This window comes from Platalea leucorodia (assembly GCF_965183815.1).
Source record: "Platalea leucorodia genome assembly, chromosome: 8".
NCBI lineage: Eukaryota > Metazoa > Chordata > Aves > Pelecaniformes > Threskiornithidae > Platalea > Platalea leucorodia.
Genome location: NC_138830.1, coordinates 27,994,241 through 28,116,136, shown reverse-complemented (window position 1 = coordinate 28,116,136; position 121,896 = coordinate 27,994,241). Strand labels below are relative to the sequence as shown.

The 121,896-nt window shown below is 44.3% G+C and overlaps 2 protein-coding genes across 9 annotated transcripts; one reads left to right on the top strand and one right to left on the bottom strand.

Annotated features, from left to right (window-relative positions):
* Positions 1-396: 396 nt before the first annotated feature.
* LOC309594108 (UPF0524 protein C3orf70) lies at positions 397-22,059 on the top strand (the record flags this gene model as incomplete). The annotated part of the gene is made up of 2 exons (XM_082319405.1): positions 397-574; positions 18,833-22,059. The coding sequence occupies 2 exons, from the start codon at positions 397-399 to the stop codon at positions 19,387-19,389; spliced, it is 735 nt and encodes a 244-aa protein (XP_082175531.1). The 3' UTR covers positions 19,390-22,059.
* A 1,246-nt stretch (positions 22,060-23,305) lies between these two features.
* On the bottom strand, positions 23,306-113,262 carry VPS8 (VPS8 subunit of CORVET complex). Of its 8 annotated transcripts, XM_082319522.1 has the most exons (45): positions 113,122-113,262; positions 112,006-112,074; positions 107,725-107,855; positions 105,921-106,014; positions 104,879-104,911; positions 103,369-103,423; positions 94,392-94,516; positions 92,738-92,824; positions 91,215-91,282; positions 90,430-90,583; positions 90,268-90,327; positions 89,313-89,420; positions 87,775-87,855; positions 86,460-86,630; positions 83,770-83,844; positions 83,077-83,112; positions 81,221-81,311; positions 80,079-80,125; positions 79,105-79,194; positions 78,663-78,709; positions 77,916-78,138; positions 76,860-76,949; positions 75,382-75,433; positions 75,047-75,089; positions 74,189-74,261; positions 69,971-70,090; positions 69,305-69,376; positions 66,532-66,651; positions 65,265-65,321; positions 64,762-64,844; positions 63,326-63,410; positions 62,212-62,310; positions 57,919-58,008; positions 57,427-57,473; positions 52,337-52,478; positions 51,553-51,642; positions 51,084-51,126; positions 50,228-50,331; positions 48,739-48,817; positions 46,540-46,622; positions 38,915-38,995; positions 37,341-37,510; positions 36,511-36,679; positions 24,816-24,896; positions 23,306-24,085 (listed from the first exon to the last, which is right to left on the bottom strand). In XM_082319522.1, exons 1-45 carry the CDS (start codon positions 113,245-113,247, stop codon positions 23,936-23,938), a joined length of 4,194 nt encoding a protein of 1,397 aa, XP_082175648.1. In that variant the 5' UTR covers positions 113,248-113,262; the 3' UTR covers positions 23,306-23,935. The 8 variants fall into 8 exon arrangements, with proteins under 8 accessions (XP_082175648.1, XP_082175645.1, XP_082175646.1 ...); XM_082319519.1 differs by lacking the exons at positions 107,725-107,855; positions 113,122-113,262 and having other exon boundaries at positions 112,006-112,056; XM_082319520.1 differs by lacking the exons at positions 107,725-107,855; positions 113,122-113,262 and having other exon boundaries at positions 81,242-81,311; positions 112,006-112,056.
* Between the last annotated feature and the right edge of the window lie 8,634 nt (positions 113,263-121,896).

The following is a 121,896-nucleotide window of genomic DNA, read 5'->3' as shown; positions in this document are numbered from 1 at the left end:
CCGCGATTGACCACCTCGCTCCCGGGAGCGGCTTTGCCCTTGGGCCACCGCCGCGCTCCCGGCTCCGCGCAGCCCCGTCCCGGCTCCGGGCGGCCGGCGGGGGCCGGGGCAGCGGGTGGTGCTGAAGGACGGGCGGGCGGGGCGGCAGCCCGCCGGGCCGGGCCGGGCCGGGCCGGGCCGGGCTGGGGCGGGGCGGGGCGGGGCGGGGAGGAGCCGGCGGGGCGGGCGGCCGAGCCCTGCCCGCGGCGCTGCCCCCCGCGGCGCTGGGCGGGCGGGCGGTCCCCGCTGCGGCTCGGCGCCTTCTCCTCCTCTTTCTCCTCCTCCTCCTCCTCCACCACCACCTCCTCCTCCTCCTGGCCGCTGCGGCGCGGGGGCTGCGGGCGGAGCGGCGGCGCCATGAGCGGGGCGGCGGCGGCGGCGAAGAGCGAGAAGCTGGACGAGGCTCAGGCGCTGGCCCGCAGCTGCGCGGGCAGACCCGACTTCCAGCCCTGCGACGGGCTCTCGCTCTGCGCCACCCACAGCCACGGCCGCTGCTTCCGCCTCCACTGGTGCTGCCACCTGGGATGGTGCCACTGTGAGTGAGTGAGCGCGCGGCCCCGACGGTCCCGACGGTCCCGACGGTCCCGACGGTCCGCCTCACCGCCCCCTCCCCTCCCGCCCCGCCCCGCCCCGTCCCGCGGCGGGGGTGCCGGCCGGCCGGGAGGAGCCCGCTCCCCGGAGCTGTCCCTGCCGAGGCGGCTGGCGGCGGGGCGGCAGCGCGGTGGCTTCGCGGCCGCAGCGGAGAGGAGCCCGGGGCCGAGCCTGCTGCGGTGGGACCCCAAACTTCGGGGCTGCTCCCGGAGGGGAGGCCGGGCGCGGCCGCGGCGGCGGTGCTCGGGAGAGTCGCCTCAGGGCCTGGCGTCCGAGCACCCCGCAGGCCCGGTGACGGCCGGAGGGTGAGCGGCGTGTGGCGCTGGCTGCTGCCTTCGCGCACCGCTGCTGCCGCGTACGGCTGTCCTTTGCGCCGGAGGAAGCGTTCACCAGCTACTTCGTTCTCGGTTCTCATTATTTTCTTTTTACGGGCATACGGTTTAGGATCTTTTGAGTAGAGAAGTGACTGCCTTAGGATATGTATAGCAGATAGTCACTGTTTCAAAATCCAGTGTTGATCCAACTCTGATGAAAAGGCGCCCGATGACTTTAATATCTGTATTCAAGATACTGATGTGTATAATCATGGAGGCTGGGATTGAACTGTGGATGTCCAAACATAGTTTGATGAATAATTAATCACATATAGCCTTGAAGAGCAGGCTTTTCAAACAGCGTGTCGGTACGAGGTCAGGAGCTGGTGATGGAGCTATGTACTTTGGTCGCGTTGCGTTTAGGACATCTTAAAGCCTGGATGGTCAGGGTTAAAGTTGGACCCTTATGTGAGGGTTGCTTGGTGCTGCTGAAGGTGTCCCTTGGCTCCTGACATCCCGTTCTCCTTTTAAGTCTGTCGCCATCTCTCCTTGTAATTTAATCTCCTACATGGATTTCCCCTCACACACGCTTCTTGCAAATTTTGCTTAATGGGGAAAAGGGCCTGCCTAAAAAGCCACCTTTATTTGGATGAGAGCTTCTGTTTGAATTAAATACACATTCTAGGAATTTCGTCCTGATTTGGGGTTCATTTGAAATCAGTTCAGAACAATGTGTTTTTTCTGTCTGTGCCCTGAAATGAGTACTGTGTGATGGCACAACTGGCTGCGTGAGAAAGTGCCATAGTCACCTGCTGCACAGGGTCAGGGATGTCTCGTTGGCATTTCATCGATGACACAAAGGCCCTCAAGTTATGACCTAGATACACTCTTCCAAAATTTCTCTGGTCTCAATTATTTGTGGTCGCCATCAAGATATACGAGCTTATAAGCACTTTGGAGTACAGGATCAGAGCCCAAAGTGGTGTTTATAAATGGGAGATGTTAGCTGAAATCAGTTGGGGATGGTCCTGGGAAGGGGAAGTCAAATGCAAAGACATTTTGACTGGAGACTTGGAGAAGTGACATTGCAGAGAAGGATCTGGGGATTAAGATGGATCGCAAACTGAGTGTGCGTCAGCAGCAGGAGGCCTTTGTGGTAGAAAATCCAAAACCAGAACCCGAGTCTTCACTTGGGGATGCATTAACAGGAGCATTGCAAGCGTGCAATTTAATTAGTCTCTTCAGCTCAGTAATGATGAAAACAAGACTGATGGGCTTAGTTTTGAGCATTGCACTTTAAAATGCTGTAGGAGGATTGGGGAGGTTCTGTAGGAGATCACAGTGATCAGCTTAGAAAATATGATTTACAAGGGGGTGCAAAAGCAAAGGGGCTGCTTGGGTTGTAAAAGATGGATGGAGGGAGGGGAAATGAGCTTTGCAAAGTGTAAAGGTAGCCTTGCAAAAAAAGCTGTGTTCTAGTCCTTCTCTACACAGACTTGGAAGATAACCAGTTGTCACTTACTTGTGGCAAGGAAAGTTTAGGTTTGGATATTAGAAAACATTTTAACTAGGAAGAGAAATGAAGCAAGGGAACAGAGTACTTAAGAAGGTGAGGAATCATCGTCCTTGAAGGCCTTTAAGGAAGGCTTAGACTGGTGTCTCTTAGGAGTTACACGGAGCTGATTCCCTCTTGGAAGGACCACTTGAGATCCCATCCAACCCTTAGCTTTCCTGTGGCAATCATAAGATTTAAAAATAATTATAGCTTTTGCAAGAAGTACAGACTTCCTCCTTTACGGCTAAGGAAACTTTGAGATACATTTGCCCAATGAAACTATGACTTTAAATGAAGGAAGTCACATGCCTCATTTTCTTGTTTAATCTTCTGAAAGCCATGAAGAAGTGCGCTCCCTTCTTGCCCCCTTATTTCCTAATGCAAATTTCAGAGCTTTGTATCCTGCTCCTGCAGAATGAGTTGAGTTGGACTTAAAAGGGGTACGAATGAGGCCTATAATGGAAAACTGTATAGAGGTCAGAAATGTAATTAAACAGGGTTGGGAGTTATCTTCCATAAACGCGGTGCTGTAATACTGACTTGGGAATCCTCAGAGTGTTCTTGAAAGTGGTTTTCTGTGACTCTTAAGAGCTGTATTGGGGTACAGAAAGCTCTACATCAATTAAAATAGCCTTTGAAGTATTATTTTCCATCGGTGTCCAAGGTCCTGGAGAGTGTCAGCTCAGTTAAAGTGCACTTACACTGAAAAATTACAAAAACTCACCCCCACCACAATGAGTAGATTGTCTCCTCATGTGTATTCAGGATCACATCTGCTTACTTCAGTGACAGAAGCAATTTAGCGTTGCAGAGCCACTTGGCTATAGAAGTAATAATTGAGAAAGAACATAGTCTGAATTCCCCAAAGCCATTTTTATTGGCATGCTCTGAAGTGAGCAGTACTTTAAGTGCTCTCTTTACCTCTGATGTTTCTCTGTCCGTAAAATGGCAATAATAGCTGGCAGGTGAGATCACAGAGCTCAGAGAACCTCAAGTGCTGTGGGTATCTGTATGACTTTCTGTGTCTAAGCCTGGGAGTTTATTTTGGGTCATTTTCAGTCTGTTTTGGGCTTGGTGTGGAGCAGATTTCCCTGTGAGATGGGAGGTGGTTCTCTAATGTGCCCCTGTGCCGGGGGAGCTCTGAACCCAACCAAAACCTCCATAAGCAGGCACACGTAAGATGTGCAGCACTGGGGGGCTTGGGGAGGCTGCAGATGGGAGGGCTGGCAGGGTGCATTGGGTGTCACTGGAGACGCCTGGCTCTGTGGGCGTCAGGGGTCTGGGAGAGCAGGCAGCACCTCGTATCCTGCTGCAATAGAAGTCTGCAACACCCTTCCCCTGTGTGCTGCCAGACATCTGCACGCCTGCTGACTCCTGTCTGCATGTGGAAGCAGGGTGAGGGCTCAAGCCTTCAGAGTCCTCTTCTCTGCAGGGAAGAAGGTGTTGGCCCAAGAGGTGTTTTGACTTCAGCCCCTATGTTTGTCCCATTACACGTCTCTTGCTTGCACTGCACCCTTTCAGTCTATCCCTGCGTGCATTCCCCTGGCCAGGGTGACAGCCCCCTGTTCACTTTCCTCCCATCCCCTCTGACAGCCTTTGTGGGGTTTTTATTTGTTAGATACAGGTTGAGAACCTTAAATTACTCAGATCTACTTTTTCCAGAGTCAGAGAAAACACGTGCCAGAGGCAGGTCTGCAGCAAGGTGCCTGACTTCCTTTCCTCACATCTGGATTTCCGCTGTGGCTCTGATTGGCACTGATGCTGTCTGCAAGGCTGCTGGCTGTGTGGTGGTACCTGCTTCTGTCAGAAGGGATCAGATCCTTGGGGTTACATCTGTCCTGACAGTAGGAGTTTGACTGTGTTTTGCTAATTTTACTTCCTAAGAATTACCTCACCAGAGAAAGCATCACGCTTGATACAGTTACAAGATTGGCTTCATCCCTGGACAGTACAAAAATAGGGTATTCCGTTGCAAGTGTGTTCATTTTTTAATCTGAATATCTTGCATTATGTTGAACACCTTGCAAAACTCTCAGAATGTTATGTTGTAGTTATTAAAAATACGTTATGAATAATGGTGCCACAATACTCATTTCACAGCAGTTGTATCAATAGATAGTAATTGTGCTACCTTGTATTAGCCTTTCTGTGATTTTTTTTTTCCCCTGGTTCAGCATCAGAAAATCAGGCTTTTAGTTACTTAAAGCCTCTTGCATATCTTATATTGAAAAATAAATGCAGCAAATAAATTTCAGTTCCACCACTTTTGCGAGATTCAGCTGTTTGGACTGTTTACAAGAAAACAAACTGAGCATGGGTGAAAGCTGTGAGGTCTCCTTTGGGTGGTCAGAAAGGGAAAACAGTTGCTAGGCTCAGACATGTAAAAAGATTGTGGTGGCAGTATGGGTTTTAAAAGATACATATTCTCCCTCACCCTTGTGTTTTGCTAAGTGGTGTATAGCACTTGCAGGTGTGCCTTGAAATAGCTTCCTGCTCCCTGGTGTGCATCACGTAATTATGGGACTGTTACGCCCTGAGTTTAGATCCAGACCCGGCAGTTTCTGCGTGAGGTCAGGCAGGCTTGGCAAGAAACCCAAGAAACTGTCATTCCTCGGCCAGGAGGAGAAACTGGGTTTTTGACGGGTGGCACGCTACGAAGGGCATGTGTTTTCTGGGTGGTCTTGCGGAGAAGGACTTCTCTGATCTTGGCCGTGCCAGCACGTATTCTGGGGACGCAGAATCAGAGTATATTTACATTTCTTGTTCATCCGCCCACTGAACAGGGAGACCTGGGTTTCTCTTCGGTCTCAGAGCAAGCGCCATTGCTTCCTTATTATGTCTGTTACGGGCATCTGCAGGTCCCCCGGAGGTGGACCAGCCAGTCGTAGCTTTGGATCTGCAGTCGGTCTCTGCTGTGTGCTTGGGCGGTGAGTGGTGATTATCCATCTCCCACAGCTCCTGACAGGGAATGAAGCAAATCGGTACGGTCACTGCACCTGTGTGCACTCTGAGCAGATATTTGTTTCTCACATTCTTCCCTACTTGAAATACCAGTGGTTTTATTTTATAACATTTTTAAATACAAACATTCATTTTTTGTCCCACAAAACTGGTGAAAGCTCTCTGTCAATGCCAGCCTTGATTATACCTCTGCTTGAGAGAAAGATGTGGTGTTGTGTGTCACATCGCATCTCCTACCTGTCCTCTGGCAGCGTACACGCCCTGGCCCCACGCGCCAGGTGCTGGTGTTTTCCCCTGCTACGTAGTGATGTGTGCAGCATATAAGTAGCTCTGTGCACATGGGAAGCGTTTCCGTGGTGCCTCTCCCACCTCTCGAGCGACAGAAGCTATCAGCAGGGGCTCTGACAATCTTTGAAGCCCGTGTAATTATTCAGACCCCAGTCTGCCTGTGGGAACCGTAAGCGGGGAATCAGCAAGGCAGCCTTTCTTTCCTGTAACAGATCACTGGTAAGTGAGCTAAAATGGTTATTGAAGGTATTCAAGTGCACCGTGACAGAGCTTGGGGGTCTAAAGAGGAGTTGTGTCTGCCTGCCAGCCAGCTTCTGTTGATCCCTCCATGTTAGAGAAGCAGCTACAGCCCTGGAGGGGATCCTAAAATAAGCCCTGGGGTGCTCTGCAGCATTGGATACATTGTAGATCTCCAAAAGCCTTGTTTTTGTTCTGGTGGGTTTTCTTTGCAGAGAAAGACAGAAAACTCTGTCTAAACAGCAATGCAGCAGTGGGGCTAGGAACTCTGGGGCTGGGCATTCTCTGAAAACACGGCTTGTCTTGGTAGGAGGATGAGTACAAATCCTAGGAGAAAGAGGCATTTTTCATTTGCTTTTGCTGTGAAAAGGATTTGAACATCCATCCAGTTTAAGTCCGTGTATCTGGACAAAATGTTTGTGCACAAGCAAGGCATTATGCTGAGCACCAGGCAAGAGCCGCAGAAAGGTGGATTTTAATGAGGATTTGCTGCCTGTGACTGTGCAAGATCTTCTCTTCACCTGTATTTTGAAGAGCTATGATATTCTAGCTTCATTTCACTAAGCTGTACACAATGAAGGAAAGAATGTCAGCTTAATATATTCTGAAGTGTAACTCTAAGGGAAAACACTTATCTGCCAGTTTTTATGGGTGCACCATTCTGGACCTGGATTGCGTTTTGTTGCTCTGGGTTTAGTTCTAATCTGCAAATCACAGTATGAATGTACTATTGATGCTGTGTCTCAGAAAGAGAACCCACATATGTAGATTCATCATACCGTGTGGGAACATCAGCGCCTTTGAAAGAACCTGCTGGCATTCCTTTTGAAATCCTTACTATAATGCAGTTATGTTTGGAGACATGCATGTTCTATTATTATTATTATTATTATTAATTATTATTATTATTAACAAAAGCCCTGATATCACTTAACAGGAACAGACCACAGGAAAATCTTTTAATTCAAGTTACTTGCTGTAAGTACATCTTGTAGGACTAACTCTTCTATGCCTCATACAGGATTGAATAGAAATCACTGCACTTCTTTCTCCAAAAGTCCTGAGAAAAAGGGGCCTTGTGTACCAAAACGCTTTCTGCCAGCCAAAACCTCTTGTTTGTCATGCATGACTATGAGGCTGTGTTTCATAATCTGTCCGTCCATCTGAGGAGCGTGATTCACAAAGAATTACGTCTGCTTGCCCAAAACTCAATGATCTGCTGCTAAGAGCCTCTGAGAGTTGCAGATAATGACACCTCTGCTCTGTAGCTGCTTGAAGGGTTAACCTGCCGTTTTCATGAAGCCTGCTCAGGACTAGCCTGAAATGACAAGGCTGTGGATGTTTCCTACCAGAAGCAAGTACTTCCGAAGGAAAAGTTCATTCACGTTCCATCGTGTCAGCTGGTGCGGTTGTCTGTGAATTCAGGACATTCTGAACAGCTTCGTGGTGAAGGCTGAGCCTCTGCTCCGGCTCAGAGATCTTCATTCTGGTAAAAGGCTTCAGGCACTTTTCTCACTGCAGAGTAACAGCTCAAAGATAAAATTTGTACTGGAGTACAGTGCCTGTGGCAAGCGTGTGGCTTCCTCCCTGGACTCTGCAGGTGAGGAAATCTGTTTGCCAGCTTGAATCTGCAAGCATGCTTACTCTGAGCACCTAAATGCAAAAGTGCATGACTGCAGTGCCTTCTAACACATTATCCTTACTCGTGGTTGATGCTGGATGTTTCATGTGTCTTAAACTGCAGCCCGTGGTCATATCGTTGCATTGCCCTATGAGACAAACTGAGTCATGAGATTGTCCTCTTCGTGGTTTCCATCCTGCAGGTCTTCAGAGCTGACTGTGTGTTCATGTTTGCTGGAAGCACTGAAGAGGGCATTCAGGTACTTGGCACAGGACCTCAAATTTCCTGGCAGCACCTTTGTGCTCATCAAGAATTTGTTTTGTCACTGCTCATGTGGATGCAACCAGCAGAGCTGGGCTTGTAGAGGATGGATATCTTGGGGTGTTTTTATGTAATGGCTCTCAATTTAACCAATGCTGCCTTACACTGCATGACTCACTTCAAGCCTTGGTAACTTAGTTCTGCACATCGGTAAGGCTATACCAGAAATTTTTGTTTCTATAAGGGACAAAAAGCAAAATGCTTTACTCACAAACATTGTATGATGTTCCAGAATGATAGCTGTGACAGTGTGGGCTTAGCTGTTGATGGATGGCACAAGCTTACACTAATGTAAAAAGCTGGCTGACAGTAGATTGGATTCCAGGTAGTGCATACTCTCTCTCTAAAGTGGCCCTGTTGTAGTGTGATGTGGTTTGTAGTGTGTTGTGGTTTTTATTCCAGCACCTTCATGAATCTATCTGTCCACAAGATACAGAGTGTGTTTTCATAATGGCTTTGATTCTTCCACTAATCAATTTTTATGTAGTGACTGATCACAGAATTCAGGAAGTGCAGTTGGTGCAATTTAGAGATGTTTTTGCCAATAGTTCAGTATATTCACATAGATGGAAGTCAAAAACCTACTGGGAAAGGAAAATCTGATTGCTTGGCAACTGGGCCTTGTTTTTAATATACCCATACTTTAATTTAGGCAACATAACAGTTGGAATTTATATATAACCTATGTTGTAAAACAATTTCAACAAGAGGCATGCATTTGTATTCTTGTTCTCACTGGTGGCTGCGGAGCTTGAGAGCCCACACGTGTGCTCTCAAAACTCCTTGTTTTGCTTGCGTACTTGCACCCAGCCCTGAAACCTTTTCCCTGCTGTGCTCGGCGAGAGCATGCTCTGCTGTCATCCCTCTCACTGCTTGACGCGTGATGTTGGTGCTAGAGCACACCTGCAGCTGTTTCAGGCAGGGTGCTTGGCTGCTTCACGCTTCGTGCTGTGTGGCTGCCTGTGTTGTTTGGAATTCCGTGCTTTGCTCATCCTGAGCCACATTCCAGGTGTTTGCACTCACTCACAAGTGCCTCTTGTCCTGGTGAAAGGCTTGCACGCCATCAGTTGTGTCAGAGTGGACTGATCAGCTCTTGCAGTTCTTCTGCAGTCCACCAGCACTAGCCTGTTGGTAGGCAGGGCAGGCAAAAGGAGACACCTTTTTCTTTGTTTTTCCTAACCTGTGCCACTAGATCTCAGCGTTCTCCAGGTGGTGCTGTGGGATGTTGGCCCTCTTGGTGTGAAACCGAGGGCGATGCTTTTACCTCTCTGCCAGCATTTGCTTACCCTGCCACAGCAGCAAGTGCTGAGTTTTTTCCCACCTGCACTGTCCAGCTGCTCTGAGCCATTTGCCCGCAGTGGCACTGTGTGACGTGATGGCCCACCTCCTCTGCCTTCAAGGGTGGTACTTGGTCTTTTATTTTTTCATGCAGAGCATTGCTGGATCCCACACCCCTCCAAGGGAAGGGTTGGCACCTATACCTACACACATCAGCTCCACGTGGTGACATATTCTGGGCGTAAGCAGGGAGAGTAGTCCTTTAAATTCTCCAGAAATATGTTCAGTAGAGGCTTGTAATAGAAATACAAAGATTGGTTTGAATGAAGTATGAATGGAAATGTGTGTAGATAGGCACCAGAAGAAGCGATAGGACAAGGGTTAAAAGAATGGCCTGTGTTGATAATAAGGACACTGTTCCCAGCAATGAAGTTGAAGAATGTTTTGTTTGTCAAGCCCAGAAGGCTCGCGCTCTGGTCAGGCCACCGCACAAATGACTCGTCAGCAGAAGACCCTATACTCTGACCACAGGAAGGGAGCAGCACAGGTACAGCACATCACATATACCGTTGTTTCTCCTGCCAGCCCACCAGGAAAACAGGCTGTAGCCATGAAAATGTGTCTGTTCCAAGCTACAAAATCCACCCTCCCGCCTCAGCTGTCTGTCCAGGCTGTCTCCTGTGGGTGCAGAGTGCGGGTCTTTCTTGCATGGTACAGTCCTTTGGAGAGGACTTTCCATTCAAGACTCCATGAGCTGTTCTGTTTATTTGTGAATTCACATGAAAACATTCTCATTACATACAGGGGCTCATGGGTGCCCCCCTGCAGCAGGTACTATGCTCTTGGAAGAAGACTGTAACTTGTCTCTCTAGTGCCTGTGATTTCTGTATACCAGGAAATGGCTTCATTTTCTAGGTAGCTTCTGACACTGATCTGTGCTTATCCTTCTTTGTTACCATATCAGCACACTGACTTTCTGCATGAAAATGATGGGATGCTGAAGCTTGAGCAGATGGTGCCCAGGGATGGTTTTGTAGAATAAATATTTAGCACTAAGCTGTTTTTTGCTATCTATCTTCTCTACTGAATTTAAAAAATATCTAGTGTAAGTTGCGGATAAAATTTTCCAGGGAAATGTGCAAAGAGTGGCTGTTCTCCCTTTTGGGGGTAGCTTTGTAAAGGGATGTTGGAAGGCAAATATCATTGGGTTCAGAGCACAGGTTGTGATAGCCAGCGCTTAGCTGCTGTGCTCATGGTAAGCTGTGCTTGTGGAGGTACCTGAGACTGTCTGCTACCCTTTTCATGCCTGCATTGAGGTGCGTGTCTGTTCTTGTAACCCAGCGCAGGGCTTTGCCGGAGCTGGGGTTAGTAGTACCTGTGATAAATGTGACACTTCTTACAGGTCCTGAAAGGAAAGAGCTCCTTTCAGAACGCACATCTGGTGTGCACTGGTGTTCATTGCTTTTTTAGGTGTCAATATTCTGTTCCCTTACAATAGTTAGTAAGCAAATATGGCCCCTTTAAGAGGGTTTATGGCTGCATGAAACATTTCTCAAGCCTCCAGTGTCACTTTTTCTTGAAGTCTGGTAAATCCATGTAAGAAATGAGAGGAAAGAGCAGGGATGATAGAAGGAAGCTCCAGGGTCTGTTTGCATTTAAGAGTTACCTGCTCTTAAGCGGACGTGCACAGAAAACCCTGAAAGGCTTAGACAGCTCGCAGCATGTACAATCATGATCCTTTTTGTATTTAAAACAAATTAATACAAAAGGACATTAAAATACAAATTTGATGAAGAAAAACTTGCTGATTTTTTCCCCCATCTTTCTTGGTTTCCTGTGAAAAGCTGATGGCTCATCAAGTCAAGGGCTGTCACAGCTGCCTCTCGCTATACAGCAATGACAGGGAACACCTCTCCTTCACATGAGAAGAGAACTGGCAACTGAACAATAGCGCTGCTGGGAGAGCCACTGTAGAAACATTGCTAGACCCATTCTTTTCTGTGCTTGGATGAGGTCGGGAATGGGATGGATTTTTTAGTGGCCTGATGTAGGTGCTTCTGTGAGAAAGTGCTGTTTGTAATGATACACTTCTGTTAGGTCAGAGCCTGCTAATGTTTCCTGATGTCTTTCCAAACTGCTAAGGTCCTGTTGCATGACTTCTTTTTCTTTTATGGTGGTGGTGGGGTAACTGGTGTTCCTTTGCAGAGTTGTCTTGTGTCCTTGGAGTCTCTTTTATGATCCCTTGCTGTGCCTTCTAGCTATGCCAGAAGTACTGGAAATGTGCAGGATGCTCTGTTCAAACAAATTTCTAGAGTGGGGAATGCAATCTCGGTGCTTTTTCAAAGTTGTTTGGAAGAAGCGCAGGGTGAAAGCATCACTTGCATTAAGGTGTTGCATCCTTATCTACAAGGCTCCTTCAACGTTGACAAGCATTGTAGGTACGTTTCATTATAATGACCAATAGCACAGTTCAGCTCTACTTGAGCTTGCACTGTAAATCTGACAGTGCCTCAGTGGCCTGAAATATTTTTCTTTTCCTCTGGTGGCTTGTTCCATGTCTCACGTTCCCAACGCAGCCCGTGATGTTTTGCTAGATACGACATGATGTCTATTCCATACAATACAAAGAAATGGAAACTGGGTTAGCAGTGATTTTTTTTACATGTGCCATCTGTAAATGTACTCTGGGTTTCTCTTTCCATTTGTTCTCACCCCTCTGGGAAAGCTATTACTATGCTCTAAGCAAAATGTAATTTGAAGCTATTATAGTCCTCGGTGAATATTTATGGTTAGGGCAATCTTTGTTTGCAAAGGTCTGTTGTCCCAAGCAGTGCATATAACTGGAGAAAGAAAGGAGGGAGGCCAGAGGCAGTCATTTTGTCTGCTGTTGCAGCCTACGGGGCTGGAAGGCAGCATCCTGGTGTAGGTGCTCAGACCAGTATCGCGCTTTCAGATGACCCTTCTACTTGCTGAACGCTTCTGAAAAAAGGTGTGGTGGGTACCTCAAGCAGGCTTAGGGTGCTGAGTGCCCTTCAATATACATTTCCAGATTGTGGGCAGCGAGCTTTGCTTTAGTCTGTAAAGGAGGAAAGCCCTCCGTCTGCCCCGACTTTCTGCTTTGTCAGTGGTGAAACAATACCCAGTTCCTTCCCATGCACAGGCTGGGGCTGACCGCGGGCCAGTCTGTTACAGCAGAGCTGTCTGCCACCTGTGCCACCCACCGCCCCAGGGATCTTGGAGAACCAGCTGGGTGTTTGACAGTTCATACGTTGTCCTTGGGCTACTGTGCCAATCCAGGCAGCAGCACACTACTCCAGCTTGTAGCTGTCATCACCTGCAAGACAACTTCATTTAGACGTCAGAGGGGTGTGCATCCAGTCAGCTCTTCCTAAAGAGACAGGCTTGTCTCTCCTGCCACACTGGTGAGATATGAAACAAGTCCCACAGGAAGAACGCTTGGTAGTTCTCCATCTTTTGCTATGAAGAAAGCCAGTGCTTGAGAGGCTGATCTCCCAGGTTTCCCCACGCAGAGAGATGTGGAAGAGCCCCTGTGTTGTGAATTCTCCTTAGACTAATGCAGAATCCCTCCAAGCTAATACTGTCTCCTGTTACACATGCATTATGAATACTTGCTTCGCCTTCTCTCCTTCAAAGCTGTGCGGTATTTAATTAGAATTTTTTTTTATGTTCTTCATAGTGGGACTGATTTCCCTCCCATGTAAGCTGATTTTTTTCTGGCAGGGCTATGTGTGGCGATAGGAGAGCCTTGCGTGGCTGGAGTGAGAATCTTGGATGACTTTGCAACCGAAGATCACTGGTGCTGTTAACAAAGATGTAGGTTCAAGCAGAAACAAGTCACCAACAATTAAAGAGCAGCTCTCTGCTGTTAAACCATGGACACCGACTGCATGCACCCTTTGGACACCCTTATTCAGTGGGAACGCACAGCTGCCTAAATGTCAGCCCATGTGCTTTGCCCTATGGTTGAGGTCACTGCTTCAGCCTCCCTGAATCATACGTCACAGCCAAAGGCACTGAAATCTCTGGTGAGATCAGAGCTGGTTCTCCTCCAGCACACCTCGGCTAGGTGCTTTCACCACAAGCACTCAGCCAGCTCAGGTGCCAGGGAGCAGTTCCTAAGCTGTATGGGTTAAATTGAGCCAGGTTATGGTTAAATAGTGTATGGTTAGCAGGTCTTCATTAACCCTGCTGATTTTTAGAGAGTGGGTGAGCTGACAGATTGGAGGGTGTAGAAATCTTTGTCCAAGCAGCTGCAGGGGAAAGAATACATACGAAAAAAGCTTTAATGTTTCAGTGAAAAGGTGTCTAAATGTCTTGCATGCAAACAAATAAACACAGTATGTATTGCTGACTTAGACTCGTAAGATCCACACCTGAAGAGCCACAGCAATCTTATATTATTTTCTGAAGTAAGTGCATTGCAATTCGTGGTGGTGTTTATTAGGAAAAGATCCTTCAAGGTAGCATTTTGAGAGGGTAAAACTTGAGAATTTGTTATGAGAAACCTCACTGCTAAAAGATGGATTTATTCTTTTTTTTTTTTTACTATGCCAAGCACGTTAATGAGTGTCAGAGGTAAACTAGAATATGGGGACCAAGGGAAGAGGAAAATAAAATGTTTAAGCAGCACCTCTGCTTATTTCATGGTTAAGTTATTTTGTATTAGCCACGGAAATTGCTGCTGTGTCTGTTCAGTGAGGATGCATGCAGACTGCTCAATTAGCAAAAAATCAGAAAGAAACGACCTCGTGGCTTGCTTTGTGGCTTGTATTTGTTTTTTGTAAGCAGGAGACACTATAATACAGCTTCCAATCAATCAACCACATAGTTCTGGTAATCAATGCTACAAAGAGGCTTTATATATAAATGCTACAAAGAGGCTTTATATATATATATTATACAGAAGTGTGCGTCTACTTTTGGGGATGAAAAATTTTCCAAGTTGCATGAGTTTGCTCAGGATCTGCAGGTCACAATAGCGCTCACTGCTCTGCTGGATTCTGCCTTAACCTACTGGCAGGTGTCACTGGAGGCGTGGAGCCAAGGCTTTGGTGAACAGCATCCATCCAATTTAACAATAAAAATCATATTTCTGTGAACAGAGAAGCAGGGAGATGAGCACTGCCCAGTACTTACCTCCTTGGACACGTTTGGAATAGTTGTTTTGCAGTTGAGTATTGGCTTTAGTGTGTGCTAATTCGGTGGAGGATTTGGTTTTTAGGCTTTTACAAGGGTCAGTTGAATAATGAAGAAATGGAAAAACAATCAGTCCTTTTTAATTGTGCACAAACTGCTGTCACTGTGTGACTGGGATCAGACAAAGAGGTGCAATGTTTATGGAGGATAATGCTTTGCAAGCATGTAGCAGCAGAAGGTGTAGGTACTGGTGCAGGCTTTCAGTTGTGACAAATGGTTAAGCGTAGCCTACATACCTACTTCTGAAGTCTGTCATTGTCTTGCATTTCATCATATCATCTGTTACCATATGGCTGTCATGGATAAGTGAGACTTATCATGAAAATAATTTTGGCAGAGCCTAGTTTCACACATTTCCTGTCAAACATCAAGGAGAGGAACGGGCTCTTGTTTCCTCTGAGCCCTTTTGCCATGGTGGTGGAACTGCAGAGCCAGAGCTGTGATGCTTCTCCATAGCAGCTATTACAGTGCTCAAGAGCTTCCCAAACTTCTGCAAATGCAGCAAATGGCTTTTCACAGAATTTGGAGTTTGATTTTTGGACATGTGTTCGGCACGTGCAGTATTTTTCCTTCACTGAATTACCGTCTTCCGCGTAGGCAGCGGTGGCAAGTGACCCAGGAAACAACTTGTGATGCAGTGTCTAGTCTGGCATCTGTATTTGTGCAAAACGCTGTAATTTACGGGAGCATTCATCAGCACAGCTCAATTGCAGAGTTCTTCAACTGACTTGGTTGGAATAAATAGGCAATAAATTACGTGCTGGCATATTAAAAGGAATGTATCAGAATAGGTGCTCAAAATACTATTTTATCATAGACTTTTGCCAGCTGTTTGAAGTCAGCGAAAATATTGCTGTTTATTTCAGTGGGAGTTCTATCAGACCAAGACATATTATAAGGGAACTTGGGGACTTGTGCTTTTGGGATAATTTTCTGTGAAAAAGACATCCCTGCCAATCCTGCAAGCTGCAGGGGCGGGGGGTGATCTTATTTTTAAATTTCTGCATTTATTTTTCATAGGAGGCATCATGGCTGATGCGTTTACACACATTATGTAGGGTGAGGCGTTGTAACTGAGGCTGTAACCACAGCTTTGTCCGTGATCCAGTCTGACAGTCCCAGCTGTGGGCACCAGCACCCCTTAAAGAGGGACCTCATCATGTTTTAAAACAGAAGTTTAATCTGTCTAAAATAAACAAACTTGGCCCTAAAACTAGCTGAAGCTGAAAAAACTTATAGCAGAATTCTAAAGAAATGTAGAAATCAGTTCATGTAGAAAATTCTCTTTTTTCCGTTGGGCGATTGCTGCTTTACCCTGGCAGAGCTTGTCCTTGGAACGCGAGGAACAGGTTTCAGCCACTGTAAGGTCACACGAATGGGGATCTGAAATCCTCTGTTAACAGAATAGCCGCTGTTTAGTTCTACCCTGAAATTAGTGCCAGCAGGGCAGATTTGAAACACGCAGAGAATTACCACATGCTGCTGCAATGGTAAAACAACCAGCTGAGCTCTCGGGTAACACCTCATCTCCCCCTGCCGCCACTGTTTTGGGGGGAAAAAAACCCAAAAAGTCAAACTGATGAATCAAGGATTCATCATTCAATGTCCATGCTGTAAGCTACCTTAGCGTGATGTAGCTTTCTTCTCCCAATGTCCCCCAGCCTTCTGCCAGCACGTGGTGGTTATTTTAAGTGGAAAAATATAGCCCTGTTGTGCAAATACCTTTTTTCCTTGATCCTGTTAAAATCTTCACCAAGGCCTTCCTTGGACGCTTCAAATAGAGGTGGCACGAAATTGACTTGAGAAATTTTTTTTCACTAGTATCTGTGTTTTATCATTGGTTGTCAATGGAATGGAAGAGGAGCCCACACAGAAGTGCTCCAAATATACGAACAAATACAGCATCATGGTTTCAGGCAAGGGTAGGCTGCATTTCAGTTGCCATGAGCTGAATTTTATCAGACACTATTCCAACCAGCAGCATGCTAATCGGTTGTCCGTGTTGCTTTGCAAGACAGTAGCATATTTAATGATCACTAATTTCAAAGGATTTCTGGAGAACAGTGTATGGCAGGAAGCCACAGGCTGCTGCTGTTACAGTGGGCTATGAAGCTAGGGTCTGCCCACCTGCCCTGGAGAGCTTCCCAGAGAAGTTGTGTCAGCAAGATTTGAAAAATACCCAAGGGACCCCATCCCTCAGTGACTCCCAGAACTGAAATAGCTGTGCCGCTGCTCCGAAGGGCACAGGAAGAGTAAGAGCTCTGCTCTGCCCGTGGTTGAAGTGTTCAGTTGTTTGATGCTAGTACTTAATTCCTCTGAGTCACAGCAAGTTTAGAAACTAGACCATGGTATGTTAAAAAGATGGCAAGTGGAGAGGATGTCTTTGTATTTTCTGCCATCCAGCCATAATCAAACAGGAGGGAAGGGAAAAAAGCTTGTTTTTTTTCACTGAGCTTTTCCAGTGGCTCTGTTAACAATTATCATTCCACAGATTGTAGGAAAAAAATGCTTAATGAGGTATTCGAGGGGAGCTGGTCAAATCTATTCACAAAATGTTCTTTTCCCCTGCCCACCCACTACCACTGTCTCGCTGCTCTCAGTCTGGCTTGGTTGGCTGTTTTCTCCCTTGGCACAACAGGGGTGGGCTTTTCTCTTCAGCATGTCTGGTGCTCGTTCCTCCGAGCCTGCTTTCTGCCTGTGCTGGCCTTGCAGTCTGCCTCTCCCACGCTCCAGTGATCCCGGAGCTCTTCTTTTGGCTCTGCGCTCTTTGTGGTGTTTCCTCTGTTCTCCCCGTCCTTCGGCGATGGGGATTTGAAGTCCCAGCAGAGGAGCGCAGCCGACTTTCACATGAGCCATTTCCCTTCCAATACCAACAGCACAGCAGGGGTGGGAAAAGCCTTCCCCCGGCGCTCAGGGTTTCCCCTGGTGACGTGCTGGAGCTGGGCTGGCAAAGCACAGCGGGTGCGTGGGCCCTGGCTCGTCGGGGCTGGCAGAGCCAGCGAACACCCCAGAGCTGCTGCAGCCAAGAGTTGGGATCTCTCAGCCCGCCCCATTGCCAGTGCTTTCAACAGGTGGCTGGGGCACCGACTGCTACGCTGGCTGGGAACTTGTTGCAGTCAGAGCTCTTCCCATGTCTGGGAAGGATTCCCAGGCTGAGGATGGGATTTTTTACTGCAGAGGCATGGTGGGTGGAGCGGGCAGAGGAAAGCCCTTCTCTCCTGCTGCTGACCTGGGCCCTGCTCAGCCTCCCTGAGCAGAAACACAATCACTGCTCCGATTTTCCAAAGGAATGGGTAATTCAGGAGAGAAGGGCTGCACCTACCTCTGAGCTGCAGACACAAAAACGTGTGGCAGATCTCATCACAGCGCAGCCAGATTCATTAATGCAGCGAGACTTTGGTGGCTTTCTGCTCCTTACCTGGAGAGCTTCAAGCATCAAAACAGTCCTTCAGTGCTTTGATACTTTTTCTGTCTTTGCAAAGCAGTATTTGCAGCTTCTGCATCAAAACTCTTCCGAGAGCCCTGCTACTTGCAAGTCTTCTGGAAATTTGTGCTTTCATAGTGTATGAACCCCCTAGGGAGACATGAATCTTTCAGAGGCTTCATGCAAATAAAATGCAGCATTTTGCAGTCCTAGGCACAGCCTCAGGTTTCTCTGTTTTTCCTAACAAAGTACTGATTTTCTGCTCTTTTATTTATTTCTTTCAGTAAAGATTTTCAGTTCACTCTTGGTTCAGCTCTACATAACTAACATAATCCTGTTTTCTCCCTACTTAACCAGATAATCAAGATGCTAAAGGCATTTCTATGGCTTGGGAATTCCCTTATTTTCTGCCGTAAAATTCTAATTGCAGTCATGTATGAACCTCTGGTTTATAATACAGAAAAACACGATTTATTCCCCAGAAAAAAAGAACATGGAAACACATGCAGGGGGATTCATTGTAATTTGGAAGAATAATAATATAATACAATTTAGATCATTGTAGCAAAGATGTAAGCTAGAACTGCTCTGTGTTCAGTGAAAAAAAAGTCTTTGAGCATCTTTTCAGTTTTCTTTCCCCTAGAAAGGGGTGCAGGCAGACTTGCCGTCTGTCCCACTTCTTAGCTATGGAGTTGTGCCCCTGGAGTTAATTTTCTGGAGTTAGTGATGTCCTACAGATGTCTTCGAAGCAGGGGCAGGGAGAGGAGCAGGACTGGGGTAAGGAAGGTTATGCTTACCTACTGTGTTAAGCATCAGAGAATCTGTATCAGGAGAGGACTAAACACCTTGAGGCCATTGAAAACAGAGCGGCTGCTGACTGCAGGGAACCGTTATTATTAATGGCCAAGGGCAAGCATCATGTCATGAGTTTGTTTCTAACATAAAGATAACAATCTTTAAATGCTGCTTTTCTGTTTTCCCTGCAGGTAAATATGTCTATCAGCCTATGACACCTGTAGAGCAGCTTCCCAGCACTGAAATACCTGTTCGCCCTCGGGAGTCTACAAACACCATCCAGATCTCCGTTTCGCTCACCGAACACTTCTTGAAGTTTGCGCCTGTCTTCCAGCCCCCTCTGCCCCCTGACTCCCCGCAGTTCTGCACGATCGCAGACCTCTTCATTGACAATTACCGTGTGAAATGCATCAACGGGAAGATGTGCTACGTGCAGAGGCAGCCTCCCCCCGTGCCCCACAAGATAAAGCCTGAGGAAGTCCCTGTTCGCAATGCCTTAATCACGAAAGAGAGCAATACACCAAAAACAGATCACTGCTCATCCCCTTCCAGCTCTGAGGACTCCGGGATCAATGCGGTGGGGGTTCACTACGTGGAGTCGTGTGACGAGGACACAGAGGGGGTGGCCGAGCTAAGTTCAGAAGAAGATTACAGCCCGGATAGCAGCTGGGAACCAGATGAATGCCCACTCTTGTCACCCTCACAGTGCGAAATGGAAGTGATTGAGACTATAGAAACCACTGTGTGATCCAGCAAGTTGGTATCAGATCAGTCCAGTTCCCACTCAGTAATGTTACTTTTGTAGTATTTATATTTTCTGTTTTTTCTGACAATCCCTTTTTTCCAGTGCACTTGATATTTCAGATTCCTCATGGGAGTGTGGTTACGGGACTTGCATATTGGTGAACTAGCAGCAGCCTGAGCAATGTTACCATGTTCTCAGCCTGATCAGATCTCCCACATCTGCACATAAGGTAGTGATAAATCTTAAGACTTTTATAGCTGAAATAGGCCCTTTTCCTGGTCTGGGTTACATCGTATACTACTCATACAAGGATGTGCCACTCGAGATGTTTCCATCTGTCAGGCTGTTTGCAGTGGGCCTTCAAAGCACAGAGGGTTGAGCTGGTGCAGCACGCCTGCAAGCAGCAAAACCAAGTTGCCCTTATTCTTTCTCAAACAGCTACGCAAGGTGTGGCGACAAGAGGCTCTTTCTGTCTCGGTCTGTCCTTGCGCATTGTCCATCCTTTTCTCTAGTGCTGGTGTGACCCTTCTTGAAGGCTGTTGGCACCACTCTTCCAGCGGGTTGGTATGGCAGGCTAGAGAATGCACAAAGTGCCTCCAACTTTTCTCCAGGCTATGCAGCGAGCATCTGCTGAGTTAGGTCAGGCTCTGAAATCTCCTGAGAAAACAACTGTTGCTCCAGAGGGGGATCAGTTGCCTGGATCCAGCTGGTCCCTTTTCTCTACATGGATCTCGGGAAGGGGATCTGGCTTTTGCAGCTCAGCAGGAGGGGGAGTAGGCAGAGATGAAGCACGGCCATCTAACCAATACCATGCTAGACTGGGGTGTAAAATGAAGGAAGTGACTACCTCCAAACACACGAAATCCGCCCTTGGCTTTGCCTGCTGCTTCCTCCTGTGCTGTTTGGTACCGGGCACGTGCACTCAGTACCAAATGGCCTCAGGGCCTGCATTTGCCTGAAGAATAACAAAATTAAAAAAAAAAAAAAAAAAAGTTTATCAGCCACACCACTGTGTCGGCAGAGCTTGGGGACAGCGTGGAGGTGCCCGGGGGAGGTGGCCCACGGGCTTGGTCGGTAGTGCGTGTGCTTGTTAAAATACAGCCTAAGGTCATTCTAGCAGAGAGAGGAAGCTTCGGCTCCCACTCCTTTGCACCCAGTTCAAGAGCGGATTCTGAACAGGGGTTTCCTCAAATAGCTGGTAAGAGCGAGCTGGCTCACTGGTGGTTTGGTTTCGGCCGTGCTTGACGAAACAAAAATGTTGTTCTCAGAAGATTTCAGTCAGCTTGAATCAGTTGGAGTCAGTAATAACTGTGTTTTCAACAGCATTACTGAATTTCTTTGTGTATTTGCTGTTTACGTTTCAAAAGTCATTGGTGAATATAAGGCTGTATAAATGTGTACAGTTTAGTGACTGATACTAGATTATAGTCCGTGTTATAGGATGGCTCATCTCTCTCACTGTATCCTGACAATGTATTACTAATTTTATACACTTTGTAATCAGTATCTTTAGAAAACGTTTAGGCAACAGTGTGTGTATGTGCACATGCGCGTGTGCTAGGAGTTTACCATAAATGGTTATAAAGTAATACTGTACTTTTTAGACTAACACTTTCAGACAAAAATAATAGGTTTTATAGTTTTGATGACTTACTTACATAAAAAAGTGCAATGCTTGTTAAATGAGGAACTTGGGCCATTGCATGAACAGATACATTCTTACAAGGCACCTGAAAATATTCTCTTTTTCTGAGGGCATTTAAATGAAGGCTGTAGTAAAACTAAATAGGATTTATTTCTTTTTTAAGGGCGGGGTTGTCTTTCTTGGTTAACTAAGGTTTCTAACAACGTTTTAGTGTCTTTTGACCATTCAGACACATTCCATAGGTAGAAGGAAGCATTATGTATAAACCTACAGCATTTATTCATATTTAATCTTTCAATTGTAATCTGAGTGGAGAGCTGAAAAAGCTCACTCTTGTGCCTGGCCTGCCTGAGCTTTCTTCCCAGCGGTGGCTTCTCCTTCCCGGGAGGACGGGGTGGGCTGGCAGATGCATCCTCTCAAGAGACTAGCAGCAGTGGGGCCTTTCCCGAGGACGGGGTGCTCCTCGCCAGCTCTCGCTGCGGGCGCCAAGCACAGGAAAGGTCATCAGGACCCTCTGACGTGGCATGAGCTCACCTTGTTTGCAAGCAAGCAGGAGCCGCCTCCTCCTGCTGTTAGGGGGCACAGGCTGTGAGCGTAGTGAAATGCAGTTGGGTATTTATGACCAAGACTTACCGTAAGATCCTGTGGTCTTGCAGGTTCATATCACTGTCGTCAGGATACATTCTTAACTGTAAGTAATTAGCAATATTCACAAGCTGTGAGTGTCTCCTACCCAGGATTTGTTCAGATGTCTTAAGCACAATAAGCTGCCTCTTCCTTCTGTTGTACCTGTAAAACGTCAGTGGAGCAGCCTGGTGTGGGACAGGGCTAGTTCTGGAAAGCGTTTCAGCAGCCAGCGCAGTGGCAGGTTTCTCACTGTGCTCCATCACGCACCCCAGTTCAGAAACACGCTCTTCACAGAAACGTGATTTTTCTTTGCACAAACACTGGCGTAGACGTGCTGTAAGAGACGTGCCCTGGGCGTTGCTCCACTCTGCCAGGGAGAGGTGTGTATATTTCCTCTTTAATAAAATACTAAACAACTGAAGTTCTGCTTGTCCTAACTAACTGTGTATTTTCCATACTGCAGTGAAACATTCTGATATTTCCAGCAAAGGAAGGGTCACTTACGGCTTCAGATGGCGGCACCCAAAACACACACCTACTGCTAGGCAGAGAAGTGTAATAAGCAGGTGGAGTGCACCAGGCCCAGCCCCACCTTGGGTTTGGGCACCTGGTAAGTACTGGGGCTGGTGGGCAACCTCACAGCCCCGTTCTCACTCACCTGTAAAAGAAGAGCTGCCCCAGTCAGGGGGGAGGACAGTGGGGAAAAGAGCTGCAAGCCCACGCTGATGTCTGGGAGAATTCAGCTGGCTCCAGGCCCTTGACTTACCTCTGACCAGGTTCACATGTGGCTGCAGGCTGGAAACATCAGTCTGGGGCACCGTTTTGTAGTTCTTAATGCTAGTGGGAAGAAAGCGAGCGCACTGGGTGTGCCGGGCCCCAGGGTGCGCGGTGCTGGCACTGCTCCCCAGCCAGGTGGGCTCTGCACAACAGCTGGCACTTTTGTGTTCCTTGGAGGCAGCAGCGCTGCCCCGTATTCCTGCCATCCAGCGTGAGCTCTGCACGGACCAGCCACCGGCTCTGTGCATTCGTTCTGTGTGCATGGAGAGCAACACCCGCCTGGTGCTGTGTTCTTCCTGGGGGTGGCTGGGACCCTGAGGGTATGGTACCCCAAAACACCCAAGTGCTAGTGACAAAATGAACAGGGGGAAGAGGTGAGATAACAATCAATCACCAGACAAATAACACACATTGTTAGGGCAGGATCTGGAGTGTGTTTCCAAGCCAGAGGTGACAGTATAGAAACACCACTGCTATTAGGTTGCAGCTGTGTGAGTAGAGTGATGAAGGTGCCGCTGGGAAGGGACGCTGCCCAGCTTGGTATTGCAAAACAGCGGGTTGAGCTTAGTAGTGACAAACCTCTCTGACCAGCAGCGCCCATCACACCGATCCTCTCCCCCTTGCAGCCCCCAAGGGCCTGCAGCACCTCTTTACACACATGCACACCCTCCCCCTGCCCCCCCTAACACAGGTACAAGGTGGCGAGAGGGGAGGGTTGTGCTGCACCCGCAGTGACAAGATGCATCTTTCTCTACCAGAGTTCAGTGGCAGTTGTACTAAGAAAACAGCAGCCAGCAGCACTGCCAGACCATCTGCCCTCTTACCCGCTCCCCATGTGCGACAGCTCACGCAGGAAAGTTCAACCAAGGGCCTTTTTAATGGAAGTTTGTAGGAACACACCGTGCGCAGGTTAGTTTGCTCACATGTGTATTGTTTTCTGCACTCTTCAGCCTTTTCCAGATTTGCCTGTTCTGTGCCCTCAGACTCCACAGCTCCTGCCATGAGACAGTGGGCCAGGCCCTGGCAAAATGACTGCTTTTAGTAGGACTACAATTAAAACTCAGGTGTGGTACCTATCCAAAAAAACAACACAGCACCGTGAAACACAGGCTCTGGGCACAGGACAGGCCATGCTCCTCCAGTGGAGTGGAGCTGACTCGGTTATTTGGCAAAGTTCCCACCGCTGCCGTGAGCCTCCGGGTCAGTGCAGGTAGCCCAGTGCTGTGCGGTGCTTCAGCACGCTTGGTTTTGCCCCCAGAGCTCACAGCTTCCAGCCCAGCTGCCCCATGGCTGCCTCAGTTTAGTGAGAGGCAGCAGCAGAGCTGGGAGATCACCCATTGGTACAAACCCACCAGCGCCTAGCAAGACAACACCGCACAGAGGGTTCTGGGAGAGGCGGCAGAGCGGGGGAAAGTCCAGCGTTGCGATGGAAAGTCTTCCCAGCTCCAAGGCCTGAAACCAGCCGTGGCCTCGCTGCAGCCAGGGCTGGAGGCAGGAGCGCTACTCTTCAGCCAGCGGAGGGGGGGCCAGATGGAGCTGGAAGTTCTCGTTCTGGAAGACACTGCTGGTGGCCGGGTCGCCATGGGAAACGCTGAGCAGCCCGTGCTTTTCACTACCGTGGCCGCGAGACAGTTCTGTCAGGAGAGCTAGCTGCAAGACAAAACCCTGACAGATCACCGTCCGGCGGCCTGGGCAGACTGCCTAGAAGCACTCGTGCAAGGTGCAGAAAGACAAAGTGCTCATGGGGGGGCTCACCTTTTTCCTGCAGCAATTAGAAAAAATTTAACACGTGTAAAGAAAAGGGAATATATGGTATGTAGTGACCCTGTAGAGCTCGGTGCAGGACAACAGTCCTGAACTAAGCAACTTTCCAGGTGGTTTTAGGTTGTTTTAAGGTTACATAATTGAAAAACAATCCCAGAAAGAGCTGAAAGTGCCAACAACTGCAGTCAAAAAAGCAGGAGGCACAAGGAAAATGCAAGGGACAGAGGGAGCTGCACTCTCCTTGGGACAACAAGGGGGGCAGGAGGGAGCCTTCTGTGCAATCGATTGCAGGAGCCACACAGTGTCTGGAGGGGAGGTTATTTGCAAATCTAAAAAGAATCTGAAAAACCTCACACCATGGACACTTTGCAGGCCCAGCCCCAAAGCCAGAGGCATTTCCATGGTTTCACTGCCAGTGAACTCCTCAGCTCTGTCAGAGGCAGCGTGGCTGCCTTGTGATGTGAAACAGCCAGCTCTACACACAGTAAATTGCCAGCACTAAATGACACCCAAGAGAAAAGCCAAAGCCCTTGCTGCCAGTGCTAATATCTGGCTTGACAACATGCAAAATACCCTTCACCAATTTAAAACTGAAAGGAAAACAAGTGGTACATACTCTGGAGGTTCCTCGGTTGAGCCGGCAGAGTTGGTCAAAAGCTTGGATTTGCTGAGGATCCAACACAGACTCTGAACTTGTCTGATAAAGAGAGTGAGAAGGTTACACAAACAACACACAACAAGATGCCAAGCTCATATACACAGAAATTCATCCCTGCTCCTGTCCTTGGGCCTGGAGCAGCTGGTCCGCAGCCTGTTCGGGGGGCTTTTTTAGCCATCTTTCTTCCGGCTTGAAGCCACTGTGCGCACCTTCCTTTTGGAAAGAAAAATCCTGTGGTTGCACAAAGGACAGAAATACCCTTACATCCACAATGACTTATCGTTGGGGTCTGTAGCTGATGGCAGACAGACAAACAGTACAAAGTTACCTTTGGGGGAAGGGGGAAAAAAAAAAAAAGAGAGGCAGAAAAAGAGAGAAAGAAAAGGAATGGGAAAACTCCCCCGCAGCCAGCTGGGAAGAGAAGTAATGGGTGTCTGCGGATGAGCAGCCTCTCCTGGGTTCTTCCCCAGGCAGCAGCAGCTCCCCCCAGTCCTTTCTCGTCATCTCCTGATAGCCTGCCCCAGCCCCGCTCAGCCTCCCTGCTGGGTCCCGACACAGCGCCGACTGCAGCACGCTGTGATCGGGCACAGGTCGTGGGTGGCTATTACTGGGAATGACTGCTGTGCCAATGACTGTTATCTACTAATGGTATCTCTCCTAAGGTCCATATTTTCCCCCAGTAGGATGTTACGGAGTAAAAGCTAGGAAATGAGGGGTGAAAAGTGGGGGTGAGGCAAGGTGACTCACGCATCAGTGGCAGCCACGTCTCCTGAGAAACCGGACACAACAGACATCGCGGTACTGCCCAGCAGTGTCAGCGTTTGCGGGGTACGAGCAGTTGGGTACAAGGGTAAGTGTCTCCCCAGCAGCGCCGGGGCAGTTACAGAGTTGCAGGTGAGGGCAAAGAGAATGGCAAAGAGAGGGACCACAGCCTGCAACAAGAGCATTAACACAAGGAGGGCTGCATACATACTCAAACTGCTTTAAAAGGCATCATTTACATATCTCAGGGAGAGCTGACAGAGCATCACAGATTCTTGTAGGTTTGTTCCATTTTATCACATCACAATGTTTCTATTTTGAATGTTTCTGCTCATATTCCAAAGCAAAAGCATCATCAAGAAACTACAACAGGAGCCAGGGAGAACAGCCTCCCTCAAGAGCAGCAATCTGGCATCTGTTGTCTCTGGGGATCTATTTTTAAGGGAACATTCAATGTTCATTCTCAAATATTTTCCCCAAAATACATTTCCCAAAGGCTATCAACCCAAAATGCTACAGTCCTACCAGTGGGTACTGACTGAAGTTGCATTTACTTTAAACACTCTTTGGCAATGGATCAAGCCCAACATGAAGAACTAGTATCGCTGCCTTCAAGGAGTGCGATCAACTGGAATCAAGGCTGAACTCCTGGCCCCATGAAGGCAGAGGGGGCTTCACTGTTCCTCTGGAGTCAGGCAGGGTCACCAGGAGTCGGGACCGTTCCCGGTCAGGCATAAGTGTGCTCCTCTCTGCACTTAGAGGCTCCTACCAGCAGCGAGGCCCTTCTGCCAGGGCAGCCATTCTCCTTTGGGGCTGCAGCGCATTCGCTGCAACACCCAGCTTGCTTTGTACTTCTCATGCTTTATGGTGTCTTTAAAGAGCATGTTCTAAAGCTCTGTGAAGATGACTCCCCATCCTATTTGGGGAAATAAGCGCGTGCTACAGCGACATGGTGCTGTGCAGGGCACAGCACGCTGGCTCCCAAGCTTCTCTGGAAGAGCTCGCCATCAGCTCTTCACAAGAGCCAGCAAGACTCAGCAAACACCCTAGAAAGCACACTCCCATAATTATCCTAAGCATGCAATTATCCTAAGCCTGGAGTACACTGCCATCCGCGTTTAAGGTACAGCTTGTGGCTGCTGCTGCCTGGGGGGCTGCAGTCTGCATTACAGCTCTGTCTCACGGCCCTGGAGAAGCGCCCTACATCCTGGACAGAGCTAAGGGCCTTTTGGACAAGGCTCTTGCTGAGCAGCCCTGCCCAAAGTGGATGGCGAGCTGTGGTCTGCAACGGGTCAGGTCTGGGGGCAGAGGGAACAACATTTTGCTGGAGATCACACTGTCTTAGTCTTCGACTCAGTTTTTAATCACTACCCAAGGAAAAAGGGAAACGCTGCTGGCAACTGTGCAGTGAAAATCAACTAAAGTGAGCTGCCTTGAAAGAAAGTTACTGTGGACAAAACCTGGAGCACAAACACTGTGGGGAGATGGGTATGCCACCACGCAGAGCACCAGCACTGGCACCAGCCTTGGCTTCCCCAGACGACACAACGCTCCTTCCCAGCAGCAGCCCTCCACCCTGTACTGGCAGGGCCTTCTGCTCCTCCTGAGAGCCATGTCGTCCCCTGACCTCAGCAAAACTCTTAATCTGGGAATGCTTCACCCAGACCCTTGGGTTTGTCTTCTCATGCTCTCCCACAGCACCTTTACCTGTTCCTCTCTTCTGGCAGCTCCTCCATCACATGCTCCCCTTCCTACTCAGCTCTGAGCAAAGCACAGCCAGAGCAGAATCTGGCCACCCACCCCTTCATCATGTGAATGTCCTAGAGACGGCTCAGAGCTGGCGAGCCCAGGAGTGCTCTGGTGGAAGAAGCACTGAAGCCATGACAGGTTTCCTGAAGCCTGAATCATTCTGTTACTCTCCTGAAGCCACGTGCATCTTGCCTTCAAGACGTTCATCAGACAGCGTGAGAAGAGAGGAATGTCCCGAGTGCAGATCACTTATGCTGGAAGCATGTGCTCAAACTCACTTCTTTCCCCTCCAAAATATTCTTTATATTGTAAATAACTATTTGCTAATCCCCAGTCAAGGAGCCAAATGTCCATATTCCCTGCACACACAGCATAGGCTTTGAACCAGAGAGCCTGTGACAGTGAGGGTCACGTATCCGCAGCTGGCAGGTTGTACAGGCGCTTCCAAGGGACATGCACGTCATTCTCACTTGGAAAAAATGACAAAAAGCAAGGAAAAACTGCCCTCCACAGTTGCTGTGGCCACAGGCATTCAAGGACAAGGAAAATGCAATATAATTGGCCTCCCCTCTTCTGCTATCTCTCTACCACGTGTACGTAACTATCAATCAGACTGTTCTCCAGGCTGATGAGCTGAAATATTGCAGGCAATTCTTTCTGTTGTCATGGAAACAACTGCTGTCAGGCCTTTTCCTTTTTTAACTGTGTCACTAAAGGCATGTTTTCATTCAAGAGCTACAGGGAGGCCCTCAGAGTCCAGCATCAGCACTCAGGCATTAGTGGAATCTACTTGGCTCACTCGCTCACGCCGCAACACAGCTTCTGCCTCCAGTGCTACTGCAGGGCCAGCCAGCTCGTTATTGTCTAGATCAGTACGAAGCGGTTCAGCACCTCCAAGCCATTTCCAGCCAAATCCTTACAGCCCTTCGGAAAGGCCTCAGACTAGACGCAGAACCCAAGAGAGGCAATTTATCCCCTTGAGGATCTGGGCCAGCAAAGAGAAGAAAGGTTCCTTTTTGTTTTACAGTTCTCATAGATGCCACCACTATAATGCTAATCTCCATTGCACATTTTGCTTGCACATATTCCACCCCCCTCTGGTAGTCACCACACAGCCCTCCTAAGCCTGCAATTATCTTTAATTTAACAGCTACAAAATCCATCATCAGCTAGTGCCTAAGCAAAGCAGATCATACAGCAGTTGTAAGCAGAGGCACCATTAATATCACGCCAAGAGATCCATCTAAGTGCTGCCTCTCAGAGCCATACCTTCCACAAAAGATATTGCTACATCAATTAGAGCAGCAGAGCACCACATTACCCCAGGGGGCTGCTCCATAACACAGGGCAGATGTGGCCAGAAGTCCTGGGGAAGGTTTCAGGGTTCCTGGGAACAAAAGCAACACCCGTCTCACTCATTTACAGAGCCGAATCCACAGGCAATGGACACCAAGCCCACCTTCTGCCATTCCTCCCCTGCAGCTGGACACTTACTTCACCATGGCTCAAGTAGCCTTACAAAAAGGTACCCAAATTCAGTTTTTTAATGAGAGCTGAGCCAATTAACGTAAAATTAAGTAAATCTACTTCCCTTCTGCAGGATAAGGACCTGCTGTTTTCATGGTACTCCCAGGAACCTGGAACAATCAACCAAAAAGAGAGCAAGGCAGGCAGCTGCTCTGACCCAAAGTCACTAGAAAGACACTAACATTACAAAATTGTTAATGAACTTCAGAAAAGCTCAGGACATCCCTCATAGAACAAAAGCGTGCTGCTGCAGACCTCTGCAGAGCTACTGCAGAGTAATGCACCACTGCTACGGGACAGACGCAGACCAGCCGATCGCTGCGGAGGTGGAAATGGAGTCTTGCAAGTCACTCTGGGCAATGCGGCAAGTGGGCAAACCTTTGCTGGGAGGAAGTCCCAGAACCACTGTAGCTGCGCTACGGCAGCAGAACGTGCTGCTTCAAGACCAGCCTCCACAGTGTTTCACCACTTACCTCTGCTAGCACGCACAGGAGTGAAACCCCTGGCAGCAGGCCAGGCCCTGCCTGCTCCTGTTTGGATGCAGCGGCAGCCGGCACCACTGGGGCTGGCAGTGGCAGGCAAACCAGGACCTGCTGTCTGCAAGTAAACAGAAGCACTGACTCACCAAAGCCCGTCGCAGAGCAGCCCTCCCTCAGCACTGCTACAGCAGAAGCAATCTGTCACACAGGTCTGCGCTACAGCTCTGTCCTCTGATCTCTTCAGGAGCAGAATGGGAAAGGCAGATGTCTCTTATTTCCAGTTGAACCTAGCTGAACTTAAGGAGCAAACCTCCCACTCAAGGCAAGGGAGAGGACAGGCTTATTTGTGCTCTAATAGACTCACTGCTGCTGCAACGTGAGATACTGCAGTGACTGAGGAGAGAGGAGGAAGGAGAACTGTCTGTATTAAATATCTAGAAACACACTGGCATACCTCCATTCTCCCTCTGCTAGCTGGTCTGTTTAGCAGCTCGTGCTTACACCAGGCACTGTTGGAATATTCCCTTGGACTTCCACCGATGCCTTCAGCCAAAGGAGCAATAACGCTGTTCAGGACTAATTAGATAAATACAAACCCCACATATCCTCACTGGACACTATGGCCCAGCAGATGAGAGATTTATTCATAATGTAGCAGGCTTTGAGGGAAGCATGGCAGCACACGGATTAAACATTACATAAAGATGATGCACAACAGGCCTGTGCTCAGGCTGATCTCAGTTCAGTGCCTGAACCCAAGACGACAGAAGCATCATGCGTGAAGGCAAATTATTCATTTTCTAAACATGAGCTAAGAGGCTCTTAAACAGCATCGCGCAAGAGCCAACCACAGAAGACTCAAGAGGTGCGGTGTTCTCTCAATGTCTGGGAAGAGAAAGGGAAGGTAAAGACATGCAGAAGAAGGAAGAAGTCCCAGTTGGTGTAAGAAGGATTAGTGACCCCTCCTGCCAGAGGCTTATTGACAATGTGACCCCAAACCTTAGAAAAACCTAAGCAGACGCCTCTGCTATCTGTCCCCTTCATAGCTCCTGACACCCATGCAGCAATCTGTTACTGCTGTTCACAAGGGAAGTTTATAATGTGCTTAAGAAAAACCCTGGTCCTGGGAGCTCAGCTGCAGCTGCCCAAGCCTGTGTATACTCAATTCGCATATAAACCAACAAAACATACTGTTTTCATTGTGCAACATGAGGGTAAAAGGCATGGGGAGGGAGGCGGGACATGGAAACTGCAGCTTTCCGTTTAAGGGGTTCACAAGAGACAGATGCTCATCTACCACCTGCATTTCTGAAAGCCGCCCTCCAGAACAGCCAGTGACACCCTCGGCTACAGCAAACACCACTGAACCAGCCATAATTCCCTCTCACGCCCTCCCATCTGGAGACTACAAACTGAACCAAAACCTCAGCTTCTATTTATTTTGCTCCCCTCCTTCAGAGGAACATCAGAAGAAAGGAGTCATCTGCACCCTTCTTAACCCTTTGGCCTTTCGCTTATTTCTCAGCTTGGAATGAGTACAAACAACCACGGAGGGGAGCAGCAATCACCCCCTCCAACAGCAGCAGCAGCAAGCACAGCACTCCAGGCAGAGGTTACTGGCAGTGCAGCGCACTGACTCTCCAGCCGGCGCTGAGTCTGGAAAAGCAGCCTCTCCTAGCAGACGGAAAGTCACATGCTTTCTTTCCTGCCTGTGCTCCAAGGCAGATCCGTGAAGACAGACTGAAAGCTTGCAATTTCACAACGAAGATGTATGTAACGAGCTGTGCCGGTTCCTTGAAGAACAGATATATGACTGTCAAGCACTGTGCTTAACTCCACATAACTATTGGCAACAGGGACTGATGCAGTTTGTACAGGTTGCAACAGCCCAGCATCTGTCACTGTATTTAAATGAGTCTGTTCTTCAGATCCTCCTAGATATGAAATGTTTTATTAAAAGGCAGGAAATTTTCATCAAACCATAGGAATAGTTTCTTTGAAATTCAGATGTAAAGTAAAGCAAAGATTACCCACTGAAATTTTGCCATCTTTTCTCTTAACCAGGGCACAACACTTCCCCAGGTGATCCTAGGAGCACAGACCAGTCTCACTGGTCTTTGCTTCAGGCAGTCTGAAAGTCAGACATCTCTGCTTCGTGTTAGCCTCTCATGGGTCCTCGCGTGTGAGACTTTGGATTGCAGGCTGTAAGAGGAAACTTCTGCCAGGCTACAGATTGCTATATATGAAGGCCAGGGGAAACAATTATAATTCAGCCTGATTTTCGCAAATAAAACCCCAACAGAACAAACTGACCTATGAAAATTCCAAGAAAATTGTCAATTTTGATTTAAAAGCTGCTAAAGGATAATTATGTTTTTGAAATTAGTGTTTTTCAATTTGTATTTTATTTTCAGTTTTAGCTTTGGTGCCAGTCCTCCTGTAGCTCCTAGTTCAGACTCCCACACTGGGTTTTCTTCTAGCTAAATAGCTTTTGTTTCCAATATATGACAAGAAATCTCAAAACACAGATGTTCTGCTGATGCGAAGCCAATGGTACAAAGTGTCTCCAGTTCCTTCCTCACATGGATTTCCTACACATTGTTAAAGAAGTTAAGGAATCTACCACCAAAACCAACTCCAAAGCTAAAGGACTGGGCATTTGCTCAGTTAATATGTATGTGGGAATATTCTCTACGGAGGAGAATGCACAATCTTGTAACTGTATAAAATGCTAATTATCTGCTTGGTGGGGTTTTTTTGGGGAAAAAAAATCACACCTGGATATTTTCAAAGTTATAAAGCCCTTGGAAAATTTTGATATTGCTGGGAGTCAAGCTAATAACTGATGGTCACCATTACACTGAAAACAGTAAAATTGGCTCTGTCTACTGATTGATGGAGGTCATGTAATATTTGTCTAGCTCTAAAATAAGTATTGGCAAAAAAAAATGTCCTAAGCCTTCTTACCCAATAGAAAGCACATAGACATGCTGCAGAGGGATGTTTAACACCTCAGTTAAGTGATACAGTATGGTACCAACACCTCACAGGTGGAGGTCGGTCAAGAAGCTCTGAGTTGGATGGAAGGCTGAGTTCCAAAGAGGGACGCTGGTGGCGGGCTGCAGAACAGAGCTCAAAAGTAGAGTCTGACAAACTGGATTAACTACAGATCACATTCGTTGTCCGTCGTGGTGTGACTTGACAGGATTAAACTCCTGAATAAAACATATTTGCCATCTGGACAGCTCTAACAATGGTGTCCTTAGAACTCACACGCATTCTCAAACATGGGATAACCAGAGCATGTCAGCTTAGGGGTTCAACGTGTTTTCTGCAGAGCTTATGGCCCAAGAGCTAAGACTCTGTTCCTCTCCCCGATCCCTAGTATGTAGGCTGGCAGAATAACTGGGAAACGCAAACTAGCTTGCTGTAACATGGCAAATCAGTTCTGGAGATCAATGACTAAGATATCAGGACTATTTCACTTATATATTTAGGCAGAAGCCTAGCTACTGTGCTTTCACCTAATATGCCTCAGTTAACTTCAAACGCCACAATGCAAAAAAGCATTGCACATTCTAAATCGGGTTAAAAAACCACCACAAACACACAAGCTTTCATTTCTTTTAACGCTCATTTATGGTACAATATAAGGTAAGGAGGACAGGACAGATGATCAGTTTAGACACAGAAGATTACCCTTGGGAAGACAGCAAGGTTTAGGGGATAATGCAGAAAGCACAAACTTTTGGTAGCAAAACCAGAGGAAAAGCCCATTTGCCCTTCTCTCGCTATTCCCCTTCGCTGGGGCAGAATGTCTCAAGCCCTCATTACAGCAAGGCTCCATTTACATAAGAGCTATAACAGTTCAGGTTCAGTGCTGGCTTGTGGCATCTCTCCACCTCCCCCAGTTTCAAGGCAATTGCTACAGAAGTCGTGCATGCAACGCAGGGACAGAGAAAACACTGTCTGTTGGGCTGTCGTTTCACATATAAATCTCAACAACGTTGCAAAATTCAAACTGACAGTCTTTGTTTCAACAGAGCAGAATTGGTACTATGAAATGCACTCCAGATGCTCAGTGGCATTTCTCAGTATGAATCTATTCCTAATTCAAGGCTTGCTAAGAAAATACATACCTAAATTGAGGATTTCACTATGGAAAAAAAAAACACATTAGATTTTGCCAAGAGACGGACTAAGCTTTCAGGGTCTTCGAAGTGGTTGCAAAGAAATACCCTCCCCACAGATCTATATGCAAAATGTCCCAGACGCCTCGGAGCTGGCTCTCCGAGGCCTAGGGAAGGCAGGGCTGGAAGCACGACCGTGACAGTGTAACCTCCCTCCGGGATTTCCCGTTCATTGTTTGCAGAAACACCACCTGTGGAAGCAAGAGCAGCTTGACCAACACAGACCTCTGGGTCTGCCCGGTGCCAGCGGAGTTGAGAGGGGATTCAGAGAAGCCCTTCACCAGAGAACTGTAGCACCAAAAGGCTGAACAAACCTTGTGACAAATAGAAATAAATCCCTTCGGTGCCTGGGGTGGCACCAGAGACCAGTGACCACTGCTATCTTGGACCCAGGCTGAGAAGGACCCTTGGGAACACGAGTGTGGCTCAGGGTGGGGGAGCCCTGCAAGTCTCCCCTTTCCTTCAATCCCTTTGCTTGCCCGCACCTCCTCTCTCCAACATCGTGCATCATCCACCAGGCTACTGTAGAAAATGCACCTTTCAAACAGACCTCAAAATTCTGCACAGACCAGTGTCATGTCAAAACAAGCGTGGGGAGCTTAGCTGTTTTCATGCTTAATTCTCTTCTTAAATTTACTTGAGGCTGCACAAGACCAAACCCTGCCATACCGGTGTGCACCAGCCTGCCTCCAGCAAGCGCTTCTGTGCTCCAGGTACCCCCCCTCGCCCTTCTGCTTTTGGCTCCAGCCTAGCCAGGCAGTACACACATCCATCTCTTCCACTTTGCATTCCCAGCACTTGCCCCAGAAGTAAAAGTCTGTTCTGTAACTCAGACTACTGCCTGGCCAGATGAATCATTACCTCACAGGGTTAATTAACGGTACTGAGCAGCAATTGTTAAGCAAACAAACTTCCTGGCGAAGCTAGAGATTTTACAGTCTTTTGCCAAGTCTAAATATATTCAGCTTTTTAAAGATCTGACTGCGCAACAGTTTAATCACATGCGAGTACAACAGTTAAATATTGTAATTTAAATACATGAGGAACATCACAAACTTGGAGAGGATCTGGGACATCAGGAGGAGGAGGCAGGGGGGCTTGAAGCAGTGCTCGGGCTCTGAGGAGCCAGAGCCAAGCTCTGCGGGGCCGGCTGTGCGCAGAGCAGGGAGCGATGGGCTTCTCTGCCAAGAGCACATGACAGACAGCAGGGAAGCATCCAGCACTCTCAGATGGTCTGGCATGGGCATTTTCTGGCTAGCGCTAGATGGTCCATCCTGTAACCCCTTTTCTTCTCCATCCAGTCTCTCCACATCTCCCTTTATACCCTAACTCCCAGCCAGCCCCTCACTTTTACAGGCGGATCAGTTAATAAAGGGAAGTATCTTCTCCTCCCTGCCGCGATCATTCCCATGTCATCTGGAGCATTTTCTGCTTCATTCTGCTATGGGGTATGTCCGGACTGGTATTAAAGGGGAGACACAGGCGTTCTCTGACTGACAAGCCCATGAGAAATCCAGCGATAACCAAGTTATAAGGCACTGGTATAAAATGTCAGGCACTTTAATGATGAATGCAGCTTTAGTACTGAATTTTGCCTTTAGCTTTTAAAGTTAAACCTGGTCGGTCACACCCATTTGCACACAGTCCTTTGGAGCAGAAGTGTAGAGGGTAAAATATGGGGCTGCTGAATCTGCCTAACTTTAGAGCCAGTATCCGTATTTCACTGTACCAGGATGGTACACAAAATGACGAGCATTTCTAAGCAGACTGTTTGGACCACAGTTGATTTACAGTCTCCTGGGAAAGCTTTTCTTTCTGTCACTGTATAAGAAACTAACACAATTTGACTGCAAAGATTGCATTGTGCTCCATACATTCCTCAGAGATTACTTTTCCCCCAAGTCTCCCTTCAAGCAGGAAGCTTCTTTTTTTGTTAATACAGAAGCTGATGGAAGTTGACTAATGCTGTTAGCTATCTTTTGATCAGAATTGATTTGGCAGAAATTGAAATAATCTGCTAGAAGAAAACTAAAGCGCTACTATAAAAACATACTCCAAGATTGAATTACTTCGGTTTCAGAAGTGGAAAAAATGTTGCTTTGCATGCGTCTGTGTGGTGACAAACGCACAAAGTACCTTGAGGCATTTAGGAACGAACACTCATCAGTGACCACCTTCGCTGGAACACGGGGCAGCGGAGTTCAGGTCCCCGTGGTGCAATATCCCTAAAAGACATCCCAGCAAGCTACCTGCCATTTTTGCTTACAATCCACAGTATCTTGCCAGGGAAAAGACAGAAGCATGCATATGGAGACTGGACTTCTGTTTGAATTAGGGACGGTGGAACTTCTTGCACACACATAATGACAACAAATACAAACTAATTATCTGTTCTCTCACCCAAATCCAGCTGCATCAGTCTTGTTTACACACAAGCTTCTTAAAACATTGTGCAAGCACTTAGCGAGTCAAATCAATTCCAGATCTTTTACCCAAAGCCAGGTTATCTGTTAGGAAGGTAGAACAGAGGCTCCACCATCCAGCCACAAGAAACATGCCAGCTTTTAATACAAGTTTTATATAAAACACACCTAAAAATATTTTGAAAGGAACTGTCCCCAGTGACTCGTCCCAGGCTCTCAGAAAGAAGACAAAGCAGTAGATGCATCCAGGAGGCAATCAGCTGCAAACATCCAGCTTCCCCTCACACTGGCTAGCAGTTCCCAGACCTTCTGGATGAACACATTTCTGTTACTTGCACAGCTCTGTATACCCATGCCAAAACAAAATGACATTCATAAACGTGACTAGTTAGCTGCTGATACTGTTTGACGGTTACCGATCATGGGCTTGTCTGGAAGCAAAGACAGACATGAGAACAAAGCATTGAAGTCTATAAGCATTGCTTGAAGTTTACTTGAATAAAAGCCGCCTCACAAACCTTACCTGTGCCAAGGATGCTCCACTTCCTTTTTTTAGCTCCAAGAAGTTCTCACTCAGTTTTCCTCCCTTGTTACTTGAGTTGCATTTATAGCACATCCACCTCATCAGGCCTTTGGTTACCATCCCACACTCTTTACTCAGCAGACACAGTGAATGGTACAAGTGGCCACAGCTGTAAAGAGAAGAGAACTCTGCTAGGTGCTTGAAAGCAGGGTAATGCAGCCTGACAGCTCTACACTTTGGAGGGGAAATGGAAAACAAGGCTGCTTATCTGTAAATACAGATCAGCAGTATATACACTTCCTTCGTACCTCCACACCCTCCTGTAGTATTTCTAGACTTGCAAAAATAACAGTAGATGCCTATTTGCTGATACAGCTACAGATCATAATACTAAGGTAATAATGATCTTGTCTTATTTTACAGCCACCTGGTCTCAGACAGGAATATCGGAGATGCCAACAGAGTACGTAGTCAGGGCTGCAGTAGATCTGAGATGTACAAATACAGGCAAATGAATCCAGGGTGCTGCAGTTGCACAAACTGCATTGCTGGGTGAGATGACAGATAAACTGACAGCTTACTGAACAGCTCTCACAGAACTGTAAGGCAATTCTTTCCAGCCGAGACAGAGCTGGCTGCATGCAAAGAAGGCTGGCTCTGATGGGTTTGATTAGCCAGCCCTTTTACAGTGCAAGGGAGCAGGGATACATGCTCACAGGAATACATGTGATTACTTGTGCGAGTCAAAGACCAGTAGCATTGTTTTTTCTTTTTTTCCCTTTTAAAACTACTAACGTGATCACAGCTGTGACCCTACCCCTTAACTTTACCTGAAAACAATGATTTCGTCAGCAGTTTCTTGCCTTCTTTTGTACTGCTGTAGACAAATGCAGCAATAATCCTGCTTTGGGGTAAGCCCTCTAGTGACAGAAGCTCTTAGGTTACACAGGGACCAGTGGAGATCATGGTTTAAAAGATTCGTAGTTGTCTCTAAAAGGGTCTGTGTAGAAGACAATATACAGAATAACTAGGTCATTTTGTCATCTCCAGACTGCAGAAACTCCACATTGATCAATTCTTCGTAACAAGCAGCTTAGCAGATTACTAAGAGCAAAACCATGCCAACAAAATTGCTTCTCTTTATATGTTTTCTAGCCACTGCCCTCAAAATACTTATCCTTTCATCACATGTTAATGGAGGCAATACCTTTTCACTCTTAAATAGGTAAGTCCTTTATTGATTTTTGTCAAAGAACATTAGAAGAGACATGGTAGGCTCATTTTGTCATCTTCCATACCAGACCCCTCTTTTTTCCCTCTACCTGGTAAGCTACTGCTTACGTCTCCCATTTTAGGAGAAACGTACTGATAAAAATCAAAGCCCAAATGCACTATCGCACTTAAAATACAAAAAAACCCCTGAACTTCTCATCTGCTAGTTCTCCCCAACTGAGATTTCCATTTCTGAAGAGCAAAAAGCAAAATACCCCTAGTTTTTAGCAGTCAGTTCTTCTTTCAGCAACAACAGGTATCAGGCATAGGTGCTCTGGTCTGTGATCTATCGATGCTCTGTAGCAGCAACTCACAAAAGGCTGCAGAGGTTGCACCAGTGGTTCATATCTGGCCTAGTCCAGATGTAATCTGCAGCCTGTACCAAAAAACTGCCAGGCAATGACAGAGGACCTGTGCTGCTCAGAGCAGACCTTTACCAAAAACCCAAAAGAGATAATGGCTCTTTATGTTCAGCCCCCTACAGGAAAGCTATTTCCCATTTTATTTTTAAATTGGATGCTGCTGCATGGAGGCCTGAGCAGTAGCTGCAATGGTAGTGCAATACAGTAGGCAGAACGAGGGAGGGTGAGTTTGGAGGAAGACTACGCATTCTGTTTTGGGGAAAATGAGTTTTAGAAACTGTTGAAGTTTGGAGGCTGCCTGGGATTTGAGACTGGACAGAGAAAGGCAGGAGTGAGATAAAGGTGAAGTCTCATCAGGTGACAAAGGAAGTGCAGCATTACCATTGGGAAGTGGCAAAAGAGCCTAATTTAAAAGGCAGCTATTTAAAACCCCATAAAAAGACAAAACATACTGGGTTTGTGCCTTTGAATCCCTAACTGCAGGATGAGCTGGAGAAAAAGCAGATGTTTACCCTTCCAGTACATTTAACATAAAACTGAACTACAGCAGTGTTCACATCACCGTGTACCTGCCAGTCCCTTCACTTGCAATCTGTCTGTGAGCAATACAGACTCATTCCCCTTCCCCCAATCACACAAATATAAATAACTTGCATGTCCATTTACTTTGCCCTGCAGAGAGAAATGGCAAATGAGAGAGTAGTAGGCTAGATAGCTAAAAGTAATCCCTGTATACAGCAGTGGACAGAACAGAAATGCGTGCAACTTACTTGTTCATAGTTAAAAGTGTCCAGCATTCCCAGGACAAGTCCTTGAATTTCTCCAAGTTTCCCTTTTCCATAAACTGGATCCTGTATGAAGAAATGAAAAGCTACAGCTGAATCACAGGATATGACCATTCTGGCTTTTTTTCAATCATTTTTTCTTCCTCCAGATTGGCATCGCAAACACAAGTTATGACTCCAGATTTAAAGATGCTGTACATGAACAAGGACAGCAGAATAATCCTCTGTATTGATGGGAAAATTGGTAATTAGCAAAACCAAGTAGATGACGACATCAATACTAATTACTGTGCTCGGGTCAAAACACTTCAAATGTGACCTTGGAAACTTCATTCAGGAAATGCAAGAGCTGACTGGAGAGCGCATTTGAGGAATATCGAAGAAAACAGCAGAAAATACCCTGCAGTGACACAGGAGGAGGTATCAACTCCGCCTGTGCTGCTGCTTGACACCGACTGCTACGGGTGTCTGCTGGTCAGCGAGCTCCTGGGCTGCCTGCAGGGCTCCAGGCCCCACGCTGCCAGCGTGCTTTTGCCCAGGTCAGAGGGTAATTCATTCACTCCTCAGTCTCTGTGCATCCACAGGTCACCCCCAAGCTCATTCAACATGCCCTCCGCTGCAGGTTGCAAGCACAGAGATCCAGTGGGCTGTGCAGCTGCACAGCAGTATGCAGGGATCCTGGGCAACCCTGGTCTCACATCCCAGATGACAGAACATCACCTAGGGAACAGGGGCCTGGCAGGCTCTTCTGTTGCTGCAGGGATGATTTCCACATGCCCTGAGCAGCTTTATCTCCATGTCCCAGCAGCCCAAGCGAAGGGTTGTGATACAAGTCATTGCCCTGGTGCATCTCAACCACTTTCCTTAGGCCTGCTCCAAACCAAACCTCCACTTCTCCTCCACAGCCACCCTGGCACCCTCTGAAGCATCGCTCAGTGCAGGACAGGAACCCTGGTCTGGGGTGAGCTTAGCAAGGAGCCCTTTGGGAGCTGCTCTCCATGACAGCGCACAGCCTCTCAAACAGGCAGAGATGGGCAAAGCACTGGAAGAGAGGAGAGACTTCTGCAACACCCTTCCTTCCTGCTGGGCCCTGTTGCACAACAAGAGAGCAGGCTCCTGCTCATGGGCAGACTGGACCATGCCAGGAAATACCTCTGCCCAACAAGCAGCACGGTGAGAGTTGGCTGACAGCTCCTAGTGGCCACAAGCGCTATCAGCCACCAGCACTAGTGTCTGCTGGGCAGAACTGATCCTGACAGACCTCTCCATGCAGGTTGCAGGGGTGCCCTGTCCCCTACCAACATGCAACAGGGGTGCCCTGTCCCCTACCAACAACCAACACTTCCAGCACACACATGCCAAGAACACAACTTTCTCCTACTTGTCTTTGCAGCAGCAGCAAGATCAGACTAGGATGCAACACATTGATATTTCACTAAAGAAGATGCCCTGCAAGCTGTTGGCTAACCAGCTGGGATACAGCTAGTCTTTGTTTCTTTAACATAAATGGGAAGCAAGGAAGAGGAGCTGGGTTAGTAGCAGGATCTACTACTGGCTACTGCAGTGGTGTGATCCACACTGTGCAGCCCAGCTTCAGTTCCGTCCCTGTGGTCCAGACAGTCTGATCTGCAAAAGAGCAAGGCTGTGCCCTCTCCACCCCAAACTGGCACCGGCGAGGCACACATGTGCCTATAATCAGAATAAGTCTATTCAGGAACGCCTCAAAAGAGGATCAGGGGAATTCGTCTTCGTGTAATCCCCAAGGCTGACAGACAGTTGAACTGGACCTGGGAAAAAGCATTTTGCCCTGCTGGGTGGCAGTGGAAGGATAGTGGGGGAAGCCTGCTGGAAGTTGAGAGAAGCTGACTGGTAGAATGGACAAGACATTGGCAAAAATAGATCGACTGGCAAGATGTGAAAAGGAAACTAACCTAGAGAGTAGAAAAATGATGGCGACACAGTGGAAACAGGAACAGAAGGAGCTAGATGAACAAGCTCTGGATGTGATGAATGAGAAAAGGAGTAGGAGCAAGGCTGATTCCATGCTGGGACTGAGAGTGAGGGAGAGAAAGGAGAATCAAGAGTGAAAAAGCAAGTTGACAAAGGCGACTAAAGTAGCATGGAAGTTACACTGCAAGATACCCAGAGAGATCACCAAAGCAGCTATAGAAAGCAAGTCAGGCAATTTTTAAACAACAGCCTTCAGAGGAAATGTGACAGGCAGAAATGCCAACATTCAAGCCTAAATAAAAACAGCACTGAGTAATAGCACTTGAGTCAAAACCAGCTGTAGATTTGGAATATACAGAAGAGCTCGACATGCTGCAGAGGCTGCTTTTTTGCTAGGTGAACAGTACAGCCTCAAACAACACTAAGTTTTCTTTCTGCATGCATAATTTAAAAGCAACAGCATAGAAAGTACACTACGCTGAGTCACCATATGAATTATGGTGGGCAACAGGGAACTCAGGACTTTCAACGCAGCATGTATGTGATCCATAACATAGAGCAAGTTATTTTTGTATCCACTAGATACTCACTTTTGTAAAGCACTCAAGTATATGGCCAAGGAAACCCAAATAGGTAACTCATGAACTGTACAGATGCAACCATTTACACATAGCAACTCAAACTTCCCAAGCTGCAAGTAGAGACTTTCAAAGCAACTTGTTTCTTGTCTGGATAGAGATAGAGGAGGAAGAGGAGACACGAAGAAGAGAGAAAAATGAAAGAGCCACCTACAGCTTTGCAGAGGAGGAATGTGACTCTGAGGGCCAACTTTCAGTTGCTCATTTTTTCTCAAGTCATGCTTGATGATCTCTAAAAAAAGGCAGGTAGGAAGAGAATGGACTTTTCTCCAAAGAGGAGGCATGTAGTTTAGCAAAGCCTTATACTGAGCCTGGCAGTCAAGTGCAAATGGTGACGTTCATGCATGTTTCCTGCCGGCAGCCATTAGACAGTGCTTCATGGGCCCGGGCTGCAGCTGCCTGCCTGCCTTTAGCATGAAATCCAGAGCTGTCATTTCACCTTTCCAACAAGTTATAATGCTTTCTTCCAATTTGCTGGTTTCAGGCCCCACAAAATTTATAGTCACAAGAGCCTTGTGGGATCAATTACTTTTATGGAGGAATATGTTTCATTAATTCCACTGTATAAAATTCACCTCAGTTTGGACTTTATGCATGCTCCAAATACACTGTATGGGATGGCACATCAGTCAGTTGCATCAAGCCAGGAACAGATCCCAGCTACTGCTTCCAGGCTGGTATTTCCCTGGGGACGTGGCGACGCTCAGCATGGTAAGCCAAAGCCAAGCTCACTGCCCAGTGCTGCTACCAACAAACAGATCAGGAAAAGCTGGCAGGTACTCAGATGCAAGCCAGAGATGCTCATGCAGCCTTTCAGACAGTTCTGTCTCCTCCATTTCCAATTTCTTCCCAGGTCCAGGAAATAGCACTTTCTTTGCTAACAGCACTTACAGAACTGTGCTAATAAATGCACTATGAACTCAGAAAACGCATTCACTTGCAGCTTGTCCCATCTGCAAGGGGACAGAGCAATTATTGTACGTAAAACTAATCCCAGCATTGACCTTCAGGACTGGAAAGAAAAAAAACAGGCAGAGCCCTAAGCAGGGATGGAAAAAAATAAGGCAAAGGCTTTCTAGATCTTTCTGCTTCTACTCTGGAACAGTTTTTAGAGATTCCTTCCTTCCCCACTTTGAGGTTCCTACAGGTAGATTTTAAATTTCTAGCTTCTCCAGTTCTCCATTTTGTAGGAGGCATCAGCTGCATCTACTTACAAAACATTCATGAAGGATTACAGCTTTGTAAGGGAATTAACACTCAACCTTTCAGCCCTCTTCAGACAGCATTCACATCCTTAATGACATGGAATTTTTCTTAATGCTCAAGAGGATTCCTCTAGTATCTCTCTTAATACAGTTATTTCAGACTTCCTATTTAATAAATACCTTTACAACATTATTAAGGATGAGCAAGAATATAAATATATCAATCGTTATTTCATGTGACTTCAATTATATAAAGTTGAATCAATATTCTGTAATAGGCAGATGCCAAGAACATACTTAATTTCCGTGAAAGCTGTGGAGTCTGGTCATAGCCATTTGCAAGGTGCCCTTTAGCAAAGCATTTTAGTTGCAAAGTTAACATTTGCATAAGGTATAATCTGTAAGCAGTTAAGCCCAGAAGAGGAACAAAAACAGTCCACAAAAACTGGAATACACTAATTCCTTTTCAGAAAAGGCAAGATAATCTACCTCAGTTTATTGATGTCATCCACCTTACAAAAAAATCGCCCAGTTAATTACTTGTTCTACCTTCCAGACCTGCAGCTCCAGTGCATTTATGCTCTACCACCAAGACTTGACCTCTGTTGGAACAGATTTTGAGGGCATTTTCAGACAAGCACCACTTATAATTCTGGGTTTCACAGAAATATTTTGAGGGCTTGGGAAAGGCTGTACATTCTCCAGGGCCTAGCAGAGCTGGTTTAAGAATTTACTTATGGTCACAGTTAAAGTGGCACATCAATAACATTTTGAATGAGGCCCCACAAACGGCTCAGACCCAAGGCAGAACGGTTTGGCACCAGGGTTTAGAACTTTACACGGCTTCAAAGAGCAATGACACAGCTTTGCAAAAGGAATGCCCACACAGGGCTAACAAAATAGAGATCTTTCTAGCTGAGAAAGCTGTTGAGACAGAGTGTTCTGGGGAAACACCATGTATGCATGACATATGATTCTTCCCCGTAGGGCACTTAAATGGCGTTCCCAGATAATCCAAGGAAGCAGATGACAGGTCACACTACACAGGGAGGCAAAAAATCCAGTGCTCCCTGCTGTCTAACACAGGGGGAATTTCTTTCCTGATCCCAAACATGGCAAGGGTTCAGAAGCCCTGAACATTTGAGCTGGGCACTCAAAGACACGGCCACGCAGTAAGATGTATTCATCACCATTGCCGACATCATCTTCCCAGCTGAATTCAAAGCAACATTCTTCGAAGGGCCAAGCTGTGCACCAAAATAAAAGCCAAAGAAAACCTCCCACAGGCATCCAGTGCAAGCCCTGAAGCCACAGTTTAACACAACACAGCTACAAACACACAAGCAAAAGTAACCTAGAGGAATGCAATCCCAGAAATCCAGAAATAAAAGTTGGTGTGAACGCCGTTTGAATGGAAATGTGTGGCTTTAAGCACAAGAACAAAGGGTTAAATGAAGGGTCTGTCTTGGTAACAAAGGACACCGTTCCCAGCTGCAAAGCTGAAGAGGGTGTCAAGCACTGAAGGCAGCAGACTGACAAGAGCCCAGCACAGACAAGTTATCAGTGGAAGACCCCATGTCCTAACATGAGGAGGATGACAAGTGTGCAAAATATCATGCACTGTTTTTCTACTAGCCCAACAGGAGAACAGACTACAGACACGTATTTCAAACCTAGGTTCCAAACAAGGGAAAACAAAATGTGCAGCAATCTGGCCTATGATTTACAGAAGATTAAGTGAGATTCAGAGGCAAAAATCCACCTTGTAACAGCCAGCAACTTCTAAAAGACATACCTAAGCTGTCCAAACCGAAGCTGTCATCATCAATCAGAGGAACCCCAGAGATGCAGTAAGGGGCTGACACAAATGACTCTACTGCCCACAAATGATCCAGGTAAGATCACTCATTCCCATACATCTTAGGTGTTTGCAAATATGTGAGTGCGAATGAAATCTATAAAAGTGTTAAGTGAAATCTATATGAGTGTTAAGAGGCAAAGTCAACTTTTTTAGAGATCCTGTAAATAAATACCACCTTCCCTTCCACAGGATCTTCTAATGAGTTTTACAACACTATTTTCCCTACACCTGTTTCCGAGCTACAAGGTACCAATTACTACTCCTATTTTATGAAGTTCTGATACTAATGTTCTTCACCTGGAATTCAGTCCTTCTCTCTGAATGCATTTTAAGAAGTCATCATTTCTCCCCATGTTTTTCTCTAGTTGTATGAAAACATCTGCCTTTTTAAATCACTATTTTGTCAGACTGAATTTGTAAGGCTGACAAGGGAAATGGAATGAGCAGGAGGAATTTCCCCCTGCCTCCAAACCCAGTGACCAGAGCTGCACATGCTGCTTTAAATAACGCCTTACACATTTTTGTCCCTGGTAAAAGTACTTCACCTGATGCACTGTAAGCATCCCATTATCCTCTGCAATAGTGCCATCACACCAACCACTTCCTGTACCACTGGCAAATACGCTTCACTCATCGGTTGCCTCCAGGACATGAATGCCAGCCTCTAGAAAAGGGTTTTTCTATTTCTGCTAAAAGAGTCCGTAAGAACAGAAATGAGATGAAATATTTGAAGACTGCAAACAAGAATTTCCCAAGGGAGAACAGGATCTTCCTCCACACTGTAATACCTCCCGGCTGTGTTATCTTCACAGTGGCCACTGGTTTGCCTCTTGCCCCATGCTGGTAATTCTCAACATAACCCAGGAAAGCCCCCCTGTCAACCTCCCACTTATTCATTCACAGCTTCTGTATCATTTCCTGCCTACATTAAACATCAAACAAAGCTCAATAGGAAATTATATCTAATGCCCCAGTTAAAACTAGACAAAATAAGTTATTGAAGAGGCATTAAGTTTCCTTGGCACTTTCTACCTTTGATAAAACTATATTTCATTTGATTACACTTTTTATCCACTCTTTTACAATATTTTTCTTTGTCTTTAATTGTGATTTTTTCCAAAATCCAAGATTGTGCATAATATTAAGATCAAACTAATAGGCTGCTAGAGGTGCGTGTTCACCCTGTGAAGCCTGTAAGCCCTTTTCTACATTTTCTTCTCTCATCTGGAATAGAAACCCTGAAGAGTAATTCAACACTTTCTTCAATCATTCCACTCCATAATGCAGACAATTCCTCTAATTCATTTTCTGCATTTCTCAAGGTTTGCTATTAAATACCAATCTCATCTTTTGTCTATTTTGCAAATTAACAAATCATATCTGCTTCTGATCACTCAACCCAAGATCCTGTTTTGAAATCAGCTCTTCTACAAGGTGTTTGCTGCTCACTAACAAACATCTCTCAAATAATACATTGCACCATCAATCAAAATGGCCCAGTCTTGATCTCTTTCTTCAAAGCCCATAAACTTTGCTTTAGTGTTTTCACAACTGCCCATCGCAGAGCCTTAGCTAAATGGCTTTCAACAAATTTAGTCCCAAGTTTTGAGAAATTCATAGTGGCTTTGCCCCTAAAACTGCTAAGTTTCAGTTCAAAGTAACTACAACCTTTGAGATAATATTTTATTTGGTTTGCAGAAATTACCTCAATTATCTTCTCACAGGTCTATGTGTTCCCACACGTGTCCTCAGAGCGTCAAGTCTTCCAAGTCATTCTATCAGCTTTTCCAACTTATATCTCACCAACTGAACTTTTATTGCAATACTTTGAACCAGACAATTAGCTAATCTGATCTTCAACGACATGGAAATTGCTATCACATCAGGAAGTGTTCAGCTCTTCCCAATAACTGAGTGGCACAGCTTGGTAAAAGCTTCTTCTCTTCAGAAACTCACCTGTAGAATTCTCTGCAGGATTGAAGGAAGGGCAATAAATGCAGCCATGTTGTTCAGCACTTGCATTGTCAAACTCTTCAAAGCTGAAATATCAAACATAAAAGCCACCAGCAGTTCATTAGAACTCAAGGAGTAAAGAGAGATCAATCCTTCAGATTAAGAGAGGATTAATCCTTCAGGTTAAGAGAGTTTTATTTCAGTTCCTGTTTTCTAGTTTGAAAACAGTTTCAGTTTTTTTTCTTCTGCACATTTTGCACTAAGCACACACAGCTTTTTGTATCAGAAAGTGTATTTAAAAGTTTTCAATATCACGATGCCTCTCCCTTCCCCTCCCGCACCCTACCTACAGTAAACGTTCACATTTTGAGACTTACTTTGTAGCACTGTCATTTACTTTTCCTACTGCTACCAAAAACCAGTTTGGATGCCTCCTCCATGTTATAGTCCCACAGACTTCCTAGCATTAACCTTTGTATGAAACTTGTTCATCGATCCCCAGTTCCCCAAAGTAAGAGCCAATATTGAGATATGCATGGACCCAACAATTCAGCTTCTTTCTGGGGATAATTAGCTAGTTAGAGCAGTTTGGGAAGTATGCACATTAAGAGTGAAAACAAAATAGTTATGCTGGATTGAAGCCTATTATCCTCTCATCATTTCTGGTATCACTTCAGATGATTACTTTTCTGCAGGCATTAGCTCCCAAAAATGGATAATCTAGGGGACATTCTGAATTTATGGGAAAAGATGAGTTGAGGGAAGAGAGGTTATTTATATTTTTGGGTTACTGATCTCTGCAAGACTATCCCTAGGAGTCCAGGTACAGCTAATGGTCACTGCAAGGAAAGGAATAGAGGGAGGACAGTGTCCTGGTTTCAGCTGGGATAGAGTTAATTTTCTTCTTGGTAGCCGGTATGGGGCTGTGTTTTGGGTTTGGGGTGAGAACAATGTCGATGATACGCTGATGCTTTGGTTCTTGCTAAGTAGTGCTAAGCTGTCTCTGAATAGGTGCTAAGTGGCGCTCACACTGGTCAAGGACTTTTCAGCTTCCCCTGCTCTGCCGGGGGCACAAGAAGCTGGGAGGGGGCACAGCCAGGGGGAGTGCTGGCCCAGACTGGCCACAGGGCTATTCCATACCATATGACGTCATGCTCAGTATATAAGCTGGGGGCAACGATCGCTGCTTGGGGGACGGGCTGGCCATCGGTCGGAGGGTGGTGAGCAATTGTAGAGTGTATCGTTTGCTTTGTATTACTATTGTACTATTATTACTTGTTATTATTATTATTGTTATTATTATTATTATTACTGTTCTATTTTTATTTTACTTTAGTTATTAAACTGTTCTTATCTCAACCCACGAGTTTTCTCCCTTTTACCCTTCTGATTCTCTCCCCCATCCCACTGGTGGGGAGTGAGCGAGCGGCTGCGTGGTGCTTAGTTGCTGGCTGGGGTTAAACCACGACAGGACAGACAGCACAATCACCACCACGCTTACTTGTAATATGTTGCAATCCTTAACCACGCACAACTACAGTCACTGTGGGGCACAGGGCTGGACTGGACCAAAAGACACTATTCTGTCCCAAGACCACAGTATCCAAGCCCCTTTTTAACTAGTCTTAAGTCTCCCATAAAGGGAGGCTTTTCAAGATGTGCTGCTGACACCCACAACAGATTCAGGGCACTGGAACTGCAGTAGTGTATTTAGCTAGTGTATTCAAGTTCTACTGGTTTTAGACAATAGTTCTACTGATTCAAGTTCTACTGATTTTAGACAATAGACGGGTGCAGGGATAAGCATTCAAAAAGGCTAGGCATGGAAGATGACAACGTATTATGCCAGAAGTTCCCAAAGTGCAGACTGCAACCTACTTGCAACCTAGAAAGCCTTTGTACGCGCTGTGCACCTTGGCTTTTTCACAGAGACCATCCTCAATGGGACCAGCTTATGAGCAGAGGCTGTGGTAAGGTTCCTCTTCCACTCAGGACTAAAAAGAAAGTATCTGGCAGCTGCAGCCTACCGAACGCCCAACCTGAGCTCAGTCCTACATCCACTGCAGTTCAGATCTACTGCAGGAGCAGCGAATTTAGGAACTGAGTAAAAAAACTACTTTTCTTCTAGTCATTCAGTAGAGGAGGAGAGACAGCACATAGATTTTGATTAATATTGGGGGTCACAAAGGCCAAAATACTTACATTCGGAGTATCGACACTGTGAAGAACCAGATAATTTTTGTGGGGACATCATAGCCTCCAGCAGGGGAAACCAGAGGGCCTGAAATAATTGAATGTGAGGAAAAAAACCAGTAAGAACATGGCAGTACTAAAAATGAGCTGTGACCAATGTCAGAGTCTATTTCCAAAGACTCACTTCCACATTCTGAAGAACAGAACTACATTTCTCATGACTGCAGTGGAACAGAACTGAAACATGTTAAAATAACCTCAGAGCAAAGCACTTAGGGATCTGCTTGCAGTCTAGATTGCTCATATCTTACACTAAGATACTATTCATTGGGGTCTGAGCACAGAAGACCTTTGGCTCCTGTTGCTCCCTCTTCTCCATTGTCACCTGTTTCTTTACTGGAATTGTGACAACATAAGAAACTTACTTTTACTTCATTCAGTCCCCAACTACTTCTCCATGTGAAATGCAAACTCTCTGGTGTAGAAACTGCTTACACAACAGGTAGCAACTGGAAAGGGACATCTAAATTCTCCAGGCAGTATACAGGAGTTGTGAAAATTCACATAATATTGTACTGGGGAAGCTGGTCCTTCATTTGGTGACCAGAGTCAAATCTTACTTGGGCGTCAACAAAGCAATTCCATGAGGTGGAACAGGACCCAGAGTGAGAGCCAACACTAACTCAAATCTATCCAATTAGGCGGGCAGGCCATAAGCACTCAGGGTGTGCACGCAGACACCTCTTCAATAAAACACAGCAGCCATCTGTTGCACAATAAGACCATTTAAGAGAAGAAACTGAGTGGGTCACCTCATACACTGGGCAGTGCTCAGAAGAAATTACAGAATTCTTGACTTCCAGACATGCCACCTCCTCAGCCATGGGAACAAAGTTCTCAGTTTTGAGTTCAGTTATGCAAGTTATGCATAATCTTAGGAGTAAAGATGCCTTCTATGTCACTGACATTGGCAAAATGGAAATGCAACCGCAGTACAAGCAGACAGGCAAACCCAGTTCTCTCCGCAAAAGCCTCAGGCAAGCTGTGTTGTCTCCACCCCTCAAAGACCAGGCTGACATTAAATTCAGGATTTGTGAACATATTCAGAACAGCAATATTCTGCAGCCACAGTGACAGCAGCATCAGCTTTGTGCCACCATAAAGTTGGCTCAAACCTTACTATGCCTTCTTTAGTGCCCAATTGACATTCAAGCCAAAATTTCAACTAGTGCTAAAAATGGGGGAAAGGATGTTGTCTCATCTGCTTCTCCACTACTGATATGCACTTTATTTTGTGCTTCATCCTTACAAGTGAGGATTTCTCTCTTGTGGGTCTGAAACCGGAACCACTGCAAGAACACAAGTCAGAGGAAAACAATGACTGCTTGAGACATATCAGTATCCAATAGATGGGGAAATGAAGAAGCATGTGAAGACAGAGTTTCAGGAGATGCAGAGGCCTCTGTTAATTTTAGTAATACTTTTTTTATTACCTTACCTCTCGCTGTTGCTGGTCTAAATTGTGTGAATTCCTCTGGCAAAGGGCAATTGTTTTCATTAAAGTATCTTCAATGTTTTCTAGCAAGGGGAGTTCAGCCGAGCCTAAGTTTTCGGGGGAAAAAACAAATTGCAATTATAAAAACCATTAGATATGTTAACTCCCAATCATTCTGCAAAATAAAATCATGCTTTTCTTCTAAAATCTGTTCACTACAGTGAGCAACTAAATTACAAAGACAGGTCCTGATTTTTGGCACTTTTCCTGAATAGCACAATAAATTGGCCATATAAAACATTTCATGTAATTGAATAAGGAATATCTTAGCTGTGGTTTAGGATACAATTAAGTAACAAATATGGGCACTGCATCTAATTAGGTGCCCATGAGCCCTTGGGCTAGTGAACAGCACACCTGTGCATATACTCATTTTCTGTAGGCAGAACATTCTTACTTCTCCGAGAAGTTTGCTTCAAAAAAAGATACTTCCAGATGTGTCTCATCACTGTTCGTTTATAATGCCTGCTAAAGCTCAGTAATGAGTTTGAATGGATTCTAACACAGGAATCGTGTCTGGTAAGCCAGTAAGAGTATCAGTCACAATCAAAAGAGCTAACAGGGCAGATGACCACACATGAAAATCCATCACATCTTGCTAGAGATCAGAGTAACAGAGTAAGGAAGCATCATCAGAGTAACTACCACAGCCATGTGAATATAAATTTAAAAAATGTCACCACAACACCTAGAAACCTGAAAGAGGATCTCATTATGCCAGGTGTCAGATATATGCACTTTACATTTTTGTGCTTATCTCTTTTTAATAGAAAATGGAATTTAACTTGATAACTCTTACTTTCATCATCTTGTGTAAGCATCAGCAACTTGCTCTGCAATCGCTGAAATGAAAGAGAGAACTCAGAACAGTAAACTTGCAGAATCTTGATAGAAGTGTTTTTAAAATGTATGGTTACAGAGGCTTAGCCTCCTTTTCTTTCCCAATATGACTAACATAGCATAAACATCTTTCCAAATATGGAAAGGAAAGTAGGAGCTGAAAGATGATTTTTGATTAAGAAAAACAAATTTCAGCATCTATTATCTACTTGATATTTGTAGACATGCTAGAAAAATATACTGATCTGCTGAGTCTGCACACAACATATTGTTATTTGACAGAAGCTAAATACTTCCATAGATTCTAGTGGAAACAAATTGAGAAGCAATGACAATATCAAACATTAACACACACCATCATGCTGATGGCATGTCATGCCACGCTGGCATGGCAAAAATGCCACATTCAGGATTTCAGTGTCCTGTACCTCAAGCATAACCAGAAAGGCACCATGGATATCTCCCTTCTTCTCCAGTAAATATGAAGAAGCTTCATGGAGCTGATGTTTCTGGGTTATCTGAGTTAAGAAGAAAAAAAAAAAGGTGAACGTCTATCTTAAGAAATCTGCCAGTGTTTGTTTACTCCACAAGACAACGATGACCAGATGGTCAGAAAGGATTGTGTCTCCATGTGTTCACAGGCACGTTACCCAAGTCTGAGCACTCCTACTTCCCCCCCACCTTCCCCCCCGCTGGCTACACTGTGTTTGTTTCTCAACTTGCAGTATTGCCACAACCACCATTAAAATCTTAAAAAAAAAAAAAAAAAAATCTATAAATCAAGATCAAGGACAGATTATTGTTAAAATTTTCATAAAGGGAAGCAATAGTCGCTATCCCAGCGCTAGTCAAATTTTGGCAGCATTGCTTTCCAAAAACCCCAGGCCCATGATTTCGCCTACCTTCAACATACTAATCAACATTAACACAGCCAGTCTGCATTCTGCAGTTACTCAGTAGCTTCAGTGCACTAATGGCCTTTTCTTATTAGCCCTGAGACTAAATTCAGAATCATTATGTTAAATATAGCTAACCATGCTGCAGGAGAGCAGTTTAGCAGCTCAAGGGAACAAACAGTGTAGGAAATGGATTGGAAGAGTACCCAGGAACTAATCCACAACCTAGGCTAAAGTACTTTTACAGCATTTTAAAGAGGTAGGAGTTGATTTGAATGCTTCCCCTAGCCCCCGTCTTTATACATGTCTTTCCTACCTGGATGGTTTCTTCCAGTCTGCAGTATTCCAGGACTTTAAGCGTCTCCAAAACCTGGTCTGGGCTGTACTGGCACAGTAGCTCAATGAACTGCTCAGTGATGCAGGGTGGTAAGTGTATCAGGTCTTGGTTAATGCCTTCTCTGGAATAAAAAAGGCACAGGAGACTCAAGTCGAATTCTAGCCCAGAAGTTGGTCTGGAAATAAGAGTTTCTTATGCAACTGTGTGTTGTCTTTTATTCTTAATACAGAAGTAAAAAATCTGGTTTTAAGAGAAAAATTATGCTGTTTCTACTAGTTACTGGTGCTGGAGGTCCATTAGTAGGCATTTCATTTGTTCCACAACATATTCTACTGATGCCTCAGTATAAATTAGACTATCAAAGACCCCTGTGAAGAAAGACTCCAGCACAGACACCTTTTCAGCAACTCTATGGCAGAGAACTCACCTAAGTTCTTCAATGAAACCTTATGGTCTCCGAGTGGTCTTTTTAGATGCTGATCATCTATTTGTTCTATAGACCTTCTCTGCATGTGTTTGAAGAAATATTTTGTTGCTTTTTTCTTATTGCTCCTGAAATGCTTCTTTGACCTGCTTTATCACATTTTAATGTTTCATCTGCTAGAATATAATCCCTTTTATCTACCTCATTGAGATACAACTTCATACTTCTCTTTGCATTTTTTTTTTTAGTTCCTCTTCTCAGACAGAACAAAACTGGTGAATTGGGTTTTGCTCTTGCAGGGGCAATAACTCTATGCACTTTATGGTCATTGGTAGAGCAGATCGCCAATTGTAAGGTTTTGAACCAGGCCCTGCATATTGTTCAGCCAAAGGCTGCATTCTCTCTCAAGGGTTTTGCAACCAGCTGCACTACAGAACCATACCCAGCTGGAACTAAAGACATCTACCTCATCTCCCAGCATGGTATCTGCTCAATCAACACAGGTAGGCGAAGTCTCCAACCTCTGCTGTGTTTCCTGCCCTTGTTGTCTCCCTGACCTCCTCTGACCTGTCACAAGCAACATTGCCATGACAGTCAGGCACTCAGCAGTGCAGTCCTGACACTTCTCGTTTCTGGTTAGGGCTGTGGTAATGCTGCCTGGCCTGAGCCATTCAGGAGGCCAAACTAGGGCTTCCCTTCTGATTCTAGCCGAGGTAATTTCTGCAGGTGAAGCTCAGAGTACAATTAAACTCATTTAATAAAGATGTCCCTGTAAAAAGCATTTCTCCAATTCCTTTTCAGCAGCAGCTGCTGGCACTTCAGTGGTTTGTGCAGTGGCCATTTTCTAATCCCTTGGCTTATTATTAAGTAAACTCTTAATGTGGGGGAAACAAAACAGAGAACAGAATGGCATGCAGTGCCTATGACTGTCCCTGTGTCTTGACTGTTTTCTACTGATCTTATTTTTAAAAAGAGCATCATGGAAGCAACAGATTTCAAAGAGTTAGGATGGAAAGGATGATACTTTCCTAGAGATAGATATAGCACCTGCAACCCTTCAAAATGACCAGCAGTTCACCACCACTTCATGTGGCAGTTCTAGGATGGATGCATCACAGAGAGAAACAGCAGTTTATGCTGTCTAGGAAACGGAGCTCTTAAACCTGTTCCGAAGCTCCTGCTAGGAAAGAAAACAGATCAAGGTATCTATTTAGTTTTGTTACCTTTCTGAACAGAAATTCCTGATCAGGAGACGATGCATTGATGTGCAAAACCCTACAACCATGGGATGGAAAAGGTCTGATACACACTATGATTCTATATTTCCTGGGAGCTACAAGAGCTAACAGGATTATTATCATCCAAGAAAGGCCAGGAGAATGCTGTGCCCCTAGCAAGCCAAAAGAAGCTTACTGTGATTACAATGTCAATCACTTGATTATAAATTATATTTGCCCAGAAATGAAAGCCTCACGCAGATACTGATCACAGTTCCCAAAGTATGGACACAGTTGTACAAAAATTAGTATCCAAACTATTGTGTTCTGACACCAAATAAAGGATAGACTTTTGAAGGACCAAACGAGAACCCTAAATTCTGGCCTTCTGCATTCACCATCCACTCCTCCCACAACACACACCCTATAAACTCCCCCAATGCCTGTAAGGGAGTGAGCGTTCTACTCTTTTTGCAACTAGACTAAAATAAAGAAGCACTTTCTATCTAAAATGATCTCTGTCTACCAAAATGGGAAAAATGGCAAGTCATACATTTTTAGTATGAGAACAAACTTCTAGTCTGGAAATACCTCTGGTACCTCTGGTAATTCATGACTTCATGAGCAAGCTGACCTTTTCCTTAACCATTTCACTAAGAGCTGCAGAGAAGAGAGAATGGAAAGAAAAATGGATTTTTATAATGTTAAAACTAAGCAACAGTCTTGAGACTTGCAGGTCCTGCTCAGCTCAGTGTGATCAGGTTCATCTTCGATATAACCATGCCAAACATCTCCCCTGCCATACTCTACATGCGCTTTCCTAAAAGGAAGAGATAGTTACTGGTTTCTCACAAAACCCGGCACAAGTGAGCCTTGCGAGTGGCACTGATAGCTGGTCAGTGAGATGAGCCATTGTAACAGAACCTAAAAGTTTAGGTATCTGTTAATATATTTATAGACCCAGAACATTGTATTGCTAAATAAATTAATATTGTTGGTATAATACACAAACACATGCTGCAAACAGACACGCTTCACTGCATTTTTTTAGAGGAAAAAACTTAGGAGTTTAAAATGGAAATGTAGCGAAGGCTGTGATTAATGAGCTGAGCTATACACACTACATTCTCTGTTTTCTGTGACTGCTTATGAGATACAAACATACAGACATTTGGTTTTAATTTCCCCAGGCAATTTCTGTTAGCCCTGTTTCCTCCCTTCCACCTTCTACATCCTTTAAAATAAATCTCTAGCTAAATTAAATGGGCCAAATTAATCCCTAATGCAATTCCACCAACTCGGATAGTTACACTAGCATGATGAGTCGTGTCCCCATATGATCAGGCAATCATTTGTATTTGCGACATTAAAAGCTCATTTACTGCTCTAAGAGTCTTTAATAAAAAATTTGCTCAAAAAAGCATATAAACATTTAGATTGACTGAAAAGAGACAGATGTTTTCAGAAGAACCTAATCACTACTTTATGTATAGATATACTACAAAGCATAGGTATATCTGCAGATTAGGTCTTGCATAGCAAGATTTCTCCCTCCTTCCCCATCTCCCCCAGGATACAGTTCAGCTCATTCCAATAGGTCTTAGATGCAGACAACCTCATAGCACTGGAAACAGACCACAGGACCTTGAGTGTTATTAAAAAATAAAAGCCCCTCCAGCAATCTAGGGTCTCTACAGAACACTTCTTACCGACAACATAGTTTAATAACAATAGGTTAAACCTTGGGCTTGCAGACCTTCTGCTGAAGGACTGACCTTCGATCAGTCACTAGGCACATGTGAATCCAAAGTATTTAGTAGTATTTTGTTCATTTTTCTGCATAGCTGTCCCACTTATCTTTTGCTTATTGAGTATTCTGGCAACAACAATCCAATCAGTACATGGTTTACCTCCATTACGTGGGATGCTAAACATCTTACTGCAGTGCAGAGAATTAGTGGACTTTGGAACACAGAGGGAAAAGGAACTGTTCATAAGCTTTCCTAAGGGACACATGGCACAATGTGACAAGCCATGTGGCCTAATGCACCTTGCTGAACATCAGCCTTGGGGGGAAAAGCAGAGATCTTTTGAAAGATCAGATACAGAAAGTTGCTTCCTATTGCTGGTTTGAACACATCATGTGTTGCTTTTGATTAGAAGATAAATACAGGAGAAATGGTGGTATTTAGCTCTAATTATGGTAGAGCTAAATTAGATACGTTTATTACTCAGAGATTATGGAAGCCACTCTATGCGTAAGATTAAAATCCAGGTTAATTACTACCTTCACTGGGTCTTACTTGCTGCAAGTGATACCACAGCATAAACAAAGTTCTACTTAACATCCAGCTGGGTATCATTTCTCCTTAACTATTCAATTTTTTAAAAAAATATCATTTATTAACTAAAGAATCTAATTTCTCTCTTATAAAACCCAACCAAGATATTTTCTTGGCAAAATGCTGATTTTATATTGACTTCTAAGAAACAAAATAGGTGTGGAAGTTCACACCTTCCATACAAGCATGTCTGTAAAACTCAGGAAATAACAAAACATATTTGGTTGGTTTTTTTCTTTTAATTTACATCCTAACAAAATCCCAAAACTGATTAATTCCAGATTCTAGCTCCCAAAGCATGCTTTTTATTCCACTTCAACAAGAACTGAAACATTGACACTTGAATTTAGATATTACCTTTTCCTACTACTCCTCATAAAGCACAATTAATTTGTAGCTAATTGACAAAACAAGATCTTGCCTTAAATTGCATTAACAATTGCTTGAAGGCAATTGGAGCTGTGCCTATATAAATGTCTTACAAAATAAATAAATAAAATTAAGTTCTTGTAGCATTTGAAACTGATTCAACAGAAAGAGAACACTCAGTGCTGAAATACTGAACGAACAGGAGCAGATGGAGCAAGCAAGTAGTTAAAGAGAAGTTTGCAGTGAAATATGGCAGCAATTCTGAAATAAGATAGAAATGAAAAATGCCAATACACCAAAACACTTTTCTATTTATGTTAAACTTGGGCGCCTCGGTCAAGTAATCAGTCAGTGGGTTGAGAACAGAAACTGCCATTTCTAAGAACAGAAATGGCAGTTTCAGTCACAGGGTAACCATTTCACAGCCTTCTCAAAGAAGCCGTTAAAGCAAAGCCCAAACTCCCACCAGCGTGGGAGAGGCGTCACATTGCACGTGGAACCCACACCACCTCCCAGTTAGGAAGCCAGCACGGCCTCTGCTAAAGGATACTCCCCAGAACACTTATTTCTGCGCTATCCTTCTCAACTTTGCGCAGTTTGAAGAGCAAGTCACCTTTTCCAAGCCCTAAACTTGGCTGTAGGCTGCGTTTCAAAGGAATTTATTTTAACCCACGTATTCAAGCTGTAGATTGCAAATGGTCTAATTTTCTTACATACCTCGGATCAAGGAGACTCCTCAGAAACTGGAAGAGTAAAAACTGGTCCTGTACAACAGAGGAGGAGACAGAGTATTACTATTTTAAATAATGTGCTATAAACCAGTGATTCCTGAACTATATCCATGGAAGAAAATACTGTTCACGCCTGGTGCCTGCTGAAGAAGTTGGTTTAGGCATTTGTCTTGCATAAATACTCAGAGGATATATTTGCTGACAACAGCTCTATCCGATCTGAGTGCAAGCCATACTGAACTCCAAACGGAAAACTGCATTATCAAGTGATGCAACCAGCACATTTTTACGGCCAGAACTCTACAAACAGGCCAAATAATTTAAATGTAGCAATTCCTGCAGCTGAGTAACTATCAAGCTTTTTATCTTCCATTTATGACACAGCAACAACTTACCATTGCTCTTAGCAATCATTTCTTACAAGAATGGCAACCCCACTGTAAAGAAGCACCAACATCAATGAAGTCTGACACTTTACCTGGAGGTTTGTAATGATGCTCTCAATCTGCTCACTGAAGTGAATGGCTACCAAGTCAGCTGCTTTACATGGGCTCAGCAACAGCAACTCCTTCGGAGAGGGAAACACAACAAAAATAATTACTTTTAATTTCATAGGCAATATGAGTTTCACTGAGTCCATTCATATTGTCCATTCGTCTTTGCCTAGATGAAAGCTGTAAAATAATGAATACCATCGCACAAAAAGTGATTTTGAAAAAAATTCGAAGGAAGGGTAGTTTGTAAAAAGGCATTTTTGAAAGTCGATGATTTTACTACACAACAGGCCTTGTAAGAATGCAAAACACTTCACACCAACGAGACCACATCTCAGTCCTAAGGCGAGGAAACTATTTCATCAGGTTTTCTGACAACTGCCTTTTACCCCCTGCCAACAAGACCAGCTAGTGCCAGCTAGGAGCCAGCAGTAGAAATAAAGCCCTGAACTGACCCTAGGGAATTTCTTAGTCAAATGGAAACAGTGTTTAACTGGCTTGAACTGAACCAAACCAGAGGTTTAAAAGCAGGTTTCCTGTAACTGTTAACTGTCACTGATACCTGTCCAGACCTGAAAAAAACTGAATTTCTTTAAGGTAATAAAAGGAAAAAAATTCTTTAAAATGCCTGTGGGTTGGCATCCTGTCAACCTTGATCTAAAAGGCTTCATATCATAGAAGTTTACACAATCCAGAACATGAGGTTTTTTGCTCCTACTGCTTCCAAATGCATCCATGCTTCCAAACAAATGAGAAGCAACTGCTTCAAACCCATATTGGGTACCTGGTAACCCTTCCCAAAAGCCCCTGCTAAGCCTACAAAGGAGACAACATTGCTTTACTAAACAAAAACAATTGTTATACTGGTAAAGAAAGAAAAATTTCATAAATATACATCCAGAAGAAAAAAAAAAAAAGTCTGAAAAAGTTACTTAGCACTAGCTTGGTCTCCAGACAGATGTAGCAGCCACCAAATTCAGCCAATGCCAGCAACAGACCAGGGTGAAGGGAAGAAAGGAAGTAACAAAGAGTGTGACGACTCCACAAGCGCTTTAAAGAAGAGCTATCATAGAAGAGGCATTTTGTGAGGTTTCCAAAGCAAAATTTGCCTACCATATTTTCTGTAAAGCAGCTCTGTGGTGTTTGACCTTACAGCTTTACTGTATGAGCCACAGCTCTTAGTTGCTTCCCCAATGCTCAGGAGCAAGACCCCTTCATCTCACAGGCCCAGGCGATTCAAAGGACCCAGAAGATCTTAACCACAGTAGTGCAGAGAAACGCAGAAAGGATGTAGTGTGACTGCCTCCATTTGTTTCTCTCTCTGGACAAACCCTCCCTGAGAGTCTCGAGGACTGCTTGAAGATAGGACTGACTGGCTGAAGGGAGATGGCCCAGCCTCCCTGTAACTGACTGCAGCTCTTGGATCAGTGTGACCTTCATAGCCTACCCCTAAGCAAAAGGTTTGGGGCTTGGGTTTTCATCCTTTCCCTGGTTTGAGCGATTTGCAAACATGGTACTTCCTAGGTAGACAGCCCTTGAGGAGACAGTACCGACACAAGGCACACGGGTCTGAGGACAGAAAGTGACCACCACAAACAGCACTATGACTGAAGAGAAGCCTTGGGCTTTATTTTCAAGATAAACATCAAGGAACAACAGGTATGTAGGATGATGGCGAAAATAAGAAGTGGCGCTGATCACAAACCCCACTTTCTGTCATACGATCACCAGGAAAGCCTCTGTAGACACTGCTAGTTTCAACTGAAGAGGCTGTTTGCTACTGCCATACCTCAGCAGATGAAAGGACAGTTGTTCAAAGACCTGAAATCACAGCACCATCCTAGTAAAATGCTAGTTACTATTTTAAGTCTTCTGAATGTCTGAGAGCAGATTAATACAATGGAGAGAAACAAAAACCCATAGCAGCCAATAAGCTGTTAAGCCACATGAAATTGAGTATCTTGTTCACCAGTCCTGGGAAAAAGAAGATGCCAAAAGGAAAGAGGGAGTTCATAGAATCATAGAATGCTTTGGGATGGAAGGAACCTTTAAAGGTCATCTAGTCCAGCCCCTCTGCAATTGGCAGGGACATCTACAACTAGATCAGGTTGCTTAGAGCCCCATCCAGCCTGGCCTTGAATGTTTCCAAGGATGGGGCATCTACCACCTCTCTGGGCAACCCACTCCAGTGTTTCACTACCCTCATCGTAAAAAATTTCTTCCTTATATCTAGTCTGAATCTACCCTCTTTTAGTTTAAAACCATTACCCCTTGTCCTATCGCTATTGGCCTTGCTAAAAAGTCTGTCCCCATCTTTCTTCTAAGCCCCCTTTAAGTATTGAAAGGCTGCAATAAGGTCTCCCTGGAGCCTTCTCTTCTCCAGGCTGAACAACCCCAGCTCTTTCAGCCTTTCGTCATAGCAGAGGTGTTCCATCCCTCTGATCATTTTTGTGGCCCTCCTCTGGACCCTCTCCAACAGGTCCATGTCCTTCTTGTACTGAGGACCCCAGAGCTGGACGCAGTACTGCAGGTGGGGTCTCACCAGGGCAGAGTAGAGGGGCAGAATCGCCTCCCTCGAGCTGCTGGCCACACTTCTTTTGATGCAGCCCAGGATACAGTTGGCTTTCTGGGCTGCGAGAGCACATTGCTGGCTCATGTCCAGCTTTTCATCTATCAGTACCCCCAAGTCCTTCTTGGCAGGGCTGCACTCAATCCCTTCATCCCCCAGCCTGTACTGATACCAGGGATTGCCCCGACCCAGGTGCAGGACCTTGCACTTGTCCTTGTTGAACCTCATGAGGTTCACACAGGCCCATTTCTCAAGCTTGTCCAGGTCCCTCTGGATGGCTAATAATCAATAATCAATGGCCAATAATCAAACAATAATCAAGAAGTGGCTCCACCAGACTGAGAAAATATAAACAAACAACTCAATATGGCAGTCTTAGCCTACAATAAGCTAATCAAAACTGGTACAGCACAGTGAGAAACATCAGGAAGGGCAACCCAGGACATTTCTGATTTGTCCTGCAACACCCAAGCATGGAACAGCAATTGTAAAGGCCTCAGGCTGAAGAGACCCAGGAAGGAGACCCACCTGTGATTTGATAAAGACACAAAATAAGGCTTACAGAGGGAGGCTGACTCACTCATCAAGCCAAACGTTTGGGCTGTATATACCAATACAAGCAGAGACAAGGGATGCAGTAGGAGAAGAATGAAGCAGACACAAGGAAGCAGCAAAGCAGGCAGCAGTTTGCTCAACTTGGAAAGCCCACTGTGGAACCGCAGTTGTTCTGATAAGGTAGTAATGAGCCAGGCCCGCTCAGCCACAGCACAACCATCACCACCACCTATTCCCATAGACTCTGAAAGCGCATCTGGAGAGTGGGTGTGAGCTCAGTGATCTGCATGTCATACAGCTGGATTCACAGCATTTCTTTGTTTATTGTCTTTCAAATCATTTCCCCTCTTGGTCCATTTTCTCATTAGTCATGCACTACTTGCAGATGCTGGTAGAGACTAAAAGTGTTCTGTATCTTTCAAATGTACCCAGTACTTTTTTGTCCACCTCACAGGACACAGACTTCTGTGGCCATTTTCTGCTAAGTAGTCAGGGCATGACTGCTTGTTTTATAGAAAGAGTTATTTTCCTGGCTTATCTCCAGATCACCCTGGAGGGGACTGACACCACCTTGTAGGAACTAGAGATATTATGGATTTCCCATGTCTACTGACTATTATTTCAGACACATCTCCATCCCCTGAAGCAAAGAGATATTGCAGAGATGGGAAAAGTTATTAGCTACAGAAGTCTAGCAACAGTGTGTCTTACAGTAGAAGTCATGACCCTGTCTTCCCACAGGTTAGAACTGCCAGGGTACCGAGGCTGAATGCTATTACCATTGTAAGGAATTTGATACCACAGACTGTGAGGTCAGTGATGTCAATGTCCTGACCTTGCTGCTGCTGTACGCTCAGGAGATGAAGGTCTTGCTAATGGTTCCCTTCCCTGCTACACAGCACTCACCAGCCATCATCCCCTGATAAAGTCCCATTATCCAGAGAGCAATACTTGAAACCAGGAAACCAAGGAGGTCAGCCGGAATCTAAGAGATGCACTTATATTAATGTATGAGGCTACTAAACCTTAAAGTCAGAGCTTCCTAAACAGTTGTGATTTGAAAATGTGGCATTTCTGCTTACAGAACAGCACTAGGCACATCCAGCTGGAGTTAGCAGTAGCTCAGGTACCACAGGTTTAGGATACACTGTACCTCTATATGTTCCAAAGCTTTCTGCCACACTGACTGCTTTTCTTCAGCACTGTAGCCAGGCATGGACAGGATGTTGTGAATATAGTTGAAAACTTCTTCCTGTAAGGCATAAAACCATAAATGGTATAGTATGTTCTGCAGCGCCATTAACAGCATTAGATTTTCCTAAGGGAAAGCATTTCAAACAGTCTTAGGATGACCTCAGGGCTAGTCTGATAAGTTATCTGCAGGCAAGATTATATGTCCCTAAATAGTTCCTGAAGGACTGCCAGGCAAAAAAAGCCAAAAGGAACAGAAGAGATGCTAAATGTGTTAAGCACTGAGGTCAAAGAGAATTGTTCTTCCACTATTAGAAACATCCCCCTCTTGCTCACAGGAAAAAAGGACAGGACATCACTCTTTAGCTAGGAGCGTAGGCAGGGAAAAGAATGCTCTACCAGAGAGCAGGTTAGTTTTCCCAGTATATTCCTGAATTCCTCTTTGACATTAGCCCCAGGTTCTCCTGCACTGTCCTCAGCTCAGATGCTCTCCTGTATAATATTTTTTGACCGTCCCACTATCACAAACTATCTCTTCTGACTCCTTCACCCACACAACTTTCAGCATAGTGGTTTCATAAGGAGCTGGTGAGATCAAATTTGCCAGACTCTCCTCCCAGCTTCTGTTGGTGGTAGGGAAGAGAATACCTCAAAAACTGTGGCAGATATGCAACTTATGCATATGCAGAAGGTAACTGTAAAGAGACAGTAAGGGGAGAGAGACTCTGTCCAGGGGACAAAAGAGGGGATTGATGGCAGAAACAAAGAAGTATTGCAGCTAGGAACATTTGCAATAAATCCCACCTTGCACTCAGGTTTTATGTATGAGCATTGTTTAAATTTAAAAAGAAACAAAAACCACTGAAGCTTCCAAAAAAATAAACTCTTCTCCAACACACAAACAAACACAAAAAGCCTGACTATAACTAAGAAAACTCAACTGTAAAAAGAGGACACTTTTTAAGGTAGAGAAGTATGACAGAAGAGCAGGGCTGTTGTGCCCATTCACACTCTGGCCAGCAGGACAGGCTGCACTGCTATGAAGAAGAAAGGCCAGAAGCATCAGTTTTACTCACCTTTCTCACTGGATCATGCAGGTAACAGCCAATTATTTTGTCATAGCGAAGCTCTCGTTCATACATGAACTCGCAAATCTGATAGCTAAAACGAAAAATACTTTCCACATTAGGAAAAACACACTCCTCAGCCAAGTAGCTGAATAGAAGTAGGTAGCTCAGATCCAGCACAGTTTGGCTGCACTCAAAAGAAAATGCAGCATGTTTTACAAAAAGGATTTGGAAGTATCTTACATTAAGGTTTTCAGCACACAGGTTGGATGGCTCCAGTTTACATATGCCATTTAGTATCAGCCACAGGCCCATCAGCCTATCAACCTCCCTTCTTTTTGGGAAGCTATCAGAGAAAACTGGAGTTACTAAGGTGAGAAGCGAGGGACAGAGGACAAAAATCCTTAAAGAAACCAGGTTTCACAGGTTCTGCTGTTCATAGATCATCTTCCTTATTTCCATAACACACTCAGCTCTAAGCTAGGCCAAACCACAATACTAATTTGAAGAAATACACTGAACATGACTCAATAACATGTTATGACACAGCTTCCTACCTTCAGATTTTAATAAACATCTTTAATATTTTGAGACGTTAGATAAAAACAGATGCAACTGAGGCAAAACAAATGAAAAGTCTGCGAAATAACATTACGCTATAGGTCTTTTAGCTCTGATGGAAGTTGCTGAGCTGGTGGTTCTGGCTGTCAAACTCTCTGAAGCAAGGAAGAAAAAGGCATTTCTTGAGTCTGAAAAATTTGGTTGAGTAATTCTTTCTAGGACACACAGGAAAACAGGCATGCCATACCCTACCACTGCACTTATATCCCTCTTGTCCTTTGTAGTATGGTGGATTAATTCACAGAACATCCAAATTCAAGACTTGGATGAAGATGCCCCTCCCTGGCTGACTCTGTTCATGCATGGCACATTCTTGCTGGAAGTGTAAAGCATCTAAAGGAGATGGTGGAAATTTTTAGCTTTTCCAGACATTGTGTTTGTCTCTCCTACTCAATTCTAAAATGAGTACCATGGGGGTGGCTTCAGACCCCTTCGTGCTCTTAAATCCACCTGTGACTCTCACCCCAACAAGTCATCTCCATCTGTCAGTGGTAGAGCATTCAAATATACAACTGTACCTTTGAACAAAGCATGGGCTCTAGGATAGGAAGTGCCAAAACTCATCAAGCCCCACAGGGTTTCATGCTGAAGGGTTTCCACAGCTCTACCGCCTCTTATCTTAACAATGCTTTCTGTAAGAACACCCAGTAGAGATAAGATAGAAAGACTGGGTCTAAATATGAACATATTAAATGAAGCACATGTGAATGCATAGGGAAAATAATACCAAACACAGCTGCAAAGTAGGAACAAGAAATGTGGAGGAAAAAAAGCTTTGGAGGAGATTTAAAGGCAGTATTTATATATTGTATACAGCAACTTACAATTCTGCTTTTTCTGCCATTTGGATAAGACGGCTCTCTTCAAACTGTACTATCCCTCCTGCCTGGAGCAATTCTAAAAGGACCTGCAGATATTGAAGGCCAGTTACTTGTATTGCAGTAGTACCTGGACAGCCAGTGCCATTCAAAAGTACACTGTTCCTGCTCCATTAAACTTTGTATTAACACAGGGCTTATTTTACAGATTTTTTTATTTTAATTGATTGTCCATTAACTATGAAGGTCATGTGCTTATCCAGGACTTTTCCTGCCTCTGTTCTTACTGCTGTCAAACCTCTCCTGCAGGCGATGCTGGGGTAGGAGCCTCCTTCACTTCTGCTGTGTACAGCACTGCACAATTCTTCCATGCTGGCCACCATTCCTATACTAGGTGACTGCTTTAGCATATGACCTTCAGCCAGCATATGTTCCCAATGAGGCTGAACTTTGCTTTACAGTCTGGTCATATCTGGTGCTTAAAGAAATGTTCCCTTGAAGGCCGTTACCTGTTGCCTCTCTGAATGGCGGGAGTCATCATCTGGACTGCACAGAAATTCAAGGACCTGTGCAAGGATGTAGAGGTTAGCATGAGTTAGGCCTAGTTAACGTAGCTGTTGGCATAAACCTAACAAGCAGATTGTGAGCACCAATAATGGCAACAGCAAATCAGAGCACAACACTGCAATTTGAATGTACTATTAATCTGTGACGTACTCTCTACTTGGTCCTATAACTAAGGACATTTAAGAATACTGGAGTAACCAAGAACTGCTTGAAGACTCCAGGGAGGGAAACCCATGACTCTGCATCAGGATCTAGAACCAAACTTTGGGGAACCCAGGGAATACAGAGTAACTCAGGGGACGCCATGACCCTGCCTTGGACCACACACCAAACAGCTGGAACCACTACGCTGACCCTTTCGACTTCTCTCCTGGACTGTGCCATCTCTGCCAGAAAAACAGGAAAGCATGTAATTCATAAAATTCAATATATCTGTAATTACAGTGTTTAATCCAAATCCATTTCACCTCCACAGACTTCTTTGGTCTTACATTATGACAAAAGACATATACTTTCTAATCTGTTTTTTATTACTGTTCATGTACCCATATTATCATCAAAGCACAACTGCTGTAGCCATTGAAGCCGCCTCCTCAGTCCCAGGAATTTCTGGGACTTAAACTGGGATATAAACTTAGCCCATGCAAGCTTTAGGTATGCATTGGTGCATATCAGCCTATTTCAAACAGCAGAGAAGGATGGTGGCCATGCAAACTAGAAATTACCAGCTACGACTACAAGCTCTGTATGCTCACTAGTACCGTTTTAGTTGCCGTCCTTTATCTGCCTATTTTGGCATCTCCATACACGTAACAAGTGACAACAGAGCCACCAAAATGCTCACTGGGGCTTAAAGATAAACAGCTTGGTTCCGGCCCTTATGGGCCTTTGCTTTCACTCTCCTGACACACTAGCAACCACCGGAATCTGCCATTCCATGGAGAGGAGCAGAGGCTGTTCCATCTCCTAGGACCTGACCCTATTTCTCACACAATTCCAGCAGACAAGCTGAAATATGGAGCTTACTGTGCTTCTGTGGTCTCTCCTACTCTGCTTCTTTGAAACCACAACAAAGTCCCAACAAGATGCTACCTGTTTTATAACGCACCAGTCCTTCCAGAATTGCTTCAGTCCACAGCACTAGCCACACTTTCTGCGGTGCTGCACCCTGTTTGGAACTTTTTCCACCCTTCACAAAAGAATACTTGCCTGGTCAAAAAGTGTCCTGTTCACAAACAATGTGTTGTTGGGCTTGGCAAGCTGACGGGCAAGGAAGGTAAAGAGACAGCCAACCTGCGATGGGGTGAAGTCAGAATTCTCTACCATGACCTGAGAAGCATTAGAGAGAAAAGGGAAAAATAAAACCCACAAGTGACGGATTCTGCAGCTGCTTTTGGGAAAGCAATCAGGACACTGCAACAAGAAATCCCTGTACAGCCATCATGTCTCCTCCTACCCCAGACATCTACACAATCTCCTGGTGCTAGTTCATCCTGAAGGTCAAAAGATAAGGCACCTTCCATGGCATTTAACTGTGTCACCTGAAGACATAGACAGTGGATGTGTCCTTGCTAAATCACCTCTGTCCTAAAGCTGAAGAGGCTCGGCCTCTCTGCCGTATACTCAAGGGAAGCATTCTTGCATGTCCCTGATTTTCAGGTGTGAGGGGGCTCCAAACCCACATTTATCTCCATCTCCGCAGTCTGTGCTGATCACTGGACATGTAATAGTGCTTCTGAGCAGAGAAATGTTTTCACATTAGGAAAAAAGATAAAATTAATAATTATAGGAGAAAAAAAAATACATTTGACTTCAAGCCCCAGGCACTCACCACTGCAATTGTAGTATGCAGAACAGATCAAATGACTAAGAAACAACTGTATGTTTGGGGAAAAGTTTCTTTTCTCACATTAAATTAGCTGTTAGTCTATGAATATTTTGAGAAACTTGTGGCTGTGCTGACTTGACTTGAAATTACAGAAAAACGGAATATGTAAGAGTCACTACAAAAGGGATTTGAAATCTGAGAAGTTCTTGTCACCTGTCTGGCATATAAAAAACAAGAGTGATGTGTCCTGACTTGGTGTCTCACGCTTCTGAAAAAATCCTAAACAGTAAAGGAAAGTGAAGTGCACCTGTTTGGAGAGTTCCCCTCTCAGAGCAGTGGGTTTAGTTGGGAGGAAATCCATCATCTGAACAACTCTGTCAGCTAACATCTAAAAATTGCTCTAGCAAAGCCTAGACACGGAGCATCTCACAGTTTATAACCTCATTCAGTCTAAGCTTGGGAGATACAATTGATTTCTTAAAGTGACCCGGAGTTCCAGATCCCCATGGGATGCTAATGGTTATCTTACACAAGTGGAGGCAGACAGGTAAGACACATTAAGAAATCAAGTAGAGCTCTGCTTGAAACATCAGCTAATTCTATCATTCTTTTTTAATCTTCATTTTCTCTTTAAAAAGGCTATTTCATACAGGAGCCTAGTCAGAATGGCATTAGCTAACAGCATTAAAAATATGGCTCACTAAAACAACAGGAGTGTTTTATTCATTTTGGCTTTCTTTTTCACAAACTGGGTCCTCATCAGTCATGTGAAGGTGAAAATACTGTACCTCTGAAACAGAGCAACCTTACAGAGGCTGCAGGCCAACCATGTGGACTTTCTAAAAGATGAGATATTTGGCAAAGTTTAGATCAGCATTAGCAGAACATCTATGTTGATCAAACTATTTTAAAAGTGCATCTATTTCCTAAGTGGCTTTTTTTGCCAGTGATAAATTTAAAGAAAAAGTTTAAATATTTTTTTTTTTATTTATATCTAAAAGGAGAGCAGATTCCAGACCAAGGGACTGACAGTTCCCATAACATCAAATTGTTTGCCTGCAGATGCATTTAATCCTGCAGCACTTCTCACAATTGCACTCCTTTTCCCCTCCAAGCGCAGGGTTGAATTCTGTTGTGGTAGACATTTGCTACATGGCCAGCAGCACAGAGTGGGGCTGTAAACAACTCGATCCAGCCTACGCTGTGCCACAGGAACACATCCCACAGTAGCTCCAGAACACAGCTGCAGTGTGCCCCCTCCTGCTGACGGTAGCTAAAGACACAAAAAAGCATGGGCTAACCCAGCACAGGGCTAACATCCTTACAGCAACGTCCTACTCAGGCAGGCTCTCAAAAGTTTCACCACAGTGGCATTATCTCAGCCCCTCCAACACAGCCTGCTGGAGCAGCACCGTCACTGAATTCACTTACTGGTGCCCTTGCTCTCATCTACCAATGATGACAGTGACAGGAAAACGCTACTTATGATATGTTTATACATAAACAGCTTCCAAGTGGAGTTACTTATTATTAATGCTGACAGCTTTGAAGGGGAAAGCAAACGGCATTTGGCAGCGATAGCTTTTAATGAGAACATTCATTGTTAAGGAACACGGTCTGCAGATGACAAGTGATTTCTAGAGCACCAGGCTGATAACTCTGACATTCCTCTTCTCTCGCATTTACTAAAGATAGGCCTGTCATTCTGGGTATGCTACATCCCAAACACAGCATTTACAGATACAGGGAGCAGAGTTTTATCAGAAGAGTCTTGGCACCCTGCCAAGCACAGGATTCCTGGGACCTGTTTTTCTGCTCAGAAGGAATCAGGGAGTGGAATCAGTGAGAAGCAGATAAAAATAAACTTAACACTGCAGAGAGGAGAAATGTGACAACAAAGTACAACCCAGGTGAAATCACAGACGGGAAAGGAGACCTCTCTGTCACCATATTTAATATACAAGAAGCATCACTTCCAAATATCCAACTGACAGCCTTGGCTGAGGAGAATCCACGCTCCAGCCCACCACCTTCTCAGAGGTGTCATCCAGGGCAGGACTGGAAACCCTTCATCCATATTACAGGCTTTACTGCACAGTGTTGTATGTAATCAGTCAGATGTAAACACAGAGGTTAATTTTTAGGCACACTCACTTTCAGAAGTATGTCCACAATTCTCTGTTGATATTCCACAGCTTGCTTGTCATTCTTAAAGTCTTCAAAAGTCTGCATGAGGCAAAACACTGAGACCTTGAGAAGAATGATCTCCACTGCCAACCCCAGAAATACAAGCAAACACAAAGAAGCAGCCATATCACAAAGCTGACAATGCTTTTAAGTCCTTTCTGCGCATATCACCTCAGCAGCAGGTTCCAGGACAGAATTTGCTCTTTTGTAACTACCAAAATGGTTCTTACATATTCAGGTAAAAGTAACAGGTCCAAATAGACAGAGGAAATTCAAGAAATTTGGAAAGAAAGGTGTATCTTTATGCAGGAGAAAGGTATAGGTACTAAAATACTCTACAAATACATTATTCTTGTTTTACCTGTGCCTTAAAGATGGCCTCTGTTACCAGAGTCTTCATTGTATAATGTCACATTCATCTATTTATATTTAAGGATATAAAGGACTATTATGATCTCCTCTGATATCTTATAGAACACACATCAAAACTGTTCCTGCATCAAGGCAGTAACTACTGGTTTAGCCAAAGCATGAACTTTTAAATTGGAATCTTACAGATCATGCAACCGTGACATAGATGATGGAAGAAGTGGTGTTGCATTTTTCTCTTGGAGGAAATCAGCAATCTCTTACCAGAGCAAGGACATTAAGGAATTCTCGAGTGTCAAAGTGCAGCAAGGTACGAACATGAGGGTAGACCTCTTCATCCACAGATCCCTCAGTTGAATGCAGCCGGATGAGAAATTCAAAGACCTGCAATGAAAATTCAAACAAACACAGCAGATTTCTTATGGATTTCAGATAACTGATAGCAGCAGCACATGGGAAAGCAGCATCGTTACCTGCTTTGCACCTAAGCTTTAAAGCACCTTAGGAGTCCATCAGTGTTCTTACTTGAATGATGTTTTCTGCTGCTTGTTAATAGGAAAAAAATTCCCCCTCCTTAGACATGCCAACCAATTTAAGATCAATCAAAATTTAAGATCAAGCAAAAATTAAGGCTTATACTTGCAGACCGAAGCATGTGAAATTAGATAACTCCCTCCCCTTCCTGGCAGCTCTCCTGAGAAGCTGTACAACTCCTCCTTATCCAGGGCACAGCTCCTCTCCTTGTCAGCACTTCCTTTGGGAAGAGCCAGTCAATCTGCCCCCTCACTTTGAGGCACAAAGCTTTTGGCACTGCAAAGACTAACTTGGTACTATTCAACTCTCTATCTCCTCCACTGACTTTGTAGTCCCTGAAATTTGAGCATGTCTTTCAAAGTGAAAGCAACTCCCTTTATTGAACCACTGACAGAGGCGTCCAGACCCTCCCTGGGAACAAACAGTGCAGTGACAGCTCCAGATGTCTCAAGCATGCTCACAACAAATCTGGCTACCAGCAGAAAGAGAGCAGACTGCTGCAGACTGGCTAGCGCTCCTCAGTATGTGTTAAGATACACACTGGGATCCCATGGAGAACTGACAGGCAATACACTCTCCCAGCCATCCTCAGGAAATGCACATTCTCTCATTTACTCCTACTGCGAGTTAACTTTCCTGTCACCGCAGTGGCAGTGAAGCCAGGAGGAGTTAGCAGCTTGACTTTCAGACCCACAGTCTTTGCTGTTGGCCTCCTTGAACCCGATACCCACTTGCCAGCTAGGAACTCTTAAGAAAACAAAACAAAAAACCCAGACTGTAGCTAGAGTGGATTCAAGTATCCAGACAGAAAGGTGTTACTTAAACCAAGCTCTCAGGAACACTGTCAGAGGTCATAAAAAGGAGAGGTTGATGGCTCCTCCCCAGAGCTACTGCTGCTGGTTGGGCTATCACTTCCCCTTAGACCTTGAGCCACAGTCTGTTGCTGTGCCAGCTCTCGTGTGTGCAGGGGACAACTTCATAAGGACGATGAGAGAGGGCAAGAGCCTAGTGCTTGAACCAGCAAAGGGGAGCAGACTGGTTTGCACACCCTGTGAGGAAAAGGTTTGCAGTAACCCAGAGCTACCACATAGCTACAAGCTCTGGATTAGGGGGAAAAAAAAACCCAACAAAACCACCCACCAAAAACCCCCACCCCACAACCAAAAAATATCTGTTCCATTGTACTGCAAAGAGAAAGTGCAAAACAGAAAGCGCATCCTCTTACTGAAGCCCTGAAACTAAAGTGAAATACCAGAGAACCCAAAAAAATGTTTGCGGTAAAACTGACCAGAAACTCAGGAAAAGTTTTATGAGCACAAAATGACAATCAGGAGCTTCCTCTGTTTCAAGAAATTTTCAGAGATGACTCCAAAGAAGTTAAGTTTTGCCTTAGACCAACCTTCAGACACAGCTTAAAGAGAAAGAAATAGTCAGCTTGAGGGCTCTGATGGAAATAATGAATAAGAAAAGGATCACTTAGCAGTGACCAAGCCAACTTTCATGACATGTAACCTGCATGGCTGGTCATACTTTTGGCCTAAGTTCGCTGTGATTTTAGCCAGGTACTCTCTCCCTACGATGAAACCATTAAGAATGTGCTCACACCTGTCCTGAGCAAATACATACGGCATATGCAATAGTACTCGTTGCCTTGAAACAACCTGCCAATCTCTTGGGCAGTCCAGATGGAAAAGGCTATTTCTGCCGATGTGAAAGCTACTGTTGCAGACTCAGAACAGTGTGATGAATCTGGTCAGCCAAAGATGGTGCAGTGAACAGGGCGGCAAAGAACAACATGAAGAGATGCAGCTCAAAAATCAAACCCTGTCCCAAAGGAGGACAGTAGGATAAGCCTGCACTGTCACAGGATAATAGCAGCACACAGAAGCCTTCAGGCATCAGCTGCTGTTCCTAAAGTGCCCTGGGAAGATGATTTGGATGTTAGGTCACAGTTCTTCCTAGAGGGACTAGGCAGAACAACAAAAGAATGAAAGATGGGTAATCAGCCTGTGCTCAGCCCACAGGGTGTAAAACAAGCAGCTTCAGAGCCTATAAACATAGGTATAGACTTTTGAGAGGCAGCTAAGATCCTGCCTTATAAGCAGAATGGCTGGACGTGCTCAGGGCCAACTCTCCCAAACTAAGGATGGCCAAGATGGGTGGATGAAGAGGAATGTAGTACCAGCCTATTGCCTCCTAACCAGAGCTGGAACAGACTGAGAAGGCAGACAATCTTAACAGAGTCACCACAAGACAGGAAAATATCAAGCCATGGGTTGCTTTATGCCTTTTCTTAAGAGAAGGAAGAAACTGTCTACCTTTTAAGTTGTCTCAGAGTGGTGCTGACTATCAGAAAAGGGAAATTGTCTTTCCAAACACCATCACTGTGGAACAGTCTTTCAGGAATGCCTCTTCCCTTCAGTGCTGTGGGCAGGAGGCAGTAATAAGGACATAAGGGAAGGAGCTGTCAAACAGCCTGAATCACAGACCTCACAGCCATCACAGATTCACCTCAGCTCCAAATCTCAGAAATAGTCATAGACATTAGGGATGACAGGAATGTAAGCTGCAGGCCAACCCAAAAATGCCCATACAAAAAGCTGGAATCACATCAAGTGGAATCAAATGCTAGGATACAGGAGTTTAAGTTCAGATCTTACTGCATCCTCCTTTCTCTCCAAGTACCAAAAGACATCTAATGTTAAACCCTTTCCCAGTTCTGTGGCCCCCAGAACCTCCTTCCTGCCAAAGGAGGCTCTCAAGAGGGGTTCCTGAGACAAGTCTAAGGAGAGATGTGTTGCAGCACCCTGAGCCTATTAAGTAGCGCTGGCTAACAATTGCCCACATATGACTGTGTGAAGTGGCAGAAACAGGTAGCTGGCTGACCCTGCGAGCCAAGGGTACAAGGATGCAGTTTGGAGTACTTGATTACAATGTGCTCTTGACCTCAGCTGAATATCTGCAGTTATCACAAAGCTGGAAATTTATCTTCAGCAAATACAATGTCTTGATGAACAGAGATGAGCATGAACACACACTAATATAATTATGACCATAAAATCAAAAGCCTCAGAGAAACCTGCAACCAAGAGCTACTTAGTAGAGTCATTTCTACCTACTGAACTCTACCTAGTACTACCTAACTCAGCAGTCATGGCACACTCCACCTCAACCACCCATTTACTAAGTATCTGTGGATATGTGATCCGGATTTAAGTGGTAGGGCAGACATATTCACCCTGCATATGGGAATTACACCTAGAGGACAGATGCATGTGTGTCCTCAATACCTGAGACTGGATAAGCCTCAGAGGTGAAGATATGGTGACAGGATACTAGAGCAAAGACTGACAGAAATGCATCTAATGGGACCTTCATCATGGGAAATGACTGTGCTGAACATTACATTTTGCTCTGCAAAGAGCCCAGAGGTGTAATATCTGAGGCAGGAAAACTCCAACACAAACTGAAGTTTTAGCAACAGCCAAATAGAGGAAGGAATATTTAGTTAATGTTCTTTGATGTTATCTTACTTGCTACTCCTGTCAAGCCCGTGTTACATGCATTTGAAAACATAGAAGATCCTCCCATATTTGACACATCATAGTCAATTTTAGAAAGAAGGGACAGCTACAAATTTCTGGTAACTTTGTGGTAAAGAATAAAGAAAAAAAAACAATCAAAATTAGTGCCGCTAAGAACTCTATGTTCCCACACCCGAATTTACAGTTGAAAGAAAAATATTAAGTTTAAATGTTCAGATTGCAACAACTGTTTGATTTCATTCTTTAAAAGTTTATTTGGTATTTACAGTGGTATATACTCATATCACAAGGATACAGCTATCAGATTGATAATAGCTTTCTATCAGAAACCCAAGAAATAAGATATACGCAGCTTCTTCTAAAAACCTCATATGGGAAAGTTTCCTTCCAAAAGGTTGCTCACCTGATTTTTAACCAAAGGTACCAGATCTTCAGGAATATCGCCCAATGGATATGCACGGCCTGCCAAGCAGCAGCTATAGAAAAGGAGGAGAAAGGCATTTTTAATACATCCTGACATTAAACAGATTGAGGAGAACAGTTTATTTTTTGAGTTAGTTTTCAGGATGCTCTTAAAACAAGTCAAACAAATTTATTTTGTAAATCATGAAAGCAAGCATTGCAGACAGCACTGCTGTTAATACACAATAAGCCAATGCGGTGCATGAACTTGCATCCCAGGTATGCCATTCCACAGCAGAAAAGTAACGGGGAAACTCAGTATTTCTCACAAAAATCTTTACTCTTGCATTTTAGGAAGCAGGAGTAATGCAGAATCTAATGTTCATGATCTTGAATAGATTCCAGAAAGAGGAATTCATGAATTGATCACTACTGTGCAATCTCAGAATGACCTCCTGCAAATGACAGGCAACAGAGTAAGCAGCAACTGAGCACAGCTATCCCAAAAGGCACGGCAGAAAGGGCTAAAATACAGCTTTTCAGGCTACAGAGTCCTTGTTCAAGGAGCACCATGTCACACACAGGGCAAAGAACTCACTCTAACCAAATTCTAAAGACTTGGTCTTGGTGTATCAGCAGTAACTTGAGCTCCAAGTTTCTAACTTTATCCTACCTATCTACTCACACGATGTGTTAACAAGAAGCCATTGTAACTTTAAGTCAGCTGTACAAAGTAGCCATTGCTATTTTACGCAATTGCTCAGACCTTGAAACACACTAAACACTACGCAACTATATTGAGTTAAAAATCTGGTGCCACCACTAGGCAACACCTCACACACTTTCTAAAGGACCTTACCTTATATATACAAGCAGCTTGTTGCCCATTACCACCTGCTCATCTACAAAACAAAAATTATTTGTCACCTTTTCTTGACAAGACAACATACAGAGATGCAATTCTTTTTCCCAGCTGTTAGCAAAACATCTCACCTGACACACATGCAGAGTTTTACACACAGTAAGTTGAGCAACTTTACACACAGTAAATAGTACTAGAGCACTTTTCTGTTCTCCAAGACCCCTATATTGGGTGTGTATTTCCTTTTTGCATCCCTCTGTTGGAAGTGACTAGAGATACTCAAAACATCAAATATCAAAACTAGAAACCCTTAAAGGGAAAGAATTCTGTACCTGTGAGAGATTTCCCAGCATTCAGTGGAGGAGCAATGACTTTGAACAGCTTCTGTAACAAGAAAGAAGGCAGTGCTCAAGCAGCTGGAAAAGCTCATAGCAAAGAATCTGTGTGGTTTTAAAGCAGATCAGTGGGGTATCTTCCCCACAGAAACTCTGCTTTCTCACCATGTCTTACAATTAAAAGGCACAGAGGACACCAAGATGTGGCAAAGGATGATTTTTCCAGCTGATGTTATGACCTATGAAAAACCAGCTTTCATTCGATCAGATCTAACCCTAAGCACAGTCCACACGAAAAAAAGCAATGTTCAGTAGTCCCAGAACTAACAGTCAGAGCATAACTGACCAGCCCCTCTTCCTGTTCCTGCATCTTCTGCCACCAGAGATTATGCAAACCTTCAGCCTACCTAGCAGGGTCACCAGAGGGACTTTAGTTTGGGTATGTAGAATGAGGACTCGTCTACATACTTAGCTCTAGAAAGCAGAAAAAGTTATTTGTACTAGCACGGCTAGCGCTAGGTTTCTAGAAGTCCTTTTTAAAATCATGAACACCTAGAAAGTCCCCTTCCTGAGAAAAATCAAATGAGATTATAACTGCTAAAAACTGGGCTGTTTAAGACTTTCACACTCAAATGGACCCAGCTCTCTGTTTCAGCCCTACTGAGAAAATACCAGCAGTGCTTCCATAACGAAACATCTTGATGTTATAACTATAGGCTTCAAGAGCAATTGGTATAGCAGGCACATCTTCAGGATTACCAGCAGCAGCATCAACAGGACCTTCAGTTACAGCATTACATTGAGTCCCATACTTACTGTTGATAGATCACACCCAAGTGCTAAGAACAAAGCCTGCCTCAATGCAAGGACTGTTTCTAGCCTTTTTTCTGAATTCTGTACATAGATAAGTTCACCCTTTGTTTCCATTGCTCTTTAATACATATTAATATACTATTGTGTCAGCAGAGGAAGAACAGCATGAAGGAAAAAAAGCATGAGGTGTTCATAGAACCTCTCACACCTACACCCCCATTAATCCCATTGTGCAGAAAGTTGATGCTTTCTCAGCACATCTTGCCACATAGGCCAGGCTCACCACCAGCAACAAAGCTGTTAGCACAGTTTTGCAATGCAATCTCCTTAAGTCATCATGTTATTCTCTTCTGCTGCTTTTGTTTTATATTTATTTTATTAACATGACTAAATTTCCTGCTCTAACTTTGCAAAGCATTGCTACCTCAGCAGGGAAATTTGTGTTCTAAAGCACAGTAATTACAAATTACTTTTCTCCTCTACTGCATCTAGTCAAATAAAATGCATATATTGTACATGATTTCCCCCTTGAAATGAAAAGGAACAAGAATATATATACACTCAATGAGAGGATAATGCACTGGGTTTGAAATGGTGTTTCTCAGAAAGACTGTGTGCTGAACACACAAATAACAACTCACTGCACTGAACGTCTTTCCTACCTCCATGGGACTAATGAAGTCATTCATCCCACTGTTGTAGACATAGATCATGGCATCATAGAGATGGTTTTCCCAGCATAAAAGAACTACCTGCAAGGCAAACAAAGCACAATGTAGATATACAGCTGCTCTTAGCTCTCAGTTTTCTCATTCCCCAGTCCCTTGAACACAATCTCTGTCCTTGCATTTGCATCATCCGACAGTATGATTTAAAGCAGAATGAGAATTTCCACTTGCAGAACTAGTCTCTGCAAGGACCCCAGATCCCCAAAGGGACTATCCAGCTTATTGCTCACACAGCAAACATGGAATCTAGCTGTCTAGATTCTAACATTCATAACCTGCATGAGGTTAAGGAATAATAAAAAAAAATCAGTTCTTCAAAACCCTTGATTGCACTAGTTTGCCTTTTGGTTGGGTTAGTGAACCATTTTGTCAAGTTCCCAAGCTGTTCCCTCCTTGGAATGGAAAGCCATGCTGTGGAAATAAAAACTGGCCAAGGAAAACAGGACTACCCAGCAGGAACACCTCCTTGCTCCGCTAACTTTGTTATGCAAGAGCAAGTACCCGAGCAGAGCAGGCTGGCAGGCACCAAACTGACAAACGCAACTCCAGTTTTTTGTGCCCCTGCAGCCTTTGATGTTAGGTAAGGTACTCAAAACAGGAAAGACTGATTGTGAATGTCAGACTAATCCTGATGGACTAGTAGTTTCCAACACATTCAGCTGCTGATGCATTAACCTATGTCAGGACACAAACTGGGGGAGCAAAACATGTTTATAGGAGCATGCATGTTACAGGATGGACATAGCCACGCTAAATAATTCCCATATTTATTGAATTTGATCCCAGGGACACAGGGCTAAGTTCTGTTTCAAATTGGTGACCAAAAGACATGAATGGTTGGGACTATGTAAGTCTTGTCTGTTGAAAGGTGACACCTTGTTTTCCACATGCTATGCTGTGCTTAAAAGCACAAGAAGTTTGCATCAGTGACTAGGGGACGTAGTCATTTATTCAGAGGAACTCAATACGGTATGCAGTACAACAGCTCACCTGCTGTATGTCTAAGCTGGTGATATCCATATGTACAATGCAGGCTTCCAAATTTTCCAACCTATTCTTGTCTTGGAAGTGAAGCAGCAAGTCTTTCATCACTTGAGCTGTGATTCCCATCAGCTTATCACTTAAGATATATGGCTCCAAGCACTCCAGAAAGATGCCTTTAGCTACAGAATTCTCACTCATTTTATCATATATCTGGTTAAATAATAGGTCCCTAGGAGGAAAGAAGTGTTTAGTTATCAAATAATCTTTTAAAAATCTCCTTACTTATCTATTTTCTGAAGGCCCCAAATTAAACACCATTTTCTCTGTATTTCTCAAACTCAGGAGCTGAATGCCCTGTTCAGCTCCTATATTGATGCAAGTTACAGGCAGCTACACAGAATAAATCGGCTATGGATGTTGCAGCAAAAAAAATGCTGTTAGCGAAGAAATCATGATGACAGGAAAATCTATCAAGGCAGCTTCTTTCTTAAGGGGATGGTGTGGGGGAAACAGTTTGAAGCAAACTTTTCTTCCTCAGCACATCAATGAAAATTTAAGACACACTTTTCTTTGACTACTGAGTACCTTGACTTTAGTATTGGTTTTTAAGCATTTCTCTAAACTGCGATGTGAGATATGATGTGACGATGTGATACAATTCCTCTAAACCATGTGGTATTATAGGAGACAGCACTCAGGACTACATGCCCTGGTGGTCTGCCTTGGGAGACAGGCTTGCAAGCTCAGACTTACGTGCGCTGGAGTAAGAGACAGTAATCAACTATGACAGGCACCACGTCCTGTGGGAGAAACATAAAAAAGGTAGGGACTGGCAAAAATCCTGCCAAATAGCACAGCCTGCATAGCACAAAATGAAGCCTGGCCAATACGGAGCAGAATCAATGAGTTATTTGAATCAGCTGGTAGCTGGTACAGTTACAGGTTTTCCCGTATGCTGGTTCATATGGAGGCAAACTCTAGTCACACTTCTATAGAGGACAGAGGGCATACAGGTTCTGTTCTGCCACTGAGCCGTAACTAAGCCCTGATTGCATTAGTGCACACAACAGAGGTGAGAGTTCAGGTGAACCACAGCAATATTTTTCAAAAACAGACAAGTAATTTTTGCAGCAAAGCAAAGTCTGATTAAAAAATTCAAAATATCTATACAATAGAGTCCTCTGGAGCACCATACCTGAAAATGTTGCTCCATAACCTGGATTTTTCCTTGGTCAGGACATTTCTTCAAAGTCCGATCAGCATAATGGAGAAGGATTTCAACCATCTGAATTACAATAAATAAGAAAATTCATTCAAATCCTACACTAGAGGCCCTACTTGGTAGCACATTTAATAGACTGACTTGGGGGTTGGCAGCACTGTAAACTCTGTTGTCCCATTTTGGGTATGAACTACTGTGAGCAGGAAAGAGAAGAAGAAAGAGGCTGCCAAGAGACAATGGCATGACATGGCACAGAAGTGGCCCAGTGGGATACTGAAGGTCTTTAACTGACCAAGAAACTGGGCAGCCAGTCTGCCAGCAAATTTTCAGGGACATGACCACATCCTGAAGCACAAGGCTCATCTGGGCCATGTTTTTACCCAAAGCTTAAGTTCTAATATCTTAAACAGCAAAACTTATTTACCTGTAAATAAAATATACATGAAGAATGAAGTACAGCTGAATAATTATTGCAATAATTGTGTATTTTAAACATACCCTTCCCAGAAAAAGGTTTCTGTAACAACTGAACAGGATCAGTTGAAGAGTTTATGCCGTGTCCATGTATACATGGAGCGAAGTTTCCATCCTGAGAGTCAGCAAGTTACATACTGATGGACACTTGCCAACCAAAGGTCAGGAAACTCTGGAGTTACCTACAAAAAAGGTTTCTCTCCACTGTGAGGGGACTAGAGATCTCAAGGCCTGGATGATAATGTCACATTTTGATTTGCTAATGCTGCAGATTTTATGCCAACCTTTACCCAAAAGGTGTTTCCAAGTCTATTCTAAAATCCTGCTCACAATCTTAGCAAGAGAGGCACGTGTACGCGTTCTAGAGTTAGTTGGATTAACTTCTGGAAGACAGAAGCCATTCCTTCCAGGAACACAGTTAGTATCACATTGGCATACATGAAAATCCAGTTAGGAAGAGATCAATGACTTACTCTGTCTGCAATGACCGCTTTCCGCTTGCTTGTGTCCCCAGACAAGCCTAGAAAGAATGGGGGCAGGGAGGGGAATGAAGTTTTTCTCATCTAAGCTGCCAGTGGAAATAAAAAAATCCCACAGTTCAGATGCTAACACCACTACCCTTAAGATGCAGAGGTCAAGATATCTAAATACACAATTTTGTGTTCTACTTTTAGCCCACTCTTCTTCTGAAGAGCTTATTCTCCCAATGTAAAGAATGTTCCAGCACAGGAGTGGCAAGAATAGATCTGAGTGCTTTTTAACGTTGAGAGAACAATTTGAATGGAGGACTTTCAAAGACTGTGTACATGAAGCTAATTCCTGGAGGATGCCTTGATGCAAAGAAGCTGAATTAAGTGCACTATAAGGGAAAAAAATTCTTAAATGCCAATTCAAAAAGACAGTAATTCTTTGAATACTGAAAAACTATATGTTTAATTGCATTATATCCATGCATTAAAATGAGACACATCTTCACATACTAGCAATTTCACAGCAGGAGGATCTTATCCTGAGAACTTGAGTCTCATCTGTCAAAACCATCAGAAGTTATTTGCTGAAAAGTCAATGTGTCCAGTCCAAATCAGACCGTTCAAGCAGCAGTTTCTGGCATAATTAACATGTTTATTGTAACAAGCTAAGTGCTCACAAAGCATCCTCCTTCATAGGAAACATGGTGCCAAAACGCAGCAGTTCTTTCAATCAGTTTTATAGTCAGAGGAGACCTGAATGAAAGTACCTGTTTGGCAGAGCTGACAGAATATCACACTGAAAATTCAGGAATATTTTAGCAGGCTAGATATTCAACACGTGGATTCACCTCCTTCATGGCAAAGTGACAACAGATAGGAGTCACAAGACAGACAAAGTCTGATTTTCAGTTGAAAACAACAGGCTACTAAAGGGACTACAACTGTAAAAAAATCAAACCAATCCATATAAAAGTGTTGTTTCTGCCAAACCCAAAGTAGCACATCCTACTTTATCTTCTTCAATTCAATTATCTTCCTTTTTTTTTTTTCCTGAAAAGGTGATTTCTGTACATGCATAGGTTTAAAACCTTCCCTAGTGGCTTCAATTAAAAAAACCCCAAACCAAAAATAAAACCCAAACTTACCTACTACAGCCTTTGCTTTACCTTCATAAAAAGACCAGGCTAGAGCCAGGGCATCAGTGAGACGCTCTTGTTTCAGAAGGTGGTCAACTCTCTAAAATAACAAGTAATATTGGACCTTAGCATTACGGAAAAGATGATCCCCTCCTATTTAAGATCAACATTTCCCAGTGGTGGGTCATGATCCCTGACAGCAAGGGGACAGGAAACCTCAGAAGCTCTCAACACATTACAGTAAAGGACAGTATCTCAAAAAGATTCTCTCATATGTACATTTTCTGCTGGACAGTTAAAAAAGACTAAGAAACGTCAGGCCCCAGTACATCAAGTCCCTGTGGCTACATTTTAGGTCAGATGCTTGATGGATGGAGACCCACAGCATCAGTGAATGTCTGCAATCACAAAGAATAAAAATTTTCCATTCCCCATTCTTTTCTCATCGCTTCAAGCACAACGAAAAACTCTGCCATGTTTTCAGCATATAGGTGTACTCATCCTACCCTTTATTTTCTCCTGAGCTCACAGTTTCTGCTTTAAGGAATTATTAGCACACAAGGTCAAGCACCACTAGTCTTGGTATGTTAGGTCAAAATATTAAAGTATTGTTTGAGAGAAGAGAGATTCTGAGTCTCAGACCAGCGTTCCGTACTGCAGCAAAAACTAACTCTCAGCGCACACCCTGATCTCCCACACAGTCAATTACAACTCTTGAGTAAGTCCCCTACAATAGAGGCCTGCAGCACAACAGAAACCATACAGTAATTTAGAAGAAGGTTGGCTCAGAGCATGTAAGTGGTGATTAACTTCTGAATTCTAGGAAAGCCAGTACATGGGTCAAAGCAAGACTTTTCATTAACAGTTTACTAAACCAAAGTCGGTATTGAATGGCTGGAGGGAAAACTAGCAGAGGAAAGTGATCTTGGTACCTAAAAGCAGCAACTGTATAAAAGTTGAACAGAGCTGAACCGCTGGTATTTTATTAAAGGTCCTGATACAATGTCACATGGAAGAGCTTATAATCATGGATGAGTACAAGAGCCGTAAAGCAGGTAAGAGGAAAAATGGTGAAGGTCGCTGCTTAAAGGAGAAATGTGAGACTGGAAAGAAATTACTATTGGAGTTCCCGGAGAATCAGCCTTGAAGCCCCCTTCTACATAACGATTTGGTGAACTAACTTGGTATGAGCTGAATTTACAAACAAAACAAAGTCTGAGAGAGAACATGCATACACTGAATAAACATACTGCAAAGTGATGATCCAGAAAGGAAAAACTGCTCTTTTAACTCAAGTGAAAAGAACAACTCAGGAACAAATAGACTTAAATAGATCACTAAGAACTTTAGTGTGGAAATTGATAGGGTTTCAGCTGTCAGAGAAATGATATTCAAAAAAAATCTTCTACCAACAGAAACAAGGATTTAAAACCCAATGAACTTTCTAGGTAGTCTTTGATGGATTTTATGATGTAGCTCCTGCAGCAGCTGGAGACAAAATACAGTGAACCAGATTTGCTTCCATTCCTGTATGCTTATCTGGCAGATAGAAGGCTTACACTTACACAGTCCCCCGAAGTCATACATTGCACTAACTCCGTCTTGTTAACAGAAGCTGAAACATAGCAGGGCATTATGTCTTGCTTGGGAACAAGGTCTCCATTCAGCCTGCAAGTTCATGCAAGCAGGAGTCCCACTGCATCCCACCATGGAAAGCAGTGTACCTGTGGTGCTGGCTGTGTGTAGCAATCAGGGATCCTGAACGCAGTGCTCAGAACATGCTTCACGAATGCTCCCTCCCTCCTCTCAAGCTATATTTAAGCAATTCAAACCTACTAAGCTGTACAGTTTTCCTCTCAACGTACCTCTCTCCAGCTTCTCAATGTCATGACGTGAACAGACTAGGGGGGAAAAAAAACACGTTATTTACTTATGGTTGCTCATGCAGCCTGTGGTATCTCACAGACCCACCTTCTACGCTAAGTAAAGCAACCTTCAAGCTTGGCATGGCAGAAATAATTTGGATGTTTGTATTTAACAGAAAACATCCTTTACATGGCCTTACAACCCATCTGCTCCAAGATACCATCCCTCACTTCTTCCCCTACTTCCACATGCCATCCTACAGGCCACCTCTCTTTGCCTTTTCACAGACAGCCTGCACTGGAGGACAGGAAAAGTGAATAGGATACTCCTTTTATCATTCCATGCAATAGAGTCTAGTTTTCCCTGCTGTCTTATTTTCTTCTGTTTACTCACCAGCACATTTAGGACAGAGAAACTGAAGCTTTGGACAGAAGAGATGTCAGTAAAGTAATGCTAAGTCTGCCCTGAAGCAGCACGAACCAGGATGCTGTGAAACTACGACAATGTCTTACTTAGCCCATACCTTGGCTAAGACCAAATTATTGCACATTTCTTTAATCCCATGGCATAAGTGCACAAAGAACCCACCCCTGATTCACATCTCCATAGAATAAAAAATTGCCCTTTTCCAGAAGGTGAGCTACCATCAACAGTGAATGCCCTGTATTGTATTAAAAACTCCCCACATTTACCTTAGTTCCAAGGTAAAAGATCTGACCACCGCAGCTGCTGATGGACTGATAACAAGCTTTCTCTCCAACCAATGCCTACAGGGAGAAAAATTATGTGCAAGTAAAACTGCTTTTTGTTTTTGTAAAGTTTCCCAAGAAACAAATACACACTTCAACTTTAGAGACACTTTGTAATTCAGAAATCAAAATGAGGATTGGGAGAGAACAACACAGATTGCTGGGCAGTAGTAAGTAAAAAAGCTCTGCTGTCATTCCTTCCTGCTTGTGAATGCAGCTTAAAGTGCTACTGAGCTCTGGCTGCCCAGAAAACATGACGGAGTCATGAGGACCCACAAGCAGTGCTCTGTATCTATCCTCAGATGCAAAAAAAGTTATGGGGGCTCTTTCCTTGCCATCTGCTTCTTCACAAATCTTCCTCAAGAGCAAATGAGTAGGAGACACAGATGGAAAGAATATTGTTGAAGTGAGAGTTGCTACAATAGAAGTTTGAATGCCAGTAACTAGTGTTCAAAAGGCTGTATATGGGCACATTTACAATGTGAGAAATGGAGGATCACATCAAAATTAGAGATTTTACCACAGTGCATGGGCAGTGCTTGCTTCCCACTCTGCTGCACAGTTACACAGGCTAGATCTGTTTGTCCTGTACTTTTCTCAGTCTGGTCAGGTAGGGAAGCTTCCTGGATCTCTTCCCACTGCTGAAAAGTGTGTCCATTCCAGGGACTGTGTTAATAACAGTTCAACCTGCTCAGCACAGGACCTAAGGCTGAGGTAGCAGATATTCCCTGCATCTTTCTTTAAATGCTGCAGTAGAAGAATGGGGTCTGACAGTCTTCATCCACAAACCCAGGCATCTCTGAAACCAGAATATCTCCTACGGGAGTAGCAGCCTTGTCTTAAGATTTACCTTCCAGAGTGTCTGCAGAACTAACACAGGAAAAGGCACATTTCTGATCCTCTGAGCCATGAGAAAAAAAAAAAAAGCTTCTCATCAGAAGTTGTCCTTGACTCAGTTGCTCTGGAATAGGTTGTCCTGTAATTCCTACTGAAATGCAGGAAAAGAGACTGCCTGTTTCATATCCTCAGTATTTCAAAATGGCATTATAGACTCCAGATCTCATCTGCCACTTACAGTCTGTGAATTAAGTAGGGGTCTTTTCTAGACTCACAATGGCATTTTAACAGGCAGCACTTATTTGAGCCCACCAGTTTTTCAAGCCACATATCTCTCACTTTGATGGTAATCACCAGAAGTACTCACAGAACACTGCAGAGTTTCTGGAATTGAGTGAAAGGCTCTGAATAACAACATATCCTAGCAAGGAGAGCTCATATACCATCTTAGGGCCAATCTCTAGCTATGTTCTGTGAGGTTGTGCCTGGCAATTCCAGATCATGTGGCAGGCAGTGCATAAGCTAACTTAGACTAGACTCCATCTTCCAACTCTTTCTTCCTCAATATGCATCTGCAGCAGACAGAATGACACCAAGGCTAGCAGTGTGAAGCATATAAAGCAGTGAAAGCCAGATAAGCATCAGCTATGTAGATCTAAAGGCTGTAAAGACTCCTCATAGATCTGGCCATTCAGACTGGAAGAAGCACTCTGTTCCTTGGTGCTCAGAGGGAACCATGACAGAGGGGTCTTTTTTATGAAATCCTGCCATTCTCCATTGAAGACACTTTTCCTTAGGCTTCTGGAGCTGAGTCATGACCATATGCTGGGCTTGAAATTGTGGATCCAAACTACAGACCCACATGAGCCTGCCGCTAGTTGTTTGGGCCAGCAAGTCTCACAGGGCTATAGCAGAATTGAATTGGAACAATATCGTCCAGCTGTGGAATTTCAGAACCCCTGGGCTATCTCTGGTGAAGCACTGGGAGGCTTGAATGCAAGGGTGGAAGGCCCTTTCCTACACACACTCTTGGCAAACTGTTTCCAAAACAGAGAAAATGGTTTTCTACTGAAAGCAGTAACTTGTCCCACAACCATGGCTTTAAAAAAAACTCACCAAAACAAATACCACATCAAAGTGAGTCTGCTGCAGAAGGCACAGGTGGGTTACAGGAGCTATCAGGAGCCACTGAAATTAACACCTACTTCAGGAATAAAACATGTCCAGACACCACATGGGCCAGGATCAAGAAAAAAAACCCAAACAAACCAACAAGCATGGAAGTCAAAACAAAAGAAAGACAAATAAACAAAAGAGGAAAAAGTAGAAAGCACAATGTTTGAACTGTTGCAACTTCCCACTAGTATGGATGTTTTTGGTTTTTTACTTCAAACAAGAAAGAAGTGTAGTACCTACAAGCATAGGTACTATGTTTCATCCTCTCCACCCCTGCATGACAATCTAGGAGACAAGGGCAGGGAATGCATGTACTGCACAGGCACTGCTACAGCAGAGTATTTGTGGCATACAAAGTAGAAAAGCCTATAGCAATCTCTTGAAGAATAAAGCACATTAGCTTTTTTCCTGTACAGAGCATTCCAAAGCTTGGTAACTTAAGAGCAGGTCTTAAAAACATCAGTGCACAAGAGGAAACATGAACTGTCTGTTAGTTGGCCACATCACTGCCATGTATGATTTCTGACATGCTTCAGAAAGGCTTTTTTCCAAAGCTCCAGGCTTCCACTTAGGGCATATCTGAAACAGTTATCTAAGACAAGCAGGTCATTTGCGCCTACCAGGGCTTCACTGACGTTGCCTCCCGTAGCCAGCGATTTGAAATGGCTGCTGTTGTAGACTAGCTGAACTTCTGAGATCTCTATGGTTTCCAGTTCCTCCTGTGTCTGACGATCTATAACGTGCAGCTTCTCCACACTGTCCAGAAGCACTGCTGTCCGTGAGTTTATCCACTGAAAAAGCAACAAATTCCAGATTTCAGCAATGCATACACAATTAGAGGCCAACTAAACAGGCTCTGGCCATATCCCTGAGTATCGATACTGGAAGTTCTAGGATGACTAGTAGCTTTGTTACTATACATGGTCACTTCACAACAGCACTCATGCATAACTCCAAAGGTAAAGATAAGGAGGCTCCTTCTGGAGTATCAGCTTTAACACTGAGAAAAATTACAAGGAATCTTCTTCACATAACACCTGTAGACAAATGGCAATCCACCAGAGCTCTTGTCCTCTTGGTGCACTATTTATGCTCTGGCACACTTTCTATCCAAAGGTCTCAAAAACAAGACTACTACAACACCTGTTCTCAAATCCCTTAGGATGTAAATATGGCATCACAAGGCATTAAAAAGAGAAATAGTACATCTAAGTTTAACTCAAAGCCTGTCATCCATATTCTGTGGCTTCTACTTTTATGTTCAAAACCCTGCAAATAAAAAGGCTTTTTTTTTTCTGCTTTTACAGTATTTTTTTTTAAACAGCCAAGCGTATGTGTTAACAAACTTCAAATTCCAGCTGATGTGGACATCCATCTTGGTATTTTGGTCTTGCATGTTTTACTCGTTGTATTCTGTAAATGTGTTTTAGAGTTGAACAATTTTTTTTGTTGAGAGCATCATACAATTATGGTGTTTAGCAAGCACTTATGTATGCACACACTAGAATTTTACTGAGCCGATTACACAGAAGTTTGCATTCTTTTTAGTGAAGACATAGAATAAAAATCTTTCTGGCCAGATCCTCTCCGGGTCTGGAAAATATCTCCTCCAAAAGGCTACCCCTCCTTCCCAAGAAAGGGTCTGGAAAATATCTCCTCAACAAGGCTACCCCTCCTTCCCAAGAAAGGGCGGTATTGTTGCTACTAATGCTACTAATTTTTTATCCTTTAGCTACTAACTTGCTGTTTTACTTGTGCTGGTTTTCCACTGAGTCCCAAGTTTAAGGGCATTTTCAGTTAGTTAGCCCCAGACAAACACAGCCACTTCTTATGCTACATTTTTGAAGCCAATAGTATAGAACTAAGGGCTATTGAGATATTTACAAGAAAACTAGTGCAAAAAAAATTTAACCATTCTATAGTATTGAGACTTACAGTAAAGTTGATGAGGTCATAGTGTAGATGAAGCTGCCTCTGCTTAGTGACATGTATTGCACCAGTATCATCTCTCTTTACCTAAAAGAGAAATTGGACAAGGCTGACTCAAACTCAAAGACTTTCTTCAGCTCAACCTCTCTGTACCCAGAGACCATCACACCAACTCCAGGAGTCTGAAGCAACTCTCAGACAAGCACGCTGAGCGTGCAGTAGCAGCACACACACTTCTCAAATGGAGCATAATGTCTCACTTTAAAAAGCACTCATCTAAGCGAGGAAACAGAAGGCTCTGAGCAGGGGGCAGTAACAATATATGCCCTCTGCTGGATCAATTTTAAGTCATTTATTTGTACTACAAGGGTTGTATGTCATAAACAAGCTGGCACTACATGTGTTCAAGGGATTGTTCCCCCTTGCCCCGCTTCACACATTATATAAGGCAATTCAGTTTCTAAAAGGAGTGCAAACCTTCAGCACTCGTACAAAGAGCACCGAAGAAGGACTGATTCTCATTCACTGACTCCCAAGGTGCTCAGCCCCACTGGAATAATGAATTGAAGGGAGATGTTGCATGACAACTCCCAGTCACGGGCTCTCTCTCGTTCTCATTACAGAACGCTAGCGTGAAACTGGCTTTAATTCATCATCATTAAAAAAAGAATTCTGCAAAGAAAAAGAAGGGTTTTTTACATTTTGACAATTCAAAGCACAGCAAGAGGGACCTGAATTCAGGTAACATGGCTGCTGTTTAGTAACCTATAAGCAGAGCAGCACCACTGGCCATAGCTGAGCTGGGTATGTGCACAGAGGCTCGTGCTATTGCATGCACAGACATCTCCAGCAAGACAGGCTTAAACATATACCCTTTTCTTTCTCCCAAAGTTTACCATGAGAGAAGATAGAGGAGAAAGAGGATTCAATCCAGACAACGCAATCTCTGGGTGCTTGAGCAAAGCTTAAGGTCAAAGATGATAGCAGAGCTGGGAAACAAACTTAGCACTCCAAAGCCAAAATGCCAGATTTTCTGAAGCCTAGGTACTGCTCTCATACTGAAATCAGGCATGAAATCATCTGCAAACAACCTTATCTACATGTGCAACTTCTGCAGATCTAAACAGGACAAGCGGCATGCCATAAAGTCACATGCCAATAGGACCTGAAAGCTGTTGTCTCTTAGTGGTTCATACAAGTTTTTTCCAGACTCATGTTTTAAAGCAAAAAATAAAATGGTATCTCAAATTCATGTGATCTCCTTGAAAACAATCCACATTCTTCTACCTCCAGTAGCAATGAGATAAGCTGCAAATCAACGCTTCTGGAACACATAAAGCTTGTGCCTCCAGATTCTCAGGGAAGGGCACCACTGATGCTGAACAGCAATGACCAACAGGTTTGTTTTCCCAAGCTGGTTGCAAGCTGCAGACACCCCTAGCATGCGCAGATAACATACTTTCACTGAGACAGAGGCTCAGTCAACTGAATATGTGAATAAGACATGTCTATCTGAAAAGCAGCATAAAACATCCAAGGCTTACCAGAAGAAAATGAACGACATCTCCTCGACAAAATGCAAGCATCGGGTTCACAGAGTTCTGTACAGCCACAAAGTGCCACGCCAGAAGAGGGACACTAGAAGGGTCCATCTGTTAGACAAAAAGCACAGCCAGTATTTACAGTAAGCAAGGCAGAACCTCAGTTCCAGGACACATGCTGTTCATCAGCTGCTACTCACTGACTTTGCCGTGTGCACACACAGGCTGTAAAGCAATTTCCTGGTCTGCCGGCAGCTGAGCTTGTGCTCTTTGGTCCAGCCACACAGTTTAGGGGCAACGTGTGTCTCTTGGCAAAGTGGATGGCCAGTCAGAACAAAACCCGTGTCCTAGCTGCTTAATGTAGATCCAGTCTCACATGGATCGATGGACTATGACAAGCTGCAGCTTGCTAGCAGCCTTGTCTCCATTCTCCCAATCTAACATATACCACATCTTCCCCCAGCTGCTTTTCCAAGAGGAATTATAGCAGTGACTAGTGGAAGTGAATAATCAAGAGTTTAGAAGACTCTTTAGTGCTCTGATTCCACTTTGTTTCTGTCCGTGCAACTAAGGGTTCTATTCTATGGTTATGTAAAGCAATGGCCCCAGTCTGAGGTGACTGTAGCCATAATCAAGTCAACATCCCATCTGTGGGTGCATCCAGGCTGCAGCAGGGAAGACAAGAAGCTGAGAGGCTCCTGCGTTCCTCCCCTCCTACTTATTGGAGAAACTCAGCATCTTTACATAGGTACAGCTGAAAGCAGCCTTTTCACCTCCTCTCTGCCCACAATCTGCACACATCAGACCAACAGATTATCACTGCAATTCCAAAATGCAGAGTTTACTGCGTGCTGATAAAGTAGTAACACCAAACAACTGGTCCTAATCTCATCCCCTTCACTCTAGGAACTGTTTGTAGCCATAATTCAAAAAGCAACTGTTTGGCTTCATTACTCACACGACCGTAGGGAAAGGTCATCCACACTTTCAGAGATGGCTTCAGGCCAATAACCAGTATCTTCAAGGAAAACAAAAAGGCGAAATAAAATGTTTGAGTATATACCAGAAAACTTCTCCTTTGTGATTTCTCACACAAAGACTTCTGCAAGCAACAAGTTACCTTTGTCAGGGAGGCCATGGCCAGCAGTGAATACTGGGTGATAGGATGGTCTCTCAGCTCAACTTTTGCATGTAATGGTTCAATACAGCAAACTTCCCCCTTCGAGCCACTGAAGAGACATCGAGATTCACATGTTCTCACTCCCATAACCCTCCTGCAAAAAAGAGAAATCAGCTTGGTGGCCAGCTATCAAGAAAAAATCAGCCCAACAATCTCATGAAATCTCAAGAGTGATCCTTCATAACTATTGTTTTTAAAAAGTCATTTACACAGCTCCAGGGATCACTTTTAGTGTGTCACTGGAAGCAGTTCCATACAGCTTCTCAGATACAGACAAAAATTCCTTAAGATCTTATTTAACAGTAAAGTTTTGGAAATTCCTGGACATGATCAGACTCCCTAGACTGTCAATCCTTCCTCCTTGTCCCTCCTCCTCTTGAAGAGGCCAAGAAGAGAATGAGCAGTTACTGCAGGGCAGCTCTCACTAATGAAACAAGGAAAACCAAGAGGCAGCACTTTTATGACAACTACCAAGAGCCCACAAGGAATGCCTAGATTCTGGCCAATACATTGATACTTAATAACTTAGGTTATTCTTTGATTATTACACTGCCAGACAGCATCTTGCTTCAGCTGTGAAATTATACTGCAGCCCTAAATTACATCTTCAACATTCAGACAGTAGCTTTATTGGTTCCAATGGGGTTTTTTGCTTAGGTTTTAGAAACTATGATCCAGCATTAGTTTTTTGTACTTTCTATGGGTACTTAGAGTTATTGTCTTACTTAAATGACAGTTCAAATACGGAGCCTCCACTGTCATTGCAAATTGCAAGCGTCGGGTCATCTGTAAACTGAGCAGATAATTAGATTAAATGTGGCACTAAGAAATAAATTATAAAAGAGTTTTGATAGAAGAAATGTATGCTACGGCATTATTAACAGTAAACAAAAGTACAAGCAATGTACCTACCAGAAAGACACCTTTAACATACACAGTTAAGACAGTTACTGGCTTTTTTATGATGTGTAAGAAAAGCAAGGTTTTATGTTTCATCTTCACCCCTCCAGCAAGCCCTATTGCTGGATTTTGTTACCAAAGTCGCATTACTTTCTATTGCAGCTCAGAACTACAGCATACCAAAACCTGTGTTACCACTAGAACAGCTCAGAGCCTCAAGCCCATGAGTTGGTGCCAGAGCTAGTGAATGGGCTGCAGCCACAAACAGACCAAAATCAGAAACATCCAAAACTACTAATGATACCAAACAATCAAGATAAGAAAGGGTCACAGCCACAGCTGAAGCACCCTTCTGGAAGACTCTGCAACCCAGCACCTAGCAGCACAAGCATCTGGGCTGTATAGCAGTGTTTGAGTACTCTTCAATGCTGGTACTGCCATCAGGTCATGAGCTAAAGAAGGAAGCCACTAGGAGCAGAGGACCTGGGACAGGGGAACATTCATCTTTATGCACAGGGCAAAGATGGCAGAGAAGGAAGTGTGGAAGATGCAGCAGTAAGGGGGCACCTTCACGCCCACAAAACATTTTTGGTTAGCCAGGTCAGACCAACCAGTACATGAGAACCTGTCCTTGAGCAATGTGCTCCACCAGACCCACTACATTAATTCCATGTGTGACACTGTATGGGTCTGGGATGTCTCAGCAAGGTCTAGGAAAGGAGAAGAGAGAGCAGAGTTTGGGTGATGCACCAAAGTTACTGCTCTGACCAGGCTGCCAAGGAGCATTATGCTCTGGTAGGAGAGGTCCACATAAAACAAAGCCATGCACAAAATGAGATGTGAGTTTCTGTGTGTGACAACAACACTGTGTTGAACAAGAAGCCATAGATGATTTCTCTTTCAACCCAAATGTTCCCAACAAGTTATTTGAAAAACTGCTGACAGAAGCTTCTTTCTACAGTTCAGACTCTTAAGTTTAAAGTTGGCAAGTCATGTATCCAGTTAAAACCACTGCAAGTTTTAGAGAAATCTATTCTAGCAACTAATTTTTCATAGATTTTGGCATCAGAGAGAGGAGTTATAACAGAAAACAACTGTTGTTTGTTACAGTACAACTCACAGCCAATACTATTTCAGCTCTCAAAATACCCAGGTTGTTTTTTAAATAGAATTCCTGATCATTTTTCTCACCTCTAGGTACTATTGCCATATAGCTCCTAAGTAGCTGCTCTCATCTGTAAATTTAAAAGTACTACACAAGGAAAGTCAACACATCTGACTGAACACAAGTGTGTTTTAAAGGAAAAAAAAAAACTAGTATACAAGGAGTACATGTAGTGTTTGTTACCTTGATGTGCAGAATGGCTGTTCCTGGCGGGTGGGCATCTGTTATTGATCGTAGCAGCTTCCCACTGGCCAGATCCCACATTGTGATCTGCAAGCAGATTGTTCTCAGTACACATTTACTGCCAAGGGGTTCTCTCCATCACCTGGTGCGTTAGTACATCAATAAACTGCTATATTTCCAATATCATCCTGGGTTAGTAGGGTCTTCATATCAAAGAAAAGTGATCTGCAATCTGTTCCTACCCTGTTTTTACAAGCAGTTTACTCATTTGCTTATACTCTCATCGACTAATATTAGAGTTATCTTCACAACTCTGAATCATGTCCTTTCGGCAAGCTCCCACCACCTGCCTGACCTCACTCACCTCACAGCTATCTGCCTGATAACACAATTAAAGAATGTAAGATAACTTTGCTACCACACAACTGTTCAAAGTGGTTCAATGCATTTCTCTCTCACAGAATCAGTGAACAGTTGAATAATCTCTGCTGACACCCACTAGCAAAACTCAAGCATCCCCATGGCTACCATGAACCTTGTCACCCCTCTTCTGCGTTTGCTCAGTATGACAGGTCAGGTAGGAGTATACAGCTTGGCTTGTGCTTGGATATTAAATTCAGGCAATTTCTCAACTAAGAAGCAGGAAGTCCCAAACTACTTACTGCATAACTGAGGAATATTTAGCCCAGAAGAGCTGAGATTACAATTTGAATCAAACTTTTTATTGGAAACACTATTTTATATGGTTCCATGAATCATCTATCAAAGCTTCATAGACCAGATGTTTCAGAACTGCTGCTCCAACATATTTTATCTGACTGTCATTTAAAACTGGCCACTGCTCTGCATGGATCAAAACTGTATTTCCACATGGTCTAGAGCAGTCTGTCATTTAGCCCTATCATAGGCACTGGAGTGTGTTTTATCTAGAATGAAGGTGAAAGCCAAAGGAGCAAAGGGAAATGAAACCAAAAAGAAAAACAAAGCAGCCTTCTTTGTATTCCATGGACCTCTAAATTTTACCAAGTTAACTTCCACCCATTTTTGTTTTAGTCGTATAACTTTTGTTCAGGAATTGCTTTCTCTCTTTAGGTTCAGAGAAGGGCACAAAACTACACCAGCAGACTCAAACCCTTTTTCCTCTGCATTCAAAATCTATGCTGCTTCTGTCATACAACAGAAGTAAGGTATTAATAAAAATGAACTTTGTGGCTAGATATGAGTTTCAAGAATTTCAAGTTACCACCACAGTAAAAACTAGATTTAATTACAAAGCATAGATCTCACAAAGTGACCTAGAAAGACTAAGCTGGTTGTCCTGGTGCGCCATTGCACATTTCAGTTTATCAGGAGCAGGACTTATGTCACAACAAGCCATGATTAATTGATTCCTTCACTATATTCTGCATTACCCATTTCCTCCACAGAAATCTACCCCAATCTGTCTAAGTTATCTCACTGGATGCAGGAACTGGCTGGCCAAAGAAGCTCTGGGCAGATCAAGCCATGCATACTGCTTCTCAGCACAAAAACAACTAACAAACAGCTACATATTGAGTGTGCTTGGCTTGGAGCTATTGTCACCTCCTTAAGTCTCTCAGTAACAGTCTGCAGAAGGACAGAGCACTGGACCATCTCATCCTATGGGAATTACCTGTCCTTTCGCAAAGCCGCACAGGAGCCTTGAACAGTCATTGTTGATACTGAGAGCAGAGATAGCCCCATACTGGGCCCCAACAGCAGTGCTGCCCAGACACAGCCGAAGAGCCTGGTTTTGATCTAGAGCAGAATAATTAGTAAGACATTAAAGGGAAAGAAAGAGGAATGATTAAAATTAACATCATGCAATTATTTACATATACAATTCACTTGGGGTACACTAACGATTCACAGGTTTACAGTTAAGTTCTTAAAAGAAGAGTTTACAAGATGAGAGCCCATGTTAGTACAGAGATAGTGGGACACTGTCTTGCAAGGAAATACAAAAATTATTTTTAAAAGTACAAAACAGGCCCAAGGAATATGGAAATGAAGAGGTATTACAAACTGAAGAAGAAACTAACAGAAAAATCAAAGCAATATCTAGCTTTCCTTTTACTATTCTGCAATGGTGTTTAAGTTGTAGCAAGGAAGATGACAGAAAATTACTTCTATCTTCTGAGCCTTATACTTCTGTAGGCTGATTTGAACATCAGCTACAAGTTGCCAATACAGGCTTTTGGTAAGTGTAATTTTATGTAACTTTTACTCCTCAGTTTTGTTGATAAAGGCCAGAAGCTGGAGGGAAAATGAGCTTGTGTGCCCAAGCTGCACAGTTAAAATGCTCGATGAGTTCTAGTGAACATAGCTTTTACTTTATAAGGAAACAGTAATGATCACCACACTGTGACAGAACTTCCTTTACTGAGACACAGGCTACTGCAAAGGAGGTGCTACTGCCTGCACAGCCTCCTAGGGGACTGGGCTGCTGCATGGCCATGCCCTGCCTCCCCCTGCAGATGACAAACAACAGGCACCTCCATTTGTGCTCCGTTCTTGTACGCTTCCACCACTAGAGACTAAAAATTGCTTTATAAGATGTTGCACTTCAGGTGTTATGAATGAACCCTCTGACTATCTTCAGTGCATTGCTCTTAAAAGCTAAGAAAACAAATGTTCTGGATCTGCTTTTTCCACCTCTCTTTGTTTTTGTCCTGCTTTTGAGTGGGGGAGGAAGAAAAGATGCTTTGTGAGGACTGTTGGAATGAAGACCAGAGATTTGAAATACATCAGAAGCACCACAATAACACTGTGTGCAGGATTTCACCTTGAGCAAGGAAGGGAAAGGACAGGATTCAGGGGAACAGACAGCAGCTGAGCATCAGAAACCCCCTGGAAGAACTGCCCAAGGCATGGGACACGTTTCTCCAAGTTGCAGCACCACTAGCAATGTGCTAGATGTGAAACAGAGCATGGATGTATCTCTCATTTCTTCCCCAATACTTTTCCACTCTATTGCTCATTTTCCTGCATCTACCTTGATAAACTTGTCCGCTGTAGTGGCCCAAAAGAAAGTAAAAAATTCCTTTTCCTGCAAAATCTGGATAGTGCTAGCAGAGAGCTAGGGATAGAGAGGGTGTTACAAACAATACTTGTTCTGCATGCCAAATGAGACAGGGCCAGGGAGAGACAGAAATGCCATGCTCTGTCTTGCAAATGCACAAGTAAGGCTCAGGTATTATTGAAAACTGTCAGTTTTGATCTAAAACATGATGACAGTAGTGGTCAAGAGGACACCATATATTATGGGTGCTCAGAGACATCAGGATTCTTGTGAAAGTTGAAGAGCTCTGCTCTTGAAATCTGTGGGATGAAAAGAGAAAGCTGCTTTCGGTTGACCATATCAATGAAAATCATCATCATCTCATCCGGTGACACGTAGCCCAGGCAGTTCTGGAAAAGCCTACCTGTTCTTCACATGCTTCTGCTCTGCTGTGCCTGCCAGCACAACACCTGATGCTGCATGAAGAAGGAAGCATCTCCCCTTTCTTCCTCTGCAGTCTGGCTTGTGCCAAACACAGAACAAGGGAGTTGCATTTTCAAATGAGAACTGGCATTCGCTTGTTTACACTTAAAAACATCTCATAAAGATACTGCTTCTACTGTAAGAAATAGTCAGTTAGACTACAGGTAGATGAAGATTATTTTTCACAGTTAAATAATCAGAAACTGTGTAAAACACCACTTTTCATTAGCTTTCCAAATGAAGGTGACATTGTTCAAGATAAAATCCTCTGAAAGCCAAGGAGAATGTCAGGGTTCAAACTGGCTGAACCTACATGTACAGAAGCAGCTCTGAAAGCTCCAACAGTCACACAAGTTCCTGTTTAAATAGATATCTAAATTTTATAAGCCTTGACACCGATGTTTAACTAAACAAAGGATGTATACAATTCAAGTGACTATACCGTGAAGGGCTGCAATTCAATACATTAGAGGAACATGGAGCCAAAACTACTTCAGTGTCACTATAGTGAGAAATTAGAAAAGCAACACGTAATTCATTGCATCTGCCACTCAAGCACAATGCAGAGCCTTCCTGAAGGTCAGTCTGATGCCACGGAGCCACAGCAAACCACAGCACCTTCTGCTCCAGGGGCCAGGCAGGGTGTTTCAGCCACCACCCCTATTACCAAGCACAAGGCAGTGGAAACGCTTCAAAACTAAGGCCATTGCTCTGCACACAACTCTCCTTATTAGGATAAGATGAAAGCAGAAGCCATGTGACGGAAATAAAAATCATCCTTTGCCATGCTACTAGAAAACACCTTGACATCACTGCGACAAGGGTGTACATGGCATAGATCAGAGCAGGTCAAAGAAAAAGAAGAAAAATCATTCAAGATTTCCATGGAAGCTCAGAGAACACAGAGCTACAGCTGGAAAACAAGTTCCCCAGAGAGGTAGTCTCCAAATGGTGTCCTTCAAGTCCCAAAGAAATAATTCCTATTCCAGAGGACTTGAAATACAGGTCATTTACGAAAAGACCATCTGCTAACCATAGAAATATGTTTAAAAATAAGGTGAATACTGCAGCTCTTGCTGTTAAAGGTGAATTGCATTCTGTTCCTTCCACTTCAACTTAAACCTGTCAGTAAGTCCATCAATAACCTGTCTCCTGTAAGGCATGAAAAAGGAGAATCTTTCACAGCTTTCTCTGAAAAGGGCAGCAGCTTCAGAATCACTACTACTTTCAGTCCAGCTTTACATCTTTATATGTATGCCCCATGAACTTTCAAATCTATTTTCTCCTTCCCTCACCCACAATGTCAATTCAAAATAAACAAGACCCCCACTCCACCCCACAATGCTTTGTATGGCTCAAGTTATTCCTTCCTAAGAAGGAAGTGCCCATTGTTTGCCAGAGATGCATTTTCAGAGTTGAGAAATGATCACTTGGAAAGCTAACCCCAGAGAAACCCATGCCAGTACTTGTTCTTGTTTCCAGCCAGTCAAAAGATGACACACAAGGAGGAGCCATTAGATAAGATTTTTTAAAATAAAACTAACTACGCGTAAGATGGACGAAATTGCTTCCAAAGAAAAGCAAGATGCCTGAAATCAATGAGCTCCTATTAATCAACTGGTAGAGTAAGAAAAATGGATAAAAGCAAAAGGTTATAAAAGCTGATTTGATGATTTTCCAGACTAATATTATCAGCTTTGAATTAAGGCACATTTAGGATTAAGCATAAAAAGCTTTTTCCAAATGCTTGAAACAAAGGTGGCTATCAATTGTCAAAAAAATGTTTTTAATTTTGCAATTTACATAAAGCAGTTCTTCATCTGAAGAATTTCTGGCAGTAATTATTTGTGCTGCTCTCAAAATCTGAGGTCAAAATGAGATGGCACTTTGATACAGCTCTACAAGCAAAGAACAAAACCAAGTTTGTGAATATGAAATAAGTCAATTTCCAGAACAAAGGAATAAGCATAGCACTCCAGAAGTTATTACTTCTCAGATCACCAGGTTTTCATCAAGATCTTTTCCTTAAGCCATGATTTTCCTGAGTTTCAAAGGTCTGCTTTATTTCCTGCAGAATTACTCAAATATGACAAATTTTACCAGTAGGTCCTTTCCTCCCACCTTTATTAGGCACAGTACCAGTAAAAGCTCTCCCAGGAGCTATATCCCTCTTGGGCCTGGGGATGAGGAGGACAATAGATGGTGAGCTAATGGGACAGGCTGCAGACACCATCTCCCCCAATAACACAACAGCTGTCCCCCTAAACCAGGGCATGCTGAACCCTCCCCCCACCTGCTGCCCTTAGCTTAAGCTAGTAAAATGATTACTCAGAGCAGAGGTTAAGTCAGACCACCCGTGCCTGCCACATCAGGAACCAACTGCTCCCTCCCCAGCTGTATAACGGGTGCATGAGCAGGGCTTTCAGAAGTTGCGTGCATGGGTTTCACAGAGTTTCTGGCTTGTGGCTCTTTGAATTGGGTTCTACTCCATAGTGCTCCCACTTGACAGCTCTCAGGAAGAAATAGATGGGTGGTGATATGGAAGAGCCTTTGTCCTGCCCCGAAACAACGCCTTTACAAACAGCTATGGACCAGCTGCCCTAAAACATTATAAATAGCACATTTACCTGTTCCTCTGCTGTTCTTGCCTGGAGAATTTGGAAATGTGCAATGCACATGCATTCAATAACCAATTCCCAGACTGACCAGCAGTATTATCCACTGACTGGTTACTGCTCTGCCTTACTTGCTGCTTATCTGGCATCTTAAATTCTGGCACAGACAACATGCAAACTGGGCAAGACAGGAGTCATTCATGCAGGGTACGTGCACAGTGCGGTGTTACTGTACCTTTTCCTTTTCAGTCCACACAGAAAGGGCCAAAAGAGGAAAGAAAAAGCCAGAAATCAATATAAAAGGAAGGAGTGAAGTAACGAATAGCATATATGTGATAATCTTCAAAGACAGAGAGAACCTTCAGATTTTGCTGATAGCGTTTCCTTTTGTTAACAGTTCCCCTTTTGATTTGTTCAAGGAACTGAGAGGATGCTGTGATAGCTAGTGTTTTAAAACCAAGCGGTTTAAAAAGCATATGGAATCACTGAAGAAAAATGAGTTTATAAATTTGGACTTCATTGTACTGAAGGAAAAAAAAAAAAGAAATCTGAGAGGAAATAAAACTGGAAGTTCACAGTGACATAACTGGTAAAACTATTTTCAACAGATACCACCAGCCAGCCAATCAACTCCCCATTAACTTAAAAAAACAACCAAGGACAACAGTCCCCAAAATCTAGTTTTAATGCTGTCTTTAGGTACTTATGCTACCTGTTCTCTCAAGATATCATGCTACCCCCACACCTCAACGATGACTCAGAACAGTGACCATAAGTTTCACAGCCAACAGAGAAAATAAATGGTTCAACACTAATCAAAACAAAGTTTAGCTATACAGAAATTTTCTGTCCAGAACATAAAGTCTCCATGAAAAATAACACATCTCAATGAGTTCTGTTTAAGGGCTAGTTTATGAGTAGCGTAAAAACCTCTCAGTTCTTCTAGAAAGTTGGAGGGAAAAAACCTCTAAATATTATTTGTTTATTGTTATAGGCTTGCTGGGAGAGCACTTCTCCACTCCAGCTAGCAATCCTCATGAGAAGTCATGGCACACAGCATAATTGTTCATTTGCACAATGCTCACAACTCCAAACAAGTTTCAGAAAGAATTTGGCAAAAGGATGGCCCTCATTTATATTAAAAAAAAAAAAATTTCCCACACAAGCACAGCACTAGAAACAAGCTAAGGGTCATATTCCTAAAGCACAAAAAACTGTCATTATCCAAATGTGGTAACAAAGCATCAAATAGAAGATAAACTACCTGAAAGATAGGTAAAAGATGAGAGCACCAAACTCTTCTCAGTAATGTCAGATCATGTAACAAACGGCAAATACCAGAAGTGGCAGACTGAGAGGTTTAGATGGGTTGTTAGGAATTTTTTTCCCCTGCAAGATTATGTGGCCCTGGAGCAGGTTACCAGAGGAGTATGTGCATGCACATTTGCCTGTCGGGCAGTATTTTCCATCCCTAAGAGTTTTTCCAGACTTGGCTAGAAAAAGCCAGGGCTGCCCCGACCCAGTTATTGGTGACAGTCTTGCACCAAACAGGGGGTGACTACAGGCCTCCAGACATCCCTTCCTACCAACACTTCTGCAACACTTACAGGATGTCAAAGAGTTGGCATCTAATCCAACTCTAATCCACAAGAAAAATATTGTTTTTCAAAGATTAGATGAGCAATCTGAGAACTGTCCTGTGATAATTTTTCAAGAGCCAACAGAAGCATTCAAAAAAGCAGAATGAAAGCTACCCAAGTCTTCCTTAAAAAGGACAAAGCAGACAAGTCAAGAGGTACAGGTGGACTTCTGAAAAGAGACAAATGAAATAGCTACGTAAACCCAAATATATGAAAGAAAAAAATAAAGGGTTAAAAAATTTGCTAGTGACACAAAACTATTCAGAGAAACTTGAACATCAGCAATGTTCAACCAGAAAATGGATGTACATTTTTGCAGGCAAAAAAAGGTGATGTTTCCATTGTACAGCATAAGCCATGCACACAGCTTACAAAACTTCAGGGAGTAAATCTCATCCTAATTAACACATCTAGTAGAAAAATGGTTTCATAAAAAAGTATAGAAATTGATCAGTCTACAGACATAAGCTGCTGGTTTAAATTACAGAATAAAACCAAGCCAGAACACTAATCCTTTCTCTTTGCACACAAGAAGGCCTTATATAGCCATATCCTGTGAGGATTTCCCTCTTTGTAGATAGATCTGAGAGGACTGGGGTCAACACCCAAGTTTTAGTTACAGAACTGAAAGAGTTTAGCAGAGAACACAAGTGTCCAGGAAGCATTCGTGCCTATATCTGAAACAAAGTTGAATGACATACTTTCATTCCTCATCACCTTTAAATTATAGCGTAGACTCACAGAATAACTTTGGTTGCAAGAGAGCTGTGGAGGTCTCTGGCCCAGTCCTGCTGCTCCAAGCAAAGTCAACAAGATCAGCTTGCTCAGGGTCTTGCTGAGTTTCGAATATCCCCAAGGAAGGAGATTCCACAACCTTCAGCTTCCCATGTTGCAGCTTGGGTCCCCTGCCTCTTATCTAACACCATGGACCTCTGACAAGGGTCTGAGTCTCTCTTCTCTATACCTTTCCATTAGGCAGTAGAAGATAGCAACATGATGTCCTCTTAGCCACCTTCTCTCCATGCAGAAGAAACCCAGTTCTCTCAGCCTCTCCGCATGCATCACGTGCTTCAGCCCTGTAATCATCCTAGTGACCCCCCTCCACTGGGCTCACTGCAGTACATCGATGTCTTTCTTGTACTGAGCAGCCCAAAACTGGACACCGTACTTCAGATGTGATCTCACAAATGCAAAATAGAGGGGAGTAATAATTTTCCTCAACCTGCTGAATGCGCTTGTGATACTACAGCCCAGTACGTGGCTGTATAAACAATAACTTTACATGTTTCAATAGATCAGAAAGCTTTAAAGGCCCTGTTGCAAGTATGCAGAGAAGTTCTTCAAAGCACTTATATTTGTTTTAGTAAAAGCCAATTAGTGGAAAGATGGCATTGTGCCAAGTTTCCTAAAGGCCACAAAATGAACTGAATAACTACAGACTACACAGTCTTGCAAAGATCATGGCCAAAATAACAGTAAACATGTTGGTCCAAAGTAATCAACGGTGTAACAAAGAAAACTTTGCTTAAACACATTTGCACTGAGCAAAACAAACAAACAAATCTTACAAAATACATCAATTGAAATACCATAGCATACTAAGCATCTTGGACATTCAGGCATTCAGTGGTCCATCCTCTTAAATGGGACTTGATGCACAAATAATCACAACAAAGGTAAGAATGACCCTTCCTCTTTGCATGCTTATATAGAGTCCTAGAGCCCCTTCTGGAGCGTAAAATGCTAAAAATAACATCTCTATATTACAACACTTGCAAAGAACGGTTTCTTGTTTAAAAACTTACTGACTTCATACTGTCTGTGTATAGAGAGCAACAGGAAAATCAGAGTAAAAATGTGTTCTGTAGCAGTGATATTAGAGATCTTCACATACTAGAAAAGTTTTAGAAAAACCACAAAGACCTACTACTAAAAACTCAGTAGGATCATGTGTTGACTGTAGCAGATAAGAAGTTATTTATATTCCGATTAAGCACATCCTGTAATTGTTTCAATACTGGATTAAGCAAATGGCATCAAATAGTTTAATGTCTAAATACGCAGGAAGGTGAGTCTTACACTGCCACAGTCTTTCCCATCCTTCTGTTGTACCCTGTCCCCCATAACTTTTGGTCTCTTGAATAATTTCAGCCAACTTCAAAAGAAAAGTAAAGAAGATAATGAAATTTCTAAAATTGTTAAGAATTTCATGCTGCATAGACAAAAGGTGCATGGGAGCAATTCAAGAGCTGTTCTCGCCCAGCTAGTAAGCCGGATAAACAGAGGCACAAGCTCAGAAACTTTTTTAAGAAAGTTTGGTGATAAGAGGAAGGAAAGAATAACAGAATGAAGGGACACAGAGGTGACTGGTGCAGGGGAAGGTCAGGGAAGGAGAAATCTATGATGCAAGCCTGGTAGCCATGGGCCAGAAGTTCCGCTTCGCAAGGAACACATTTTAATTTCCCTAATGCTGGCAGCTATTATGTCATAGGGGAGAAGGTGATTAATACTGTATGAGATGATGGCTGTATACTGGTTCTGGTTTCTTCCACATGAAAACAGAGTAATTTATATTTAAACATAGAAAACGCTCTTTAGACAATTGCCACAGAGTTAAATTTCTCAATATCAATGTGCCAATCCCCAACAAAGCAGAAGAAATATGTGAATAAGGACAACTAAAATATTACTTGTGCTTTATTTCTTTACTGCAAGAAAATCACATTTAGCACAAGCAGAACATATTAGAAGAAATCTGCCCGGCAGTTCTAATTCAGGCTGGGTTTTTTTGCTTGTGTTTGGTTTCGTTGTTTTTTTTTTTTTTTAAGATCATTAAAATGCAAAATAACCAAAACTTTATTTTTAACTTACCAAATATCAGTGCTAACCCATGGGAAGTCCCCACTGCTATCAGATTTGATGCTGCCTGAAATAGTCATGCAGAAAGATTGGAAGTAGAAGAAATGTCAGTCACAAATCCGCCACTTAAACTCTCACTACACTCATGCAACGTTTGCCAAAAGGGGAAGATTTAGAACGTTATAGATATAATCATTTTCTAATTTATAAGTGATAAGCAATTCTTATGTGAAAGCTAGACAAGTATTACACCTGAACAAGCATCACACAGATTTTCTCAAGTTCAGAGGGCTGCTTTTTACTCTGCTGTTTGAAATTCAAATGCTCAGAGTGGTACCCACAGTGAAATTTCTTCTCTGTAAAGTCAGCCTCATTCTTTTGGTGTGATAGCTGAGTATAAATACTCAAAGGGTTTTGCTCACTCAGCTGCTACATCCACATCTGAACTCTTCTACAACCCTGGGCAGTGCTGGTCTCCTGAAGAGACAGTCCACAGCAAACCCAGAGACTCCAACTTCCTTCCATGGGGAATTCAGCATAGCTCCAAGATTCTATCGCACTTGCAAACCTGCGCCCAATTAAATAAAACTTAATAGAAATCACATAATGCTCTAGACATATTAATGTTGTTCCACTTTTTATTTCTTAGCACGCGTAAGTCAGATTAAAAAAAATTAAGTGCTTTAATGTCTGGAGTATGTAAGTACACGTTTTTATCCTATGTGCACATCAGTCACAGTGTGCTTCCAATTTTGCTGTGCAACCTTTTGCCTTAGATGTGACTACATTTATTTTCCTTTTTCTTTTTTAAACAAAAAGTATAATTTCTTATGGATTGCTGCTACTACAGTCAAAGCGACCAAGCACATCTTTAGTTTCTTCATAAAACGTTAAAACTCATTTCACAAGGGCAGAACAAATACTTGCCCTATTTCACCTCCTTAAAATGTTTCTCTTCTCCTTTAACTATAGGCAGCTTCACTTCTGACGTATTTTAATTAGCATGCTTGACTTCAAGAAGTTTAATGCAAGTTGCTACGCAGGAGTATCTTTCAGACAGGCTTTTAGTGAAATTTTATATTTTAAAGTCATATTTCAGTTACATCAGAGCCGTAGAGATTTTGAACCTATTACTTTATGAGCACTTCAGTTTAAGTTTCTTTAAAAAATTGTTAGGAGCCAAAGCAATAATTGGCAAAGTAAAAGTAGCTAGGGAAATTCAATGTGTTCACAGATGAACATTTACCTTATGGGGAAAGGTTAGGTGCTCAACTAACAAGCTCCGGTGATGACATGAAAAAGGGGAGAGCATGGGGCTTGATCAGCAGAGGGGCAGCCAGGCAGTTAAGAAAGGTTGAACTCTGCCCCCAGGAGCTAGATCTTTCATGCTGCTTCTCCCACCCCTCATATTTGAAAATTCTTAGCAAGGGTAAGGAGTTTATCAGCTGTCTTAAATTACTGCTTTAGCAAACTTGCTTGAAAACTAACTATACAGTACTTGAAAATTGTTAAGAGTACTTACAATTGCAGTGGGCAAGCCAGCATCCACTTTGTCCTAGAAAAACAGGACAAGTCATGAGTAAGAGAGACAGAAATCCCAGATCCGTGCACGTCTCTAATAATTAGAACTACAACATGCAAAAAAATCAACACAAGTTGCATTTTAATAGTCCCACCAGGGCAGACAGTGCTGAGGGAACCACTGGATAGAAATACCCAGAAGGGATAAGAAAGTGCACAGAAATGAAGAGGAACCAGAATGTCCTCTAATTCCATATGAAGGGTACTGTGTTCTTCTCAAAACTGCCTAATCTTAATAACAGTTTTCAGTATTCTGTGTACACAGCATAGACATCAATTGCAAAGCTATGCCCCTCTCCCCTCTCAAGCACACCTTATTAGCTTCCCACTCAGGTGGATCACCCGCACCTCCATCAACGCAAGTAACAGCCAGCAGCAGCACACTAACATTGAGACCCTGGTCACACAGCCATCACAAAACACACACAGATGCATCACTTGTATTCTGTTCTAACAGAACATGCTTCAGAAATTACACACATTATAAATCACCACCTTAGCTCCTATCTTCGACAGTCAGTTTTCCCCTGGCAATACGATCTACAGACCAGCTCTTTTCCACCCATGCCTGACGTGCAGTCACAGATGCAGGAACGTGCAAACCTGCTCCTCTCTCAGCTCAGAACAACGAGTGTGTTCTGTGCCTGCTTCAGGCATTAAGCAAACCCATTTCCAGCATCTTCAAGCAAGCAGAACAATAGCACTGCTATCATTTTATATTAATATTTCCCACCAGGTTTAATGACATCTAGCAACACAAATCAGTGTTAAAGAGGACCTACCATACTGCTGCTGCAATGAGTCAGCTAATACCTGATTCATTACTGGCTAGGGATTACTAGTTAGTAATTTATGTACCAAACATGTTAGTATTATCCAGAACTAATTGTAGTGGGAGGGAGGGGATCACACACACACCCCTCCACACCAGAAGAGGTTCAAATTTTTCTTAATGGATGCAACCAGGAGAAAAAGACACTTACTGCTGCAGATACTATTTGGGCAGAAATTCCTTTCAGAAGCGAGAGCCGTATAACTGATCCATGCAGTGAGAGAGAATCTGGGAGTTTTTTCTTCCTAAGGAAACAAGAAATAATCCAAATGCATTAGAGCAGAAGAAAAGTTTGGAACTTTGCCTAACCCACAGCTAAACCAGCAGGTAAATTCTGCATGCACTCGTAACTCATGCAGTTTCCGTTCTTATTCTTGGGGCCTACATGCACAGAATGAAACGGACATGAGATTATTAGCAAAGTCTGCTATGCGCCATCGTGCCTGCATAAAATTTGTTTTTAACTCGTCTCCCGGGGAAAAAAAAAAAATAGTTCTTCAAACAAATTGTCAGTTTCAAGCACGTATCTACAAAACTTAGAATTTATTAATAAAGCCTGAAAACAACACTTTTGCTCTTTAATTAATCTTTCAGTGAATTAGGAAGCCTCAGCCTTTAAAGGTGAATATCTAAGGGAAAAACACAATTGGACAGAGCTTATTAGCAGAATACAGACCCCTAGGAAAACTAGTTGTATGCTTAAAGAATAACATTCAATTAAAACACATTATCTAATATGAAAGGTTAAGTGTTTCTATTTATGGAGAAAATGTCTTTAAAAAGTAACGAGTGTATGGGCAACAGTTATTTCTAAAGAGCACTGGTATACTGTAGCACACACAGCAGAGGTAAAATCCCCAGGAAAGTTGCAATTTTGTTGCCAAGCACACACCACCATAAAGCCAAATTTCCAAAACTAACATGGAAACATTCGGTTCTTATCTCTCCAGAGGTGCACAAATCAGTAGCTCACACGTAGGCTGAAGAAACATATAGTTAATAGCTTATATTACAGCTAAGGACCTATAAACATGGCACCTAGCTTCACCCAAAGATGCCAATAACACTTCCAGGTTTTTCTGCCCACTCTGTACTGGAAAATGTTAAAGCCACTCCAGGTAACATTTCCTTCAATACCAACCATGTTATTTGAAAAAAGAAAAGACAGTGAGTCCATACACCACCATATGCCACCATAAACCATCACACTGAAGAGTGTTTATATCCTATGCAATTGCTCATGCAACAATCACAACTTCTTATGGCACATAAGAAAAGAAGGCCAGGGGAGTGGCTCAGGATGTAGGATCAGGCCATCATTTGAGTAATTATTGAGACAAGTCAGCAGTACTATAGCTAATTATCACATTCCAGGCTGCTTTTAGATGTCAAGATTAGCATTGCATTTACAGGAGTGACAGCAGTTCACCTGTCTTTTAAAAATAACCACCAGCTGCTTGCAGACTCTGGAAGTCACCTGACACCTTTGAAAGATTTTCTTTAAAGTCATCAAGGCTTAGTGTTTTAAAGATTCTGTTAAAATTCAGAGAAATTTAAATACTCCATCACCCATAAAATGCATTTATTGCTCAAACAGACTAGCCCTCCATGCAAAACCAAATCCCATCTTTGCCTACTTGATCCTTCAGGAATAACACCATTCTGTCAAAAGCAGCTTCACTGGAGTCCCTGCAGCATCCCCCTGGGACTTCAGCACGAGGATATAACAGCAGGAGACAAAATCCACATGTGCAATTAAGGGTTCCTACCCAGGTAACAGACAAATTGCATGCTCACAGCAAAGCTTGGGGAGGAGGTGCCTTAGGAAGTTTCAACTGTTCTTAACTTTGCATTCTCCTTCTACCCACTCAAAAAAGGAGAATTTGTTTTTAATGGATGTAAGCAGTGCTCCTTCAAAAATCACTTAACCTCCCAGGCTATCAGTCCTGCAATACCTTTTTAAGTGTGTCCGGTCCCCACTGTCAGAGCTTGCTACAGAAGATGTGTCATAGGAGTGTGTATCCGTGTTATCAATGTTCAAGAGAAAGGGATCCTCCAAAATGAAAGACTCCTCTTCATCATCAGTCTGAAGGAAGAGAATCACTACAGCTTACTAAACACTCAAAATGCACAACACCCTAACTGAAATATTAACAAAACAGCATCAATTAAGCAGAAAAATCAAGGAGAGGACAAGATAGTCTCATATGTAAAAAACAGAACTATGTATTATTTTACTAAACTGATTCTGTGGAAGAACTGGTTTCCAGAATTCACAATAATCACAGAAGTGAGCTGGAGAGAAAGTTATTCAACTAATCATTCTTCCCCAGATATGATCTACTGCATCAAAACTTTAAGAGACTTTTAACTAAGCTGTTCTCAAAAGTTTCCAATTGCTAAGAGAAGGCCTAGAATTTTTATCATCTACTCCAGCACTTCACCCAGTGGTGGATAAGAGTCTAGCATTCCCTCCAGCTGCTATAAGGGCTGATTTTGCTCTTCTCCTTCTGTGCTCTTCTGCTGGCGATCTCTCCCTCTCTCCCCGCAAGCTTAGCCCAGAATTGTTTTTATAGTAATTTTTAAATTACCATTCTCCCGGATGTCTTCTAAATTCAGTACAGTTCATGTTCTTCTCAAAACACAGAGCCACAGAGAGCAAACACAATACCCCACCTAATGCCAAATGTGTGGAGAACACAGTAGGTGCCCCTCATTTGTCTTACAGCTAATGGTCCTGTGCCCATTAAGTGTCTTTTTTTTTCCAGTGCAGCTGTATACCTTTTTGGTTCAGTCAGGTTGTTCTCCGCTAAAATCCTTTTCAGAAGATGCTTTCCCAGTCATTCCCATCCCAGATGCACTGAGACAAATAGCATTGGAGTAAAACTTTATATTTGTCTGCACTGAACTATGTTTTCTTCAGATTACCTCTCAAGTTTAAGACTACCAGGATAATACTCCTCTGACATGGATGTGACCACATCTCCTGCCAGTTTGGTATCACCCAAATTCAGTAAGGTCCCTCAACCCTCATCACCCAAGGCATCAGCAGAAACAGGACATACCCCTGTACACTACCCTTCAACATCCCCTTCTACTTGGGCAGCAAATCACCGACAACTATTCCTCTCGTTCCTAGACTATATCTGTGTGGGACACCTTATACCTGTATCTTTAATACAGCTTTTTAAAAGAACTGTCACCTCTCCCAGGCTCCTTTTCCCTTTATACTGGCTCCCTAGGAAGTCCAACCACCAATTTGGTGGCTGCAAACAGAGAAGAACTTGTGGGCGATGTGATGGTTGGATGACGTCTTGGGCATAGCGATCCTGAAATGATAGAGCTTTCAATTCTTGGAGAAGGAGGGGGGTCAGCAGAACTGCTACCTTGGACTTTTGGAGGGCAGACTCTGGCCTGTTTAGGAGCCTGGTTGACAGAGTCCCTTGGGAGGCAGTCCTGAAGGGCAAAGGAGTCCAGGAAGGCTGGACAGTCGTCAAGAAGGAAATCTTAAAGGCACAGGACCAGGCCATCCCCATGTGCTGAAAGATGAGCCAGCAGGGAAGAAGACTGGCTTGGCTGAACAGAGAGCTTTGGCTGGAACTCAGGAAAAAAAGGAGAGTTTATGACCTTTGGAAGAAGGGACAGGCCACTCAGGAGGACTACAAGGATGTCATGAGGTTATGCAGGGAGAAAATTAGAAAGGACAATGCCCAACTAGAACTTAATCTGGCTACTACCGTGAAAGAAAATAAAAAATGTTTCTATAAATACATGAACAACAAAAGGAGAGCTAAGGAGAATCTCCATCCTTTATGGGATGTGGGGGGAAACATAGTGACAAAGGATGAGGAAAAGGCTGAGGTACTTAATGCCTTCTTTGCCTCAGTCTTTAATAGTCAGACCAGTTGTTCTCAGGGTACTCAGCCCCCTGAGCTGGAAGACAGGGACGGGGAGCAGAACAAAGCCCCCATAATCCAAGGGGAAATGGTTAGTGACCTGCTACACCACTTGACACACAGAAGTCTATGGGGCTGGATGGGATCCACCCAAGGGTCCTGAGGGAGCTGGGGGAGGGGCTCACCAAGCCACTTTCAATCATCTATCAGCAGTCCTGGCTAACCAGGGAGGTCCCAGTTGAATGGAAGTTAGCAAATGTGACACCCATCTACAAGAAGGGCCGGAAGGAGGATCTGGGGAACTACAGGCCTGTCAGCCTGACCTCAGTACCAGGGAAGGTCATGGAGCAGATCATCTTGAGTGCCATCATGTGGCACATGTGGGACAACCAGGGGATCAGGCCCAGTCAGCATAGGTTTATGAAAGGGAGGTCCTGCCTGACTAACCTGATCTCTTTCTATGACAAGGTGACCCACTTGGTGGGTGAGGGGAAGGCTGTAGATGTTGTCTACTTGGACTTTAGTAAGGCCTTGGACACCATTTCCCACAGCATTCTCCTGAAGAAACTGGCTGCTCACAGCTTGGATGGGCATACCCTTTGCTGGATAAAAAAACAGCTGGAATGGCTGGACCCAAAGAGTTGTGGTGAAGGGAGTTAAATCCAGTTGGTGGCCAGTCACAAGTGGTGTTCCCCAGGGTTCAGTCTTGGGGCCAGTGCTGTTCAATATCTTTATCAATGATCTGGATGAAGGGATTGAGCACACCCTCAGTAAATTTGCAGACAACACCAAGTTGGGCGGGAACGTTGATCTGCTGGAGGGTAGGAAGGCCCTACAGACGGACCTGGAGAGGCTGGATCAATGGACCAAGGCCAATTGGATGAGGTTCAACAAGGCTCAGTGCCAGGTCCTGTGCTTAGATCACAACAACCCCATGCAACGCTACAGGCTTGGGGAGGAGTGGCTGGAGAGCTGCCTGGCAGAAAAGGACCTGGGGGTGTTGGTTGACAGCCACCTGAACATGAGCCAGCAGTGTGCTCAGGTAGCCAAGAAGGCCAATAGCATCCTGGCTTGCATCAGGAATAGTGTGGCCAGCAGGACTGGGGAAGCGATCGTCCCCCTGTACTCAGCACTGGTGAGGCCGCACCTCGAGTGCTGTGTTCAGTTTTGGGCCCCTCACTACAAGAAGGACATTGAGGTGCTGGAGCGTGTCCAGAGAAGGGCAATGAGGCTGGTGAAGGGTCTGGAGCACAAGTCTTATGAAGAGCAGCTGAAAGAGCTGGGGTTGTTTAGTCTGGAGAAGAGGAGGCTGAGGGGAGACCTTATTGCTCTCTACAACTACCTGAAAGGAGGTTGTAGCAAGGTGGGGGTCAGTCTCTTCTCCCCAGTAACAAGCGATAGGACAAGAAGAAATGGCCTCAAGCTGCACCAGGGGACGTTTAGGTTAGATATTAGGAAAAACTTCTTCACCGAGAGGGTGGTCAGGCATTGGAACAGGCTGCTCAGGGAAGTGGTTGAGTCCCCGTCCCTGGAGGTACTTAAAAGACATGTAGATGTGGTGCTTAGGGACATGGTTTAGTGGTGGACTTGGCAGTGCTAGGTTAATAGTTGGACTTGATGATCTTAAAGGTCTTTTCCAACCTAAATGATTCTATGATTCTATTCTATGATTCCATGATTCTAATTTCCTCAGTTTGTTAATAAGCCTGTTTTCTTGAAGTTTGTCTTTACTTCCATGCCCTTCTTTTCCTTTCTAAGAATCATGCACTCATGTGGCTATTGTAAAAAATGCACTGAATTGGATATAAGTGAGACAAAGTCAATTCTTACCTACAAGGTACTACAGGAACCATTAGATGCTGAGACAGTTCATTATTCCTGCCAGAGGGCTAAATACATGAAACATACAATATAAATGGAGTTGTGAAGAATCCGGTTCTCCTCTCTTCCCACAACTTAAGAACTACCCAGAAATCTCTGTATTTATTTTTAGCTTAAAAAAAAAAAAAAGTTGTGTGATAACCCTGACCTTTAAATGAACTGTATAGACTTCAGATGACTGTCCAAATCCACAGTTGAGCATGCTTAAGTTTGATGGAAACCTTTTATGTTTCAGCTGTGGCTGTTTTGATTGTAAAACCAAAATTCCTTATTTCACACTGTACAGCAATTACTCAACTGAACATGCACTTTATGAGCTATCAGTATCAGGAAATTATGAAGTTATACAATTTTATTTCCCAGGAAAAAACAATATGAGAAGAGCCAAAGGAGTATGTGATGCTTCATCTTAGGTAATCCCTGTAGTAGAGCTGGTTGCATATCCGATGGACCACTCACCTCATTTAAGATGCTCTCCAGTGTTGGAGGGGTATCAACTTGAGGAATGTCGAATTCTTTGTCATCGATCTGTGCATCAGAAACCACAGACTGAGTTAGGTTGCCTACTCCACCTTCCAGTTTTTTTTTTAACTAAGGAAAAAAAAGCACCTATGCATGCACTCCTTCCAACCTACCTCTGCCCAGAAAGGCACTGTATATGCTACAGATTCTCTTATACAAAATGCACTATCTGCGATAGAACAAGAGGTATTTATTATGAAAATTATGTAATAGTTCTCAGACTTCCACCCAGTTCTGAAATTTCAAATGCCTTTTTTTTAATTTCCGAAAATCACCACTACTAATGTTACACTCCCTTTGTAGTACAGATAGTCATCGATACACAAGATTTTCTAGCTACTTACTAATGAGAAAAAAGGTAGCTTTCTTAAAAATACAGATACTTTTATCTGAGCCTTGCATCACTGAAAATCAAGCTTTGTTGTCACAGGAAAGCAGGGCCCAGCACTCGTGTCCTGCTTGTCTGCATAACTTGTCTACTGCTGCTCTGTCCCCACACCTCCTCGGTGTCCGTTCCCGTTGACTTAAAACTGGCTGACTACACGACTAAGGCCCAACACAGCGTCTTCCAGGACGGAGGATTATTTTAAGCTCTTGATTACCTGCTCCTCTAGCCATCTGATAGTCCAAGCCTGACTGTTACCTGCGTTTTGCCCACCAGCCAGAACTGCGTACGGGTGAGTTCTCAGGGAGGAACTAAACACGGCCAAAGCGGCCCGCGGGGCCTGTCTCCAGCGCAGGGCAGGGCGCTGGCGGGACCGAGGCGAGCAGCCAGCGGCGGGGTCTCACCGCCCTCGCCCCTCCCCGCCCGCCCCACGGACCCTCCCTCCCTCCCTCTCGGCCGCCTGAGGGGGCCGGCGGCCGCCAGTCCCCGCGCCGCCGGCTCAGGGCGCCGAGGGGAGCGGCGGGGGCCGGCGCAGAGACCGCGGGGCTCCGCGGCCGGGCCGTGTCCGCCTCCCCGGCGCCCTTGGGCCGCTTCACCCGGAGGGAGGGAGCGAGCGCTCCGGCGGCGGCGGGGAAGGAGCCGCGCCCGCGCAGAGGTTCGCGACGCACCAGCTCGCTGCGAGAGTCCAGCTCGCGGTCGAGCTCCGCCGCGCTCAGCCGGTGTGCGGGGGGCTCCGGGCACGGCTCGGCCTCCGCTCCCGCGGGGCAGGCGCCCTGCTCCGGCGCCGCCTCCATCGCCGGGCTGCGGGGCGCCGCGGCGGCGACCACAGCAGGCCGGCACCGCCGGGACGCGAACCCGCGTCCGGAGACGCCCCCGCCCTGCGCAGGCGCAGCCCGGCAAGGCCACCCGCCCCCGTGCCGGCCTTAAAGGGGCCGCGGCGCCCGCGCTGCCGGAGCGGGACAGAGGGGCAGAGCCGGGGGCGCTGCCGCACGAAATCCTTTTATTTATTGAGAAATCCCGCGTCTGCTCCACGACGACAGCTGGGAAACCGGGCCCGGGACCGACGGGTGCGTTAGCCTCCGAGGGAAGGAAAAGGGGAAAAATTAATAATAGGTAAAGAAATGAGAGACAGATCAGCATGCATTGCACCCCTTCCAGACCCACAGTGCCTTTTAGCTACAGCCAAGTGGGGTTTGCTAGAATTCCCAGGATTTGGTGTGCACAGCACCAGTCTGCAGCTGCGTCCCAGCAAAGCCACGAGAAAGTGTCACTGTAGGTTAGAAATTGGGTGAGAGACAAAAGCCTTTGGGAATACATGGCTAAATTTAGACAAGGCGAGAGCTGGTAAAACAAGATTCGGTGCCCAACCGTTTGTATTTTTTAAAAACCACCTGGAAAAGTTGAGCAGCATTTGCAGCAAGTTCAGTATTTCAGTTATTCAAGACAGCAGAAAGCCATGTGGGATTTCCAAGAGCCCTCGCCAAGCTAGGAGGCAAGGGGAGGGGTCAGTACTGACAAATGTAAAATAAAACACACATTGGAAGGATAAATATTTAGTTTAATGATGTCAGACACCCAAGCTACCCTGGTCTCTTATTTGTGCCTACATATACTGCTTCGAGGTGACACTATCCTGTGTACTGATCTGTCAGAGACTGGGGGAGAGCCCACGTTGTGTCCATTTGGAGGAATGGCCCCTCTGGTGTCCAAGTAGCAGCAGCAGCTGAAGGTTTTAGGGTTGCAGCTCTAGCAAAGGCACATACTAAGGGCACAAAGAGCATCCTACAGCTGTTGCTGCCTTACCTATTTGGCCTTCCCTTTGTTCTTCCTGAAAAGCAGCCACATCTCCCTCCTCTTTGGAGAAGGCTCTGTCTTGTACCTAGCAGCAAGAGCACATGGATAAGCAAGGAACATCCTGAGTGTCCTCTTACCCTCTAGGTGAGCATCTGCCAGGCAGGTCCCCACTTCCAACCTCCAGCTGAGCAGGAACCAGTCCTCCTGCTGTTCTCAGGGCCAGGCTCAGCACAGAAGTGAGAGCAGAGGATCTACCCATCCAAGGTCACCTTCTGAGCTCTGAATCAGTTGACTAGCAAAAGCTGGAGAAAAAGTATTCACAGAAACAGGCCAGCCAACATCACCAGAGAGAGCTGCTCAGTGGAGGGAGCTTGCAGTTACCGACACACTATCATCTGTGCTTTGAAGATGCCTTAAGAGTAGCAGGTTACAGACAGGAGAGTAATTTTTGTTCCTCAGAAATACCATTAGTTCCGGAGTCCCATTCAGGAGACCACACACAAAAAGACTGCCTATGGCAGTGCCTCAGCAGACCAGCTGGGCTGGGGAGGACTAGGCCTGGGGCTGTCTCTGGTTTCAGCTCCGAGGACTGCCCAGCTGCTCTAAGGATAGACCCTGTACCAGCAGTGCCCAGGCTAGGAATCTGGAACCAAAACAGGGTTGTGACACTTAAGGCGACAAAGGTCTCCAGGCTGACAGAAAATTTAATAGCAGCCTAAGGAAGTCATCAGTGACATGGGGAAGGTGACTAGGGAATAAGAGTCACTTTGGTATGTGAGAACTAGGGAGGAATTAATTGATCCTATCACATAGCAAGTTCAGAACAAAGGGCAGCACTTTTTTGGTAACGCTGTTCCCAACAGCACCCTGCCAGCAGCAGGCTGCTGGAGTTTGCTGGGCTGGCTCTAGGCTCTGACACCAGAGCTCACTCCTGGAGGGAGGAGAACATTTGCCATGCAATATCCCAGGGCTTTACAGCAGGCATTACAGACTGCACGACCACTGTTACTATAGAGCTGTTGAAAGGCAGATTGATTGATCACACAGTGATATCCAGAGTACAGGCACAGCAGGTCCTTGGAGCTGCAGATTAGTGAGAAAGATGAGCAGAGCTCTGGAAGAGGCTCCAGACAGAAATCCACAGAATCAGTCACACCAAGAAACCAAAATGACTAAGACTGCAATGAACCGTCCCCCACCACAGCCTGAGAAATGCCATCACAGAGACCTGCTAGAGATCCTGGAATTAGAAGCTGATTAGGAAGGTAGCTTTAAGGAATAAAATAAATGCTTAGGGTAGGTGAACAGGTCAAAAGAAATTACAGTAGAGTTTCTCTTTCATCCTGCAGAGCTGGATGATATGTACTACTTTTCCTCTCGTCAATAGGACAGAGGTTTTGAAAAACACAATCACCCTTTCCAGCTTCCTCCATCCAGGTATACTCCGCAGGCTTGTGGACACTCAAGCAGCACGCTAACCAGATTTCACAGTCCAGACAAAACGACAGGATTTTTGCAAGGAAGTAACTCTGCTTTAGATCTATGCTGGCACTGGGGAGCTGAACCTTTCCTCTGGCATGCACATCTACAGGTATTTAAGGATTCAGTGACTGATTACCACCACACGCTCTCCTCCATGTTCTAAAACCTTCCTTGCCACTGCCATCTGTTCCAGGATGGTCTTCTGCAGCAATGGTGCATTCGCTCCTCTTATAACAGCTATTAATTCTCCTCCCTGAAAGGTGTGAAAAGCAAATCAGTCAGTAAGCGCTCAAGTGGTGCCCTCTGGGCCCTGGAAATCGCCACAGCAGCCCATCATGTATGGTATTATATACCAGGCCCTCCTCCCCAACAGAGCTATTCTGCTCCAGAACAAGAGGGAAACTTTGGAACAACCTTCTTTGTTGTTCCTGATCAGTCTTAGGATGAACCAAAGCAGCTCGTGAGAGGAGTGAGGTCCTGCAGTAGCAGAAGCTGAACCTGAAGACCCCGCAGAGCAACACACGTGTCCACGTACTAACATGGTGTGAACACTGCTCACGTGGACTCAGCCAGCCACAAGACCCTGCAGACACATACCTCCTTCAGTAAGTCACAGGGATCCCTGGGAGTGAATTATAGGGATTTTAATGACTAAGATGCCCTGTCATGGAGGGGGAAAGGGCCATGAAATACAGCCATGCATCACAGGCTACATGGGCCTCGCCCCAGGTAAAAGAAAAAAAAAAAAAAAAAGCTCAACAATCTCTAGCTAAAGGAGTTCCTGTAACTTTGTGCAATGTCTGCTTTTCACCCACCTGTGCAATTTAAACTGTTTTACTTCATTCACACCTTAATCTCTCAACTTTTTTTTTTTTTTTAATTAACAAAATCACATTGTTCTGTTTCTTGGTGGCAAAGCAGAAGATATTTAAATTTAAACTCCGGCTATACGTTCTTATCCGTGCAGCACTTGATCATCAGTAGATACTGGCAGAGACAGAGCAAATAAAATTGTGCTGTCACACATGAAAGAAAAAGAGTATCTCTCAAAAAGGACAGCTGTTCCCACTGGCAAGTGATATTTATTGCTATGCAACTATGGTAACAATATTTTCACTCACTGCATAAAACAGAAAGAGAGGCTCGCATTTTCCTCTGTATTTTTCCAGAGCATCAATGGAATCAACTTCAGCCTAAAAGGAACGTAAAATAAAACAGGTGTTTCTAGAAAAGCATTTCTGCTTTGGAGGAATACACATGCAACTGCCTGGACTCAGACAGCCTCAGCTGGCTGGCACTCATCCCCAACGTACAGCAAAACACCTCTGTGTCCCAGTCTTACGGGACAAAATGACACTGGGCAGAGCCAGGGTCACAACCGACTCCCAGCTCAGTATCAGCAACCTGAGAAACAGGCAGATGTCTGTCAGATCTTGCCTGCAGGAGTTGGAACAGCAGCTCTTGTGAGGCAGGGATATCTATCTCACAGCAGCTTGCCTGACTGAGTCCCAGAGAAAAAGCCTGTAAAACTTAAATCAGGGCCCCTTGTCTATAAGGGGTGCGAGAAGCAACAGGAGGAGCTGTGGTGGCAGCAGCAGCAGAGGCGGCAGTAGGCTGCAGGGAGTGCTGAGCAGTGGCCTCCACGAGAAACCTTGCTGCCCATGGCTCTGTCAGCAATCAAGAGCTGGCCTTCAGCCAGGAAAGGCATTTAAACACAGAATCATAGCATGACTGAGGGAGGGAGGGACTTCTGAAGGGTTCTAGTCCAAGCCCCTGCCCAAAGCAGGGCTAGTCTCAATGTTACAGGAGGTTGCTCAAGGCTGCGTTAGTTTTGAGCATCTCCAAGAACCAGTGCTCCACAGTCTCTCTGGAAACTTGTCCCAGTGTCCAACCACTCCTACTATGAATACTTTTTTCTTCTATCTACTTGGATTTTTCCCTGCTGCAGCTTTATCTCATTACCTGCTGTTCTTTTGCTGTGTACCACTGAGAAATGTCTATCTCTGCCTTCTCTACTAATCCCCCACTAGGCATCTGTCCCTTAGTCTTCTCCAGGGTGAACAAATCCAGCTTCTTCAGACTCTCCCTGTACATCAGAGGCACATGTATGTTAATGATTCTGTCTAGCATTACTTGCTTAAGCAGAAATCTGAAAAGTACAGAACACTTGAAGCCTGAAAATTATTAATGAGTTCTTACTGATGTAACCAAGTATCTGTATTTGGCAGGCTCACTCACACAAGCTGGAATTCCTAGACTGCTATCATTTTGGCTGAATATTGTAAAGATAAATTACTTCAGCCTTTAGTTACCTGCTAATTTGGGGGGACTGGATATGTTAAGCTGTGCCAAATTAGATCTTACCACAGCAAAATGCAAGAGATCACTGCCAACTTCATTCCTTATTTTTCGGAAAAGATCCACTACTGTTTTGCATGGACCACACCAGGCTTGAAACGCATCAACAACTGCAAGCAAGAAAACTAGTAAGAATTAGGTCAAAATGGGTCAGTTTAGACATAGACCAATAGGTTGGTTTGTGTGCTTTTCCACTTTGCAGCATAATCATTTGGAAGGGGACTGCAAAAGGGTGCTAGTGCAATAAGACAATAAGAATCTTGAAAATCTCTGAGGATTGAGGTCTCCTCCTCTGGTGACCTCTGCAGCACCACCCTGGGGAAGGAGATTTGCCTCATGTCCAGCCAGAACTTCCCAAGCTGCAACTTAGGGCTGTTGCTCCCATAGTCCTGTCTGGAGTGTGGCAGGACTCCTGCTGAGCACTAGAAGGGCTATGGATTCAATTCTGAAGTAGAAAATATTATACTCTTTCAAGGTTTCAAATGCTAGATCAGAGGATGAAATCACATTATAAAATAACAAGCTAATAACAACGTTATGGAGGAGTCTTTAGAAGAAAGATTGACATGGCCATGACCTTGGACGTACCAGATTTTCTAGGGAAAACTGCTGCACAGAGGTAGAGCACATGAGGCTTACCTAACAGCCAACTAACCTCCACCCTTGGGAACCAGGGCTGTTCCTTGCATTGAGGACAGTCCTGCTCCAAGCGGATGGCTGGACTGGAGACTCCAGAAGCTCCTGCAAGAGCACTGCTTTGACTGCATGATAATTGTCTCACATAAACGAAGACGACTACAACCTCCAGCTAGTCTCACCTCTGTTAGCATATTTCTTTCTTCCATTCAGGGCAAGAGGAACAGAGGGACGGACTGAACATCCATATCAGTAAAAATTGATTCCTAACAGCACTGGTGTCCTTTTAACACAGAACAAAAGCACTCTAGTATGTTGACTAAACCCTTACCAATGAGTCCTTTGAGACACAGCATTTCTTCCCAAAGCTCCTGGCTATTGATGTTAATCTGTGTGAAAATTTAAAAACACATAAAAGCAACAGTAAGTCATCAGGTACTACCTGGCTGCTGCAAACGTACTGACAAATCACTTCATGCTTGCACTTAAGATGGACACATCTGCCCGAAGAGGTATTACCTGAGCACTCAGGAAACACTTTTGACTGCGATCCTCTCACCTCTGACCAGCTGGGCAGGCCAAGCTGTGCTACAACATGGGTGGAAGACCTCTGAGAAAAATCAGCTGAAGTCAAGATATCCTCACTCCCAAACTCTAATTCGTTCCCCGCTTCCCACATGCTCTTACTACTACCTGATGCCAGCTCTGAGAGACCCATCAGCAAGCCAGCTAACTCTGTAGAAAAGCTTATTGGATTAGAGACTCACGTTGTCTCACAAGAACCAAGGAAATGCAGATGGAAAGGCTAGCAGCATCCAGCCAATAGCAAGCCCGGCCCTGTTTAGTGGCAGCAACTACTTCAACAGTCTGGCTGCTTGGGGACCCCAGACTCAGTTTGCAAAGAGACTAAGAGTTGTTCTGGGGAATGGACTGGGGACACGGCCCCCTGCATCCTATCAGTGCCTCTGGCTGACTGACCAGAGCCCTAGCTCAACCTACCAGGCTCTGTCACGTATGGCGCAAGAGCAAAGGTCTGTGAAATACCTGGACAACCTCAGGTTTTTCCTATCACTCTCTTGCTTTTATGGAAACACAACTCCTCATGGGGCCATGCAGCAAGATCCGAGAGCAGGGAAGGGCTCCAGATGTTCCTCCTGTGCCTTGGGTTACCATACAGCCCTGCAGGTGTGCAGGTACCAGGAAGAGCAGCAGGCAGTGGGAATGAGGGACCCTGAGCTCCCTACCACAGCACTCCTGCTATAGAAGAAACAGAGCTACTTTGCTTTCACTTAAATAGAAGTCTGATATGTAATGATGTTTTAAGACAGGCTAGGGAGTTGTTCAAACACCTCCATCTGTTCTCCTGTTTGGCACATGACCCTGAGCCTAATTTTTTCAGAGAACACCTGCATAATTAAGAAATTTAATTATTCCAGTTATCACTAGTGCTAGGACCACCCTTGGAGTGTTTCACAGAACGTTAATGAGTTCAAAATATTTATGACAATAATTTGTGATGAGTTCAGCTGTGAGTTCAACTGATGGACTCAGAAAGTAATGCCAGCACCCTTCAAAGTGCTTTGCTAATTTAGATGCCCTGAGGCTGCTAGGACTTGGCTTTTCTCTAATATAACCAGAACTTTTCTAGGACATCACATCATGTCCAACATGAGGTTTGGCTTTCATCTGCAGATGTGAATAATCACATTTTTCAGATCTAGACCCACCTTTCCCCTCAGCTGCCAAAGGTGCAAAGTCTGGTTGAGGTAATTTTTCCCATCGCACAGGAACACGGTTGGATAAGCAGCAGCAGAAACCATTTCTTTAAGATTTTAAAAGCCTGACTCCTACTGACCTGCAGTACTACCTCCTTTTTCTTTGCAGCCATCCTTCTGCAGGAACAAGGGTCCTTTGAGCAGCAGTCCCAAAGCGCAAAGCACTGCAGACGTCCTCTAATTATGTGAATCCAACTGCTGGCCAACCTGTACCACAGAGAAAGCTTTTTACCTGTCTTTGCTCCTCCACCCAGGACACGCTGCCTACAGCAGCATCCCTGCCCTGTTTGAGGGAGCAGGATTAGCTCAGTAGTGCCCAAAGCCTGGACACAGCTCTGCTTGCACCCTTTTCATAGAGGTGAGGTGCTGCTGCAGGGCCTAAACTGCTGTTCACTTTTAGAGAGACAGCAGCTTGGCCCCCCTCGCCCCGTGAGGGTGGCAGAAGTGAACCGGCCCCAGCCAGGGCCTGGCAGTACTGGTGTGGTAGCTGGCAGCACCCCAATGCTGCTATGGCAGCCCTGGCAACACAGAGGCGGAGCAGCAGCCCAGCCCACCCCGCTGCCTTCTGTGTCCGCTGCAGCCAGGAAGCTCAGCTCTGTCTCCTCGGTTATTCCCCTTCAAGCAGCAGCAGCTGGGGCCCCTCTGCCTCCTCTTTGCCAGCCGAACCTGCCCATCTCCCCCCCCTGCAGGCCCTATGCCCCCAGCCCACTGCTCCAGCCCACCACACACTCCCTGGCTCCAGTTTTTCTGTGTCCCTCCCAAACTAGGAGCCCAAAATAAAGGCGTGAGATCCAGACAAGACCTCCCCAGCACCGAGCAGAGGAGATAAGCTGCTGGCCCCACTCCAAATGCAGCTCAGTTTCTGAAGGCTGGTTGGGTTGGTTTTTTTTTTTCTTATTTGCAGTGACTGCACAGCAGCTGTACCCAGCACACCCCCAGGGTGATGCCCATTTGGGCAGGGCTGCTGCTCACCCTGTCCATTCCCATGGCTGGGGTCACTGGGCTCCAGGTGCAGACCTTGGTGGTGCTGCTTCTTGTCATGCAGCACAGGATGTCTGGTGGACTGGTCCTCCAGCTGGTCAAGGTCCCTCCTGGTTGAGGATTCGGCTTTTGGCATGTCAACTCCCCTAGTGCCTCTGGCAACCCGAGGGGACACTGTCCAGTGCCTCCAGGGGACACAGCAAGGCTGAGCCTTGGCAGGGGCTCCCCTGCCTCCAGCACCAGCTCAGCAGAGCAAACTGCATCCCTGGATGCCCCCAGCAACCGTCTCTTTTTGTAGAACTAAGCCTCCAGTAAAGTCCTGATGATTTTAACCACCACTGAAATTTTGCATGTTTACACCTATCATGCACTTACATTTTAGGATTACCAAAGACAGTCCTGTTAAACCCATTTCCT

Coding starts and splice junctions, on each gene's coding strand:
- VPS8 (XM_082319522.1), bottom strand. CDS start 113,247: ATGGAGGCGGCGCCGGAGCAGGGCGCCTGCCCCGCGGGAGCGGAGGCC. Junction 86,631..87,774: donor ATGACCTCATCAACTTTACT/GTAAGTCTCAAT, acceptor TTGCTTTTTCAG/TGGATAAACTCACGGACAGC. Junction 62,311..63,325: donor TGCATGATCCAGTGAGAAAG/GTGAGTAAAACT, acceptor TATGCCTTACAG/GAAGAAGTTTTCAACTATAT.